This window comes from Mirounga angustirostris, unplaced genomic scaffold, assembly GCF_029215605.1.
Source record: "Mirounga angustirostris isolate CCGP_5_RB_7025 unplaced genomic scaffold, mMirAng1.0.hap1 SCAF_5, whole genome shotgun sequence".
Taxonomy (NCBI): domain Eukaryota; kingdom Metazoa; phylum Chordata; class Mammalia; order Carnivora; family Phocidae; genus Mirounga; species Mirounga angustirostris.
This window is the reverse complement of record NW_026991713.1, coordinates 58367607-58486279: the sequence shown is the minus strand read 5'-3', so window position 1 is coordinate 58486279 and position 118673 is coordinate 58367607. Positions and strand designations below refer to the sequence as shown.

Here is a 118673-nt window from a genome sequence, read left to right as displayed (position 1 = left end):
TCCCCCAGGCGGCAGAGGGCGCTGTGAGCTCCCGGGGATCGGGAGGGTTCAGAACAAACACTTCCAGAAAGTCCCTGGCCTCACGTCCTGGGAGTCCCCCAACATTCTAGAGTGGGTGTTCCTGTTCCCCTCTCTGTTAGTCCTTCTCCATTTTCTGGGGCTCCGGAGTAGTGGGCTGAGACCCGGAGAAAGCCAGTCAGGGTGCAGTCCCTCCCTCTGGGGGAGTGTGGACAAGGTCTATGCTCCCACCACTCCTGGATCAGCCTCTTACCAGGTGGGGGAGGACACTGAAGCAGGCGTGGGTATATCTTCTGGATTTCCCCATCCCATCCTAGCAGGCAGCACTTCATATCCCAGGGAGCAAAGCCAGGTGAAGGCTGGAAGGGGAGGGGTCAGCCTCAAGCTGCCTCCCTCCTTTGTGTGCCATGGTGGTTCCCAGAAGGAGTTGTGTGAACAGGCCAAGGACAGAAGCGGCCGGCCGTTACTCCGGGCTACCCCAGCCTGGGCCCCACCCCTTAGGTTCTTACGGTCCTGACTTAAGAACCACTTCCTGAGTCTTTGTATGTGTACACAAAGAAGGAAAGAAACTGTAAGAGCAAAAGGAAAGAGCTCTGGGCCGGGCTAAGAACCAGTTTCCAGGATCACAACCTTCCAGCAAGGCACACCAAGCCCATTCTGGACCTTATTCCTACGGATATCACAGTAGGCAGGCAGCAGAAGAGGAGCGGAGATGCTACAAGAAGGGTATTCATCAGTTTCTTTAGCGTGCTGCCCCTAGATGCCAGGCATGTGCTTCGCAGGGGAGATGGGGGGGCGGTGGGGGGACAGCAAGGCAAGGAGACAGTGGCCCTGCCCTTCGCCAGCAGACAGAGCCAAGCCCACATTGTGAACAGACACACAATCCCCTGGTGGAAAGTAGACAGGTGCTGCCTCTGCCCCAGAGGAAAAAGAGCAGATTTCGTATCACAAAGGTGGCTGGTACTTTCTGAGGTGACTCTAGAGAATAAAGAAACAAGCTCTCAGTTCCAGAGACAAGGAAAGAGCCAAGTATTAAAAAAGTAGTTTTCAAAGTCGATGGCAGCCTGGGGTTTGCTAGGTCAAAGTGTTCCGGAAGGATGTGGCAAAAAATGGACGGGAAAGTGGTCTGAAGTCAAGACTGAGAAACTTTAGACACATAACAACCAAGTATAATGCTTGGTCTTTGATTAAATCTTTGTCGGAACAAACGAACTGTGAAAGACATTTTGAGAACAACTGAGAAAATTTTAATATGGACTGAGAATTAGACGTGAGAAAATATAATTTTGTTAGCTATGATGATAGTATGATTAGGTAAGAAAATTACTCTATTTTTTATTTGTTTTTAAGATTTTAGTTATTTATTTGTCAGAGAGAGAGAGCACAAGCAGGGGGAGTGGCAGGCAGAGGGAGAAGCAGGCTCCCCGCGGAGCAGGGAGCCCGATGCGGGACTCGATCCCAGAACCCTGGGATCATGACCTGAGCCGAAGGCAGACGCTTAACCAACTGAGCCACCCAGGCACCCCTACTCTATCTTTTAAAGATGAATACTAGGGACGCCTGGGTGGCTCAGTCGGTTAAGCGTCTGCCTTCGGCTCAGGTCATGATCCCAGGGTCCTGGGATCGAGTCCCGCATCGGGCTCCCTGCTCCGCAGGGAGCCTGCTTCTCCCTCTGCCTCTGTCTCTCTCTCTGTCTCTCATGAATAAATAAATAAAATCTTTAAAAAATAATAAAATAAAATAAAGATGAATACTAAAAAAAAGATGCATACTAAAATTTTTAAGAGTGAAATGTCATATCTGTATTTGCTTTGGAATATTTCACAAAACAATAGATGAAGCAAAAAGCAGAGAGTCTTGGGGCATCTGGGTGGCTCAGTCGGTTAAGTACCTCTTGATTTTGGTTCAGGTCATGATCTGAGTCATTAGAATGAGCCCTGCATCTTGTATCAGGCTGCTGGACTCAGGGCCTGCTTAAGATTCTCTCTCTCCCTCTCCTTTTGTCTCTCCCCAGCTGCTAGTGTGTGTGTGAGCTCCCTCTCCCTAAAATTTAAAAAAAAAAAAAATTTTAAATTAAAAAGCAGAAAGTCTAAGTGATAGGACTATTGAGGACCTAGAAGGCTATGTTGTTTTGTTTTGTTTTTTTTTTCAAGCAAACCCTATGCCCAACGTGGGGCTCAAACCCATGACCCCGGGGCGCCTGGGTGGCTCAGTCGTTAAGCGTCTACCTTCGGCTCAGGGTCCTGATCCCAGGGTCCTGGGATGGAGCCCTGCATTGGGCTTCCTACTCAGCGGGAAGCCTGCTTCTCCCTCTCCCACCCCCCCTGCTTGTGTTCCCTCTCTTGCTGTGTCTCTGTCTAATTAATTAATTAATTAATTAATTAATTAAAAAAAAAAAACCATGACCCCAAGATCAAGAGTCCCATGCTCTACCAACTGAGCCAGCCAGGTACCCCAAGGTTGGGACTGTCCTAAAGGCAGTGGGGTGTGGTGGGGAGTTTTGGAAAGGGTGAGCGATCTTGGGGTAGGGACTACCTTGAAATAAGGAGGGGGTGTGCCTGGCTGGCTCAGCTGGAAGAGCATGTGACTCTTTTTTTTTTTTTTTTAGATTTATTTATTTTAGAGAAAGAGCGAGAGCATGAGTGGGAGGGGCAGAGGAAAAGAGAGAATCTCAAGCAGATTCCACACTGAGCATGGAGCCCAATGCGGAGCTCAATGTCAAGACCCTGAGATCATGACCTGAGCTGAAATCGAATCGGATGCTTAAGTGACTGAGCCACCCAGGCGCCCCGAGCATGTAACTCGATCTCAGGGTTGTGAGTTCAACCCCCATGTTGGGTGTAGGGATTATTTAAAAAAAAAAAAAAAAACTTGAAAGAAGGAAAGAAGAAAAAGGAAGGAAGGAACGAAGGAAGGGGAATGAAGGACACCTGGGTGGCTCAGTTGGTTAAGCTTCTGCCTTTGGCTCAGGTCATGATCCTAGGATCCTGGGATCAAGTCGCATCAGGCTCCTTGCTCAGCGGGAAGCCTGCTTCTCCCTCTGCCTGCTGCTCCCCATGCTTGTGCACTCTCTCTCTCTGACAAATAAATAAATAAAATCTTTAAAAAAATAAAAAGAAAGGGAATGAATAGGTGGCCCAGAAGATAGTTGAGATATCACAGCTACCATCCAAGGGAGAGGTGATGAAGGCTGGAACCATGGACGAGAAGGAAGTCTGAGTGGCATTTCAGAGGGCCAATAAAGGACGGGATGACTGCTTACCTGTGGAAGGGGAGAGGAAGTAAGAAAAGTCCGAGATGACTCAGAGCTTCCAAACCTGGGCACCCAGGGGAGAAGGTGGTTGTCACCCGAGGCAGGAGGCATGCAAGGAGCACCCAGGTGGAGACGTCCACCAGGAATTGCGGATGTGAAACTCAGGAGAGAGGTAGTCAGACTAGAGAGAAAAAGTGCTATCTAAACGCTTAGATGGGTGGGACGCCTGGGTGGCTCAGTCGGTTACGCGTCTGCCTTCAGGTCAGGTCATGATCCCAGGGTCCTAGGATCGAGCCCCCACATCGGGTTCCTTGCTCAGCAGGGAGCCTGCTTCTCCCTCTCCCTCTGCTTGTGCTCTCTCTGTCAAATAAATAAAATCTTTAAGAAATAAATTCTTAGATGGGTGAGGGCCAGAGCAAGAGAAGAAAACAAAGACAGAGCTTACATCTCAGGAACAGGTGGAAGGAAGCTGCCAAGCTGGACCCCCACACGCTGCCGGGCTCAGGACTGGCATTATACACATTAGCTCATTTGACCCTCACACAACCCTTCAAGATCTGTATGCCTTGTCCTGTTTTAGGGATAAGGAAGCTGAGACTCCATGACACGGAATGACATGCCCCGAGTCCAAGCCAGTAAAGGGCTATGTTCGAATTGGAACCCAGATCTCTGAGGCTTCCAAAGCCTGTGTTCTTCCACTCTCTCCTGGGGGCAAGAGGAAAGAGAACGTCAGGACAGGAGGAGGGGACAGTGGCCAGGAGCATCAAACAGTATAGAAAGGTCAACTTGAGTGAGAAACGAGAGAAGGCCATTGGATAGGATGGCCTTCTCCAGAGCGGTGTCAGGGCAGGATCCAGAGCACCTGCTGGCCCAAGAAGGAAGGAGAGGGAGGTGGATACATCCAGGTGGGCAAGGGCAGAGCTGAGGGGAATGTCAGGAGCACCAGGGGAAGAAGCTGGGAGCAAACGGTGGCGAGTGCAGAGTGGTGGTAGCAGCTCGGTCAAGCAAGGGGAGAGAAAAAATGGTGCAGGGAACATGGGAGAGGGTAGGGCCGGGGACACCCCTGGAGAGCGGCCAGTGTGGAGCCGGAAGTGGGAGGGCAAGGAAAGCCCATGCCTGGTCAAATTCATAGAGAGTAGAAAGGTGGTTGACGGGGGCTGGGTGGATTAGTGATCAGTGGGGTTCAGTTTGGGAAGATGAAGAAGTTCTGGAGATGGCTGGCAGGGATGGTGGCACGCCACTGCCGATGTACTTAGTGCCGCTGAACTGTACTCTTAAAATGGTTCAGTTGGTAGATTTTATGTCAAATGTATTTTAACACACACGCAAAAGTGGCCCACTCCCCGAGTCTGGAAAATCAGCATACAGCCCTGTGTCCCTCTGAGCAGGGAGTCAGCTGACTGGGACCCGGCCCCTCACACCGTGTCCTTCAGAGTCCCCAGCACCTGCTCCAAGCGCCTGGCATCCAGGTATGCCATCCAGCTATACATCTGCCCTCATTAGCTCATGCCGCTGTCCCTTGGGCGCCTGGCACTGGTTGCTGGTAGGTGAGCTGGGGTGAGCACCCTTGCCCCTCCCCAGCACCCAAGGCCTTCTGAAGCCCAGATCCACACAGGGAGCCCAGCACCCGCTGCATGCATACCTTCTCCCTCCACCCAGTAGGCCCCTTGTGCCTGCCTGCATCCCACTAGGAGGGGCCGGCTCAGGGATAAGCCGTGGGTACCCTAGTAGGAGAAGCCCCATGACCTAGAAGCTGCCACCTGCAGAAGCCAGCAGGGGTGGGGGGCATGGGAAAGGAGTGAGGAGACTGGGAAGGACAGGAGGAGAGAGAAGGGAAGGAAAGAGCTGAGGACAGCTGGGAGGTACAGGGGAGGATAGGGGAGGGGGAGGCATGGAGGAGATAGTGGAAAACAGATGCCAGGGAAAGGACGGGGAGGAGGAAGAGGGGGAGGGGACAGGAGATAGAGGAACCAAAGGGTGCATCAGCATCAAGGTCATCTCCACTAGGGAGGGTAGGAAGAGTGATGGCTGGAACTGAAGGTCAGGAGGTTGGGTCTGAACCAGGGAACTGAGACTTAGGAGCGCCTGGCTGGCTCAGTCAGTAGAGCATGCGACTCTTGATCTCAGGGTTGTAATTCAAGCCCCAAGTTGGATGTAGAGATTACTTAAATATAAGAAAAATCTTGGGGTGCCTGGGTGGCTCAGTCAGTTAAGCGCCTGCCTTCGGCTCAGGTCAAGATCTCTCCATCCTGGGATGGAGCCCTGTATCGCACCCGGCTTCCTGCTCAGCAGGGAGTCTGCTTCTCTCTCTCTCTCTCTCTCTCTCTCTCTGCCCCTCCTCACCTCTCATTCCCTCTCTGCCTCTCAAATAAATAAATAAAATATTTTAAAAATGAATTAGGGAACCAAAATTTAAATCCGAAGACCCCAGCTTTATTATAAGGGAGGCCTGGGTCCTTGATGGCAGCTCCCAGACTACAGGGTTAGGTCAAAACAAGGGCAAGGTCAGAGCTGCCCTGACTGGTGGAGTCACTGTGGCAGCCCTCTCTGACCGCCCTCCCCCCCAGCTGTCTGGGCAAGATGAGGTCACAGCGCCCCTAGTACCCAGGAGAACACCATCACTGCCAAAGTCACCTTACATCCTCTCTGCAAGGAAAGCAAGGCTCGGGGCAGCCTGCAGGGAAGTGACACAGGGACTCTGCGCGTGCCCCACGCTCCGCTTGGCAAGAAGGGGGCGACCCTGGCTAAACTTTCACCCTTCCTGAGCCTCAGTTTCCTCCCAGTTAAGCAAGAGGGAAAACTACTCCCTTCCCCACCTCACAGGGCCACACTTCACAAGACAGTTGTAAGGGTGGAAAAAGAGATTAAAGGGATCAGTTTTGTACCTTCAGCCTTTGTTACCTTAAGGCTTTAGCATACCCTGTGTTGAGGCTCATCGGAATGAAAATGATTTTGCTTTGAGAAATATCTAGGGGCGCCTGGGTGGCTCAGTCGTTAAGCGTCTGCCTTTGGCTCAGGTCATGATCCCAGGGTCCTGGGGATCGAGCCCCGCGTTGGGCTCCCTGCTCCGCGGGAAGCCTGCTTCTCCCTCTCCCACTCCCCCTGCTTGTGTTCCCTCTCTCGCTGTGTCTCTCTCTGTCAAATAAATAAATAAAATCTTTAAAAAAATAAAATAAAATAAAATTCTTTAAAAATAAATAAATAAATATCTGGACTCCACCCCACTTGAGGTGGCCAAAGAAAGTGTTGGGAGGGACAACAGCCTCCTTCCGTCCCTCCTTCCTACCTTGGCCTTGGCCCAGAGCCCCGTTTCAAGCCCCAGGGCCCCGCTCTGGTTCCAACCCCACCCCACCCCCCACTGCCCAGGTTCCATCCTCAGCACCCTTCCTCTGTCCTTGCCTATTCCTTTCTCTGCTCCTTGGGCCCCAGCCCCTGACTTCTGGCCCCTCATTCTCCCCAACCTTGTCTGGTTCCTGTCCCAGCCTCCTCACTATTGCCCATGGGGTCACTCTAGGTGCCCAGCAGGTGAGTGAGCAGGGCAGGCAGCCCCTCCCGTGGCGTATTCATGCACAGCCTGGCCCAGGAGGTCAGCTGCTGTGTGGTTCTGATCCAGGGCCACAGCTCAGGAGGCGGTGGTCTCCACCTGAGAATCACAGACCTGTACAACTAAGTTTTCCCCTGGGATGGAGCAGATAGGAACATGGGAACATTGAGAAGAGGCAATGATGGGATGGGGTGGTTACTTCAGGCATCTGTTCCTCGGGGCATCCTTCGATCCATCCATCCATTGAAAGCCCTAAACATGCCAGGCACTGGGACTCTATGGAGATGAGTAAGACATGGTTCTGCCTTCAAGGTGATTACAACCTGTAGGCACAGACAAAAGTACAGTGTGGGGAGGGCTATGCCAAAGAGAAGCCCTGGATGGCAGGGGCCCCCTGACATAGGTGGGGGGGATGCAGCAGAGCACAGGAGGCTTGGGGAGCATTCACTCAGACTATCCACACAGTAGACTCCTCCCCCTGCATGTGGACTTGCAGTTCAGGGAACCAGAAGTGAGGAGATGAGGCAGGGTCTGAGTGGCTGGGGGTCGCTGGCACCCCCAGGCAGAGCCCAGAGAAGTCTCTTCTGCCCTCACATCTCTAATTTCTGGTTCCCATTCCCAGACCCCAGCCAGACCTTCTGGCCATCCACACACACACCTCTCTTGGCAACAACCTTGATCTTCACTGCCCTGGGCTCTCTCCTGGACATTAGCTTCCCTCTGAGCATTCCCGACTCCAGCACCCCTCACCTGGCAGCCCACATCAGACTTTGTCACCTCCTGCGGTGACAAATGCCTCCCAGTGTTTTGAAGTCCCTGGAAAAGGAGAAGCAGGCTTCGGGCTCAGACCCCTCCTTTCGACCCATCCTTTCCCTTGACCAGCAGGTGCCTCCTGTTGGCCAAACTGGGCATGGGGGCAGCCTTGACCACTGCCCCCAGCAGGACCCCATGTCGGGCCTGGGCCTGGAGAGGGAGCAATTGGTGAGAAAGAAATAAAGAGGGGAGACGCCTGGGAAGACCAAAGGAAGATGGGAAAAAGGGTCCACCTGTGGAGTTGGAGGGCTGGGCCTGCCCTAAGAGGATAAGGGAAGCTGAGGGGGGTGGGGCAGGGCTGTCTTCAGGAAGGCCAGCGGCAAAGGAAGATGTGACTCCAAATGACTCTGAGTTCCCCAGTTGTACTCCACCTCCACCTGCTTGCCCCCAAATACAAACTCTTTGGCGCCCTCTGTCTGATCTCCAACTTCTCTTCGAGGGCCTTGGGGTTAAAGAGCTTAACGGGCCTGCTAGGAGATCCAGCAGGATAATTATAGGGTTTCGAGCCTGGTGTGCAAGAGGATGGTAATTACACAGTGAGGTCCTCTCTGGGGGCTTCAGGCTTTGTGGGCAGAGACCTGGGAGGGGTCCATTCCACTAACATTCCAGCCCCAGCCCAGAATAGCCTCCCCATACCACATTCCCAGAGGCTCAGGCTGGGAGGGCAGGAGAAGGGGGAAGCAAGCCTGGTAGGGAAGCCCCTCAGCAACTTCCACTCAGCAGCTTCGCAATGACCCCAGCCCCTCCTCTCCTTGGAAAGACCAGTGGTGCCAGGGAATGAACCACTGATCCTAAAAATAGGGGCTTTAGGAGGAAAAAGAAGAGATGGCATTAGGGATCCTGAGTTGCTGCCCATTGACCCACCTCTGATGGACAGCGCAGTTTAAGTGTGCGGGATAGTCTGCGGCCTAGGGATGCAGGGTAACAGGAGTCCCTCCTCCTTACAGAGGTTCTCCAGTTCTGGTGTCTGCTCTGAGAGTGGCCCCGGGGTCTCTGGCCTTGAACCCTGGCGCCCAGCTCCCAAGAGCTACAGTTCCCTGTAGGATGGCACAGACCCTCTACCGGAGGCTACACAAGCCCCTCTTTCCTGCAGTAGCTCCTGAAACCTCATTCCCTCCCTCTGGGACACCTCCTGCTTCTCTCCAGGCACGATTCGCTGTCTTCCAACCCTAAGGCTTTCCCTTAGGCCCCGACCCACATTTGCTGTGAACCAGTCAGGACCTTGAAGGAGGCGGGCCTTGCAGGTTGCCTGGGTAACGCCGGAGAGGGGGACCCCTGGCAGGAAGACAGTTGCCAGGGAGACCAGGACAGTGGGCGGGGCCCCAACCCCTGGTTAGCCTGTATTGGGATGAGTAAAGAGCTAAAGGTCCAGATCTCTCCCAGCTCCTTTTCCGTGAAGCCTGCAGGGCACCCACCTGGGAACTAGGTCTAGGGCAGCTGGAAGTCTGAAGCTCCCGAAAGAGACCTCCCAGGGATTTATTAGTTCCTGCAACTCAGGGGAACCCAACAGTAACCAAACCTGAGGGAACTAAGGAAAGAAGCAAGATGTAGGAGGGGCTGGAGAGAGGAACAAGGCTTAATGCATTATGATATAGAACTTCTTGGACTAGAAATCTAAAGTGAAAATATGCAAAGTATGCAAAACAAAACAGTTTTAGTCCCACCTCCAAGAAGCTAAAATTCCAGATTCTACCACCAGATGGCAGTCTTGCTCACTCATTGGATTAAGCCCAGTCCTGGAACTGGTGGGGACCAAGCCAGGAGGTGGAAATCCTTTCCTGTCTCACACGTTGCTCCTGACTCTTGCTTTCTGGCATTTGGCAGACACCCATAACTCCTCATGGCCATAAATACCCAGTTTTCTCTCCCCAACCCGGCTCTGACCAGATCCAGTTAACAGAGTTCATTCATTCTTCATTCAAAGGAGCTAAGGAACACTTTGGTGGAAAAATTTCCTGCTCTCTTGGGTCCCACTCTCAGTGTAAGGTGATAAATGGGGGTAATAGTAATGACTAATAACTCATTTAGAAATGTGTGTCAGAGGGCGCCTGGGTGGCTCAGTTGGTTAAGCGACTGCCTTCGGCTCAGGTCATGATCCTGGAGTCCCGGGATCGAGTCCCGCATCGGGCTCCCTGCTCGGCGGGGAGTCTGCTTCTCCCTCTGACCCTCCTCCCTCTCATGCTCTCTGTCTCTCATTCTCTCTGTCTCAAATAAATAAATAAAATCTTAAAAAAAAAAAAAAAAAGAAAGAAATCTGTGTCAGAAAAAAAAAGAATTGTGGGTCAGGCAGTTAATCCTCATAACCTTATGAAATAGCTACAATATTGTCATCCCCATCTTAAGGATAAGGAGTCTGAGGCATAAAAAGCCAAGTTCACACTGCCAGAAAGGTGGGAGGGCTGGACCTTGAACCCAGTCAGCCTAGTTCTAGTCTAGAAGCTATGTGAGAGTAACTTGCTCCCGAAACCTCATGCACACAGAATGGTGCAGATGTAGCGAGGAAGAGCATCTACTCTCGGCTTGGGAGTCAGCAACGAACTCCTGGAAGACACATGTCTAAAATCTGGTTATACTGAGACCTGAAGAAAGAATAAATTTGGCCAAGAGACTGGGGAGTGGGGGCAGTGGAGGTAGGAAGGGGAGTTGTTCTAGGAAGAGGAAACAACTTATGCAAAGATTCAGAGATGATCAAGAGAAAGAAGGTGAAGTCTACCTCCAGGTTTCTGGCCTGGATGCTTGTCATGGGGGCACATTTTGGGGGGAGAGGAGTTATCTAATTATCATATTTAACCCATGATGTTTGAGGTGCCTTGGGACATCCAGATGGAAATATCAAGGAGGCATCTGGCTTGGAGTTTTGGCTGTTACCGTTTATCTAGTGTCCTGTCCAGTCTAAATGTTTCCAGAGGAAATTTATCTTTGCATCCCTCATAGACCTACCAGTAGAAACATGCTTGGTGAGAAAGTGAAGGCTGGGCTACCTTCTCTGAGGAAGGAGAAGGAGGTGACACCACCTCGGCTCTCCAGGAGTTTGCCATTTTACTGAGGAAATGACATCAGAGAAATATTTTGGAGAACGGACTATGCCAGAATATGTGATAAAGGCAATCACTAGTCTAAGAAATCAGAAAGGAAAGAAGAGAATCATGAAGAAAGAGCACATGAAGGCCACTATTGATTACTTTGTAATCCTCACAACTAGTTGAGGGACAGTGTGATACTCGTTTTATAGATGAAGAAAGTTGATGAAATGTTGAGATGCCCATGTCTTGGTCCAAAACAAGGGAGAGAACCAGCTGTCTACATGTATTGCATTCTGCTGCGGTCTTCGTGTCTGTTCTCCACGGAAATGTTCATCTCTTCAAAGCTCCCTAGCCTGCCTCACCCAACCTTCCTGCCTCACACTTGGACCTCCAGTTTCTTTCCTCATTTCACCACAGCTCCCCAGCCCAACTTTGTCCTTATACCTGGTGTTCCATAAAGCCATTTTAAGACATTCTCTTGGGCTGTAATACAGAGATGAAACTGGTGTCTCTTTATTCTGCCTGAGAAGCCCAATAACGTTCATCTCTTTACTCAGTAAACATCGTGTGTACCAGGAAAAGAGCAAGACCTGATCCTCTCAAACATTTTCTTTCTTTCTTTTTTTTAAGATTTTATTTATTTATTTGACAGAGGGAGCGCGCATAAGCGGGGGGGGGGGCAGCAGGGAGAGGGAGAAGCAGGCTCCCCGCTGAGCAGAGAGCCAATGGACCCAATCCCAGGACTGGAGCCAAAGGCAGACACCCAACCGACTGAGCCACCCAGGCACACACACCCCACTCAAACATTTTCAATCTATTGGTTGTCTATTGACCTCCAGGGCTTGGGACTCAAGAAATCAGCCTGGAGAAACTGAGGACTGAGAAGAGGAATCCAGAACCAGAAGTCAAGCACCTGAGGAGCCTTTTAACACTCTTCCACTCTGCCCTCTGGCTGTACCCAGGGTCACACCTGGAAACTAGGGCTGGTCCCACATCTGGGTTTCTCCCTTTGCAACTTGCTGTCCCCAACTCAGACATCTCTCTCATTCCCACCCCTGCAATTACAAGAGCCTTCTCAGACTTCCAAGACCCTGCAGATGCAACAGTATAACTAGGAATTCAGAGGTCCAGATTCCTCTGCAAGCACAGCGGTCTCCAGCCTGCTTCCTGTTTCCTCCCACCCCACCCCCGCCCAGTGGCCCCTTGCTTCTGCCTTTTCCAGCTTGCTGACTCTCTATCCCTCAAGACTTGCTCTTGTCTCAGGGCTTCCCACCACTTCCCCACCTGCTCAGATTATCTCTGGCCTCTTTGTCTCCTGGTCTCCCTTGCTAGCCCCCATGTCCCATCCTTCCATCCATCTCACTGTTCCTGAGCTCCCCATGAGCCCAGCTTGATGCTGCCCTCCATGGCTTCTTTAAACATTTCCTTTGGGCTACCTCCAGTAGCTGGGGCTCCTCTGGGCTCACATTCCCCACCTCCTCCCCCTCAGGCTCTCCATACTCCCACCAAGGCTGACCCTGTCACCATGCTGTCTTTCCTCTCCTCAAAACTCTCTGTCTTCTCGTCTCTGCCTTCCCCTGATCCTCTGTGTCTGCCTCCTCAGGGGCTCCCTCGGCATCTCCCAAGCCTCTCCCTCTTGATTTCTCTCCCTCTCTCTCTTTCCCAGGACTCTGGTCTTTGTGCCATCAGTTTCTCTGTCCCTGTTCCCATCTCTCTGCACCCCTGACTCTTGTGGTCAGGCTCTGTGGACTTCCATCCCTTCCTTCGGTCTAGCCATACATCTCTTCCCCCTGTGGTCTCTCTCCCCTGTCTTTGTCCCTGATTCTCCCCCTCTAATTCTCCCACTAGTTTATACCAGTCTCTTTGCCTCTCTGTCTCTGTCTCCAGCTAAGTCTCTCCTCTGTCTTCTCCCGTCTGACTCTCTCTTATCCCCCTTTGTCTCTCTCTCTCTCCTCTTCCTCCTGCTTTACCTATCTCTGTGTCTGATCTGTCTCTTGCCCCTTTATCTATCTCTCTGTCTCTCCTTGGGCTCTCTGACTCTGACTTTCTCTATCTCTCCTTTCCTCTCCCTCACCCCAGTATCTCTTCATCTCTCTCTGGGCCCTCGCTCCCTCCCTCTCTCTCTCTCTTTTCCTCGGCTCTCTCCGGCTCCCTCTCTCGCCTCGGATGACAGCGCTGCCTCTTTTGTTGGCTCCGCAGCCAATCGCGGCCGCTGACGACACGGGGGCCGGGGCTATAAAGGGCCTGGCCCGGGCTCGGGCCCCCCCAGCCGCCCGCCCCGGCCGCCCGCCCGCCCCGCCCGCGCGCCCGCCGCCCCCGGCCCCCCCGGCCCCCCCTCGGCCGGGCAGCCCCCAATCCCGCGCCGCCCGGACCCCCTCCTCCTCCTCCCTTCTCCCTCCGCCCCCTCCCTGCGGGACTCCGGCGTCCCCGCCCCCCAGTCCTCCCTCCCCTCCCCTCCAGCATGGTGCTCGCGGCCCCGCTGCTGCTGGGCTTCCTGCTCCTCGCCCTGGAGCTGCGGCCCCGGGGGGAGGCGGCCGAGGGCCCCGCGGCGGCGGCGGCGGCGGCGGCGGCGGCGGCGGCGGGGGCCGGGGGGGAGCGCTCGAGCCGGCCGGCCCCGTCCGTGGCGCCGGAGCCCGACGGCTGCCCCGTGTGCGTGTGGCGGCAGCACAGCCGCGAGCTGCGCCTGGAGAGCATCAAGTCGCAGATCCTGAGCAAACTGCGGCTCAAGGAGGCGCCCAACATCAGCCGCGAGGTGGTGAAGCAGCTGCTGCCCAAGGCGCCGCCGCTGCAGCAGATCCTGGACCTGCACGACTTCCAGGGCGACGCGCTGCAGCCCGAGGACTTCCTGGAGGAGGACGAGTACCACGCCACCACGGAGACTGTCATTAGCATGGCCCAGGAGAGTAAGTGGGCGGCGGGGCGCGAGCAGTGGGGTGCTGGCTCGGGCTCCGGGAAAGTGAGCGCCTCCCGCTCCGAAGCGGGGCGCTCCCGGCTGCTCCGGCCCAGAAGCCTTTTCTGCGAAAACTTGACGGATTGGGGGGCGGGGGCTGCTCCATAGAAGTTTTTCGAGCGGTGGAGACGGGCTGCGGAGTTGTGTGCACACTCCGTTCCCCGAGATGGGAGGGCAAACGGAGAGGGTTTCGAGATACCGCCTCCCACCCCGGGCATGCAAAAAAGACCCGTTTCGGGGAGTGTGGGGAAGCTGGAGCCCATTCGCAGCGGAGTGGAAAGGGCAGCAACTCAGTCCTGAAGGGCCATGGAGGAGAGGCTGGAGAACAGAATCGGGACGCTTCGGGACGCCCCCGCCCCCCCAGTCCCAGGCGGGCTGCAGAGCTCTCTGCTCCCAGTGGCCTTGGCACCAACTCTCCACCCCTTCCACCTCCGCTCCGCAACGCGCCCACCGGGCTGCAGAGAGCTGAGTGCTCTTCTCCCTCCAGCAGGAATGAGGTCCCTCCCACAGTCCGGTGTCTCTCCTGGCAGCCCAGCGGGCACCCATTTCACCAGAGCCCTTCTGACACCCGGTCTCCCAAAGGGCTGGGAAAGCTGTGCCTTCTCGGTACTGACCGGGCTCACAGAACTCAACTCCATTGCGCTGGGGCTAAGGGCACCCGTTTGGCTACTCAAAGCTTATCATTCCTTTCCTTATTCACCCGCCCCTACTCAAAACTGGACTTGAGGAGAGAGGGAGACCTAGGGAGAAAAAGAAAGAAATAGATAAGGAGGGAGGGGGAACCCAGGCATTCAAGCCCCTGGCCAAACGGAAGATGAACATGTTAATAGACTTGAGCTGCTTTGAAATTTTATGGCCTGGAAAATCCAGGCCAACACCCCCCCACCCCACCCCCAGCTCTCCCTAGGGTCAGATGACTCCCTTTTCCCCTCCCCCACTGAGGTCCCTTCACCCCTTCCCGGCTCCAACTCCAGGGAACCAGGCCCTCTCTTATTCCCTAGTGGTTTGGCAAAGTCGCTCCCCCCCACAATAGTTCAGTTTTATGGCTCTGAACAGAAGAGGGGGGGGGACTGGTTTATTGGCAGATGGGTCATAAAAAGCTGGGGGCTGAGGTGGACTCCTAGTGGCCCACCCCCATGGGAGAGGCACAGGAACCCAGGTGTGCATCTGGGAGGCTGAGTGCCTCCTACTGCCACCAGTTTTTCTGCAGACCCTAAAGGCACAATACTTGGCCAGGCTTATAAAGAAAAGAAAACCCCAAGGACTAGGAAACTTGCTGAGGGTGGTGGTGGTTGGTGAAAGCCTGGGATCTGTCTGGGTTCCTCAGTCTCCCTTGTGTTCTTAAGGTTTCTACTTTATAGAAGCTAGGATCAGTCTAAGATTGACTGAGGGCAGGGGTGGGGGTGGGGATTCTATGAAACAGTTGTAGAGGAATTCTGAAGAGTATGCTGGAAGAAGATGAAGGGTACAGAGGAAAAAGATACTCTGGTCTGTGTGGTATAGTGTGTGTGAGGAGTTTCAGAATTGGTGATGGAGCTGTAGACTTCCCCTTGCCTCCTTCTATCCTTAGCATCCCTTAACCAACCGGCTTGAGCCCAGAGTTAGTCCTCATAATGGGGATGCAGGGAGTGAATACACTCTGCGTGCATGGATCGGACAGTGCAGGTTAGGCTGGGGGGGGACCAGGAAGGACACCAGTAGGTGGGGTTCTACCCAAACTTCCGCCCTCATTCTACTTCAGGACTTGGATAACTAGGGAACTGGGTCTCCAGCCAGGTATTGTACGTCCCCTTTAAGAGCCAAGCTGAGCTCTTTTGAGAGGGAGGGGGAGCGGAGGGGAGGGGAGGGAGAGAGGGGAAAAGGAAAAAGAGACTTTTATAGTCTAATCCCCAGGGACCCGCTTTAATAAGAGACTTGTGCTCTGCTAATCGGGGGAGGTGTTTGTCAGCAGAGATGGCCTCCGCTCCCCTCCCCCTTCCTCCCCTCCCCCAGCACTCAGCCCTGGACCCCAGCCCCCACCTCTCCTAGGCTGCAGTGCCTGCCCTAGTTCCCTCCACCCTCTCGGGCTCTCCCACCCCAGCCTTCATCCTGGGAACCCAGCCCCCTTGCCCTTCTGGGAGCCAAGCCCAGCCCCTCAGTTTCTCTCTCCTCTCCTACACCAAGAGGCCCCTGCCCTCTCAGCCCAACCTCCTGCCCCTAGGCCTTCCAGCCTGGGTAAGGAGAGTGGGGGGGGGGGGGGCGCGGTGGAGGAGGAGGTGGTGAGCTGGGAGGGGGTTGGGCTTTTGCTGAAAATAGTGCAATGACCTCTCTCCAGACCAGCACCGCCTACTAAACCTGACCTGCTGCCTGCCACCAACCCGATCAATCCAACACAGATGTGGCTCCTTCCCCTCCCCTTGGGAGCTGGGCCTATATCTGTGTGTTGGGGACTCTCCAGCCTCTTGTTTTCCTCTGTGGCACTACCTGCTTCTTCTTTGTTCCTCTCTCTGTATCTTTCTACCCTTTCTCTTTACCCCACCAGGCTTAGCTACCTTCCTCCTTTCACTTTTTAGCCTCCAACCACTCCTTTCACATTCCCCCTTCTCTCCCAGTGTTCAACTCCCAAGCTTATTTCTTTTCCCCCTACCATGATCTTCCTCTCTCCCTTCCTTCTCTTCCAGTTCTCTTGACTATCTCTTCCAACCTGCCTTCATCACTAACAGTCTCTTCTCTGTTCTTATCTCCCTCACCACCTCCAGTCTCTCTCCTGTCTCTTCCCCTTTCTTTTTCCATCCATCTTGGCCCCTTCTAGTACCAACTGTCCCCACATCCCCTGGGAGAGAAGTGTATGCTGATTCCCTGGGGTAGGGATGGGGGACTCCGAAGAAACCGAAGACTTGGGCCCTAGTGCCCAATCCCTTATCTCTAAACCTTGGGTCAGCTTAGGTAGGGAGTATGCTTAGAGCTTACAAACCTAACAATAAAGCAGAATTTATTGAGAAGCTACTACTATTTTCATTCTTTATTTAGTGCTCAGCACTCCTATAAAACAAGAATTATTATCTGTATCACTGAGAAGTTTGGTGGGAAAGGTCAGATACAGGTTAATGAGGAGTCCAGCAGTGATTGAACCCACTTTGTAGTCAAAGAACAGTGTTTAGATTCCAGAAAGAACTTTTAGGCTCTTGCCTGTATATTTTAAGATTTGGAGCTTAGGTAGTTCATTCAGCATGCATTTACTAAACACTGTTTGGTAATATGCGAGGCACTAAAGCTATAATGGTGAGCAGAACAGACACAGTATTGACAAGTCTCCACCCTCGTGGAGATTAGTAGCTAATAATGAAGACAGGTGGGAAAATAAGACAACCCTATGAAATTAGGCACAGTAACCCCATCTCACCGGCAGCTTCCCTGCCCCAGCTACTCTCCTAATCTCTGAATCTCTACTCCCTGAATCCTCCCTCATTGTACCAGCATTGCAGCTCCAGCAGAATAACTGGGAGGACTACCAGTGCCCTGGGACCTCAGAGAAGAACCAAGGGAAAGGAAGCTACCAGAGGAAATTTGTGTCTCATTCCTGAATATATGAAGATCATTGAGCACTTGCCTCCTCATCTCACTTGGAGGATCCTCCTTCTTCTGGGGTGGGGGAGTGCTGATGGGAGACAACAGATGCTAAGTCCTCCATGATTATACAGAACTCAAGACCTGGCATGATACATAAGGGCCTGGACTTCCTGATCATACTTACATAGCTCTGGGAGCTCATTCCTGACTCTTGTTCTCTCAGTCTATTTAGAGTGAAAATGGATATTCCTATCCAATGGAAACATGATTTAGGGCCTTTCCAACTGACTTAAGAGATTAGAAAGGGGAACCCAGAGGAGCTGAAATGGAAGCAGAGGCAGATGCTGAGAATCAGCCTTTTGACCCAAGAAGGGTCAATTTCTGGTCCAGAACAAGATGTACCGGGCCAAAATGTAAAGTTGGGATGTTAAACCTTTGTAAAGACTTACTGGCACTAGACTGAGAAACCAAAGGAAGCACAGGGGAGAAAAGAAGACATTGCAGTTGATCTGATATGTTGAATTTTATTTCTGAAGCTTTGGGCAATAGGAGTAAACAAAATGGAGGTAGTTTTTCCCTTCCTTAAAAATTGAGGCAATAGGGTGCCTGGGTGGCTCAGTTGGTTGAGCGACTGCCTTCGGCTCAGGTCATGATCCCGGGGTCCTGGGATCGAGTCCCGCATCGGGCTCCCGGCTCGGCGGGGAGCCTGCTTCTCCCTCTGACCCTATCCCCTCTCATGCTGTTTTTCTCTCTCTCTCTCTCTCAAATAAATAAATAAAAAATTAAAAAAAAAATTAAAAAAAAAGGATTACGTTTAAAAAAAAAATTGAGGCAATAATGGTGATGAGGAGGAGGAAACAGCGAGGAAACTTGTTCTCAGGTTCAAGGGTCTGGAGAGTCAGATGCACAAGAGTCAGCACTTGAGTTGATCAATTCTTCTGAGTGTATTGTTTCCGGCAGGAATGGTGCAAGAAGCCTAGATCTGAATTCTGGTTTACCTCATGGAATACATTTAGCCCCTGCTCCCTATCTGGACCCTGGTTATCCACTCTTGAGATCATCTGGTTGGGAATGGGGGCTGTACCAAGGCTCCCACCTGGCCACCATACAAAACAGGGCAGGCAAAACAAGGCGGCCCGAGAACAGCAGGTGTGACGAGGTTTGGCTTCTATGAAGAGCATCCAAGTTCTAAAAACTTTGGAGCCCTCCATGCTGGGGGAATGGTAGGCTGCATGTGGGAGGGGATATCCCTAATAACTCTCTGGGCAGGTTATCTGGTATGGGGGGTGCTATGTATTAGGACAAATGGACTAAGGAATGGATGCAGATCAGAAAGGCCTAATAGAGACATCATCCTATAGGGAGAGGAGGCACTGTCTGAGTACCAGTGACACAGTGGTCAACAAGACAGACACAAGAGAAGGGTAAAGAACTGGAAAACTCAGGCTGAATCGTCCAAGTTGCCAGTGCCACTTGTCACAATGTCAGAATGCTGCTGACGCCCTTCACAAACACCCTTTGCTGATGCTGTGCCCCCTTCTCTCTTATCAGCGGACCCTGCAGTGCAGACAGATGGCAGCCCTCTCTGCTGCCATTTCCACTTCAGCCCCAAGGTGATGTTCACAAAGGTACTGAAGGCCCAGCTGTGGGTGTATCTACGGCCGGTGCCCCGCCCAGCCACAGTCTACCTGCAGATCTTGCGACTGAAACCCCTAACTGGGGAAGGGACTGCAGGGGGAGGGGGCGGAGGCCGGCGTCACATCCGTATCCGCTCACTCAAGATTGAGCTGCACTCACGCTCAGGCCACTGGCAGAGCATCGACTTCAAGCAAGTGCTACACAGCTGGTTCCGACAGCCACAGAGCAACTGGGGCATCGAGATCAACGCCTTTGATCCCAGTGGCACAGACCTGGCTGTCACCTCCCTGGGGCCGGGAGCTGAGGGGCTGGTGAGCAGGGAGCCTGAGATGGTGGCAGATATGTGTAACCTGGCCCTGAGGAGGTGGGATGTTAGGAGAAGGTAGATCAGGAATGAGAAGGGGCCGGGCACCAGCCTTATTTCTAGGGGCCAGAAGCTGATTCTAGAGGAGCAGTTTTTGGGGGGCGGGTAGGGTGGGGAGTGGCAGCTATCATTTTTCAGATACAAGCCAGGCAACAGCTAGAAACTGGATTTGGGGTGGTGTTAATGGGAGATCCACGAAAACACAAAAATGGGCTGTTGCTCATAGGGGGCTGATCAGGGTCAGGTTGCCAGGAGAGAATTAGAGGTGAGTTGAAGGAGATAGCTAGCTTGCGAAAAAAGTAGGCAGAAGATAGGGCTGGGTATAGGAGCAAGGGAAAAGCTGAGAAGGCAATGGTCTCTGTTCTGATGCCCCTGTTGAGGGGCAGATGAGAAAGGAAAGGGAGTAGCACTCTTCAGGGCTCTATTACATCTCTTTCTCCTCTCCCTCACCCCCAGCATCCTTTCATGGAGCTTCGGGTCCTAGAGAACACAAAACGGTCCCGGCGGAACCTGGGCCTGGACTGCGATGAGCACTCGAGTGAGTCCCGCTGCTGCCGATACCCCCTCACAGTGGACTTTGAGGCTTTTGGCTGGGACTGGATCATTGCGCCTAAACGATACAAGGCCAACTACTGCTCCGGCCAGTGCGAGTACATGTTCATGCAAAAGTATCCGCACACCCACTTGGTGCAACAGGCTAATCCAAGAGGCTCTGCTGGGCCCTGCTGTACTCCCACCAAGATGTCCCCAATCAACATGCTCTACTTCAATGACAAGCAGCAGATTATCTACGGCAAGATCCCTGGCATGGTGGTGGATCGCTGTGGCTGCTCCTAAGGTGGGGGACAGAGGATGCCTCCCCCATAGACCCTACCCCTAGACCCCCAGCCCTGACCTCCCTACCCCCAGGCCCTAGAGCTCCTTCCACCTCTTCCCATGAACATCACACCTTGTTCCCTGCCCAAGCAGTGTGCAATACAACAGAGGGAGGCAGGTGGGGACTGATGGGTGAGGGGTTTGGGGAACAGGGGGAAGAGGGGGCATGGTCAGGTGGGGAGTGTTTGAGGTTTGCAGGTGAGAAGGTTTGGCAAGAAGACAGAGAGACGTAGAGACAGAGGTAGAGCAGAGGGATAGAGACAGAGGATCAAAAAGAGCAGCAGTGAGAAGGCAAAGGGAGAGAGAGGCAGAAGAGACAGAGACCAGGCAGAGATAAACGATGAGAAAGAGGCTGAAATGGAGTAATAAGAGAAAGCCCCACACCCAGCCTCCTTTCTCCCACTGGCAAGGTGAGGGGCTTGGTATGGTTTGGGGAGATCCCCTGACTACCATTCTCAGTAGGAGGAAATCAAAAATCCATTCTTAGCTTCTTCCCTTTCTCCCTCCAACAGTGGCCAGGGAAGGGAAGTGAGGGCAGGGGCAAAAGTAAGGATTTGGGAATTTTATTTATTTATTTATTGTGATTTTTCATTTTTTGGTATTTGGCTTTACTGAAATAGAAGGGCCCCTGTCCACTGTGCCCCATTTCTCCCTTATTCCCCAAAGCCCTGTTCTCCCTCAATACCCACCTACTTAAGCACTTGTATAAAGCCTCCAGGGTTGGGAATGGGAGCAGAGGGCAAGAGGGCTAACACATGAAAGTTTCCAACCCATAATCACCCAACTTGACCTTCCTGAGCCAAATGGGTTGAACTGAATTCCAGCAGTCACAGAAACAGTACGAGGTTAGGGTTTAGGAGCTGGGGGTGGAGGGAAGGGGAGGGGAGGGCCCTCAACATCCAGGATCTATATGAGAGCCACTAAACTAACCCTCAGATCCACCCTCATAGTCCTGAGTTATTTAGCCAGAGGGTGTGGCCCACATATGCCCAAATTCCCCCCAGCCAAGAGAGAGACCAAAGAGCCTGTGGAATACCCCTACTCCCAGCCTCTATCTTCAGGTCAATAAAAAGAGTATAGAGATCCCAGAGTCCTAGGTCTGGGAAGGGTTAGGAGGGGTGAAGAAAGGAGTAGTAAGGAGATTGAAGGTTACAGAGCATTTGAATCCAAATCACTGCTCTGGGCTAGGGAATAGAGCCAGCAGACCAAGATGGAAGGGATTCCGGAGGGGGGACATTTTAGTTCCCCCAACCCCAAAGCTCAGGGTGGAAGGGGGGAGAACAAGGGAGCAGAGTGTCTATAATTATTTTTATCTTTTATTTTTGGAATCTAGCAGTACCTGGCAGCAGGGAGGGGACAATACAGTGGGGAAGGGAAAAGCATCTGACAAGGCCAGTTAGAGCAGAGGATTGGAAGGATGGAGACTCCCTGGTTTGGAAGGCTAGGAAGCAGGCAGGGACTGGTCGCCACTCCCAGTTACTAGCTGGGCCTATTCATCCCTCCCACAATCCTGACCCACCATCCTCTGGACTCACTGTGCCTCAGTTTCTTCCCCTCGATGGAATGAGAAATAGCAGCACCCGCCACAGCCAAGAGATGAATTCTGAGCACTTACCACGGGCACTTTATGGACATAAAATACCTCTCGCTGTGGAACAGATAACCAGGGCACCAGAGTAGTGGTGAAGAGATGTGAGGCTTAGAGGAGTCACAGGCTTCAGAGTACAAGTTCCCCTCTGCCTCTCAGACAGACAGTGCCTGAAGCTAAGGAGTTGAGAAATCTCCTGATCCACACCCTATCCATACCTCACCACCAGACCTCTTGGCTCCAGGCAAGAGCCTAGAGAATGTCAAGAGAGGATGTCAAGAGAGTAGGTCCAGAACCTTCAGCAAAACTATCACTCTAAGTAGAGCCAGCAGTTATGGGTCTGACGAAAACAGTACTGAACTAAAGCCTGACCTGGAGAGCTGACCTGGAAGGCTTGTTCTTCCCAAGAGATGACTCTCCTGTCTGGCCCAGATGGTGGAAGGGGCAAAGGTATCTGACCACCCTTGGGAAGGTGATGTTGGTGAGCTTTAGTATCTTCTTCCCATTCCCATAGTGAAAAGTGAGATGAGGTATTTTGGTACAGGAATGGGCAGGGGCTGTTAAGCTTTTCAACTCGCCTCCCATGTAACAGCTACGCTAACCCCCAGCCTCTCCTCTCTGGCCCTGTTCTTCCATCCTTCTACCCCAACCTTGGAGAACAAGATACACCTGACCATCAACACCATTCACATTTCCTTGGTTGAAGGAGAGGAACAGAGAAGAACAGAAGATGCCTCCTCCAAGATCAAATGCTCATGTCTCTTGATCTTGGCACAGGGTGGGGGTTGGACAATAGACATCAGGTGACTTCCCTCTACAAATTCTAGAGAGCTGGAGCATTAGACTTGGGGGACACTTACAATATGCCCCTTTAACACCGCCAAATAAAGACCTTTGTGTGGGGGGGGAAGGGTCTTTTTCTTCTGAACATAAATTATGAGTTGAAGTCTCATTCCCTTGGTCCTCCTCACCCCCAAAGAGGCATGGGGTAAAGAGGCTTGGGGGCACAGTCCAGCAACCTAGTGGGAATTAGCAACCCTTCTCCCACGTTATGATGTGTGTGGACCTGGCCAGTGCCCCTCTGATCATAGGTAGTGTAATTATTATTTACTTTGTGTATTTGTTACACCATGTGTGTGATTGCCTTTGTTTGTTAAGGGTGACTGAGGAGTATGGGGGTGACAGGGGCACTGGAATGCCGGGAAAGGACTTCTTCACTGAGATCAAGGCTTCCTGGAGGGAACCATTGCAAAAAGGCCATCAGGCAGTTTTCAAGTTATGTGACAGAGGGCAAAGATGGCCATAGGGTGCTCTGAGTTTTGGGATGGTCACATGACACAATCCAGCACTTGAACCTGAAAAAAAATAATAAATAAAAGCAGTCAAAGAGTTTAGAATTCAGTGATGAATTCTTCTCCCTAATCAAGCACCACATTTACACCTTGGAGACCAGAACAAAAGAGGATCTGAGAAAGGATGAAACCTTGTGCTCAAGGAATAAGAACATGGGGCTCTTTGGAGCAAGAAAAAAACACTAGGGGCATATGGAATGAGGGTGAGGACATACAGTCCAAGGGAGGATGGGCAGAGAATGGGAAAGGGAAGGGACCTAGAACAACTCTTCTCTGGAAAACTTGATCCAAAACAGTCCCAAAGATTACCAAAACCCTCTCCCAGCCTTCACATAACAGAAGATCTAAAATTTCTCTTAAGATAATCCAGCTAATGTCAGTCCCATTCTTCCATAGTTCCCTGATCCTGTTTCCTTAACTAAGTTTCACCAAAATCCACAAACCAAACCAACATAGCCATTCAAATTGTAAATGTACCAAGATGGTTAGGCATCTCAAATAGTCTTTGATTTCACCATAAAAATGTCTCCTGTGTACCTAAAACAAAAGAATCTTGCCTAACTCACATTTGAAAAAGAACAAGGACAGCTCTTGTCACATTGACCTGATCCATAATGGGGGCCAGGGCCACTGCTGGGTCAGTGTGCCACCATACTCTCCCTGTCCTATCAGTTCTGTCAGTAGACTGACCCCACCGCAGACCAACTACAAGAGTGAGGTTGAGGGAAGATAAAAGTGCTACATATGGTATCTTCCCAAAGAATTTTTATCCACACCTACTCCTAGCTTTTGGCTTGAGCTAAAAATAGGTTTTCTCCCTCACTGCTCATTGTTTCCTATGTTGAAAGGATACCCAGAAGAGATTGCCAGATGACTTTTATCCCTAAACAACCTCCAACCCGATGCATGAGTAGCTAGCTATCCTATACTGTTCCTTGGCCTGTTTGTTGGATGTCAGGGCCCCAAGCAAAGAACCAGCAGGCAATAGCATTTACAGCTTCTGATCTGTAGTGAGGCAGAAGCAGGGAAGTCAATGCCCCAGGCTACAAGGTCAGCTTTCCTGCCTATGAGGTGGGATAACCGAGCAACTGGGACTCCCACCTCTTCCCACTCTCAGAACCCCTAAATGCACCTATACATGCAGTGCCCCAACACGTTCAAATGAGTCCACTCAGCTCCCTCCCTACCCTCTAGCTGGAACCTACTCAGGGAAAAGAAGTATTTCCACTGTAAATCACCTAGTAAAAGAGCTTACTGAATGATTACTATGCAAACTATGGTAAGCAAATTGTGCTGAATATATAATCTATTATCAATTCTCAGAGCAACCTTCACAATAGGGTCACTTGCTATTGGTACTGGAAAGAGTCATGGAATGATCTGCCCAGTCTCAGAGCCAGCAGAGCTAGATCTTAGAACGAATTACACCTAAGTACTACACAATATTCTACTCTATTAATAGTAATCTAAGAAGCTGAAAAACTAAAGGCAAGGAAAGCAAAGGACAAGAAAAGAAATAAAGAGACAGCTGGGATCCACCTTGGGCACAAAGGGTCTGCAAAGGTGTGAAACCTGCCATTATTTTTCAATCCCTCTGAAACGAAAAACAAGAATGTGGACATGTAGCAAGAAGGGGAGGTTACATTTTAGCGGATTTCAATAATCAGAGGGAACAACATTGTCTGTCAGAGGTCCACATGAAAGAGAATAGAGAAAAAGTTATTCTCCCTTATATAAGTTCCTTCCTTCCCCCTCATCTGTTTCTCATGTCAGACATGGCAATAGGACTCAACCCTGAGAAGTCCTGCTCTTATTCACATCTTCCTTCCTATAGCTCTCACCCCTACAAAAGCTTCTAGTGTTGTATATTCAAAAGTTCCCAGGAGTTGGGGTAGGGGGAAGGGCAATTTAGAGTGATGGTGGAGAAAAAGAAACCGATCCCATGGTTCTTAGAGAACCATAAAAAGGTGCAGATTTATAGCTGAGGAAGCTAGTTCCCTCCATATCTTTTATAGACTCCCTCATTAAGAGCTCCCAGGTATGCAGAGAATGTCACAGCTTCAGGACAGGGAAAAGACTGGAGTCAGCTAACTGCATATGAATCCTAGATCAACTACACCAGGGCGACTGGGGGATAGGAAGGAAGGGTACTTGGATCCCAGATAAAGAACTGCAAGCCTGGATGCTTTTAAAGGGACTTACTATTTTAAGACTGAATTAGTAAAAAAAAGACATAGGCACCCTGAACTTTCATGCTCAAAAAGTATGCATGGAATGACTACCATGAGACAGGAAGAGGAAGATTTGGTGATCAGGCTTGGAGGTGAGAGACTTATTGACAGAACAGCTGCTGGAACGGGATGAAAAAAGTTATTTAAAAATCCACAAATTGAGAAAAAATACAGTATCAAAGATTTGGGGTAGTGAGTTGAGTGGGGAAAAGAATGATTAACCTTCAGAAAGAGAATCCTGGGGGAAGGCTGAATTCCCTTCTGGAAGGTTTTAGAAGATAGAGACAAAGTGAAGAAAACTTCTGAAGGACCCAGTGTTCTATTTCTTTACCTATTTCTTATTTTCCCATCCTTGGGTAGAAAACCCTTACTGAATCTCTCTCTCTCTCAAGCTACAAAACAACTAATTTTCTGTGGCTCTGTTTTCAGAGAGAAATAAGAGTAGAGAGAGAAAAGTTAGCCTCAAGATCAGGGCCTGGAGAAAAGAAAAGGAAGGCAAACAAAAGAGGCCAGAGGGAAGGGAGGGAAGGAAATGTTTAACCAGTGTTCCCTTTTGTTCACCTCTCCAAAATCAAATTGGGGCAAAATTCACAATAAATGGGCAATCTTTGCATCTGCTCTCCAAGGCACAGTTTTCCTAAAACATCTAAACTTAGGTCCCTGCCCTACTCAGCAACCAAAGAGACTTTGTGGAATGAGATTCTTGTTAGGAAGGGGATCAAACCATTACTTTTCTATTCTATTAATCACAAAACCAGGGAGGTTATAGTAGAAATGGAAATAAGGAATTACACCACAGCAACACAGGATCTGATCAAGGTATCAAAGTCTTCAGGTAAGGTGCCAGGCTCTTAATTCTCAAACAAAAACCAACCTGATACAGATGTCCAGAAATAAAGATTAAGAGGAGAAACCCTACACCAACATACCCAAAAAGAAAAGTAGCATGTCTCAGATCTTGGTGAAACATTAAATGCAAACAGGCAGCCTGCTTGGAGAGAGTCAAACCTTTCTAAGTAGGAGGCTCAGCAAGGAAAACGGATTTTGGTAATATTTAAGAAACGCTGAAACTAAAACTGTATACTTCTGTAATGGAAGAAGACAAACTAGCACAGGACTCGATTAGAAAATAGAAACTGGGGCGCCTGAGTGGCTCAGTTGTTAAGCGTCTGCCTTCGGCTCAGGTCATGATCCCAGGGTCCTGGGATCGAGCCCCACATCAGGCTCCCTGCTTAGGGGGAAGTCTGCTTCTCACTCTCCCACTCCCCCCTACTTGTGCTCCCTCTCTCACGATCTCGCTCTCTGTCAAATAAATAAACAAAATCTTAAAAAAAAAAAAAGAAAAGAAAATAGAAACCTCCAGGGGCACCTGGTTGGTTCAGTCGAAAATCATGCAGCTTTTGATCTCTTGATTTTGGGGTCCTGAGTTTGAGCCCCATGCTAGGTGTAGAGATTACTTACACACACATACACACAAAACTTTAAAAAAAAAAAAAAAAGTAGAGGCCGCCAGTCCACTGCTCATATTCCCAATGATCTAGACAACAATACTTAACACCTCTAACATCCTGTCATGCTTTGAATCCCTACACTTTCTTCTAGCTCTGAGGTATACCCAGCCCATCTCCCTTCCTGAACTGCACAACCAACAGGGTCCTACATACTGCCTTGGCTAAAACCAGACAGTATCTCACCAGGTCACTCTTGAAAACAGAGCCCTTCTGGATTCCATTCCATAATAGACTAGCAATCATCAGCCCTTATATTTATATCCTTTACACCTAAAACTCAGTGTTCCCCCTATTTTACCCCAATGGGTCATGCCAACCTGCCAAAGCAAAGATTCAGGGTGAAACTTGGCCTCTTCATGGAGGATAAAGAGTATATAAAGATGCCTGTGTGTATGAGAGAAGGGAATAAATAGGCTTAAAGGAATACTCAAATCCTTTTCCTTGTTCTCTTTTCTAAAGAATAAAGGTATTATGGCTAATTCCCTGTAATATTTGTCCCTGAAGCTCCCCTTATCTGGTCTAATCTGGCTCTAAGAACCCAAAGGAGCACCTAATAAAACACATTGTTTTCTTTTCTATTTGTTTTTTATTAACAAGCAAAATAATAATTAAAAAACAACAACAACAACCACCTTAAAGTTGGAACAGCAATGAGTCAAACTGCTGCTGAAGTTCCTGGATGTACCCAGGGTACATGCTCTCTCACTGCGAGGCAGAACCTAGGCACATGACTGTGCATTTAGGTATATATATGACCAAGAAAAGTCAGAGAGTTGGAAACCACTGGAGAACAGAAAGCATTAAGAGCTTTTCATCAGGCAATCCCAAAGCGCTCTGCCCTTTTCCTCTTCTTTGCCTGTGAGAAAGAAGCAAGAAGAAAAAAATTAGATTGCAAGACAACAGTGGCCTGGGTTCCTGGCTGCTTTAATCCAAACTCACATGAACTATCATAAGGTCCAAGAAGGAGGGAAGACACAGGCTTATGCTTGGCAGCCAGAGATTTCATTCCTGAATCTCTCTAGTTATCCAGTTAGAGCTGGGGAGGTTTGGTGGGAAAGAAGGGGAGAAGACTGCAGGGAGTAGGGGGTGGGGGAAGTGGAGGAAGAGAATAATAGTAGATTCCTGAAGGAGAGAGGGCCACTCAGCCTTATATCAAATTAGTCTGGAAACAATGGACTCTTTTTTTTTTTTTTTTAAAGATTTTATTTATTCATTTGAGACACAGAGATACAGAGAGAGAGAGAGCATGAGCGGGGGGGGGGGGAGACAGAGGGAGAGGGAGAAGCAGGCTCCCTGCTGAGCCAGGAGCCCATCGTGGGGCTCGATCCCAGGACCCTGGAATCATGACCTGAGCCGAAGGCAGACGCTTAACCATCTGAGCCACCTAGGTGCCCCGAAAACAATGGACTCTTAACAGACTGGGGAATCTTCCAGTCAGTGGGGAGATGGGAGATCTCAGAGGACAAAGGGTTGACCGATGCTATTTTTTCATGGAGAAGGTAAAGGGGGTGCCTTTCTAGGCAGTAAGGCCCAAGCAGGAGCTATTCCCTGGACCTCCAAATCCAGAGAGAGGCATATAAATCTTCAATGCCAACAGAGTAAATGGGAAAGAGGGGAGTCCTCAACATGGATCTCTTAAAGGGAGTCAGCACTGGAGAGAGGCACAAAATGAGAAGTGGGGGAGGAGAGAAAGACTTTTTGTTCTGGGAGTGACTGAAAACAGTGCTGAGTCCTTCATCTCCATTCTAACCACTGCCCCCAGCAAAGAGGGGACTTTTTTTCTCTAAGAGAGGGAGGTAGGGGAGGGGCAGAGGGAGAAAAAAGAATCTTATGCAGGCTCCACACCCAGTGCAGAGCCCGAAGTGGGGCTCGATCTCACAACCCCGAGATCATGACCTAAGCCAAAATCAAGAGTTGGATGCATAACTGACTGGGCCACCCAGGCAACCGGGGACTTATTTTCCCATTCCATTCACACAGGAGGTTAAATTTAGATTTAAAAAGAAAAGATGAGTGTGTATAAACCCAGCCCACTCTACCTGGATTACTGACACAATTCTTTGGAATCAAATAAATTAGTCATCTGGTTCATGTGAACTCCATCAACCTCTGAAGTTACGACTGCCTTACATGCACGGACTCTCCCAACAAAAGCTACTATTGTTGCCAACCAAGAAAATCATCTGCCTTATCTTGGAGAAGCCAAATGTACTACCTTAGTAAAAACCTGGCTGGTTCAACAGTTTCCTTGGCAAAGAGGGAATAATTTTACTAGAATTAAAACAAGCCTTTAAGTTTACTTCTAGCTCATCCTGGCAAGTCAGTAAGTAAGCTGATACTTACAACAGGTAATGCTTTATTCTGAATTAGTAGCACAAAGAATACAAAGTCTTTCAAGTTTCTTCCTTACTGGAGATGTAAACTGATCAAACTGTAAAATTTTCAGGGTTTATTTACAAGACTCACTCTGATATTTATTCATAAAAAGACTTTATAAGATTTTGAGTGTGTGAGGTAACAGATTTTCAAAGGTCCTCTCCAGGGCTGCCTGGCTGGCTCAGTTGGTAGAGCATGCATGCAACTCTTGAAATCAGGGTCGTGAGTTCAAGCCCCACACTGGGCATGGAGCCTACTTTAAAACAAACAAAATCCATCTCCAGAAGTAGATGGAAAGAAGTAAATTTGGATTAAAGGAAGAAAGAACATTGCAAATGCTTCAACGACCCAAGAAATTTTTAGAATTCTAAACATATTCACTATTTCAACTCTTTATGTACACCACAGGTGACACTTTGGGTCTCCATTATAGATACTCTCTCTCTTTTTTTAAGTAATCTCTATGCCCAACATGGGGCTGGAACTCTCAACCCCAGGATCAAGAGTCACGTGCTCTACCAAATGAGCCAGTGCCCCCATTATACATATACTCTTAAATCACCAAATCAATATTGTCTGTTAAAACTCTGAGTAGTCTTGCCAATGCTCAGGGTCTCCGTTAATGTAAGTTACTCCAGAGGAAGCTGGGATATGGACAAACACAAGTCTTTTTTTTGCTTTTTTTTCAAGATTTCACCCATTTATTTGACAGAGAGAGAGCACAAGTAGGCAGAGTGGCAGGCAGAGGGAGAGGGAGAAGCGGGCGTCCCACAGAGCAGGGAGCCCGACGCGGGGCTCGATCCCAGGACCCCAGGATCATGACCTGAGCCGAAGGCAGACACTTAACCAAATGAGCCACCCAGGCGCCCCTAAACACAAGTCTTTAAAAAACAAACAAAAAAGCCACTCTTTCATTTAAGAAACTAGTTATAAATAAAGTGGTAAGAACAAGAAGTCTCATTTCAGTCCACTGAGGTATTCCAGAGGGGAGTTAGGCACAAATATACTTGTGTCTGAGTTGGATAAGCCTTCATTAAATGATCAAATATGGCTAGCAAATAATCAGAGACACTGCTACTTACTAAATATATGACAGGCTTTGTGTCAAACATTTTACATAGTATCATCCCTTTTTACATAAAATAATTTCAAGTTTAAAATACCACTTCGAGGTAGGTATTTATTATCTCTACTTTCCAGATGATGAAACTGAGTCTCAGAGAACTGCCTAACTTGTAAGTAATACTAAATGGCAGTCATTTTTCAAATCCAAGCCTTTGTGATTCCAAATCTTGTGCTCCTTTCTAAGCTAAATGGCTCTAACACCGAATTAAGTATACTGATGGAATTCAGCGTGGCTACTTTATCCAGAAAACAGATGTTAAGCAAAGAACAAAAAGATCTTATTATTTGGGCACTGAAGAAGTAGGCCAGGGAAATAACATTTCTTCACCCTCACTTCCTTTCAAGAAAGGAAGCACTCTAGGTATATTTTACCTCTGTATCCTCTGTGGTTCCTGTTCCAGCTGAACTTGTAACAATCCCAAATCGCTCCTTCCTCTTTTTCAGTTTCTCATCATCTTCAGACTATTCAGGGACAAAGAAAAGAATTGAAACAAGCTAGCCTCCACTCATGAGATAAAAGAGAATGAAATTATTTTTTTTTTAAGATTTTATTTATTTGACAGAGAGAGACACAACGAGAGAGGGAACACAAGCAGGGGGAGTGGGAGACGGAGAAGCAGGTTTCCTGCTGAGCAGGGAGCCCGATGTGGGGCTCAATCCCAGAACCCTGGGACCATGACCCGAGCCGAAGGCAGACGCTTAATGACTGAGCCATCCAGGTGCCCCTGAAATTATAACTTAATGGTCACAATATGCCAGCCAACCTTGTGCCAGAAACTAAGGATCACACAAACAAAAAATAGACAGGAAACTGAATAAAGAAGCATACAGTATGTTGTCCCTAAGAATGACTAAAAACTGGGGCGCCTGGGTGGCTCAATTGGTTAAGCGTCTGCCCTTGGCTCAGATCATGATCCCAGGGTCCTGGGATTGAGCCCCACGTCAGGCTCCCTGCTCAGTGGGGAGTCTGCTTCTACCCCTCCTTCCCACTTGTGCTCTTTCTGTCTCTCTCAAATAAATATATATATATAAAAAAAAGAATTGGGTGCCTGGGTGGCTCAGTTGTTAGGCATCTGCCTTCAACTCAGGTCATGATCTCGGGGTCCTGGGATCGAGCCCCGCATCGGGCTCCCTGCTCCGCGGGAAGCCTGCATCTCCCTCTCCCACTCCCCCTGCTTGTGTTCCCTCTCTTGCTGTGTCTGTCAAATAAATAAATCTTTAAAAAAAAAAAAGAATGACTAAAAACTTAATTTTAAGTAGTACTTCAATATTCATAAGACACATGGAGTCAAGAAAACATAAGAAATACCCATACAACAAATTTCTGCGGAAATTCTTGTAGTTCAGAGATATGGAACACTGAGGCTTCGGTGAGTAACACCCGAGGACAAATGGTTGGTAGAAGGCACCCAAACTACTTGTTGAACACTGCTAACAAGTTCCATTTACTTGCCAAGGGATGGAAGGGAAAGAGGCCAGAGTGGTATTTGTGAAGAATGTACAAAAGAAAGCCAAGCATTATGAATGCCCAGCAGTGTCACAGAAGGCTCTGAATAGTTTGAAATGATCGCGGGGGGGGGGGGGGGTGCGGGGGTGCGGGGGGGGACAGAGGGAAGGGAGAGAATTCTGAAGCAGACTTCCCGCTGAGTATGGAGCCCAATGCAGGGCTGGATCCCAGGACCTTGAGATCATGACCTGAGTCAAAACCAAGAGTGGGGAGGGGGGTTGGGTGGCTCAGTTGGTTAAGTGTCTGCCTTCAGCTCAGGTCGTGATCTGGGAGTCCCAGGATCCCGCCCGAGTCAGGCTCCTTGCTCAGTGGGGAGTCTGCTTCTCCCTCTACCTCTGCTCCTACCCCTGCTCCTTCTCTCTCTCGCTCACTCTCTCAAATAAATAAAGAAAATCTAAAAAAAAAAAAAAAAATCAAGAGTTGGACACTTAACTGACTGCGCAATCCAGGTGCCCCCCAAAAAAGTATTCTTGTTTATAATAATCAGAAATTAGGGATGCCTGGGCGGCTCAGTCAGTTAAGTGTCTGCTTTCGGCTTGGGTCATGGTCCCAGGGTCCTGGGATCCAGTCCCACATCGGGCTCCCTGCTCAGCGGGGAGCCTGCTTCTCCCTCTGCCTGCCACTCCCCCTGCTTGTGCGCACTTTCTCTCTGACAAGTAAATAAATAAAATCTTAAAAAAAGATTAAAAAAAAAAGAAATTAAAATAATGATGAATAATATTACAGTCACTAACATCTGGGTACTTACTTTGTGCCAGGTACTGTACAAAGTTCTTTACATGCAATATCTCATTTACTTTTAAGTTTATTCATTTATTTATTTATTTTATTAATCTCTACACCCAACGTGGGGCTTGAACTCATGGCCCCAAGACCAAGAGTCGCATGCTTTTCCGACTGAGCCAGCCACACTCCTCATTTATTTCTTATAATCATCTCAAACATAGTAGGCACTATGACATACAGAGTAGGTCCTATGACTAAACCCATTTCATAGATAGGAAAACAGAGACTTTCAGAAACTAAGTAACCTGCCCAAAGTCTCACAAGTAGTAAGTGGCAGAGAGCCAGGAATGGAATCCAGGACATTTTACTCAAGAATCCACTTTCCTAGCTTTACCATCTCCTCAGGTATCTCACATAACCCTTTCTTTGGAAGAACAGTAGCAGAATGGAAGAAGTGCTTAATTCCCAAAGGAAAAAGGATCACTAGGATCCTTAGCTAAAGGTAGCTGTAAACTAGTTCAACAACTTCCATATCACTCAAATAACCTGGGTCAATGCTAGGATCCCATCCCCTTTCTACCATAACATATGCCTCCACTTTATAACTGTCTGGGATCTAGGGAAAGGACTCCAGTTTGTAATCTTGCACTAAAGATTTTCTCAACTGAATTTGTTTCTAATTTTGCCTAACTGGCTACTCCATCTGTTGAACTGTAATAAAAGAATTAGGAAGATTTCCAATGAACACAGCCCTCGTATATTTTTCCTTACCAAAGTTACTAGGAAATGTTTTCTTTAATTTGTCTACCACCATTAAGATAAAGTAAGAGATAAAAATGGGGCACTCAAAATGAGAATCTCTATAGAATATTCTAGATGAAATATCTCCATTTCACGAAGTCTCCAGGCCAAGCAGAGTGTTAGGGGTAATAAAAGGAGCATCCCATATCCTTCTTGAGGAAAGGCAGGACTAGACCATATATTGCTGAACTACTACTACATACTTTTCTTTTTTTTAATTAATTAATTTGACAGAGAGAGATAGCGAGAGCAGGAACACAAGCAGGGGGGAGTAGGAGAGGGAGAAGCAGGCTTCCCATGGAGCAGGGAGCCTGATGTGGGGCTCGATCCCAGGACCCTGGGATCATGACCTGAGCCAAAGGCAGACGCTGAACGACTGAGCCACCCAGGCGCCCCAACTACATACTTATTTTCATTCAGTTCAGAGGTAGGGTTATTTCAGCAAGCTCAAATCACAGAGAGGGAGATGGTACTTTCAAAATCCAGATGTTTTTTCAGCACAAACCCTGGGGCCACTCCCTTCACAAATCTCATCACAAAGCCTATGTCTATTTAGAATGTGTGGGACAGCCTTTTCTCTGGTTCTCTATTTTGCTACAACCTGAAACAGGGATTTTGACTTCCAAATTAAATTTTCTGTGCTTCCTTTTGAGCTCAAAGGTAAGGAAAGAGAGAGGGAGGAAAGAAGAGGGGTACACTTCTCTAGCCACTAAGGCTAAGATCAGAGAGTTCTCCATGAGCTTCCCTTTTTAATCAGACCTTTGGTGTCTCTCCTGGACATCCAGGCAGAGCATCTGCTGCAAATCTACCAGGGTCTCTAGGGAAAAAAAATACAATAGAGATCCTCCCACCCCCGTACAAACAGCCTGCCCACCCCTCACCCGCAGAGACCAGTGAGGGTTTTATTTTGTGCATGCCTGCCCTTCCCTCCCTATCCAGAGCCCCTCAGCTTCCCTCCTAAAGCCTCTTTCCCCCTTGCCCTGCAGCAGGGAAAGTGCACAACAGGCCCAGTAAATCAACACAGTTCTAATGATCTCTCTCACTTGACCCTTCTAGCGTGACGGTGTCGCATGGAAACAAACGTACAATAAACTTCACTCCATCTTTAGCTCCTTGCTGACAGGTTTTGATTCATGGGATGGTGAGACCCATCTGAGGGAAATTACCTCGATCAAAACGCATCTCTCTCTCCATTCATCAGGCCAATGCTCCCTCAGGCCATGCTCAAGTGCACAAATGGGGTTGTGCATCTGCAGGCAGCACTGACCCCTCTAGCTCAGTGTCATATGCATTTGCAAACCTTTCCCTTCTTCATTCCTCCTCCACTTCCCTCCAACCCCTTAACCACTAACAAATCTTTTTTCTTCCCATGTATGCTCCTGTGTGGGAAGAACAGTGCTGGAATCTGAAGTGCCCTTATTTCCTATCAAGTGGAAACTCCTCAAAACATTCAACCTGCATTCAAAACCAGAGGAGGAACCTGTCCTCTGACTAAACACAGGCCTTGGATGTTCAGATTGATCCATTTACTTTACTTGCCCATCTTCTCACTCAAAATTTAAATAGCAAGCCAACTAACTGACATCAATAACTTCAGCATACATAATCCTCCTATCTCCCAATAGCTGCCTTGTTTTTCTTTTTAAAAGCTCATGGATAAAAATGAGAAAGAGAGTTGTGCAAAAGAGGAGAGAGCCCATATACAAAGCACAGGATGGAAAGCAGAACGTAATAAAGCCAAACACCCCCATGAGTCACTATCACTGTATTTTCCATCATGGAATAAGATAATTCTAAACTGAGCTCTTCGGACAACATCTTCAGCTTTTCAAATTCACTTTTCTTCTTGTTTCCCTTTCATATTTGGAAAATCCTCAGGCAACATAAAGCAAACAATGCCTGCTGGAGGAAAAGATTGAGACATTCAAGGCTGCCCCAAGATACAAATTACATGTGTGAAAGCACTGCTCAGAATATAGGGATTCATAAAGGTACTCAATAAATGGTAGCTATTATTTCTACTGCAACCTTCCTCCTGGTCTTTGAAACAAAGTGTGAAAACAACAAAATTTTGAAGCTAACAATGTCATTCATTCATCTTCTACATTAGAAGCAAAGTCATCAAGGGACACCTGGGTGGCTCAGTCAGTTAAGTGTCTGACTTTGGCTCAGGTCATGATCTCAGGGCCCTAGGATCAAGCCCTGCATGGGGCTCGAGTCTGAGTGTCCCTTTCCCTCTCCCTCTGTCTCTCCCCCTGCTTGTGCTCTGTCTGTCTCTCAAATAAATAAAATCCTCTTTTTTTTTTTAAGATTTTATTTATTTATCTGTCAGAGAGAGAGAGAGAGAGAGAGAGCACAAGCAGGGGGAGGGGCAGGCAGAGGGAGAAGCAGGTTCCCCGCCGAGCAAGAAGGCCGATGCAGGACTCCATCCCAGGACCCCGAGACCACAACCTGAGCCGAAGGCAGATGCCTGACCGACTGAGCCACCCAGGCGTCCCTCAAATAAATAAAATCTTTAAAAAGGGGGGGGGGGGCGGTGGGGGGATGGGTTAGCCCGGTGACGGGTATTAAGGAGAGCACGAATTGAATGGAGGACTGGGTGTTACACGCAAACAATGAATCATGGAACACTGTATCAAAAACTAACGATGTAATGTATGGTGACATAATAAAATAAAATTTTAAAAAAAGGAACGGATAAAGAAGATGTGCATATATACAAAGGAAAATTACTCAACCATCAAAAAGAATGAAATCTTGCCATCTGCAACAACGTGAATGGAACTAGAGGATATGATGCTAAGTGAAGTAAGTCAGAGAAAGACAAATATCATATGATTTCACTCATGTGGAATTTAAGAAACAAAACAGATGAACATAGGGGAAGGGAAGGAAAAATAAAATAGGATGAAAATTGAGAGGGAGGCAAACCAGAAGAGATGCTGAATTCTAGCAAACAAACTGAGGGCTGCTGGAGGGAAGGTGGGTAGGGGAAAGAAAGGGATAACTGGGTGATGGGCATTAAAGAGGGCATTTGAGGTAATGAGCACTGGGTGTATATGCAACTGATGAATCACTAACTTCTACCTCTGAAACTAAGAAAAAAAAAAGCAAAGTCATCAAAAGTAGGTAAGAATCTTGGGGTGCCTGGCTGGCTCAGTCAGAAGAGCATGTCACTCTTGATCTCGGGGTTGTGAAATTTGAGCACCACATTGTGTGCAGCGATTACTTAAATGAATAAATAAATAAAAACTTAAAAAAAAAAGTAGGTAAGAATCAGACCCATTACCAAGACAACAAGAAAATTCCCATTAGCTGCAAGGCAAATAAGTATTTGGACTGATGAGTTAGGGTTAAAGTGTGGCAGAATAAGTAACCAGCCAACCACAGTCTATTAACCATCTTCTCTTTCTGAAACCCTAAAAAAATCTACCCTGCCAGGCTTTACTGATTTCATCAAACCTAATAATTAATGATAAAAAAAAAAATCTAGGTAATATCCAAGGGAACAGAGCAAGGATCCAAACTCTAACTCTGCAGATCCAATCTTAGGTATTCTAAAGGCCCCAAAGGAATTGCTTTCAGTGAATTAAAGACATCAGTTTCCATCAACATTTTAAGTAACACCAATAATCCATTCAAAATTAATCCATTCATCCACTAGTTATTCAAATAACCACTGTGTGTCTACCTTAGGTTAGGCACTATTCTGGCATTGGGAACAGAGAGGAATAAAACAAAGATCCTTAACCTCATGGGACTTATGAACTTAAGACTGATTTACAACAGAGATGCATGCCATTGTTCATTACATTATTGCATTATGAGGACCCACGGGGAAATCTTCTTTCTGGTCCCCAGATGTAGAGTAATTACGCTTTTGCTGAGCAACTTTTAAGTTTTTATCTTCTCAACCCTGTGAATCACTATAAACACTTGTTTTCCTCTTTCTACCGACAGCCATAAAATTTGGAGCCACGGGGTGCCTGGGTGGCTCAGTCGGTTAAGCGTCTGCCTTCGGCTCAAGACATGGTCCCAGGGTCCTGGGATCGAGCCCCGCATCGGGCTCCCTGCTCAGCAGGGAGTCTGCTTCTCCCTCTCCCACTCCCCTTGCTTGTGTTCCCTCTCTGTCAAATAAATAAATAAAATCTTAAAAAAAAAAAAAAAATCTGGAGCCAAATGTGTAGTCTGTCTCTGGCAAGTGGTTTTGAAAATATATGCTATTAGCCAGAAGTATTAAGGTGAGAGAGAAGTATTGAGGTGAGATCCAAAGACAAGGATCCAACACCAAGATCCCAAGGCAGAAACTTAAAAGATAAAGTACAATTAGTTACAGGGTTGCTGCTGGTCCCTTAAGAACTTATTCCTCTCTAAATAAATGGGATTAATACTTCAGTACCCCAAGAAGGAAAAGGAGAAGGGAAGGAAGCACCCAAGTTATTACTAGAAATTTTATTTTATTTTTTTAAAGATTTTATTTATTTGTCAGAGAGACAGAGAGAGACAGAGAGCACAAGCAGAGGGAACAGCAGAGGGAGAAGCAGACTCCCCGTCGAGCAGGGAGCCCAATGAGGGACTCGATCCCAGCCCCCGGGATCATGACCTGAGCCGAAGGCAGACGCTTAACCGACTGAGCCACCCAGGCGTCCCTATTACTAGAAATTTTAAATTAAGGACTCTTGTCAATAGTTTCCATGGCATATACACTGTAGCCAGGAATTAAATCCCAAATGGAAGATCAGCTGCAACAACTGGCAGCCTGAACATCACAGATACTTTCTAAAGTGACTGTTTCATTCTATGGCAAATCCAAGGATAAGATCTCTACCCAAGATGGAGCAGACTGCAGCTCTGTTATCTTCCAAACCCAACCTGCTTCTTCAAGATACAAATTCAAGAGAACATTTTTCAAAACTTACTAGTCCTATCCTGAATACAAGAAAGAACACCACTCCAAGCTCAGTGTGCCAGGGTTATTTGCTCTGCCAAAAGGAGCCCACTTTGATTTAATTAGCACTCCATGGGCTATGTACTGAAGGCATACATCTTCTTCAATTTTATTACCAGTGCCACTCTGGATCATAAAAAGAAACTAGGAGAGGGGTGCCTGGCTGGCTCAGTCAGTAGAATGTACAACTCTTGATTGATATCGGGGTTGTTAGTTTGCGACCCGCAAGGGTTGTACAGAGTACTTAAAAAAATAAAATCTTAGGGGTACCTGGGTGGCTTGGTCAGTTAATTGTCTGACTCTTAATTTTGGCTCAGGATCCAGCCCCACCTTAGGCTCTGGCTTAAGATTCTCTCTTCCCCTCTTCCCTGACCCTCCCCCCCCAATAAATAAATTAAAATCTTAAAAAATAATAAAATAAAACAAAATCTTAGCAGCGCCTAGATGGCACAGTCGGTTAAGCATCTGACTCTTGGTTTCGGCTCAGGTTACAATCTCAGGGTCGTGAGATACAGCCCCACGTTGGCTCATGCTCACAGTGGTGTCTGCTTGAGATTCTATCTCCCTCTCCCCTCCCTCTCCCTGCCCAATGCAGGACTCTATCCCAGGACTCCCAGGATCATGACCTGAGCTGAAGGCAGACGCTTAAACCGACTGACCCACCCAGTCGCCCCTGTACTTGGACCTGGGCTGAGATCAAGAGTCTATGCTTAACCAACTGAGCCACCCAGGCGCCCCCTCGTATGGCTGTCTTAATGACAGCTATTCTGCACATTCGACACTCTTCAATGTAAGAGTCTGCTACATATTTCCATTAGGACCTAAACTCTGCCACTTTATTTACCCCACTTTAACAGTTACTTTCTCAGAAGTCTTTTCCCTGGAATGATGGGAGAGAGACTGATAGTGAACTAAGATGGTCATGTTTTGCAAAAATAACAAGTAACTGTCCCCTTTTATTTTTATTTTTTTAAGATTTTATTTATTTATTGGGGGGGGAACACAAGCGGGAAGTGGGAGAGGGAGAAGCAGGCTTCCCGCTGAGCAGGGTGCCCTATACAGGGCTCGATCCCAGGACCCTTGGGATCATGACCTTAGCTGAAGGCAGATGCCTAATGACTGAGCCACCCAAGTGCCCCTAACTGTCCCCTTTTACAAATGAATAACCGTATGAAGATATTAATACTACTCAGGCCAGTCTGATTTTCTAAGGGAATGTTAGGTAAGAATGAGGCAAAAAGAAAAGAATGGCACTTTATGTCACTTATCTGACTCTCACTGCTACATGACTGATGGCAGGATGAAAAGCAGAGGCTGGGGGCTTTCAGGCGATGGTAGATTAATAATGACATGGCCTTGACTTCCCTGAGGTAAAGGTTATGAAACACTCCAGGGCAAGTGGGCTTCCAATTTCATACTCTCAGGGTGAATGACAGCAACTGATGGTTTTTCTCTCAGAAACACCGCAATGCTTAAACACACAGATGTCACCTCCCTGCCCCAGTTTCTGAAATTCATCTGAACATGTTTATTCCTGAGCCTTTATGCCAGCCAGACCACAGAACATGAGGTGGTCCTAAAAACTAATGCACAGAGCCTAACTTAGCAAGGCAAAAGTGAAGGACTGGACTAGCAAAAGGTATGCCATTTTAGCACACAGTCAGTCAAGAGACACACTCCAACACTCCCACACACATAACAAAACATACACCTCCCAATACAACCATCTTACCTATTCTCAAAAATTTTAACTGTGAGATCAGAATCAACTTTCTAGGGCCAGGGGGGTGCCAGGAACTTTAAAGCTACATGAGATTTAGAGACCACCAGGAACCGTAGGTATCTCCTCCTATCTTTACAGGATTTGAAGCCCCAAAACACAATCAGCTCAGAACCGAAAACTCTTCTGAGTCACTAGCTCCCATCACTTTTTCTCTTTCTCCAAAACAAGCTCCTTCCCCCACCCCCACTCCTCTCCAACCCCAGAGGAGGTCGTCTCGGTCTTGCTCTAGCTGATTGTAGGACAAAGCAAGGCAGGTGGAGGAAATGAAGGCTTCACACTTGAGACCCCCGGAAACCAAGTTTCTATTAAAAGTCCCCACCTCCCTCCCTTAAAAGCCAGGAAGCTGCTGCTTTTAAGGATAAGCGATGCAGAGCTGGCAGAAATGTCAAGAAGTCAGTAGAGGGAAGCTAAAAACATTGAGGGGAGGTAAATGCTATCTCAACCAAATATATAGATAATGAAGGGTAACAGTTACCTGAGCATTCAGAAATTAGAATGAGCACTAGGAAAGCAGATTCTTTTCACCTGTGAACTATATCTATCTATCTATATATCTCTATCTCTATCTTTTAATATAAGCTCTATGCCCAATGTGGGGCTCGAACTCAAGACCCAAATCTCATGGTCTACTGACTGAGCCAGCCAGGCACCCCACCTGTAATATTTTAAAAGGCAGAGTTCTAGTTTCACCCCAAACTAATAAATCTGATTCCCAAAAGGAAGAGCTTAAGGAGATGTATTTTAAAAAGGGTCCCCAGGTGACCCTTATGTGCAACTATAGTAGGGAACAATTGCAACTGGCTTTGAGAAAGCACAGACCAATAGGTAAATAAATAAATAAATCTCACCAAGTCCAAGCAAAGTTGCTAGTCCACTCCAGTTTTCCTCCAAAAGGACTAGGGGCCTTCCAAAAAAAGTTTATGCTTCCAGGGTACCTCAGCCACAGGGACGTGAAGAGGAAAAGAGAGCTATGAAGAAATCACAGCTGGCTCTAAGGAGCATACCTGTCTTGCTTGCCTTCATAGAATTCAAGTAGAGGAACAGAGAGACTTTACAAGGGAGTTCAATACAGGAAAAACATGCCAAAACAAGATCAGGGAAAACTTCAGGTATGTAGGGGAAAGACAGAGGCAACTAGGTTGAAGCACATGAAGGTTTTTTTTTCCCCCTGCAGAACTGATACGGAGTATAAGGGGAAATATCAACAAAGTAGAGAACAGATAGAACAGATAGGGTTTGTCTTAGGGCTTATGTGTTCTGCTTATTCACTTAACAGCACTAAAGAGGTCCATCACATAAGGCCTCTCTCATCTTAAAGCTCTCTTCACTTCTAGTTGCATTTCCTCAACTACCTCATACCTAAGCATGAACATGGTAGTAAAAATTCTGTAACTGCCTCCTCTACTCTATACCTCAACGAACTCCTCACCCAGTACTTTTTAAAATCCAGGCAGCAAGCACTTCAAACATAGTATCTTTCTCAGTAACACATCTTCACTGCTAGGGATTTAAAGATTCAGTATTTGATATGTATTTCAAGTGTAGAACACCCTGAAAATACATTTCTATTTCTGTCCTAAGAATCTGATCTAGGGATGAGAAGGTAAAATGTGGTTAAAATACTATTTTAAAAAATGTGAGAAAAGAGTAACAAAGAAAAGGGAGGGGATGAAAGGAGTTAACATTTTTTAGATCTTAACAAGACACCTCAGATTTTATTAAAAACAGAGCCTTTCGCAGTGCCTGGCTGGCTCAGTCAGTATAGCATATGACATATGACTCTTGATCTCAGGATTATAAGTTTGAGCCCCAGGTTGGGGGTAGAGATTACTTAAAAAACAAAACAAAACAAAACAGGGTCTTTGCTAGTTTGCAAACATTACCACCAAATGTCCCCCTATAAAATATCTCCAATCTGATGACCTGCTTCATCCCCATTCCTATCTCTAAAATACTATAGGATTTTATCTGACCTCCTCTGGCTATCAGGCATGAAAAGCAACTTTGCTATTAATAATGAATATGTAAGAAAACGAACTGTCATGTAATTATTAAATTTTACTTGAAAAAAATTTCACTTAAATCGAACCTATATATATTTTCTTTTTTTTTTTTTAAAGATTTTATTTATTTGAGACAGAGAGAGAGAGAGAACACGCGCATACACAAGCGGGGAGGAGGGTCAGAGGGAGAAGCAGACTCCTCGCTGAGCAGGGAGCCCGATACGGGGCTCAGTCCCATCCTGGGATCACGACCTGAGCCAAAGGCAGACACTCAACCAACTGAGCCATCCAGGCGCCCCATAAACCTATATATATTTTCAAAAATAAAATGTTACTTCGGGCGCCTGGGTGGCTCAGATGGTTAAGCGTCTGCCTTCAGCTCAGGTCATGATCTCAGGGTCCTGGGATCAAGTCCCACATCGGGCTCCCTGCTCCTTGGGAGCCTGCTTCTCCTTCTGCCTCTCTCTCTCTCTGTCTCTAATGAATAAATAAATAAAATCTTTTAAAAAAATAAATAAATAAAATAAAATAAAATGTTACTGCTCCCTATCAATGTCAGCCCAAAGAAGACTATTAGCCAAGTGTTAGCCTCTCAAGTATTAAAATACATTTTAAACATCCTTATATTGCTACAGCTCTCAGACCATGAAAAGAGCCTTTGAACACCAAAACTTACCTGCCCCGCCCAAAAACTATCAATATACACATATACCAAAAAACAAAAAACAAAAACCCCCCAAAACCCAAACCAAAACAAAAAAACACCCCATACTTTTTTCTCCCATACAGATTCTGAAGGATGGATAGACTTGGATTCAGAAAGTGAGCTCACATTTCACCACACGCAGGGAGAGTATCTGAGAGTAATCAGACAGATATTGGATATTGCTATGCTTAGAAAAGCCAGGCCAGTTACTGGGTTGCCCCCAAATTAGACATAGGTACTGGTCACTCCCAAATTAGACATACAACTAGATATACAATCAGATATAATATATTTACAAGTAAATTTCTAAAATTATTTACCTTATGGACCATAAGTGGGGGGAACTTTTTTTTTTTTTTTTTTTTTTTAAACTGACACTCAGAGAATGATCCCATCTCAAGAACTTGGCTGGCAAAAACAACTAAATGTGTTTAAAAGTAAAACAGACTCATTCCCCTCCTTTTCCAGGCTGTATTTACTCTTGGGGAAAAGACTACAAGGGGACCACAGAGAGGCATAAAACTTGTTTTTTATCAAAGTCATCAGTTCTGACATGTCAGAAGAAGGAATGCAAAGACATAAGTGGGGGGTAGGATATCGAGCAGAGGAGATAGAAAAGAGAGTGCGTTTTTTTTTCTTACTACAAACTTTCTTACCTCTAGTTCTTTGGATTCAAACTTGATGTAGAAAATCATGTAAAAAAGTAAAATGAAAAGGTCCAAGATCTTTAGTGTTTTCAACCATGCACCCTAGGCAAGGATAACCCTCTACCAGAAACTTCTCAAAGACCCAACTTACAGTAAACAGGGCAAAACACCAGCCATAAATCCTGACAAAGCATCGAAATATTCATCTTGCTTCCACAAATTTTTAAAGCTTTTCCTCTTAAAGTGTTCAATTTATATTCCTAACATTTCTTACCAATTTTTTCCTTATACAGCGCTAGTAAAAACTGTGTTTAAGGGTTAGAATACAGAGTGGGAGGGTAGAAGGAGAAATTGAGCAAAGAAAAACCTGACTCCTATTTCTCAAGTTAAAATTAGAATACATTTTCAAGAGCCCTGGGCAGGACAGAGAAAAATTCCATTCTGCCTCTTTGCTCTTCCAAATTCCTATAGCCAAGTGGCTCAACAGCAGTTGAATGGCACACATAATGACATCATTGATTGGAACTATAATAGAAGGGAGTGAGAAGAGCGGGTGGTGGGGGGGAGTGGGAAGGGAGGGAGGTGAAGATGTATTTGTGTTACAGACAAAAGACAAGTTCTGTTCCTCAGCAGGGACAAATGAAGAACCAGATGAGGGGATAAACTGAGGTCAGAGAGTTTTCCCTATTGTTTCCTCTTTAAACAGCTCCTTTACCACTCCCTCAAGGTTTGTTGCAATGGGCGGGTGGAAAAACAGCAGTTTTTATCTTAAGAGGAGAGAAGGCAGAAAAAAAGGCCAAATACTAATTTTCAAATTATTATAAATTAGAAGATTTAAAGGACTGGTTAAATTTTAGCTGAGCCCCAAAATGCTGCAAGAAATGCTGTAACCTATGTGGGTTTGGATCTTAGCTCTTCCTGAAATTCATCCTGAGAGTCACTCTCAACTGCTATCTCTATCTACTACACACACACACACACATATATATCCCATTCTTGTCTTTTCTTATTTGTTAATATAAGTTGAAAGAATATAATTTTTCAAGTGGAAGAAGCATTTTTGGGAAAAACAACAAACTAGGATGAGGGGTAGGGGTATTCCCCCAAAACTCTTGCTCAATGAAATACTCAATGAAATGTCTAAAAAGACCTACACTGGAGTTTTTCCCACCTACAATCCTATCTGCATTTCTCTTGGGTCTCATGGGGTCCCATGAGAAAGGGGAATAGAAAGTTAAGTGGTGTACTTGGCCTAGGTACTGCTACTTGAGTATATGTTGGATGGAAAAGAACCCAAAACCACTTAGCAGGCTACTTCTCCAACTTACTTGGGATCTAAATCTTCTACCACTACCCCTTTAAAAAATATTCTACCAAACTCCTCACCATAGTTTATGGTTCTGCAGTACTTTCTTATAGTACCATGTTGGCAATGTCCTATGCATGGCCCCACAGTTCTTCCTTTGGAAAAGGTTTATATACACATACCTAAACTCTAACAATTATAGTCCCTCTGAGAAAGCTGGTGACCAACTTCTAAATCCATAGTGTGAACTTCCTTCTCTCCACATCCCTCTATACCAAAACCCACTGCTGAAGGGGAAGAACAAACATGTCTTCATTTATTTCAGATGGTGGAAGGGAATATAGATAGAATCAAATATGCCTTTCAGAAGAGTGAATGGAGACCAGCCCACTATCAGTTAGCAACAGTGAAATCTGGATGCTAGGAGACACTGGTGCTCTCCTGTGCTTAGAACTGACTCTTTGTCACACCTTCTTTGATATCTCAACAGATTTCAGTGACAGGAGCCTCAAAAACAAGGGAAGTCCAATATCTCTCTCACTCTGAAGTGGTTCATCCCCAAGCAATGGTGAGCAAAAATACATAATTATATGAAAGGTTCATAAAAAGTAATCATTGCAGCCACCCAAGAATCTTCTAGCTACCAGCCTCAGTAACAAGATAATGATCAATTAAGAGATATTTAACTTTTTAACCTTTTTATATTCTGACACTATATAACACAGACCACAATCATTAGGGAAGAAAACTGGCAAAAATTACAACACAGGAAAAGCAAACTTTATTGTTTATAGGCCTTAAGATAGCGCCATTAGGACAGTTACCTTAACACGAGCTATGAAGAGGGAAGGCGCAATAATATTCCAGTAGAGAAGTAGGGAAGATGTACTAAGGTCAACAGGGATAAAAGATGCCTATATTTGCTACTACTAATCAAGAACCAAGAAGCAGTAACACATGCCCCTCACATTCTCAGGGAGGGAAAAGAGCATAAACCACATTCCAGTTTTCTACTTAGTGCCTGGGCTTGGGTTTTGTTTTGTTTTGAATACTTACTTGGCTGGATGTCCTAAAGCATCAAGTTTCACTTTCCCAAATATGCCAGTGTTTGGGGCGGGGGGGGGGGGGGAATGAAAACAAAACAATCTAAATTAGCTATATCAGTTTACACCTTAACTCTAAGCCCAGATTTCGTTTTTATAAAACTAATGTCCTATGACCATCATCTATTAACTGAGCTGGCTTCCCATCTATTCCCTCTATCCATCTCTCACTCCTTTCAAAGATGAGTTTCTTATGTGCCAAGCCAAGTCCTGTCCTTCACCAACAGGACTAACCCAAACACTACCTCTCTTGGGAGACATGGAAAACTGACAGAGAAGGAAAAACAAAAACAAAACAAAACAAAAAAAACAACAACCAGTCAAGCACAAGACTGAAAACCTAGCTGGTGATCAATCAGAACCAACCAGGCAGAGGTTATTTATCTGGGTTTTGTTTTGTTTGAGGGTGTGGGAGGTTTCTCAACCCATAGTCACCATGAGGCTTATATGAGAAAAGGCATGCCATTCTATCCTCAAATAGTCCAAAGAGTTAGAGGGGACAATTTACAGCCTCTTGTGTAAAAAATGTCTATAAATGCCAGTGCCATTCTTTGCCCTGTCACTTCCCATTATCCTAAACCAACAGGATTCTATTCACTGAGACTTGAGTTGGAAACATGAACGGACAGGCCTTTCTTGGGCAGGGGGAAAGGAGGAAGATGATTGGGGGGGGCGCGGGGGGGCAGATTTCTTTAAGTTTCTGTGTACTGCCTAACATGTATAGTATACTAGTGGAGCTGAAAGCTGAAATATATGCGCAGTCATGCAAAAGTCAGCCTAGGAAGAATAGAAGTGATTTGGTATCCTCAAATCTGTAATATGCTCAAAATGTAAATCTAAAATATAAAGAAAAGATAACCAGATTGTGACCAAAAAAAAAAAAAAAAAAAATCAGTCATAAACACTATTGATCCATGGCTCATTTCCTCTCACACACTTTCTCTTTATGATTTACACTGGTCTGCAGAGGAATCTACCAAAGAGAAATCAGCAAGAAATCTGGGCCTTAAGCTGGATCAAGCAAACACAAACCCCATGCAACGCCCTTTTCGGGATACTAGAATTAAGAAGAGAAATCAAATCTCTATACTACCTGCTAACCTCTACTATTTGCATCTTATCAAACTGAAAGAGATCTGTGCCTAGAGAATAGTAAAACTTAAAGACAGGTGACCAAATTATATAGGAGAAGGCTATACTGGAACCCAGGATGAGGTGGGCACAGTACACTGACCTAGCTGTTCCATAAATACAAACTTAATCATGTCACTAACCTTGGCCAACCAAATACTAGGTAGCATATCATCTCTGGTGATAGAGAACAGTTAAACACAAGATTTTGAACGGAACAACTCTGAGAATGTAGCCAGTTGCAATTTTAGGATCTGGATCTAGAACTAAGTTCTGTGGAAAAAGTTACTTTTAAAAAAGAACACTTCCTGGGGCGCCTGAGTGGCTCAGTCGTTAAGTGTCTGCCTTCAGCTCAGATCATGATCCCAGCGTCCTTGGATCGAGCCCCGCATTGGGCTCCCCGCTCCATGGGAAGCCTGCTTCTCCCTCTCCCACTCCCCCTGCTTGTGTTCCTGCTCTCACTGTGTCTCTCTCTGTCAAATACATAAAATCTTTAAAATAAAAATAAAAAAGAACACTTCCTTATCTCTTACTACTCCTTTTCCTCCAATTTCTCTCCTTGCACGTTCACTCTGAAATTTTTATATTCTACAGGCACAGAAACAGTGGTCCAAATATGTGGTCTGATCAAGGATTTCTATGCTACTTCAAGTGTGAAAACTGTATGAGAAATATAAGCTAGGCTTGAATTGCCCAATATACATGCAGCTATTTAAATTTAATTAAAAATTTCAGTTCACACTAGCTACATTTCAAGTAATCAATAATGACGTGTGACTAATGACTACTATATTAGGTAACACAGACTTATTCAATGAAACAATATTCTATAGGATATTTCCAACATCACAGAAAGTTCTATTGGACAGTGGTGGACAGCAAAACATCAGCATTTCTGGGACACTGTAATGGTTTATGGGGCAAAGTAGAGCAAACTGCTGAAATCAGGATGATTCTGAAAATCAGGACTTAATGATCAATGCAAACGAATCCATACTCAAAGAGAATATCTCAAAAGTCACAAGTCTCCAAGCAAAGTGGTCCCTGGAAGAAATCATACATACACCAGTACAGTGTTATTCAAAATGTGATCTGCCTCCTGGTGCTGACCCCCAAAGTGTTTACCATTTACCAGTCTGCAATAACTCCAGAAATCGTGAGTGCTTGGAAACTTCCAGAGTAATTTAACACTGCTGTGACATTTTTATTGTATTTTACAAAAGTACCACTCTGTAATGAATTCGAAAAAAAATTTTTTTAAAGTAAGCTTTCTGCCCAATGTGGGGCTTGCACTCACTCACGACCCTGAGATCAAGAGTCTCATGCAACTGAGTCAGCCAGGAGCCCCAATAAATTAGAAACTTAAAAAACTAGTCTTGGGATGCCTGGGTGGCTCAGTTGGTTAAGCGTCTGCTTTCAGCTCCGGTCATGATCCCAGGGTCCTGGAATAGAGTTCCACATCGGGCTCCTTGCTCAGCGGGGAGCTTGCTTCTCCCTCTGCCTGCCACTCACCCTGCTTGTGCTCGCTCTCTATTTCTCTAAATCTTTGATTTTATTTATTTGTCAGAGAGAGAGAGAGAGAGAGAGCACAAGAGAGGGTAGGGTCAGAGGGAGAAGCAGACTCCCCATTGAGCAAGAAGCCCGATGCGGGACTCAATTCCAGGACCCTGGGATCATGACCCGAGCCGAAGGCAGTCGCTTAACCAACTGAGCCACCCAGGCACCCTAAATAAATAAAATCTTAAAATTAAAAAAAAACAAATTAGGCTTTTGCTAAAGAATTTGAGAAGCACTACTCTAGAACATAGGTGTGGCAATGAACATCATCTGAAAACACAGGTCACATAGTCAGTTTTACCTATTACCATTATTTGCTTATAACCCAAGGGTTAAGTTTATTAATTTTGTTTAGTAATTTTTACACCTAGCATGGGGCTGGAACTCACAACCCCAAGATCAAGAGTCACACACTCCACCACCTGAGCCAGCCAGGCACCCAAACCCTTCAGACTTAAAATGGGAAATCTTATCAATGATCAACTAAAACACAGAAGTTAAATGACTCAAAGGCATAAAGTCAGGTAGCCAACAGAACTGAACTAAGAAGAAAGTGAACATTTATTAAGGGTCAAAGTGTCTTATTAAGGGTCAAAGTGTCAATATGTTAGATAATTTCATATACCCAATTACTTAACTCTTCACAAACACAATGTTAGGTATTACTCCCAGTTTTATAGATGAGGACCAAAGAAGTTTAGTAATTTGCTCAAAGTCACAAAGCTAATAAATGTATCTCTTCATACTTTACTTAGCTTCCTCTGGACTAAAAATGAAAGCAAGTCAAATATGGAGAAAGATTCTAAGGAAGTGAAAGTGAAAAGGCTAATATCCCTGTAATGAAATACTATGAAAATAATTCAGGTGGGCAGTATAAAGTGAGGGGCAAATTCGTCTCGGTAAAGTGTCCATATGAGCTACACAGTTGGAGATATGTTCAATTTTGTTAATTTTGATGGAACGCATACAATTTTTTTTTTTAAGATTTTATTTATTTATTTGACAGAGAGAGACACAGCGAGAGAGGGAATACAAGCAGGGGGAGTGGGAGAAGGAGAAGCAGGCTTCCCGTGGAGCAGGGAGCCTAATGTGGGGCTCGATCCCAGGACCCTGGGATCAAGACCTGAGCTGAAGGCTGACGCTTAACGACTAAGCCACCCAGGCGCCCTACAATTCTTTACAGTGAGTTACTGCTGAGATTCTCAGACACCTGGCCTTCATATACAAAAGGAGACAGATGAGAACTGGGGCCACAGAGCCAAGCACGCCTCCCCTTGGCAATCTAACAAAACACAAATGACTTGGTTTATAGTATATTCTTCCCAATTAAGCTGCATGTGGTTTAAGAATCGCATACTCTGGGGCACCTGGGTGGCTCAGTTGGTTAAGCGACTGCCTTCGGCTCAGGTCATGATCCTGGAGTCCCGGGATCGAGTCCCGCATCGGGCTCCCTGCTCGGCGGGGAGTCTGCTTCTCCCTCTGACCCTCCTCCCTCTCATTCTCTCTGTCTCAAATAAATAAAAATCTTTTAAAAAAAAAAAAAGAATCGCATACTCTGTCTACTCTCAACTCCAATTTTTTTTTAAGATTTTATTTATTTATTTGACAGAGAGAGACACAGCGAGAAAGGGAACACAAGCAGGGGGAGTGGGAGAGAGAGAAGCAGGCTTCCCGCTGAGCAGGGAGCCCGATGGAGGGCTCGATCCCAGGACCCTGGGATCATGACCTGAGCCGAAGGCAGACCCTAATGACTGAGCCACCCAGGTGCCCCACAACTCCTGAGTTTTTTAAAATTTCACATAAACTAGCAAATATTCCTACTGAACACCTATGGTCTCAGCATCAAGCTGGGCACAAAGACCTAATGTTATGCTTCTGGTAAGCATAAAAAATGTAATGTAAAGGGAAGGAAAATGGAGCAGTTGTGTATAAGGTTAGAAGTCCCAGTGGCGGGGGGGGGGGCGCCTGGGTGGCTCAGATGGTTAAGCGTCTGTCTTCGGCTCAGGTCATGATCCCAGCGTCCTGGGACCAAGTCCCACATCGGGCTCCCTGCTCCTTGGGAGCCTGCTTCTCCCTCTGCCTCTCTCTCTCTGTCTCTCATGAATAAATAAAAAAAATCTTCAAAAAAAAAAAAAAAGAAGAAGTCCCAGTGGGGCATAAGTGTTTACATTTTTTAGTGCTCAGTTTTTCTCCTGAGCAAAAATGTTAACAACCACAGTGAGGACAGTGTTTTCCAATGGATTTCCAGAGACCTAAATGCTCCCAGACTTAGTGGTAAATAATGACCCTTTAAACAAGTTTATTTACGTATGTATGTATGTACATAACCTCTACACCCAACGTGGGGCTCAAACTCACGACCCCAAGATCAAGAGTCACATGTTCTTCCAACTGAGCCAGCCAAGTGCCCCAAAGACATTTTTTCTTTTGATAGTTCTTCTGGTTTGAAACAGTCTTCCCTTGGGCGCCTGGGTGGCTCAGTTGGTTAAGCGACTGCCTTCGGCTCAGGTCATGATCCTGGAGTCCCTGGATCAAGTCCCGCATCGGGCTCCCTGCTCGGCGGGGAGCCTGCTTCTTCCTCTGACCGTCCCCCCTCTCATGTACTCGCTCTCTCTCAAATAAATAAATAAATCTTAAAAAAAAAAAAAAATGAAACAGTCTTCCCTTAACCCTGTCCCCACTTCAACAACCAAGAAACATGCTTTCATTCTTACAGAACCAGACTGAGAGACTACCTGCTCAAGGCAAACAGGAGAATCCTCAGCATTTTCTCCAACAGCACATGCCCGGCGAAACTCCAAACATAACAATGCCCTATAGAACTGATCACTCCACAAAGCATGGTGTCAACAGTCACCTTGCTTAACAAACTCAATAATGTCAGTTAGCAGAGGAGCAGACAGAATGAAATAACTTTCTTGTTTTTGTTCCAGGGAACCTTCAAATTTTGTTTCTAGGTACCTTTGACCCAAAGACAGGATTTTCGTCTGTTTCCATTAAGACTGTATTAGAGGGGCACCTGGGGCACCTAGATGGCTCAGTCAGTTGAGCATCTGTCTTCAGCTTGGGTCATGATCCCAGGGCTCTGGAATAGAGCCCTGCATTGGGCTCCCTAATCGGCAGGGAGTCTGCTTCTCCCTCTCCTTCTGCCTCTCCCCTTGCTCGTGCGCGCACTCTCGCTCACTCTCTCTCTCATAAATAAAATAAATAAAATCTTAAAAAAAAAAAGACTATGTTAGAAGTTAAAGTAGATGTAGTAAGTTTTTAACATCACTCAATACAACATCTTAACCAAGAGAAATACAGAACATGTTCTAACAACTTGGGTGGAAGCTATGAAAAAAATATGCAGGAAAAAAAAAAATTCACTATGTGAAATAATTCCTGTAAGTAATCAATAGTCAGCGAGAGGAGGTGATAGTCAAAGGACTTCATGAAATGAAGTGCTGAATATGAATAGCTAGCTATATTCTCAGGACAGTCATTTCCAGGCTATGTAGGCCCACATTGCTCTAAGGTGGCAAAAACAGTACTTTACCTTTCTGGATATTGAAGAGACATTCAAACCAAACCTTTGGGCTCTTTCCTTTAGTTTATCCAGGTTAACCTATATAAACACAGGGGGGAAAACCCATATTTTTAAAAATCAAAACAGAAAATACAAAAGGCAGAAATTATAGTCCAAAGCTAAGAGTTCAAAATAGCCTACAATATCAAAGATACCCTATACGGCAAATCAGGACACTAAGCAGCACCCATCCAGCCACTAATTATTAAAAGACCTCTTCCGGAATACAGTAAAAGATTCAACACAGCCTCCTTTGTTCATCAAACGTGGCAAGAGCCTAAAGAGGGTTTAAGATAAAAGTAGGCCAAACACTGCTTTAAAAAGCTAATATCTAAATAATCACCTCCAAACAAGTCCATTATTCAGTCCAAAATCATTAAATCCTATACGTAGTCTCTTCAGTAGTTCTTAATTCTAGCTCTCCTTTCTTCAGAAGACAAATCTACCACCAGTACCCAACTTAATTTTCTTCCTTCCTTTTTCTTAGAAGCCCTGATATACAACACTTACTATCATAAGGATGTACAGGACATTTTCATTACTACTACTGCTGATACTCCTACATTTCAGCTTCATTTCCCATACTGCACTGTAACTTCAAGAACAGGATTTTATAAAGCCAAACATATTTCACCCACAGCATGTGTTTCCATTTTCTGAACATGCCACTGAGTCACAATGGTCCGGAAGGCATCTCGTTCTACCAATCTTCAGTCTATGATTTAGTGTTGAAAAATACCAATATCTACCAAAAGAACTCATAAGTTGCTTCCACAGATTTGCTTGTGGTAACTAAATATTAGACAAGGCCTAAAACTACAGTACCATAAAACAAAGAATTATATGGACTGTCCACTAGCTAACAAAATCTACTCATTTTTTTCAAGAGGAATGACAGGAAGGAAGATGTCTATAGTGACTTGGAAGATGTGGTAATTTTCCTGACCTCTTAGTACTCAAACAATCCATTTTATTCAGGACATAAAACACTGTACTGAAAACAGACAGTCACCAAACTCATGTGATCTCAGAGATTCCTCTATCTGGGAGCTGTTTCTAACTTTAAAACCAGAGTTAAGATGTGTCTCTCAAGGTATTAAAAAAAAAAAGATTTCTTACCATAGGCTTGGCATCAGATGACAGACCTAAAGAAGCAAATAAAAGTTTTATTTAACATTTTTAAACATCATTTATGATTTTTATGAAGCTGACAGTCTTCAAATCAAATTAGTAGGGAAAAAGTACACAAGACAAATATCCTTTATCTTATGATGAGGAAAGAAAAAAAGGCAAACATTGCACCTAGAGATCAAGTCTGCATTCACTGCTGATGGGAACATAAAATGTACAGCTGCTTTGGAAAGCAATTTGGCAGTTCCTCAAAAAGTTAAACAGTTGGGGCGCCTGGGTGGCTCAGTTGGTTAAGCGACTGCCTTCGGCTCAGGTCATGATCCTGGAGTCCCTGGATCGAGTCCCGCATCAGGCTCCCTGCTCGGCAGGGAGTCTGCTTCTCCCTCTGACCCTCCCCCTTCTCATGTGCTCTCTCTCATTCTCTCTCTCTCAAATAAATAAATAAAATCTTTAAAAAAAAAAAAAAAGTTAAACAGTTTACCATATGACCCAGTAAGCCCACTTGTAGGTATACACCCAAGAGAAATGAAAACACATCCACACCAAAACCTGTATATGAACGTTCATAGCAGCATTATCTATAGTAGCCAAAAAGTGAAAACAACGCAAATGTCCATCAGCTAATGAATGGATAGGTAAAATGTGGTATACCCAATGAAATATTATCCAATATTAAAAAGAAATGAAGTACTAATGTATCCTACAACATGGACAAACCCTGAATACATTATGCTAAGAAGCCAGTCACAAAAAACTACAAAGTGCACAATTCCATTTATATGAAAGCAGATTTATATGCACAGAAAAAATGAATGGTTGCTTGGGTGGGGGTGGAAGGAGGAATGGGAAACAACTGCTAATGGGTACAGGGGTTTTTTGGGGTGATTAATATGTCCTAAAATTAGACTGAGGGTGCCTAGGTGGATCAGTCAGTTAAGCGTCCGCCTTCAGCTCAGGTCATGATCCCGGAGTCCCAGGATCGAGTCCCGCATCGGGCTCCCCACTCAGCGAAAAATCTGCTTCTCCCTCTGACCCTCTCCCCTCTTATGCTCTCTCGCACGTGCTCTCTCTCAAATAAATAAATAAAATCTTAAAAAAAAAAAAATTAGACTGAGACAATGGTTGCAGAACCCTGTGAATATATTCTTTAAAAACCAGTGAATTATATACAACTTTAAATGAATGAACTACATGGAATATCTCAATAAAGCTGTTAAAAAAAAGAAAGACATCACATCTGGACAAAAGAGCAGAGCTACCATCATAATAAATTAAAATTTAAAAATAAATTAATTAATTAAAATTACAGCTGCTTAAAGCCAATGTCCCATCCTGAAATTATCACTAAGAAGCAAGTAAATTGGCCTGTAGGCCCAATCCTAATCTAAGTCAATAATTCTTAAAACTTTTCCAGGGCGCCTGGGTGGCTCAGTAGTTTAAGTGGCTGCTTTCAGCTCAGGACATGATCCCAGGGTTCTGGGATCAAGCCCCATGTCAGGCTCCCTGCTCAGTGGGGAGTCTGCTTCTCCCTCTCCCTCTGCTGCTTCCCCTGCTTGTGATCTCTCTCTCAAATAAACAAAATCTTAAAAAAAAACAAAACACCACTTTTCAGAATTTTATTTTAAGTCATCACAATCTTGGAATTGGTTCCCTAACTCTCCACTGTAAACATTCAGGTACAGATTCAACTTTCACCACAACCCATGTGCTAGGAACTGTTAGATGTTTTTATGTTCTCACTCATAAAAAGTATTTCCGTTTAAATGCTGCCAAACTCTTAAGAGGTACTCTATAAATTAAGGATGTTAGAATTAAAAGAATACTGTAAATATTATCAATACATTATTTTATTGATCAGGTTTCCTTTTTAGACTATTAATTTTAACTTTTGTCTTTCCTCAAATAGTACCATCTAAGGTCTTTAATAATTTTTGCTGTACTATCACCAATCCTACTGCATCTCTCTTAATATAACTAAAAGCCAGAAAATATCTGTTTCTAAAACATGTAGTGAGGGCGCCTGGATGTCTCAGTTAAGCATCTGTCTTAAGCTCTGGGATGGAGACACACACTGGGCTCTGCGCTCAGTGAGGAGTCTGCTTCTCCCTCTATCACTGCCCTTCCCCCCAGCTCGTGCTTCTCTCTCAAATAAATAAAATATTTGGAAAAAAAAAAATAAAGTAAAACATGTAGTGATAGTGACCAGAATTTTACTAGTCTTTTAAAAAGCACAGCAAGTGGCGCCTGGGTGGCTCAGTTGTTGAGCGTCTGCCTTCGGCTCAGGTCATGATCCCAGGGTCCTGGGATCGAGCCCTGCATCGGGCTCCCCACTCTGCGGGAAGCCTGCTTCTCCCTCTCCCACTCCCCCTGCTTGTGTTCCCTCTCTCACTGTGTCTCTCTCTGTCAAATAAATAAATAAAATCTTTAAAAAATTAAAAATTGAAAAAAAAAAAGCACAGCAAAATGCTAGATCTTTAGAAGACGTGTTCTTAACACACTTCAAACAGATCACTAAGAAGACTAAATTAGATTAAGAGATTACATTTAAAATGTAAGTCTCTAAAACTGGACTATGTTATTTTTAAAAATAACTTTCTTCCTAATCTATTACAAGATACATACTCATTGCAGAAATTTTACAAACACAGACAAGCAAAAAGAAGTCACTCAAAATTCCATCAACCAGAGAAAGTATTAACAATTAGAACATATTCCCTCCAACCTTTTTTTTTTTTTTAGTTTTCATTTTTAAGTAAACTCCACACCACACATGGGGCTCAAACTCACAACCTTGAGATCAAGAGTTGCATGCTCCACCAACTGAGCCAGTCAGGCACCCCCCCCAAACCTGTTTTTCTATCCATACATGCGCTTCTATTACCAAAAGGGAAATACACTGCTAATATAATTTTATAATTTGTTTTCATTTAACATTTTTCTGACAAATACTCTCCAGTATCATTTTAACAACTGCATAGTCTACTATACTATGGTAGACATTTATTTAACAAATTCCCTATTGTATATTACATTGTTTCTAGTTACTGATCATGAAAAATAATGCTGTGATAATCCTTATGGTTAACTAGGTCTTTAAGCATATCCAACATTATTTCCTTGTAAATTCCTAGAAGATTCCAAGATTGTTGAGGTAAAAGATACTCTCTTTTCTCTTTCACCACTTACTCTAGGCAGTATGATATGGGACAGGTACATAATAATTACATGCTGACTTGAGACACCAAAATAACTAGGCAAGGTACTAGAAACTTCTCTAAAGATGTCCAAGAAAAGGAAAACAAATGTTGGCACTTCCTCCTATTCTCATAACTTCAGCCCCTTCTCTAAATTGCCCAGGAAGGCTTAAGTATGGTTTTACCTCAAGCAAAAAGGTGACTGTTATAACTTCTTAAAAGCTTCTAAAGCTAACAAGTTTACCTTAATTTGGAGAAATCTGTTGTGACAGAAAAGTTAAAATATAAAGGTAACTTTTTTTAGAAGAGTCTCTGTATTCTTACCTTTTGATGGAACTGAAGAAATCCCAAATCTGTAGAAAAAAAAAAACAAGCTAAATTTTAGGAAGCTGTTCAGACTCCCTGTTGTCTGTCTCCGTGTCAAGTGTACATATGGCACTTCTTGCTTGTGATCTCAAGACTTGCAATCATTAGCTAATTCTAACAACCCCATGAAAGAGGTTCAGTTTACTCTTTTTCTCACCAAGAGATCAGAGAATAAGCTAAAAGTGAAGACTTATCAAAATTAGAAGTAACAGTTCCTGATTTTTACCTATTACAAAAATCCTGCTTGATGAGACCTAATCTACAGCTACTACATCCAAATCAGCAGCAAATTCTGAAAAGAGCCAAAAAAGTGTTTCTTTTCAGCAAGGTGTCTATTTTACTTAAAATCAACAATATATTTAAAACCTAGGATCATACCCCTCCACCTTCATCTTATCACTATCTCAGATCCAAAAGGCCGGGACACTCACCTTGCTGCCCGGGCAGCTTTCTTACTCTCCAAGCTCACAGGTACATTGAATCGTTCAGCTCTCTTCTGCATTCTCTAGGTGATAAAAAGACAAAAGAAGGGGAAAAGAAAAATTAATTTCTGGTTTCCTTAAGGAGAAAAGTTGTTTAGAAGTTTGTATCTTTAGAACATCAGGAGTATATTTCATAAGGTCTAAACTGAGAATACTGACAATCCTAGAGGATATCAGGTTATATCTCTCCAGGGCTTACCTCAACAGCCCTTTCCAGAAAACAAACACAAAAGACTATTATTACATTCATGTCCTCAAAAAACAAAAGGAAAGGAATAAAATAAAACCCACATTCTGCATGAAGCCGAGACAAAAGCTGTGTTTGGTTGACCTTTGCAAAGGGATCAAAGGAACAGCTTGGTTCCAACACTAGTGGTACTCTTTCAGTTAGAAATGAGGCAGCATTGTCCTATGTCATCTCTACTTAAAAGGTTACAGCCCCCCCCCCCAACACACACACACAGATCTCAATTGGAGACCTTCAGAGATCCTGACACAGAATCCAGAGAAATTTCTGTCTTACCAGCTATCAAGTAGTGACATCTTCCCTTATTACTTTTCATCTCTTCCAAGGTACAATCCTCCCAAACTCTAATCTAGTTTGTAAACATCTTAAAGAGGGTTACCACTAAGGCCTTAGGACTATATACAAAAAGACTAGGGCTTCAAAGGTGACTATGCCAGCCCAAATATTTTCCCAAGTGAAGGTGGTAGAAAAATGTGTCAATACCAAAATCTGTCAATACTGATTTTCTGCCTATGAGTTAATTTTTTTAGTGATTATACAGGTAGAATAAAAGGTAAGAAATAGAGAGATATAGAGAGGGACTGCTTTTCTACTAGGGAGCAGAAAACCTACCTCAGTCTGTGGTATCTCAGATATAATTTTTACCACTTTCTTCTCTGCTGCCCTGGAAAAGAAGAAAGAAATTTTTTTAAAACCAGAAAACTTGATCTTCTAACCCAAAACCTTAAAATATATAAGAATACACCTGAATCATGTCCTTTGTCCCCTATCTCTCCATCACCCCTTAGTCCAAAAAAATATGAAGCCCATTAGAACTTCAGTTCCTTGAGCTGCCTGCCATCTTTTGATAAGAGTTCAAATAGTAGACTAACCTGCTTTGCTAAACTATAAAAAAGTAATCAAAAAAGAAGTCTGGTTAAATATATTGGGCTGAAAGGAAACACTCAAAGGGCACCGGAAACCACTTCTTTTACTTTTAGGAACCTTAAATTTACTTTTGGACTAATGACTATTCCTCCAACCCTCATTTAAATGGCAGCTCTAAATTTTCATCAAAATAACAATTAACGAGTGCTCTACAAGCTCTGGTTTCCTTCTTTTACAAATCCCTTATTTCTCCCACAGGGACTGTAGCTCCAGCTGGAACAGTCAAAGTGAGACAAATAAAAATGCCAAAGGGAGTGGGAAGAAAAAAGGCTAAGGGGAGTTTGAATTAGGAAAACATGGTTAAGTTACTAGTCAAAAGATTTAAGAGAAAACAAAAGAGGGGGGACCATCGGGGCGGGAGACAAAGTTCGGAAGTACCCAGGATATATGGAAGGGCATTTAACCCTCCACCAAACAACTCCCATAAAACTGTGGGTCATAACCAGTCTCATTAAGGTCCCTCATTTAGAGACATGGGCAGCCTTTGTTCCAATATCCCGGACACTTTTCCCATTTGATGCCCTGAAAGGTAGTAATGGCTTAATGGCATTTTCAGAGGAAGCAATTCTGGAACAGGAACTTACTCTCTCCATCCTTTTGTTGGAGGTCCTGGACTGACAGATAAGCAATGGGTGCCCCCTGCTGACCATAACTACATCCTACAATATTTAACTACCCTGGTTAAGGGTAGGGGGGTGGGAGGGATCAAACTAGAAACAGTAGCATATTTTTGGAGAACCTCAAGCCCAAGATGAAGGGGATCTCCTTTTGAATGGCCGAAGTAACTAAATTAGCCCAGAATATTCTTAACGGAAATCCTGAATTCTCATTTCCTGGTCATCCGTACTTCCCCAACCCTCTGTCTTGTTCAGACAGAAAGGGACACTGAAGTTTAATGTTTTACTTGAAGTCAATGCCATTAAGACAACAGTCTTCTCCACCAATCCCAAGCTAGTGACTTTCTTCACATTTTCATCTTGAAGCACAATCACTGCAGTACACCTTGTGGCAGAAAGGGAACCCCAGAAAGGATGCTTCTTTCTGCTGTGTTCCAGCTCCCTCAGGCACAACTAAGCGCAAGCAATAAATACACATCACATTCTGGAACTCACAGGAAATTTATTTTCTTTGCTGTTAAATTTCTCTCCTACCCAGTCACATATGAGACATTCTCCAAACTATAGGGACCCAGAACCTTTCTAAACCCTACTGTGGTCTAGCCACTACTAACACTCTAAAGAGCAAAAACCACCCTCCCAACACACACATTTTCAATTTCCTTGTTTAGAAATTCATTAATAAAATTTAAACGCTCTAAATAAGAGAATCACACATTTTACATATTCTAAGGATAATGAACTTCTATAAATTTTCAGACTTCATTGTTAAACCACACAAGCCAATTATCATTGTATTCACCTCATCTTCCTTCTTGCTCCTGAGGTCCCCAAAACATCGCTACTTTAATGGTATTCCTAAGCCATTTCCTTAAGGCATTACATCTAAACATAAACCTCCTATGATGGAAGATAACCACATGGCTTTAAAAAGCAGTATTATTAGGGGCGCCTAGATGGCTTGGTCAGTTAAGCATCCAACTCTTAATTTGATTTCCCCTCAGGTCATGATCTCAAGAGTTGTGAGATCGAGCCTGCATCAGGTTCTGCGCTAGGCATGGAGCCTGCTTAAGATTCTCTCTCCCTTTGCCCCTCCCTCCCCTTCCTAAAAAAAAAAAGTATTAGTAGATAAATGTAATGAAACATTAAATGTACATCCCCTGTGATGCAGCAAATCCACTGCAGGGGATTTATCATATGGACATATGTATAAATACATAAATAGCTGCGTAAGGACATGCAGCACTGCATTTTCTGCTTTATGAATTATCTAAATGTCCATCAACAAGAGATTGGTTAAGTTACTGTTCATCCATAGAACAGAGTACTGTTAGCTTCTAGAAAGAATAAGGTTCTGGGGTGCCTGGGTGGCTCAGTCGTTAAGGGTCTGCCTTCGGCTCGGGTCATGACCCCAGGGTCCTGGGTTTGAGCCCCACATCGGGCTCCCTGCTCTGCGGGAGGCCTGCTTCTCCCTCTCCCACTCCCCCTGCTTGTGTTCCCCCTCTCACTGTGTCTCTCTCAAATAAATAAATAAAATCTTTAAAAAAAAAAAAAAAGAATAAGGTTCTAAGTTGATAACTACTAACTCGGGGTGATAGGTATATGGGGTCTACTATACTTTTCTCATAACTTGTGTACATACTTGCAATTTCTCATAATAACAAGCTAAACAAAGAGACCTACCACTTACAAAGATAATTAACCCCACTTCATTCAGTTGATGTGAGGATTAAATGAGAATACATGTAAAACACCTAGAATCCTGCCCTGTATATAACATTTAAATAAAAACATTACTGTATAATGATACAAAAAGATCTGAGAAAAATCAAGAAACCCTGGGGCACCTGGGTGGCTCAGATGGTTAAGCGACTGCCTTCAGCTCAGGTCATGATCCTGGAGTCCCAGGATCAAGTCCCACATCGGGCTCCCTGCTCGGCGGGGAGCCTGCTTCTCCCTCTGACCCTCCCCCATCTCGTGCTCTCTCTCTCTGTCTCATTCTCTCTCTCAAATAAATAAATAATAATAATAATAAAAATCAAGAAACCTACAATATGTCTAGTGTATGTAACTGTATATACACATATATACAAACTCCCCAGGTAACATTCTAAAAGAATATATTGAAAACCTCTGGGAAGTCAGATAGGGGGTGGAGACAAGGGGTACATAATTTCCAGTTTATATACTCCTCTATGTAGTGTTTGACTTTTCACTAGCACACAGTCTTTTATAATGCATGAATACAGCTATGAGGAACAAAAATGTTAAAAAGGATTCAACTGTTACTAATGTGCTGGATTTGAGAGCCCCCCAAAAAGATGTTTATGATCAACCTTTTGTTTGTTTATAATCAACCTTGTGGGACACCTTAAATAAATCAAGGCCCACTTTCCACTCTAGTACTCTGTCCTCCCTTCCTCCACTGTAAATCAAAAAGGAAGAGAGAATAGTGTTACCTAAGAGACATCATCTATGCTCAGCACCCTCCACCCTTACAAAATTCCTTATACATAGAGAAATCTAGATGATTCTCTATACAGAAAAAGAATCATCTATTATGGTGCTACAACAAAGGCTAGAACTAAACTCTGCCTGGGCTTGAAGTCTCCTGGTCCTAATTATCTATTACATAACCCAGAGACAAACTACCTTGCTTCACTGGGACCATGTACTTGAAATGAAGTAGACTCTTCTGAAAATGTATGATCTAACGAGAAATGAAAAAGCCAAAGGAAATGCGTAAGAGGTAAAGAGAGTAAAAGACTAAACTCCTCCAAAACCCACAACTATCTGTTCTGTACTCAGACATAAAAAAGGGATAGTTACACATCAACAGTTTTCTCAGGGGGTTCTTCCTCTTTGACAGGCAGTTCTATGGGCTTTGGTTCTTCTTCCTAAAACCAAATGAAACAATAGTTAATATAAATCAACAGTAAATACCCATCAATAAAAGAATATAAGAACTCAAAAATGAACCAGTTTTTCAGAACCTTCATTCCCCCTCTATGCTCCCCTAACAAGTTAGCATTTAAGCCCTCTAATGATTGATGTTAAGCAATGTGGCCAAGGAAGCGGCACGCTGCCAGTCCAGTGACTAACCTTACTCTCTCCAACTCACCTCTGTTTCATCTCCCAGTACATCTTCTTCATTTGCCTCCTCTTCAGCTAAAGAATATTAAAATATTCAGGTCAAGCCCTGCTAAAAAACCATCTTGATCACTGTTCTTAGGCTAAAATTATAATCATTTTGCTTTCCCAAAATAAAATTCAATAATGGAAGGCAGAACTGATGCTCATAAAATCTGCTCCACATGGAGATGATAAAACAGTATTCTCTACCTAACATTAATACAAAGTTGAACTCCAGCTGGACTGAAATACTGTAATGAGGTCAAACTATAACATTAATAAAAAGTAATGTGGGAGAATATCTTTAAGATTTAGTGGTGGGGAAGGATTTCTAAAAAAAAACCAAAACCCTGAAGCAAAAGTAATATATGAAAAACTGCAGATTTTCCAAAACTAAGGACACCATGGAAAAAGAAAGAAATGACAAAGAAGGTATTTTTGTCTAAAACCAACAGGGAACAGTCACTAGGAATATAAAATAAATGTCTACAAACTAACAAGTGAATTAAGGGGAACCCCACTAAAAACACAGCAAAGGAGAAACCCTAAGAACCATGAGCACAAGAAGTGTTCAAACTTTTTAATTAGAGGAACGTAAATTGAACCAAAAGATTAACAAAAATTAAGCCACTTGATAGGATAGTGCCAAGTTTAGATGTGTGGAGAAGATACAAGAACCCTAATGCACTGAAGAATGTAGATTTACAGAGCAATTGAAAACAATTTGGCAGTGCTTGATCATATCAAGGATACATTTATGAACAGATATTAATTAGCAATCCCACTCGTGGGCATTTACCCCAGAAGAAACTCACACAGAAATATAAAGGAACATGAAAGTAGTAGTCTAGGAGGCAATACAGGTGTTTGTCACCAGGTAAATTAAGTAAAATGTGGTGGATTCCATACATGACAGAACACTATGCAGGAATTCGAATCAATAGACTACATGACTACACAGCCACAGGCCACATGAATATGAATATATCTTAAAAAAACACATGGTACTTAAAGAAAAGAAGTGGGAAGTAAAGTTAGGCTATGGCCTCACTGCCAATTATATAAAAATGTTGTATACCAAACAACACTACATGGTTTGCAAGGACAAAGACAAAAAATACATATCAAGCACAACAGAATAGCTGCCTAAGGGAGTTGGGAATGGATATTAAAGGAAATATATAAAAATCAGAACTGAGACTTGTACAACCTGGGATGATAATATGCCTTAAATAAAGCTGGTTGTTTGTTGTTAAAAAGGTGAAATTATAGAATGTCAGAGTTAGAAGGGACCAGAGATTCCTTAGGTTCATGAATTTCAAGGGTGGCAACATTTGTCTCATTTCATAGATCAGAATAGACACCTAATCATGTAAATATTGACTATTCAAAGTTAACCAAGTAAATTTCTGGCATAAGAGGAATCAGAAACCAAATCTTCCAATTCTCAGTCTAATGATACTTGTTTTAGCATACTTCCTTTCAAACAATTTGCTAAAATAAAATTTAGTGTCTTAAAAAAGGGGGGGGAGGGTGTATTTCTTTGCTTTATAACCACTGTTTTGGATGATCAAGAGTTTTCTTGATAAAGAGCTTATATCACCAACAACCTAAAGGAAAAGGAGAAATCTTCCATATGGCAGAGCCGAAAAATTAATCCCTTCACTCATATCACTCTGCCTCTACAAAACACTCACCATGCTCTTCAAGATATGCCTGGAGCCGGTTGATGAGATCTTGTTTTATTCCCTTGGTCTCCAAGCCACGAGCAAGACATTCCTGCTTTAGTTCAGCAAGCTAAGAAAAAAGAATAAAGCTATTCCTTAGTTAACAGAATGAACCTGGTGATTAAAAAAAAAAAAAGTTTTCACAAGAAAAAAAGAAAAGTTCAATCCCAAACTACTGCTCTTAAACCCACCAAGCCTCCAGATCCACAAAGTTGGCCCACTTCTAATGATATTCAATATGCAAGAAGACTTTTCTAACAGATGGTGAAGAATAAATGTCTTACTTTAATAGAATTTTTACCTATTCATGCAACTATTTATCATTACAAATCCCTAAGTAATTCGACGAGATCTCCGCCCCCCCATTACTGTACCAGCTAGCATACAGAAAAAAATGAATCTTTAAGTAGAAAACCTAATTATCTAAAAGCAGATTCTTCTTACTATTATCCCAGATCCTTTACTGCAATTTACTATTTACCTGCATACAAACCTCACCACTGAAGAATTAGGTAGACGTGTTAGCTAGTTTAATGTCAACAATGAATCGATTAAAGGATCTATGTCAAAATGGAAAAAATATCCAATGGCATGCTATCAAGTTCTGTGGAAGAGTTTTAAATCAGTAATTTGACTAAACATATAACAGGTATCACCTTTGCAGACAACAGAAGGAGGAAGGAAGACTTGATGAATTACTGACAGAACTAAGGGGCAGGGAGGGCAAGAAGGGGAGCTCTTCAGAGAGAACAATGAGCCAAAAAGAAGATTCAATTTGGAAGGACTAGGTATCCCTATAAAGTATTACATTTATATTCAAAGCTTAAATTGTTCAAAAACCAGATGAGCAAGATCTGACTCAACAGTAACTCAAAGGATAAAGACCTCAGGATTTTAGATGTTTACAAGTACAAAGAGGGTTAACAGTATAATTTGCTACCAAAGTAATTCAAGGTTATGGTAACTGAAAAACAGATCTATATTAAATGATTATTTCTTATTTTAAGAAGCATAATGACATGCCGATCCATAGAGAACAAGCAAGAAAAGGAAGGCTCCAGAAATCTTATATGCAGATCAGTGCACAAATAGATGGGCACTGAAAGAAGACTTCACTGGCTTTGAAGTACAGATCTATGATCAACCAGGAGAAGTCAGAAAGCAGATCCCCATAGAAGGAACTTTACAATTAAGGGAATATGCTAGGCATCTCTGGAAGGCTTTCAACCAAGGGAGCATTTGAAAATGGAGAGGGGAGCTTCCCCCCGCCCCAATACAATGACTGGGCAGGTGGAGCATTCAGTGAGTAGGTCAGGCAAGCAGGGATACTATGTGGAGAACTATCCTACTCAAACCAATAGCACCCTCTACTGAGAAACATAATAGGTAAATCACCCATTAAAAGCATAACACGGCCTCTCCTAAAGTCACCTGGGTTCAAATTTCAGCTTTACTACTTAGAGCTGTGTAACCCTGGATGACTAACTTAACCTCTCTGTGCCTCAGTTGCCTATGAAATGAGGATAAGGCAACAGTACCTATACTCTAAGGCTGTTAGGATGATTAAATCAGTAAATATCTGTAAAGCATTTACAACAGTACTTGGCAGCTAGTAACCACCTCGTAAGTGTTAGACACTGGGTGAAGGATGAGACAAGATTAGACAGAATCACTGCTTCTCAGATTTCCGAATTTCACAGATCAATGTATTTTTAATTAGGCAGACTGATGCGGCTGCCAACTTTTTATAATATTCCAGCCAGATGGACTGATATGTTTGTTAAAAACAATAAAAACCAATTACTAGAAAACCATCACACACTTGGGATGTAGCAGTGACGCCAAACTGCTATAAAAGTTTTTAAAAGCTTACTAATTTTTTTTTTTTTAAACTTATGGTTAACCAGTAATAGTTCATGACCCACACTGGCCTTCAGACCATACCCTGAATACTATTAATCTAGAATCTAGACCCTAAGTGATCTCTAAGGTCCATTTCTTAAGAATCTGGATCTTTCCCACACTGGTACTTTGTTTCTTCATTTTCTCTCTGCTTCCTGGAGAACAAGGCTTTTGATTTTAGTTACACCTTAAAGTTTCGTTGGTTTGGGGCATCTGGGTGGCTCAGTCGGTTGAGCGTTCAGCTCTTGGTTTGGGCTCAGGTCATGATCGCGGATCATGGGATCAGGCCCCACCTAAGGGTCATCACTACTTGTGGGATCTGCTTAAGATTCTTTCTCCCTCCCTCTCTTCTCTTTCTGCTCCTCCCCGAGTGCACGTGCATGCCCATGCTTGCTTGCTCATGAGCAGGCTGTCTCACTCACTCACTCAAATAAACAAATAAAATCTTAAAAAAAAAAGTTTTGTTTGTCCCTTATAAAAGTATTATGTTTACTGTAGAATAGTTTGAAAATTCTGAAAAGTATAGAGGAAAATAAGTCTTACGTAACCCCAGCAAATGGACATCATTTAACATTTTATTTTTTTATTTATTTATTTTTTTAAAGATTTTATTTATTTATTTGAGAGAGAGACTGAGAGAGAGAGAGCATGAGAGGGGGGAGGGTCGGGAGGGTCAGAAGGAGAAGCAGACTCCCTGTCGAGCAGGGAGCCCGATGCGGGACTTGATCCAGGGACTCCAGGATCACGACCTGAGCCGAAGGCAGTTGCTTAACCAACTGAGCCACCCAGGCACCCTCATTTAACATTTTAAATACATCATTTGTGTGCGTGTGTTTAGAGGGTGCTGGTTGTTTACAAAGCAATACAACTTCTTTATTTCTTGTAACCCTTAATCTTCCTCAGAAGCCTCCATTCCCTTTCCCCCCTGGTTTAACACTTTTTGGTAAATATTCAGGTAATTCAAAGTTCAACGTTCTAACAGAGTTGTTCTTCCCTTCTCTTTCCTTCCCCAAATTGTGCCTAGATACAGCCAAGGTTTACAAAAACTCCCAGCTGACAGGGAAAAGGACAGTGATGGTTTTTGCACAGGCTGCTGATCTAGACTTGGGAACTGACAGATTGGTACAACTGGTAGTGTAGCATGGATAGTATCCATCACTGCTGACCACTGGCCCTGCCACTGCCTTTGGTCACTGAAATCTCAGCCCCCACCAGTTCCCAGTCCCTAACCCCAGATCTTTGGGTCATTCATAAGGTCAGTAATAGCCTAACACTATGTCACAATGCCTACATCACTCACCTCACTTCATCTCATCACGTAGGCATTTTATCTCACATCATCATAAAATGGGTGAGTATAGTACAATAAAGTATTTTGAAAGAGAGCACATTCATATAACTTTTATTATAGTATATAATTTTTCTGTTATTAGTTGTTGTTAATCTGTTACTGTATCTAATTTATAAATTAAACTTTATTATAGGTGTGTATTTATAGGAAAAAATACAGTATATGTAAGGATTCAGTACCCTAGGTTTCAGGCAACCATTGGGAGGTCTTGGAACATAACTCCCATGAATGGGGTAGGGGAAGCTACCGTATATCCAGAATCTAATTCCTTCTGGTCTTTCATACAGATTACTGTAACTCTTAGCCCTTGCACCTCATTATAGTTTATTCTCCACAAAGTATCCAGAGTAAACTTTTAAAAATTTAAGTCAGGAAAAAAAAAATTAAAGTCAGAACATGTCATTCCTCTATTCAAAACCCCTCCATTGGTTTCCTATCTCAAGGGTAAAAGCCAGAGTCCTAATGATCACCTATAAGGTCCTCTTATAACACTTTGCACAAGACTCACTCCTTGGGGCGCCTGGGTGGCTCAACTGGTTAATCCTTTGCCTTTGGCTCAGGTCATGATCCCAGAGGCCTGGGATCAAGCCCCACATCGGGCTCCCTGCTCAGCAGGAAGACTGCTTCTCCCTCTCCCATTCCCACTTGTGCTCTCTCTCTCTAATAAATAAATAAAATCTTAGGGCGCCTGGGTGGCTCAGATGGTTAAGCGTCTGCCTTCGGCTCAGGTCATGATCCCAGGGTCCTGGGATCGAGTCCCGCATCGGGCTCCCTGCTCGGCAGGGAGCCTGCTTCTCTCTCTCTCTCTCTCTCTCATGAATAAATAAATAAAATCTTTAAAAATAAATAAATAAATAAATAAAATCTTAAAAAAAAAAAAAAAAGACGCACTCCTTTACCTCCGAGTCTCTGCTTTAACATCACCTTCTCGATTAAGGCTTTCCCCAGTCACCCTATTTAAAATTTCAATACCCACAGTCCCACTGTACTACACCTAACACCTTTCCTATTTTTCTCTACAGACCTTATCACTATTTAACATACTATCAATTTTACTTATTTAACTGTCTGCTTTGTTCACTGCTCTATGCCCAGAACATATGGTAGCTGGCACCTGGAAGGCACTCCATAAATATTTCCTGAATAAGTCCCAAACCTTTACCATCAGCTCTCAGCTCTTGCAAAGGAGACCCACATTTCCAACTATGATTAGACATCTCCAAGTGCAAATCTCAAAGACACTTAAGCCCAAAACTGAACTTATCTTCTTTGCTGCACGAAACTGGCTTCTTCTCCTCTCAACTTAGACTGCTCAAACCTTTGATTCACCTTTCATTCCTCCCACATCTAACTCATCTATAAATACTTACAATTTTATATCCCAAATTTCTTTCAAATTCATTCCCATTCTAATATCCACTACCTTATTTCAGGTCTTACTAAGTTTATTCACTTGACAGTGTTTGAGCACCCACTCCATCAAGCATTATCGTAGATACAAGGAAATAATCATAAAGAAAAGAGAAAGTTCTTGCCCATGTGGAGTTTATTTTTTTTTTATTTTTTATTTTTTTAAAGATTTTATTTATTTATTTATTTGAGACAGAGAGAATGAGAGACAGAGAGCATGAGAGGGAGGAGGGTCAGAGGGAGAAGCAGACTCCCCGCCGAGCAGGGAGCCCGATGCGGGACTTGATCCCGGGACTCCAGGATCATGACCTGAGCCGAAGGCAGTCGCTTAACCAACTGAGCCACCCAGGCACGCCCATGTGGAGTTTATAATCTAGTAAGAAAACAAGGCAAACAATGATCATATACATAAAGTTTAATATAAAAAGGTACAGGGTCCTACGAAAGTATTTAAAGAGTGGTCTGATCATATGTGTGGATATGGAGAACTTATCCTACCTAAGGGTTCCTTGGGTAAATGATGTTTGGCTGATATCTAAAGGGAACTAGTACTTAATTAGACAAAGGTATGGGGGATGGAGGTGGCAGGAGCACTGCAACCGAAAGCATGTGTCAGTTCTGGGTTCCGAGGTAAAGAAAGGCAGCAGTGCAGTGATTAAGAACATGACTTTGGAGACAGACTACCTGGATTTGAGTCACCACTTATTAGCTCTGCGACCTAGGGCAAGTTACTCAATCTCTCTGAGCTTCCATTTTTCTCATTTTAAAATGGCAATAACAGAGGCATTTACCTTTCAGGGTTATTATGAGAATTAAATCAGTTAATGTATGTAAATAGCTTTGACCAGACCTTGCCACATAGTAAATACTAAGTAAGTATTATTAGTAATTAACGAACACAGCTATTCTGAGAAATGAAATGAAATAAAGCCACTGTGGTTGGGAGTGTGAGAAACTAAGCTGGAGAGATTGGCAGGGGTATAATTAAAAGGTTTTAAGCAGAGATTGACTACTATAATAAAAATCTAGGGGCGCCTGGGTGGCTCAGTTGGTTAAGCAACTGCTTTCGGCTCAGGTCATGATCCTGGAGTCCCTGGATCGAGTCCCGCATCCCTCCCCCCTCTCATGTGCTCTCTCTCTCTCATTCTCTCTGTCTCAAATAAATAAATAAAATCTTAAAAAAAAAAAAAAAACTAACTGGTAAAATCTCTTGCTCTCCAGACCCCATCCTCCATACTGCCAAAAGAACAGAAACTGATCACATCAGCTCTTCCTTTCAAATTTTCAAAGGCTCCTCACCTTCTGCCTACATGACAAAAACCAAACACTTTACACAAGTTAAAAGGCCCTTTTCAATATCATTCCATTCTACCTTTATGGTCACATAGTTCACCTACTTTCCTTTCCAAACTATCTTCAACCACCAACATAAATGCACTTTATGCTTCAATATTACAAATGTCTCGATGTTCTCAACACTCTGACACTAAACATCCTTGCGGTTCTCTCCTCTGTAGTAGTCCTTTTTTCAACCACTGACTGGGAATCTGGTACCACTACAGTTCAAGACATTTTCACCCACATTCAGTCTCTCTCTACAACTGTGTTAGAATGGCTGCATTTCTACAAAGTCTCCAGAAATTTGCTGTTGAGGTGGACTTATATATCAATTCAGATAATATTTTTCCCTCCTACTTCAAAGCTTGTTCCTTTCGTCTGAGACTCTATACTAAAGCCCCAAATTCTCTTTATAAAACTGGAGTTTTTAAAAAAGAGATAAAACTCTAGTCAACCCAAAAGTCAGGATCACTCCATCAAGATCAACCATGGAACCAAACATTAACTGTCCTGGAAGTCAGAATTAAAGGCACAGGTTCTTAACCAGAGGTCCACGGACTCCTCAGGGCTGCAATGTAGTTTTATGAAGCCCCTCAAATCGCATGCAAAGTGTATGTACATGCCTTTTTCTGGGGAGAGGGTTCATACCTTTCATCAGAGTTTCAAAGATATCTGTGACCTCCAAAAGGTTAAGAAGTGCTCTAGAGAAAAAGCAAAGACAAGCAAATGTGATTAAAAGAGTGAATCCTTTTCAGGGGCACCTGGGTGGCTCAGCTGGATAAGTGTCCAACTCTTGATTTCGGCTCAGGTCACAATCTCAGGGTCATGAGACTGAGCCCCATGTCCGGTTCCCCGCTTGGTCGGGAGTCTGCTTAAGACTCCATCTCCCTCTCCCTCTGCTCCTCCCCCTGCTCATGCTCTCTCCCTCCCTCTCTCTAAAAATAAATAAATCCTTAAAAAAAAAAAAAAAGAGCGAATCCTTTTCAGGCTGTCAGGAGGGCCTCATATTCTCTCAGACTATAATACCTGAAATCAGGTCAGAGGACATTATCCTATCAAAATCAAATTTAATATAGACCCGACAATTACAGATTTTATGGAAAGAATCACTCCATAAACCAACACAAAATCCATAAAGGCAAGTCACAAAACTAGTGACTTACTCCAGGGATTTGAAAAGTGGAATTAATAGAAAGAAAATACTAAAACTTTTATTCATATTTCCTTTGTATCTCCATTCACTCAAGCGTTGGTGGTATAGTGGTGAGCTTAGCTGCCTTCCATTTAGTCAAAACTTTCTTTTCAGGGTGCCTGGGTGGCTCAGTCGTTTAAGTGTCTGACTCTTGATTTCGGCTCAGGTCATGATCTCAGGGTTATAAGATTGAGCCTGGCATCAGGCTCTGTGTTCCGCTGGGAGTCTGCTCGTCCCTCTCCCTCTGCTCCTCCCCCTGCTCGCACTCTCTCTCTGTCAAATAAATAAATGACAATTTTTTTGGTATGTTTTATAACATACATGATGGTATGGCAGAACAGAATTTATTTAAGTAAGCAGACATATAACAGAGGTGATTACTCAATCTTTTTTACTTGTTGCATTACGAGACCACTGATATAATCTACAGATTTCAGTGCTACCAACAGTAACTCCAGGATACACGAAAACCCACTAGAACAGTTTAGAATCCATGGGTGAGAAATCAAATTTCACAGAAAGGCTAATTGGTGTCATCCAGCATGTGTCCTCCCTACCCTCATTCTCTTTACTCCTTTTTAAAAGCTCATCAAGCTTTAAAGGATCAGTTTTCAGCTTTGGTTAAATCAGCCTGGTTTGTCCAAGATTCCCAGGATGATGTGATCAAAACATCTGATGGGAAAAACTACTTGTGAAACTACAAATGGACAACTAATCAAGATATTCTAATTCACGCTAAAATAAACTACTCTTTTCTTCTAGGAAACTAATAATCTCAATGTCAGGAAGCTACCAAGACTCCCAAAAGATACAACTTGCAACAGCCCTGTGATTGAGAGTGTCACCCAGTGGTGACACCAAGAGATGCAGGGTCCATCCACGAATTGAAATGGGAAGAGATAAACCTAACCTCGGAACTGCTCTTCCAAAATATTACAGCTACGAGTGAGTTGTCTTTCTAGTGGTAAGGGGTAAGGGTAGGGGGTAAGGCTGGCGGGCCGAGAACCGCGTGAGAGAATCCGAAAAACTTTTAAATCTGAGGTATCTGTGCCTTTACTAACCCTTAAGGTCTCCGAAATCCCCGGCTTCTAAGGAGAGGCCTGGCTTCTAAGGAGAGGCCTCTCCTCAGGTTTCAAAGTTAGCTCCGAGGGCGTAACCCCACCTACTAAAAGGAGTGGAAGCATTCTCTGGATCCTGTTTGAAACGCGAACAGATATCAATACACAAAGCTGCCATCATCTGCTAACGGGAATCCCAGCTTTGGAAAACAGACTGGAAAGCACCGACCCAGGAAAGAAAAAGGGGTTCTGGCTCCAGCATGGGGCAAAGAGGAGGGGACCACTGACGTAATGCAGCTCTGACGAGAAATGAAAAGGGAGTATAACAGGTTGAAAGCACTTGCACACCCCGTGGGGAAATGACGGATGATACAACGATGAAGAGCCGAAATAACACAGATACTGTGTTATCCCATATCTCCGTACGGAGAAATGGGAAATTAGGGAAGGCGTAGTGGGGAAGAAGGGAGGCACAAAAGAAAAGAACTACGGCGGGAGCCAGAAAACGAAGTGGAAAAGCCTGCAAGATGAACATGCAGTAAAAGGCGCAAGCCACCCGGCAGAATTCAGTCCCCAGAAAAGTCTAATTCAGCCTTTCCCCGCCTCACGGTACCTTCAGTTTATGGAGCTCCACCGTCTCCGCCGCCATCTTGTTACCCCTCCAGTCCACTAGGCCCCCACCCGCTGCCTCCGCTTCCAGGAGCTCCCGCCTAGGCGCAGATAACCACGGCCGACCAATCGCTGTCACTCTTACTCCCACCTCACACTATCAAATCCCCCCATTAGTCAATAGCGGACGTCGCTCTCACTCCTCCAGGCAGCTTTCCCCACCTCTCTCAAAAGGTGGGACAGGGAAAGGGGCGGGTTCTGAACGTCCCGACGGCGGAAATGGCGACCAATTGCGCGTCCCCGTTGCAAACTGCCAACCAATGGGTGGCGGCAGCGCTGATTCTGTTCCACGAATAGGGAGAGCGCAGATGGGCGAGGACAGCTGCTTCCTGGAGACCACAGGTGTGGAAGCGAACGCCGCGCTTCGAGTCGGACGGGCTTCTGAAGCCAGCAGGTACGGGGTGCCAGGACACTGGAAAATGGGGCTGAGGAAAAGTGGTGCGAGGCGAAAGGTGGTGGAGGGCGGGGGGAGTTAGAGCGTCGGCAAGTTAAATACCGAGAGGAGCTCTGAAGAGAGCCCTGAGGATAGCCGGTGAACGACAAACGACAGGGAAACTGGGAGGAGCATGGGGCGGGTTCAATACTAGGGTTTAGGGAATTTTAGGTAAAGACGGGCCAGCAAGATCTGCTTCTCAAGTAGGCATCAACAAGCACGATTTTAAAGGGCCAAGTTCAGACGATCAAAGCCGCTCCTGGAATCGGGGATAGGGCTCCGTCTCTCGAGATGCTAAGCTCAGGTCCCTTCCTAGCTCAATCCAAAAGCCACTGGGTAAATACCTGGCAGCGCCCTTCGCTTGAGAAATAGATTGGGATGCGGCCTGCTTACATGCCAAGTGGATGAGAGACAGGACGGGCAAGCCCCAGAGGAAGAGGTGGGGATTAGCAGTTTCGTCCCCTCTGTCCTTATTAGTGGTTCCTTGGTTTCCCTGCTGCCCAAAGTCCCTGCCCCAAGACTAGGCTTACCCCTTCAGGTTACAGTTGAAGTCTAAGGATCAGAGTAAAGATTACCAATAATGTCTCTAAGAGTAGAGAGGACTCGTCTTGCCTTTTAAGTTTTCTTTCCTAAGTCTTCAGTTTTTCCTTTGTGCACAACAGGGAAGTTCTTTTATTCCCAATAGAGTTCAGGGGATTTGGGCTATTCAGGAGACAACTTGGGGGAACAAATTCAAAAAGAGGTTGAGAGGAAATTGAGTTGGACTCCTGCCTGATCCCCCACGGCGGTAGGATGAACGTGGGGGTGGCACACAGCGAAGTAAACCCCAACACTCGAGTGATGAATAGCCGGGGCATCTGGCTGGCCTACATCATCTTGGTAGGACTGCTGCATGTGGTTCTACTCAGCATCCCCTTCTTCAGCATTCCTGTTGTCTGGACCCTGACCAACGTCATCCATAACTTGGTGAGCACTAAACCACACCCTTATACCGAACCCAGGCCTTTCCCAACCAAAAACAAAATCACTGATTATTTGGGGATTTATGTCTTCCTTTTGGGATCTCAGCATAATTCTTGGGCTGAAGGACTACTTTCTGCCTCCTCACACTGCCCCCTTCCCTCCTCCCAGGCTATGTATGTCTTCTTACATACAGTGAAAGGGACACCCTTTGAGACCCCTGACCAAGGAAAGGCTCGGCTACTGACACACTGGGAACAGATGGACTACGGGCTCCAATTTACCTCTTCCCGCAAATTCCTCAACATCTCTCCTATCGTACTGTGAGTCCGGGGGGAGATATGGGAAATGCTCCAAGTGTCAAGGAAAAACCCCCACAGGGAAGCTTTAAAAAAGCAGACTACTCACTTAGACCCTTTGAAGATATTATGGCATGGTCTAAATCTAGGGAGAGCAATAAAAAGTAGAAGATAGTAATCAAGCATTCCTTGCTGCCCCTTTGGTGTTAGGGGAATGGAGAAAGGACTGAGAAAACACCCAAGCAAAACCAAATGGTTTTACACTTCCAAAGGAAGAGAATAAAGCAGAACTGATATAAATCTGTGAAAACTAACTATGGGGAATGGAAGCAAAGGGACTCTAACAATCATATAGACTTCAGCTGTCATTTGCCACGTCATTAACAATTAAAAAACACTCTAACTTATAAATCTCTAGCTAAAGGTGCTGATTATCTTCCCAACCCCAAAATACTGTTAATTTAACTGGAATATTTTCAGATATTCTAGGACTACATGCAATAAAACCGGTGATTTCAAATAGAAGAGAAAGTCACTGCAAAGTCATAAATATGGATAGGGAAGGCCAACTTCACTTAACCCATTTCTTCTCTCCCCAGCTACCTCCTGGCCAGCTTCTACACCAAATACGATGCTGCTCACTTCCTCATCAACACAGCCTCATTGCTCAGCGTACTGCTGCCTAAGTTACCCCAATTCCATGGGGTTCGTCTCTTTGGCATCAACAAATACTGAGGGATGGGGCTGGGGTAACACTGGACCAAAGGACTTAACATCCTTTCCTTCTCCATATTGTCTTCTGTGTCTTGAAAGCCCGAGAACTATATAACCTTTCACAAACTCCCAGGAAAAAAACAGATCAGAAAATGGGGCTCCCTGGGCCCAGCCCTGCTAAGAGCAGATTTCTTTGAATCAGGAAAGGTGGAAAAGATAAGGGCCAAATCACTCTCCCTCGCAGCAGGAAGCCATGTTTGAGCAGTTTGGTGATTAAGTTTTTCCAGATCTTCCACCTGCACCACCTTCCAGCTCTGTTTTGCTATGTATTTTCCTTATAATAAAGATAATTTTTTTTTCAGATATGGCTACAGTTTGGTCAGCAGGAAGGGTAGGGAGATGTCCTCATAAGGCTGAGGAAGAAACAGGGAATAGCAACTTACTGTATAAAACTTCTCTAAGATATTTTTTTGTCCCCTCTCCCTTGGTCCAGTAGGAGGTGCCCTTCACTCAGCTAACACTTAGTAGGGAAAGAATTCTCAAGTGAGAAAAAGGGCAAAGAAGAGAGGGAAGATACAGGTTGCCAGTTATATATTTATAGAAAGATAATCCCCTGGCTTTAAATAGATATGTACATACAAATATGAACAAACTTAAAAAAATACAAACCCTTGGATCATAAGGGGGCTTCTGGGAGCCCCTTAATCCTTCCCCCTCACCCAAGGGCAGAGGGCATGAGTCTGCTTTTTTAAAAATTATTAGTTTTGGCCATCCCTGCAGCAACAAGCATGAAGTTGAGTGATTACCCACAAGGTGAATGTCAGGAAAAATTCAAAGTTCCCACTCTCTGAACTCTATGTATAATCTCCTATAATTAGAGCTACATGCTTTCTTGTTCTCTTTTAACTAGTATGTTGGGGTAAAGGAGGGGGCTCCCTCCTGAAATAGGTCATGAAATTATAAGATAGACTCGTAGTTTAAAAAGGGGGGGGAAGTGTCATCTGCTCTAGAAGCAAAAGACAAAGGCATACAGACCCCAGGGAAATACCAGTTCACACACTACCGTGGGAGATACTGTCCAGCCCAGGTCTGGGCTCTAGGTTCTTTGCTCTAGCCACCCCCTATTTCTTTGGTATTGTCAGAAGACAAGATTCAGTTCCTAGGTGCTGGTGGAGGAGGGAGAGTGGTTCCGGGGCTTCCTACAAGTACTGAGTGAACAATTTGGGCTTAAAATTTTCCCTTTTTTAAATATTTAAAAATAAATAAGTCAAAAACTCCATCCTGTGCTATACACAGCCCTTTTGACTCCCTGACATTGATCTGAGGAAAGAAGAGAAGGGGTGTCAACGTTGGAAGGGCCTCCTCACTTTCTTCCGCCGCTTCGGTTTGGCTTCTCCCTTGGGTACTGTGCTGTTGGGCTTAGAGGCTGCAGTGGCCCCAGGGCTAGGCTGAGGAGCTGCAAAGAAGTTCCCATTGGACATCTGGCCTGGGGGTACTTGAAAGATCCGGCTCAAGAAATCCTGAAGGTCAGCAGGAGGGGCATCTGGGGTTGCTCTGACAGGAAAACAGAAGACATTATGAGGCAAGAGCTATTAAGAGTTATATGGTTACATGTGTTACCTGTTTATACCTAAGTTAAAGATACACTGGAAAAAAAAAAAAGATATACTGAGCCAGCTGCCAAACTTCTTAAGGGTAAGACATCTAGGTGTCCTAAGCAGCATGTCATCTGAAATCATATTCCGAACTACACTAGTGGGTAGATTATTGGAAGAATTAACACCTACCTCTGCCGCCCACTTGTGCCTGGAATCCGAGAACCAAATGAGATGTGATAGGGGACTCTGTGGGTATCTGGGGAGATTCCCACACGCTGGCATCCAGCCCACTCTACAAGCATGAGAAATAATTAGCCAAAACATCAAAGTTTTGAGCCTACATGAGCCAATATTTCTAGAGAACAGAAGTATACCTGTGATGTCATACACCTTTCCATCCATCAGTGCAAAATAGGTGATCTTGAGGCCCAACATGCTTGACTCTGCCCAAAAGTCTCCTTCCTCAGCAGGATGCAGCCTATTACACTCAGCACAGTATCTGGCACTCTTAGGTTCCCGGTCCATTTCAAACCTCCTACAACCCAACAAAAGGATAGTTCCTTTTAATTTGTCAAGCCTACGATATTGTTATAGTATCATCATTATAATCGCCTCTCGGCCTTTTGGCTAAGATCAAGCATTAGTATTATTATTGACAAATATGGCTAAAATATCTAAAATTATCTCCACTCAGTTGTTACATATGTCTACAAACACCCATACCCTCAACCTTCTCTCTCAAAAGTAAAAGTAATACTTTTTTCTCACTACAAATTCAAATCCCCAATCTCTTGACACTATGGCAAAAGTAGAAACCTCAGGGTCTTTTTACTCATCAGCTGTATCCCCCAACTACCAGTAATACTCACAAGGAAGTCTTTGGCTACCCAATGCCTAAGCTGTGGCTGTCCCATCCCTGCCCTATTTCATACCTATGCTTTCCCTGGCATCGGCTGCACATCATAGTATTCATTGCCTCTTTGAGATCATCCTGCAGCTTGGACAGAAACTCATTCACTGAACGGCTCAGCTCATTCTCTGCCATTCGTTTCCTAAGAGAAAAAAGCCTTTGTAAATCAGAAGGTATTGAGCAGGGGACAAAGGGAGATGAATCTTTTAGCCTCTTGAGGCCCCAGGCCAGCTAGAAAGATAAGCAACCCCAGTTCTCTCCGCCTGAGAGAGCCTCATCCACAAGTCCAGGGAGCTCTACTATGAAGATTACTCGTTTATCCCACCTGACAATTTCCCATTTCCAACTTACATTTCATATTCCTTCCGCCTTTCAGGGTTGCTGACAATGTCCCAAGCTGCCCGCAAAACCTTGAAGGCCTCCTCTGCCCGGGGATGATGATTTTTGTCAGGATGAACCTACCAAGACAAAAGATTTCATCACAAATCCATTCCAACCCTCTCCCCAACTTAGGTCAAAATACCCTCATTATCAGGATGCCTGGGTGGTTCTGTGGGTTAAGCATCTGATTCTTGATCTCAGGGTTGTGAGTTCAAGCCTGGCGTTGGGCTCCACCTTGGGCTACACACTGGGCGTGGAACCTAATTAAAAAAATAATAACAACCCTCATATCAAAGGGTTCTCTTTCACCACCCTTTTAGAGAATCAATACAGCTTAATGACTAATTGCTCTGGCTCTGCAGCCAGATACGGGATCAAGTTATCTCTGTCACTATTAACTATATGACCTAGAATATTATATCTATCATGGATTACTGGGAGAATACTCACAACATATATAGTACAGGATTTGGCAGTAGAGTGATCCACCATCTCAGTGTGCCTGGGACTGTCCCAGTTTTGGCACTGAAAGTTCATGTCTCAAGAAACCCTCAATCCTAGGCAAACAGGGATGGTTGGTCACCCTACCTGGTACATGCATACTAAGCCCTCACATTTTAACTCACTGTCAATCATAAAGTAAGAGTTCCAAAGATATATCCTCAAACTCATTCTAACTAGAAAATTCTCATATGTCCTTCCTACAATGGTTTGCCTTTCTGTCCCAGAAATGAAATAGCATATTGTGATCCTCACAGGCTTTTTATCCACCTTTCAGCCTTTTCTCGAAGACAAATAGTATCCTCACCTCCTACAGCTTCCTGATTGTTCCCATCCTCCTTTTCCGAAAGTGCAGAATAAAGCTAGTCTCCTGATGATGCCAAATAAATAGAATGCTGTTAAATCTCCACGTACCCATGCTTATAGGACAGCCTTTTAGTCCTGGTCACTCTGAGGCTTAATAAGGGCAGTGAGAGTTTCTGTAAAAGCAGCCCACAGACAGTGGCCCAGAACAAGGGAATACTTTGAGGGGTAGGGCAGGTGTGTTTAGGATCAGGGAACTTTATCTCTACTCCAAGAAAGCAAGCTGAAAATGAGAATTTTTCTAAGAATGCTATTCCCCAAGAGAGGATGTCTGCTAAAAGACATGAAAGTGAGAAAAACACTCTACTGCTAGTAACAATCTGAGTGTAAACTATCATTCCCCACTCTTAAGAATATCCCAGTCTAGGGGCGCCTGGGTGGCTCAGTCATTAAAGGTCTGCCTTCGGCTCAGGTCATGATCCCAGGGTCCTGGGGATCGAGCCCCGCATTGGGCTCCCTGCTTGGCGGGAAGCCTGCTTCTCCCTCTCCCACTCCCCCTGCTTGTGGTCCCTCTCTCGCTCTCTGTCAAAAAATAAAATAAAATCTTAAAAAAAAAGGATATCCCAGTCTATCCACTAAGGGGCATGCATTTCCCACCAAACTAATTTAGTCCTCTGCTAAGTTACAGGCCTGGTACCTTACTGTGTCTTGAACGGTTAATGGACACCTTGGTTACCCATTCCTCTTTGTTGTCATGCAGTCCTTGAGGTAATTTACACACCGTGATAATTTTACCAGTCCAGTTCCATACAAACAGGCCTCCGATGGAATTTACACACATTACTTACAGTCATAATATAGTTTTACTTACAGAAAAAGCCGTAATAATATCTAAAAATATCAAATTAGTATCTAGTAATAGCAATTTACATGCTTGTATTAAACCATTTCTCTCAAGCAAATGGGGCATCACAACTGCCACCTGTACCACCCGCCCCTTTATCAATAAAAGCAACTATATCATGGGGCGCCTGGCTGGCTCAGTCAATAGGGCAATGGGACTCTTGATCTCAGGGTTGTGGGTTTGAGCCCCACATCAGGTATAGAGATTACTTAAAAATGAAATCTTAAAAAGAAAAACAACAAAAACCGTATGTTCATGTATGACCTACAGATGCACATGCCTCTCTATGGTTTATGTTCCACTCTCTTTCCCTTTTCCACTCTAGATTGCTGGTCTTGAAATACTTTGTTTTCTTTCACATGCACTCCCTGAATCTTCCCACACTAAGTCCACACTTGGCTCTCTGGGATAGATCGTTGGATTTCACCCTGTTCAAAAACCCTCATTTGTTCAGGGTAGAAAATTGACAGGCTTTCTGATTAGGCCTCTTCTCCACCCTAGTTAGAGGGACTTCACCTGGATATTCCAGGGTGAGTGGTCCAACATTGATAGACCAGGTTCATTTCTTTTCATTAAGAATCTCATGACAAGGGGCACCTGGGTGGCTCAGTCGGTTAAGCATCTGCCTTCAGCTCAGGTCATGATCCAGGGGTTCTGGGACCAAGCCCCTGCATCCTGGCTCCCTGCTCAGCGGGGAGTCTGCGTCTCTCTCTTGCCCCCCCCCACTCCCTCCCCACCTCATGCACTCTCTCTAGTGCTCTCTCAAATAAATAAATCTTTTTTTAAAAAAAAAAATCTCATGACAAAAAGCTTAAAATGAAGGGAAAGTCAGATCCCATAGTAGAGGGGAAAAAGTCTTTATGACTATTTCCTAAGAATTAATGTTACTCCAGCTTCAAGTTGACTTTTTACTCTGCCTTCTCTTTATCATACTCTCCCTAAAATTGGAATAGAAAATACGAGCACAAAAGAGGAACATGAAACACAGGAAAGGTACTCACCATCACTGCCAGCTGCCTATAGGCCTTCTTCAGTTCAACATCAGATGCTGTGACTTCAACCCCCAACACATGGAAAGGGTTTAGCTCATCCTCAGGAACCCCAGCCATGGTCAAGAGTCGAGCCACTTCCTCCTCAGGCTGGCAGTAGCGACCACCTGCTACAGGTGCATTCCCCTGCCTGTTAGTCCTTGGCTTGACCCAAGGCAACTCCAGCCAGCCCCACTGAAACATTTTTACCAACTGCTGCCATGGCCTGCTATCTCTCAGCAAAATCAGGCAATGCTGCAAGGTGGGAAAATCTAGCCAAGAAAAGAGCCAAGTGGCTTTACCCCTCCAGCCTAACCGGTCACCCAGTCCCACCAGAAACCGCCAGCCCAACTGTAGACAGCCCAACAAGAGGGCCAGAGCCAGAAGCAGCAAAGCACCCAGTAGCCTAAGAAAACGGGTGAACAGCCCTGCCCCACAGTAACATCCTTGGCTCAGAAATTGGAACATCACCTGGGCCCAGCCCCCCAGCCGCCCTGCCCAGACTCCCAGCCAGACTCGAAAAAGGTCCAAATCACTGCCTTTCAGCTGCCTGCATGCATAGATGAGATGGCCACAAGCTTCCACGTACTCTCCCACCAATACCAGCAGTTCAATCAGCCACCAGAAGCCTGCCTGTCCAAGCTGACACAGTTCCTCTGCTCCCCATAATCCCAGGCCTCTGCGCTTATCTGCCTGACTTCTTTTCCGGCCCAGCCGATGTCGGCCAGGGGACCTGGGATCTCTGCGTCCACCCTCCCGAGTATCCTCCTTGGCCGGGATGCGGTGTCGCTGTCGCCGGGGTGGCGGTTTCTTCGCACTGGGCACACGTGAAAAATCCCTGGGGAACTTAAGAGGTTCCTCATCATCATATTCCTCTTCCAACTCTTCATCTTCCCCCAAAACTGGAGAGGTACAATGGTGGCAAAAGTTGCTAGAAGAGCTATCTCCTCCCTCAGAGTAAGGCCCTTCAGGGATTCCAGGGGTTCCCTGGCAGTTGCAAGCAGATGGAATGGAAAGAAAAGAAGGGTTCCCATCCTCCTGGTACCCAGCCTCATTCTCTCTTGAGAGTTCCTGGTCCACTCCTGACTCTTCTTCTGAAGATGCCTCACTCTGGTCAGGGTCCTCTCCATCCCTAGGGGGTCCTGGACCCCTTGGGGGGCCATGGCTTGGATCCGACCAGTGGGCTGGGTTTGGGGGCTGTGTGTACTTAGGACTAGAGTGCTCTGTGAGGCAGCGGGTACCATTAGGAGCAGGCCCCGCTGAGTCCCTGAGTCCTGAGAATGAAAGTATTTCAGGGTCCACAGAGGATCCTAAAGTCCTGAAGGAGGCACCACCACTGTGGTGGGCTCCACACAACCCTCCTTCTCCGGGGTACTTCTGGGCCATGACCCCGGGGCTTCCTGAGGATTTTAGGTCACAGCCATCATGATGAGTCCTGATGCCTGTAACAAAGGTATCAAGGTGGGGATGATCAGGATTGAACCAAGAGAGGGGTTAAATAACCTTAAACTGGGGATATAATTAATGCACCCATCTCCCTTGTTTTCTCAAAATTTTCTGGGGCGTTCGTTATCCCTACCAATAAGCCAATACTACATTAACCACAACCGTGCTCCCCCCCTCAAAAATCCCCTTAGTTTTTCTTCTTTCCCCAGAAAGCTATAATCCAGAATCAGGGAAATAGAGAGGTACCGCAAAGGGTGTGGCCTGGGGTTCACTCTTGGGTAAAAAAGGAAAGACGACCGGAAAGGGGGGCCGCAGGCTTCCAGAAAAGGGTGGGGACCGTGCGGCTCTTAAAGAAAACCTGGGGGGCGGAGCTTAGGGTTGCCCCTGAGAAAGACATCCAGGAAACCTTGGGCTAGGTAGAGGGGGCGAAGGTAACGTACCGGAAGAGCGGCGGTAACTCCTCCCCCTCGAGCAGCTGGGCCTAGGGCCAGGGGGAGCTACGAGAGCAGCTCCCCCGGCTCCGCCTCCCGCTCACGCTCTGCTTCCGCCTTCCGTCCCCGCCGTGGCCGCCGACCTACGCCTACTTCCACTTCCGGGGTCACCCGGGAAGAGACGGGAAGGAAACGAAAAAGCCGTTGGCGGAGGCGCGAGCCAGTCGAGCAAGCTCTGTGTCAAATCGGAGGAGGCGGTCCTGAGGAAGCACTGGCTGGCCCCGCCCCTTAAAGGGCTCTCTGCTGCCACCCTCCGGGTCCTGGAGTGATACCCCCGAGGCTGCACCGCTGGTGGGCGCTGCAGCAGTGCCTGCGGACGGGGGACAGATTTTTCAGGGTTCCTCTGGCCGTATTCGTAGGCTTTGCCGAGACTGGGAGATGGAGGACAGCCACCGAGCCACAGTCTGTTTCCCTTGCAGACAAAACCAGGGAGCGTAGAAGAGCCACCACCCCGAGCCTTTCCCAGCTGCCTGTAGCGAGGACAGAGGTCCTTTTGTATCATGCGGAGGTGGAGCAGAGGGGAGGACGCCCCGGGCCCGCCCCCGCCCTGGCCTCCATGCACTGCCCGTTCTTTCCCAGCAATCCTCGGCCTCCCCAGGGCCTGACCCAGCTGGCGAACTGCCCGGTGTAACTGCAGCTCCCACGGCCCGGATCCGCCCCTCGGGACGCAGCTCCAAGCACCGTCAACGGAGCGGCTCTGGGCGACTAGGAGCGTAGCTCCGCTGGGCTCAGGACCCGAGCGGAGTGCCCAAAACCCCTGCGCTCATCTACATGCTGTTTTGCGTCTCATTTGCATACCGAGCTGCACTCGGTCGACGTCGACACGCGCTCCCGCCCCCACGCAGACCCGGCTTGGGTCCCCTCCTCTGCACGCGCCTCTGCCGTTAGTCCCCCTTCCAGACCCCGTCTTGCTCCGCAAGTTTTTCCGCCCTTGAGCCCCTCGCTGGCTCCCCTAGTCCTGTAAAAGCCCCTTCCCCGGGTCCCTGATCTCGACCACCGGGTTCTCCAGAAGACAATACTCCAATTCTCTGGGAAGTGGAAGAAACCAAGCGGGGCTAGGGGGGCGCTGGGACCCCAGTTGGGGCTTTGAGAGCTTCTAGTTGTCGAGTCTTCGCCTAAGTATTCAGAGACCTTTCCCCAGACTTCTTGCGGTGTCCCCAAAACCGTTCCCTGCTATGGTCGGGGGGTCTCTGGTCCCAGCTTAGAGCAGTGGCCAAACTGGGTCCCCCCCACACATAGGGAAAAGAGTTGGAGGGGCCCGCCCCGTGATGTCACCCTCCACACACCCTGTCCCCTTCCTCCACCCCCCAGGCTGGTTGCATTTAGCTCACGGGGCTTGGGCTTCGACTTGGAAGAGTTTAGGGGGCAACGAACAGAGTGGCCCTGGGGGTGCCCACGCCCGACAGCCGCCCCGACGCCTAGGACCTCCGGGCAAAGATGCAGCAGGGGGGTTAGGGAAGCACTTCTACCCCCGCCTCTCCTGAGCCCTGGCAGGGTGGTGAGTAGTTAACACTTCTTCCCCAATCTGTCCTTGTTTAGAGTCCCTAGACTTCCAAGCGGATTGAAGAGAGGAGCCCCAAGGATTCCCCACGCCAACACTCTAGCTTGTTAGGACCTTGATGTCCAAAAGAAGACAGATGAAAGCCCCTGCATCCATCCTACCCCACTCCCACAGTGCCCCCAATGCCAGCCCCGCCTTGGTGTTTTCCTTTCAGGAGCTGAATTCAAATCCCACTGGCAGCCCTGTAACCCTTGGGCAAGGGAGGGGTAGGAAAAGTCCCACCAATGTCCTGAGAGGAGGAGCAAGAGGCTACCAGGATGTGAGATGTCTGTGGGCAAGGTGCCTGCTTAGTCCAAGAGGGACCATGGGAATTGGACTGTGGCCTGATGCACCTTCCCCCAACAACTCCATCTCCACATGAAACTGAGGCTTCAGAACCTTGACAAAGTGTGGGGACTGTCTCTACTTGATTCCTTGTCCCAAACTTTTGGTGTCTGTTTCTTTTCTCCCCTCTTCCTTCCCTGGGGTTGGAGCAGCTGTCCAGAGACCCCACCATGACTCATTCTCTCCTCTTTCTCCTCCTCCCCCCTCAATTAACCCCACCTTTCCCAGTCCAGTGAGGCAGTATTGAGTCCCAACTGCAGATGGGGCAAGATTTCTTTTTAGCTGGAACAAGCTGCTGGGCCTTTAGCGCCCAGTCCCACTAATGTCCCTGGGCCCCTCCTTCCACTGACTTAGGACTTCCTACTCTTCCCAACCACCCTGGAAAGCTAGGGAGCAGATAAAGTGTCATAACTTTATAAGATTTTAGTTTAAGTTTTACTTAATGTCCTTGTTTCCGAGGGTAGTAAAAAGACAGCTGGCTCCCCTTGACCCAATCCTGTAGATTTTTTCAGTTACCCCAGCAAGGCCATGCTCCCTCCTGAAATTGGCCTTTCTTCATAAGAAGTAGAGGTACAGAATCCTCAAGATTCATGGGCACCTGAGTTCCTGCCCCCTACCCCCTTGCAGGTTTCCCAACCCCCTCAAGATATTCATGGATGGATGAGAGGAGCTGACACTGACCTTCCCCTCTGGGATCACCTTTTCTTCGGCCATGGAGGAAGCCTTGTTGCCCCTGGCCATGACCTCTGACCCCAGGCCCTTTAATCAACAACTCCCAGAGCCTCCAGACCCAAGATGTGTCTTGGAACCCCAGGACAATCCTGAACTGGCACCCGCCCTGGTGTGTGCTCTTTGTTGCTGCTTTGGAATCATCTACTGCTGCTTCGGTGAGGGCAGGGCCAGGATTCTGGGGGGCAGCTGCCCAAAACTGTCACCCTCAAGGATGATGCCAACTTTCTCCTTTGCTCCTGGGCCACCTCTACTCCTCTATCAGGGATGCCTACCTTCATGCTGCTCTTGCCAGCTCATCTTGCCCCCGCCCCATATCCATGCCCTCTAGCTCTGACCCCTGGCAACTCTCACTTGCCTCTCCCTTCCCTCCTACCTCAAAACTCCATTCCCACATTATCCTCCATGTTTAAGCCTTCTTCAACCCTTCCCCAATAACCTAAATCAGCCTGTGCTGACTTCTTCCCATCTACCATCCCTGGAAGTACTACACCTTTTTTTCCATATTTACTCCACACAGTGTATCCATCTTACCTCCTGATTTTTCCTCCCACCCCCTCACAGTTTTTGAAAGGTCCCTGCCTTCCCTGAGATGACCCCTTTCTGCCCCTTGCCTTGAGGTCCCTGGGCTGCTGCTCCTGTCTTCTGCTCCTCTGGTTAGCCACTCCTCTCCCTTCTAATTCATCAGAGCCATCCCTGTAGATGTCCCCTTTCTGTCTCTCAGTGCCTCCTGCCTCCTTTCCCAGGCTACCGCTGCTTCAGGGCAGTAATGTTTCTCTCGGGCCTGCTGTCAGGAGCTCTGGTGATCTTCCTGCTGTGCCACAAGGAGCGAGTGCTAGAGACACAGCTGAGCCTGGAGGTGAGCGCGGGCATTGCGCTGGGCATCGGACTCCTCTGTGGCCTGGTCACCATGTTGGTTCGCAGCGTTGGGCTCTTCCTGACTGGTCTCCTGCTAGGCCTAACCCTGGGTGCCGGGGCCCTGCTGGGCACAGAGCCCATCTACCAACCACCTTCAGCCTGGGTGCCGGCTGGGGGGCTGGTGGGGCTGGCACTGCTGGGAGCCCTGCTCACGCTTCGGTGGCCACGTCCGTTCACAGTTCTAGGCACAGCCCTGCTGGGTGCTGCGGTGCTGGTGGCCTGTGCTGACTACTTCCTAGAGGGGCTGGCACTGGGCAGTCGGCTGGGCCAACGCTTGCAGGCACTTCCAGCCTTGCCTCCTCTCTGCTGGTATAGCTGGGTCTTGCTGGGCACCTGGCCAGCCCTGGGGGCCCTTGGGGCCCTAGCCCAGTGGAAGCTCATGGATGAGGAACATGGAGGCCACGCCAATGGTGAGTTAGTGCCATGGTACAGAAGCAGCCAACCTGTGCCTTCTCGTGTCCCCAGTTCCCAAACTTGACGGGGTGCGGGGGGGGGGGAGAATTATACTTAGGGGTGGCGGTGTCTAAGGTGAATAAGGCAGGGCACTGAAAGGAAGTTAGAGCTGGAGGAGCCAACGGTCTGGGTAAGAATGAGGAAAAATTGTCAGAGGAGCAGAAGCAGGGAGGAGTTAGTTACTGGGGATTGTTATGGAAGGAAAGGAAGGTCTCAGGGAAGTCCAGGAGGAAAGTGTAGGAGGATTCCAAAGAGTTTCTATTAGAATAACCAGGGGGGAAATGAGGTTTGAGAGAGACAGAACAGGGAGATCAAATGGGTTTCTCTAGAGGGTGAGGGTGTTTGGGGGTGGGATTCAAGGTCTAAAGAGGCCTCCCTGAGTCCGTACGGCCCCCTCCCAAGCAGTGGTCTTGAGCCACCAGCGAAGGCATCTTCAGCTCCTTCGGATCCGTCAGCAAGAGGCCAAGTGGCACCGGACATCCCCTGGGGTGGGGCTCTGTGAAGGCAGCTACCGGCGCCAGCTTCCCCCCAACGCCCGGAGCCCTGCTGATAGTCTGGCTCCCGTGAGTGAGGGGAGGGGCACACTTGGGGATGGGGCAGAGGGCATATGGGGATGGTCACAGTAGGAGGTGGGGGCTCTGACCCAGGCCCTTCCTTCAGCCCTCTCTGCCCTGTGCCTCTCCAGAGTTATCTCCAGAGCCTTCGAGAGCGCCAGCTGGGACCAGGCACCCAGGCCACAGCCCCCCACACCGTCCTGGATCTGGATTCTGACTGTGGTTCCACTGTACCCCTCACCACACCTTCTGGTTCCACCCAGACCTGAGCCTAAACCTCCACTGATGCTTCCACCCCTAGCAAGGGCCTTGGAACACCAAGTGTGCAGGACCTGAGCCCACAGGGCCCTCACACAAACTTCCCCACCTCTCTCATTGGGGATAGAATCTGTATTCCAACCCAGACCAGCCCTGTAGGGATATGTTTCAGGGACAGATAAAGGGGAATCTTGTGGGGAGGGGAGAATGGAAGTATGAGTACCCACCTCTGTCCAATAACAGAGGTGCCCTGGCCCCTAAAGTAACTGACTTCCGAATTCCCTCCCAACCAAGGAGGGCCCTTACCCAAAAAGCCTTTTATATACTTGCCTCAGTGTGCCTCACAATGGTAAAATAGGGGTTTTTGTTGTAGGACCTACAGAAAACCAGGAAGCTCCCCAAAGCACTCAATAGCTATTTGATGGGGAGAAGGGCACAGAGGAGCTCTAAGATCACCTAATCCCTACACCTCTCATTAGCAGGTGGTTGGCTCCTGGTTAGCCTTTCCTCCTGGGTCCCATAGGCTCAAGTCCCCTTCTCCTACCTCAGTTGAGAGTACTGTCCTCCATGGTGCTTCCCTTTCTCTCCTTAATGTGGGGAAGACCACAGGGCAATGCGTAGCGCAGAACCTGCCTCCCCCCAAAGCTGTCTACTTGCTCCAAGGAGAGACCATTTGCCCACATGCCAGAGTCTTGCCCTTTTGCCCAGAGTAGCCCGGTCTTCATGGCTGCATGGGAGACAAGTGCCTTCTCTGCTTCTCACTGTAGGTGATGCTAATCTCCTTAACTAGAACTTTGTCCCAGCCACCAACCCATTCTAACTCCCTCCTCTGATTCTCCTGCTCAGAGTCTGTTCCCTGGTTCCCCAGACAGCATGAAGGAAGATATCTTCCTCTCCTGGTCAACAAAGCTATGATGGGAGGGAGGAAGAACACGGAGCATGTGAATAAAATGGCATTGAACACTGAACCGGGGAGTCCAGCCCCTGCTGTTGCTGCTCTTTTCTTTCTCTGCACCCCCAAACAGCGAGACTGACAAGTCCTCTGGTCCCCTAAAGATCTGATACGGCTATCCTTATCAGACTGGACGACCGGACTCAGCTACACACACACACAGCCAGAGGAAGAGCTGTTCAGTCCTCTCTAATGAGCATGGAGTTAGCCTTTATTAAGCACAAATGTGCCAGACATTGTGCCCTGCACTTCACAAACAGTATTTCATTTAATGCAGAAACCCTGCAGGATTGGTATTGACCTTATTTTGCAGATGGGGAATCTGAGGCTCATGAGGTTAATTAACTTGCCCAAAGTCATAAGCAAGTAAGTGTGATTCTTAAAGGGTTCCAAAGCACTTGCTCATTTTACTGGCCATGCCATTTTCTTGCACTTTATCTAGGAAGAACAGGACCCAGGCATTTAGCTTCCCAGCTGCTGCCACCCGTCAGCCAAGGGCCTGAGTGACGCCTTCCTTCTACCACTGTCTTCCAGAGAGTAGATAACACAGTTCGAAGTGTTATCTAGGGTGGAGAAGAAATGTATAGAGTTGGGAGCTGACTCAGAGTTAGGGAGTCACTGCCCAGGAGGGCAAGAGCACAGAGGAGTGGTGGCTGGAGCTGGGACATTTAGAGACCTGAGGTCTATGGTTCATGCCCTTGCTGCAGTCTGACAGCCTAGTGAGGCAACATTTGATTCACGCCTTAGGCCTCTGGGAGGGTGACATTACCAGGGAATGAAAGGATGGGGGAGCCTGTGGCTGAGGGGGTAATGTCCACAATGGGGTCTCCGGGTGGGTGGTCAGTGTTCAAGGTGGTATCTATGGCTGAGTAAGTGGTGTCCACAGTTGTTCCTGTGGCAGAGTGGTCAGTGCCTGTGGCTGAAGGAGTGGCAACTCCACCTGACAGAGTAGGGTCTGAGGTCTGGGGATGACAGTGCATCCAATTGCGGGCGGTATCTCTGGGATAGCCTTTCTCTACCCGAAGCTGCCTGTTGAGGCGCCAGTATTGTTTACCCTTGAAGAAGTAGACATGACCATCCCGCCAACTCATAGCAGCGGAGGGCTGGTTTGGCACCCCCGTAAACAACCCTTTGATTGGTTTAGGGTAGTGGCTGAAGTCAGTTCGGGCCAGCTCATCCCACTGCCAGTACCCGGAGCCCTAGGAGTAGGGTGGGTAGGGAGAAGAAGAGGATAAGGAGAGAGCTCAAAGATCCCCAGATCTACCCCCAGCTGCAAATGATCTATCTTCGAGAGCAAGTCTGCTTCTCAGTGTGAGGTAGCCCACCCCTCCTAAGAAGGGATTTGCCCTTGCTTTGAACTTTATACCTTAAAGAGGAACACCTTTTGGTTGAAAGGCCAATAGAGAGCTGCATCCAGGTTGGGTTCTACCCTATTCAGCTTCTTGGGGAAGCCAGGAGACATCTTGAAATTAATATAGCGCCACACCTTGTTTCCTGAGAGCAGATAAGGAAAGAACAAGTTACCTCTGTCTTGAGGTGATAGCTTTTGGTTCTCCCATTCCACCCTTCCAGAAACTTCTCATCTCTCCCTCCCTTCTTTAATGGTACGCCCTCCTCAGGTAACACACTGTAAACCAGTCCCTTTTACCCTTAAAGAAGTGAATCCATTGTGTTCGAGGAGAGTAGACAGCAGCGTCTAGGTTTCCTGGGAGCCCCTCCCAAAGGGCAGACACTTGGAACAAGGGACCCAGCCCTGAATCGGTCACCGTCCACACGTAGTTTCCCTTAAAGGCATAAGTCTTCCCTCGGGGCCCTGAGGCAAAAGTGTGAACAAGTCAAAAAGACATGGGTCAAATAAAGACTGATGGGCACCTCAGACAGGCTGATAATCTGCCCTCCTCCCACAGGCTGGGTCCTCAAAACTTCATTCAACTTTAATTTAAAAAGAGAATTAAGGTGGAGAAGGAAGACTCCATGTTCAGCTTCTTCATTATTCAGATTCACTCAATGAAACAAAAGCCCTGCTCTGAGCACTCTAATTCACTCAATGAAACAAAAGCCCTGCAGATAGCTGCTCCCCTTTGGGGACCTCACCTCCCATTCCAAGTAGCTTCCAAGTTGTCCTTTCATGCAGGTATAATACCGTCTCTAATGGACATTCCAGCAAATAGAGTTTTCTTCATCTTGCTATATTACCAGATATGTTTTGGTGGCCCTTATAGGGAGGCAACTGAGGTAAATGCCCACCTAACCCATCTTTAATTTGGCTCTGAAGCCTCCCTCCCCATGCCACATGGCTTCTCCCATGGCCACTAACCCCTGCCTGGTATCTAACCTCTGTTGCTCATGCTGAGGTCCCATGTCATTCCCATTTGTCCAAGTCTCAAAGTCAGCGGGCTGCGGCCACCGACTGACTATAGCCTGGAGGGGAAGGGCCTCACCCAGCATCACGGCATCCAGTTCACCACTGCAGGGGTCTGGCATGGGACTGGGCTCTGTGGGCACATGTGGTAGAGTGGGGAGCTCCATCTCTTCTTCCTCATCCTCTATCTCTGGGGTCTTCTTACCTGCAAGGTCACAAAATGCTGCTCAAGGAGAGAACTCATAGCACCTGGCCTCCCCACTCTTCTATAAGTTTGGCTCAGAGGCCCCATAGAAAGGGGAAAAGAGAATCTTAGAGAATTTCGCTTGGTGGGAGGCAAGATCGTATCGATATTGACAGGAGACACGTTTCAGTTTTGAGAGGCACCAGAAAGGGGGAAGGAAGTTTGTGAAATATTCATTCTTCTTCATCCCCAAGAACGGGTAAGAGGGGAGAGAGGCCTGGAAGGAAGAGCAGACATGGAATGTCAGAAAAACAGCTCCTGAAAATGAAGAAGCCTGGATAACTGGGTAGGAGGAAGAGAAAGAAGCCAAGTCATTTCCTGCCATGGGGTTAGACCTGTCTCTTCAAGCCTGAAGAGATGCTGGTCACACTGACACTCATGATCACTAGGGGTCATGACTAGCCATAACCTGAGGGAAAAGACTAACCGTAGAGAGCCTGAATCCCTGCCACATCATCTGGGTGCAGCTTGAAGTGGGGCCGGTAGCCAGCATAGACAGGGGCCATGAGGGCCTGGGTATATCGAGAGTGCCCAAGCCCCAGGGCATGGCCCAGTTCGTGGGCTGCAATGATGCGCAGGTTCACCCCCCGGTAAGTCCTCTCACTCCAGAGCTCATCTTCATCAAAGTGCACACTGCCCAGCTCTGGGATGTCGGCATGGGCCAGGACCTTCCCTGGACAAAGACAAAGGTAGACAGGAAGGAGGTCAGAGTCTCCTAGGCTAGAGCATCCCCTGCCTGTTATAAACCCCAATTTCTCCATTCCCTTAAGTTTCCATCTATATTCAGTCTCTCAGATGCCTCTCTCTCAATTTTCACCTCCCCTTTTCACCACCCAGTTCTCTCTGCTTTGCCCATCCCTCTGTCTCTGTACTTCCCAACCACTCTCTTCTCTCTGGCCCAGTCCTCTGAGGGGTGTCTTGAGCAGGGGAACTTAAACCAAAGACTAAGGCATAAGCTTCAAAGAGGAGGCTTGATAAGACCCCAGGGAGGTGACCAGCAGCTCCCCAAGAGGAGATTAGAAGGTGGTTAGAGAGTGTAGGGTGCAATTGGGCACAGGAGGCTGCTTGAACATTAAGGTTCCAAAGCCACTGGCTCAAGGGGACAGAGATAATCTCAAACATCTGTGAGGTGGGAGCCAAGAGCTGGTGCCTACCAGGCCCATCAAAGGAATTGGAGCAGTATGGGCTCTGGCGGCCATGGAAAGAGAGGCGGATGTCAGCCCAGCCAGCCTGCACCTCCTGGAAGGTCAGGGGGGCCACATTGCTCCAGTACTGGAAGGCTTGAAGCAGGGCAGCCCGGGCTGTGTGGGGAGGGAGGGTGGAAGGCAGGTTCAAGATGCGGAAGGTCAGGTGCTTCTTTCTCCAGCGGCCTGGTTATTGGATCAGAAAATAGATTAGAAACAGAGATCTTCTGCCAAACCCAGAGAGCTCCCCTGAGTCTAGGCATTCACTCAACATAGCTATGTGTCCAGGCAGGTGATGATCAGCTAATCACCAGGTGATCATCCATTCAACTCTGAGCTGGATCAGGCTGTCCCAATGTCACCTGTAATCCAGACCCATGCCACAGCCTCCTTTCCCTCCCTTTCCCAGTCTCAGGCCTCACCCAACAGGAGGTATTTAAGGGTCTTCTGGTTGAAGGGGTCCTCCAGGCCACAACGGGGCTGCCTCATGCGGGCCCTTGTGGCATCATCCAGCTGACCTGAGACTGGCAGCTCAGATGCTTCCTGAAAAGTTCTGAAAAGAGGGAGAAGGATGGGCCCAACAGGGCAGGGGAATCTGGAATGACTGGAAACTGGGGATAGCTCTTTGGCCCCCTTCTGCCCACGGTGGTAGCTGAGAATGGCACAGAATCTCTGAAGCTGATGGGATCACTCTAGTATCCAGTCTTCATAATTAGGACTTTCTCTTCTGTTCTGCAGAAATAGCAATACTCCAGCTTCACCTGCCCATCTTCAGTCTCTTATTTGTGTACAGTTTCCCTCAGGTGTAGCCTTCTTCCCCTGCTGCAATCTCTAACCTTCTCCTGCTCTGGGAAAGTGTCCTGCCCCCTGCTCTGGAGACTCTCCCATCACTGGTTCCACCTGAGGGCCTGTCTTCCCTCGGCCTTCTCCTGGCTAGACCCCCCTCCCAGCCCAGCCTGCTCCGGGGCAATTTCATCGCTCCGGTACTGCAGGCACGGTGGCTTTTCAAGGGACTGTGAACATATCTGAGAGCAGAAAGAAAAACTATCCATTAGATCCAAAATAGGAAAAGAAAACTTCAAAATAGAAATAAATGCTGAATTAGGGGCGCCTGGGTGGCTCAGTTGGTTAAGCATCTGCCTTCGGCTCAGGTCATGATCCCGGGGTCCTGGGATCGAGCCCCGCGTCGGGCTCCCTGCTCCGCGGGAAGTCTGCTTCTCCCTCTCCCACTCCCCCTGCTTGTGTTCCCCCTCTCTCTGTGTCTCTCTCTGTCAAATAAATAAATCTTAAAAAAAAAAAAAGAAAGGAATGCCGAATTAGATGTCTACAAAAAGCAACATCATGCCAACAACTCAACTCCATATGAACTCAACTCATAGTTTTACATGTAAATTATACTTCGTGTGGGATGTCGCTAATAGTATATTGGATACAATGTGGAATGGAGCCTCCAAAGGGATGCTCGGGGCCTAGGAAGATCCAATGACTGCTCCTCATCTTTGAATCCCCATCTCACTCCATGCCCCACCCCCCTAAGAGTGATAGCAACCCATTCCCTAGATCCCTGACATGGATTGGTGTCAGGCAGAAGTGGGCCTGAGGAGAGGAAGAAATGAGAAGGGAAAAGATGACCTTGCAAACTTGACCCTTAAGGCTCTGACCTCTCACCTCAGAGCCTCCATGATATCTTCTGGCCTGAAGTCATCAGGTCCTTCTAGAGGCTTCTGTAGGTACCCATATTGCAACAGGTAATCCTATGATGGGGATCACGGTACAAAATAAGAAAGGGAGTGAATCTCAGGGTAAAGCTTCTCAGTGACCTAACAGACCCATGAGGATAGGATGGGGACAGACGTGGAAGGACTAAAGGAGAGGCATCTTAGGGAAGGGGCTCAGCTGGAACAAAGGCAAGGAGTGGGGGACAGGCAGGAGTAGATCATGGAGCAGAGGAAGGATGGGAAAGGTAGGTTGAAGGTCAGGAGGGAGGCTTGGACGGGTCTGTAGCGCAGTGCCCCAATCCCTTCCTGGGTCTGGGTCCCTCCTTCCTCGGGACACTCACCACTGCTGTCTCTTTCCCTGCAGGCCCCAGGGCCCGGCCTGAGACTGTCATAGGGTATAGGAAGCCCAGCCACAGCCACTGCCAGTTCATGGTCCCACCAGGCAGGAACTCCAGAAGCTGTCTGTGCCCTCTGCCCTGAGACTTCTGGGAGCCTGGGGGAGCAGGGCTTGGGGGGGGGGGGGGCGGGGGCCGCTCCTGCCTCCAGTTCTTCCCACTTTCCAATCTCCGGCCCTCTTTATAAAACTTCAGAGGAGGGGAATTGGGAGGAGTGGCAGTGGGAGGCGACTCAGCCCAGAGATATGTTGCAATTCACCATTAACCCCTGCCTTGCCACAGAGCTTCTGGCAAGAAGAGCCCCAACCCATTCCCACAGAGTCCTCTCCTGGAGATGGGAAGACTTTTCATGCTGTCCTGGGGGTGGCATCCTGGCAGGAGGAGATGCAGAATCTCTGCAGACTGGGATAGGGACCATGGCTATCCCCTAGAGTTGGACATTCCTGTGCCCCAGGAATCCTGGGGCAGCAAACCCCTCATCTTCAAACTTCATGGGTCCCTGTCTGCTCTAGGATAGGAAAAAAAAATAAAAGTGAAGTGGTAAGAAGCAGCTTAGGTGCTCAGGTTTCAGGTGAAGAAATCAGAGATGAGGTCTCAGTTTCTTTGTACTGAAGACCAATTAGGGATTTCTTGAAGCCTACTTGTGTGTGCTTTAACAAAAAGTCATTATTTCAAGCATTTAATGAGCCCATAATGTTGGGGTGGGGATGGGGGTTAACAAGGGCACAAAGAAGCAAAGGGTCAAAGCTTGCCCACAGGGAGATGGCAGATAGGGCGAGGCTGATCCAAGTATCCGGAATGAGGGGAACCAGGATGCCAGGCCAGAGGTGCCCCATCCTAAGGATCATGGGGCCGTGGGGAGGTTCTCCACGAAGGCAGGTTTTGAGCCGGACTGTGAAGGCTGGCTGAGAAGTGGCTGGAGTAAAAGAGCACTGAGGGACAGGGACCGTGCAGGCCTTGAGTAAAAGTGCAGAGCTGAGCCAAACTGCTGCGCTCAGTGAGTAGTTTCCAGGGTCTGGACTACTTCATTCCCTGCTGAGTCCCTAGTACCTAGCTCTGGCCAGCTCAGTGCTTCAGGAGGTGCTTCATGAATCTTTGTCACACAAATAACTGGGGTGGGAGAGTGGTTAGGAGCCAGAGCTGAGAGAGGGTCTTGAGTGCTCTTTAAAGAAGAAATGACAAACTTCCATTTTAAAACATCTACTTTGTGTTGGGTGATTTATCAATGATCTCATTTAATTCTCACAACCCTCCTAGGACAGAGGAATTATTCTGGTCTTTCGGTTTGTTTTTTGTTTTTGCCATTTTTTTGGCCATTTTTTTTTATAAGAGGAAATGGAGACCCAGAGAGGGAACTTGACTAAGCACATAAAGCTCCCAATTGATCTGGCTATATTCAAATCCCTCTGCTGACTCCATAACCCAACATAACCCATACTCTTTCCATGCACCACCCTGATGACTCAAAGAATTTTGTTCTTCAAGTGTTTAGGAGCCACTAAAGGTTCCACTCTCGTTTTGCATCACACATTTGCATATCCTTCAAATGCACAGGGAAGTAGGGATAGGACTGGGAGAAGGGGTTACTGAACTCATGTTCTCAGTAGGACCCCAATGCTGAGCCCTTCCCCACATGCTAGGCTGTAAGGCTGGCAGGCTTTACAGGGGGAACCCTTCATGCTCCAGGGTCGAGGTGGGGGATACTCCTGACTCATACTGTTGCCCTTGATGATGCTGAGCCCTTGACCCACCCAGCCCTGAACTGGGTAACAATCAGGTGACTAAGTCCTAAATGGCCAGTGACAGGCAAGGAAGGACAGAGAGCTTCTGACCGAGAAGTGACAAAGGCCATGAATGAGGCCATCACCAAGGCTGACGTCCCCAGGAAATGACGGAGTTTAGGAACTAGCTCTCACTCAGCCCCCTGCAAGGTTCTTTCGCAACCTTGCCCTTCTCCCCCTCTTTCCACCCTCCACCCCTCACTCCCTCTTTTTTTGAGAACAGGACATGGTCCAATTGAAAATTATAATTTTTTTCTGATTAAAGTTTTCTGTTGGCCACCTTGGCTGGCTCCATCGGTTAAGCATCTGCCTTCGGCTCAGGTCATGATCCCAGGGTCCTGGGATCGAGTCCCACGTCGTCCGGCTCCCCTAAGCAGGAGCCCGCTTCTCCCTCTCCCTCTGCCACTCTCCCTGCTTGTGCTCTTTCATGCTCTCTCTCTGTCAAATAAATAAACAATATCTTTTTAAATAAATAAATAAAGTTTTCTCTTTTTCCTGAATAAAAGTTATCCTTTGCTCGTTGTAGTAAATTTGGAAAATACCAAAATAAACAAGGAAGACCATGAATACCACCAGTAAATGCTACCCAGAAGAGAACCACTAGTAACATTTTGACCCATTTCCTTGCAGCTCTGTGGCTGTGAGTTCAGCTCCAGCTCTGCCTGCCCAGACTCAGCCCCTGGAGATGGGCTGGGATGGAAGAGAAAGCGATAAGAAGTAGTAAAAAAAAATAATAATAATAATAATGCCGGAGGAACAGGAGCTGAGGGTGGTGGGGAGAGAGGAGGATACAGACAGGGAGGATGTGAGGGAAAGAAGTAAGATGGGGCGCCTGGGTGGCTCAGTTGGTTAAGCGACTGCCTTCAGCTCAGGTCATGATCCCAGGGTCCTGGGATCGAGTCCCGCGTCGGGCTCCCTGCTCTGCGGGGAGCCTGCTTCTCCCTCTCCAACTCCCCCTGCTTGTGTTCCCTCTCTCGCTGTGTCTCTCTCTGTCAAATAAATAAATAAAATTAAAAAAAAAAAGTAAGATGAATGTGATAGCTGATTACTCCCTCCCGTTAGGCACCTCCCATGAGGAAAAAAAAAAAAAGCAGGGAGGACACTTAAGAACATGTGACAGTGTGTGAGTAAGAAATTATTACGAAAGGTGGGCACTTGCCCTGGCATGGAACCACATTCCAGATACAAAGGAGCCAGGAGAGAATAGAGTAAAATAGTAAAAGCTGCCGAGTAGTTTACCTCATCTACCTCTCAACAAGCAAGCTGGTATTACCACCTTATTACCGAAAAGGAAACTGAATCTCTAATAGGTTGCTTCAGGTCACACAGCTGGGAAGCAGTTGAGCCTCGGGCTCAAGCTGTGATGATCTTTGCAGCCTCCCGAGAGTTTCCGCAGGCACCCAGACCAAAGCCCCTAGAGCCAGGAGCTGCAGGCGGGCACGTGTGTAAGGACCTATGACTAACCGGTCCCCTAGTGACATCGTGGCCACCCCTTCCACCAGCCCCCACCCCCTGAGCCAGGCTGACCCAGCTCTTTTTCCCTCTTAATTTGTTATCTCTCACTGGGGGAGATATGGGGATGTGTGCAAAGGGTTAGGATATGTGCTCTGCCTGCCCCAAAAAGAGAACTTGATTCGGAGGGAAAGAGCTGCGTTCTTCAGCTTGCTTGCTCCCTTCCTGCAAACTAGTTTCCCTCCCTGTCCATAGAATGTGGCAGAAGAAATGTGTACAGAAATATTTGTAATTAAAATATTTTAAACTGTAACAGGACGAAGTAGGGTAGATTCTGAGAGTATTTTCTTTCTTTTTTTTTTTTTGAAGATTTTATTTATTTATTTGAGAGAGAGAGAATGAGAGAGAGCACATGAGAGGGGGGAGGGTCAGAGGGAGAAGCAGACTCCCTGCGGAGTAGGGAGCCCGATGCAGGACTCGATCCAGGGACTCCATCCAGGGACTCCATCCAGGGACTCCAGGATCATGACCTGAGCCGAAGGCAGTCGCTTAACCAACTGAGCCACCCAGGCGCCCTGAGAGTATTTTCTAGTGATTGGGGCAATAGGGCTACGGGTTGTAGGGCAAAGTTTTGTTAGAAGTCTCTAAGTCCAAGAGAAGCAGATCTCTAAACCACCACCCGCCCTCTCTGACAGCCACCCTTACCCGAATGGGGTGGCCCCTAGGGTTGGACATTCCGGTATAAAGGGCAAGTCTGGGGCCTGAAACTGGAAACTGGAGGTGAGAAAAGCATAAGTTATAACTCACTAACCCAGACACTGCTCTTGATTTAGAGAAATGCGGTGTTAGCTTCTGGCCCGTTTCCCCTGAGCCCTGAGGGAATCAGGAGAGAGGGAACTTTCCCTGGCTGAATGGGATTGAGTTTTCCAAGCTGTTCCCTGGAAACCTCTGTTTTTAAGAAGACTGCCCCCCCCCCCAAACACACACTCCTTTAATTAGTCATGAGCTCCTAGAGGCCAGATGGGAAGAGATGGCCCGGATTGTGCACAGCTGGAACTGGTTAGTGATGTGAGAAGAGAAGTGGGAGGGGTTTGGGGGATGGCTCAGGGCCTGCACCAGCACATTCTGTTCCCAGGATACTCCAGACTTCCTCAGGCCCCCTACAAACACTTCCCCATCACAAGCATTCCCTCCCACCTATAGCTCCTCAAACACGCACGCACTCGGGCACTGGTCTGAACTGGCTCAGTTGAGAGGATATCAGACCCAAATCCTTACGTTCTCCAGTTCCTGTCAAAGTGTGAGGAAAACCAAGATCTGCTCCTTGTCTCCAATTTACAGGAGAAGGTATCATCCCACAAGACTCCTCTGGAGATTGCTGGAGGCTTCTGCTGGTTATCCCATTACCCAGTACAGTGCCAAAGGGATGCATGAAGGGATAAATTTTAGCCTCTAGAGTAAGGAAAGAGTAGAGGAATAAGAAGCTCAAGTGGGGGCACCTGGGTGGCTCAGTCTGTTGGGTATCTAACTTTTGATTTAGGCTCAGGTCATGATATCGGGGTCTTGGGATCAAGCCCTGCATTGGGCTCCATGCTCAGTGTGGATTCAGCTTGTCCCTCTCCCTCTGCTCCTGCCCCATGCTTGTGCTCTCTCTCTTTCAAATAAATAAAATCTTTTTTAAAAAGTGATTAAATTAAAGGGGAAGGGGCACCTGTGTGGCTTGGTTGTTTGAGTGGCTGCCTTCAGCTCAGGTCATGATCCCAGAGTCCTGGGATCAAGCCCCACATTGGGCTCCCTGCTCGGCGGGAAGCCTGCTTCTCCCTCTGCCTCTCCCACCTGCTTGTGCTCTCTTTCTCTCTCTCTCAAATAAATAAAATCTTTAAAAAATAATTAATTAATGGGAAAAAAAACCCTTAAACGTTCTTTCAGCATCTAGGATGATAGGGAAATGATGGTAACACAAAGGATTTTTGCTCCTTCTGGGAATGGCTGCCTTTTTCTTAATGAAAACCAAACTGATCTTTATTGCTTTTCCCAAGGGCAGTGGGATGTGGGGAGCACTTTGGCTTCCTGCCCTCACTTTGTGACCCCAAGAAACAGATCTGTCCTCATGTTTGGGGACTGTCATGGGCCTGGAAAGTTCATGTTTGGATCCCTTTTTTATTGGCAAAAGGCTTTGATAGGGAGTTGGCAAAGGAAAGAATTCAGCACTGACTTCCCCTTTTGAAAAGGGTAGTAACTAGATGGGGGAAGGAGACCCAGGAGTAACCCAATTCTGCTTCTGCTAGGTGAGCAACTGCAGAGAGGGCTAGTGGGGTAAGAAAGCTGCCCTTAAGGGGGGAGGCATGTTGGGAGAGGGTTCTCCTTTGTGCCCCTTGTTTTGTTCCTAACTTATTTAAAAAGGATAGTGGAAGGTTCACCAGCGTGGTTATATTTTTGTTTTTTAGTGAATTCATTAATTTGACATGGGTCTGAAACATGTAAAGTTTGGGCAGTGAGTTATGGCTAATTTTTCCCCCTTTGAGGACAGAGAACCAGAAGAAGCCTATTGCTACGAAAGAAGCCCAAAACAGAAGATCAGAGGCAAGATGAGAGGAGAGACAGGAAGAATACACCTGGGTTCATGGTAGTTTCTCTTTGCTGGTCCCACAAGACCAGATGCATCCTTGCTCTTGACTCTTTGTAACCCAACGGTATGCTCAATAATGACCCACAAATATGTCCATGTCCTAATCCCCAGAACCTCTAAATATGTTCCCTTACATGGCAAAAAAGGGCTTTACAGATGATAAAATTAAGGATCTTGACATGGGGAAATTCACATAAAAAAAATGAATCTAGACACAGATCTTAATTAACTCAAAATGGATCACAGACCTAAGTGGAAGCATAAAACTATAAAACTCCTAGGAGAAAACGTAGATGACCCTGAATATGGCAGAGACTTTTCAGAGACAATGCCAAAGGCATGATCCATGACAGAAACAATTAATAAGCTGAACTTCAGTAAAATGAAAAACTTCTGCTGTGAGAAAGACAATGTCAAGAAAATGAGAAGACATGCTAAAGGGTGATAGAAAATATTTGCAAAAGACACATCTGATAAAGAACTGGTATCCAAAATATACAAAAAACTCTTAAAATTCAGTAATAAGATGGGGCACCTGGGTGCCTCAGTCAGTTAAGTGTCCAACTCTTGATTTCAGCTCAGGTCCTGATCTCAGTATTGTGGGATTGAGCCCCTGAGTCAGGCTCTGCATTCAGCAGCAAGTCTGCTCGAGACTGACTCTTTCCTCTCCCTCTGCCCCTACTTCCCCTCAAATAAATAAATAAAATCTTAAAAAAAAAGAAAAAAACCCCTCAGTAATAAGAAAATGAACCACCTGATTTTTTTTTTAAGATTTTGTTTATTTATTTGACAGAGAGACAAAGAGAGAGTGTGCACAAGCAGGCAGAGCGGCAGACAGAGGGAGAGGGAGAAGCAGACTCCCTGCTAAGCAGGGAGCCTGATGCGGCGCTCAATCCCAGGACCCCAGGATCATGACCTGAGCAGAAGGCAGACGCTTAACCAAATGAGCCACCCAGGCACCCCTGAACCACCTGATTTTTTTAAAATCGATCGAGCCCCGCATCGGGCTCCCTGCTCCGCGGGAAGGCTGCTTCTCCCTCTCCCGCTCCCCCTGCTTGTGTTCCTGCTCTCCATCTCTCTCTCTGTCAAATAAATAAAATAAAATCTTTAAAATAAATAATAAATAAATAAATAAAAATGGGTGAAAGACCTAGACATCCCATCAAAGAAGATCTACAGATAGCAAGTAAGCATATGAAAAGATGTTCAACATCCTATATCATTAGGGAATGACAAATTAAATCAACAGTGAGTTATCACTACATACCAATTAGAATGGCCAAAATCCAAAACACTGGCAAAACCAAATGCTGACAAGTGTATGGAGCAACAGGAACTCCCATTTATCGCTGGTGGGTGCCGGAGTCCAGCTCCAGCTGGGGTGGGTCTCTCGTAGGAAAGGACGGCGTAGGCGAATGAGGAGACACAGACACAGGGTCAGGTTGCAAGCATCTCCTGCTGACAGGCTCGGAGGAACTTTACTTATATGTTAGGATATTTTTGTTTTTCCAAATCTTAGATCATTTTCTGACTTACAGCCATAGCATTCTTTCATTTTTCCTTTGTAATGATTAACATGACCTTTATTGATTTCCGCTTATTGACTTTCGCTAAAACTAAAAAACAGCACACAAAGAGAAAGGTGCTAGACAGAGCGTGACCGTTTTGTTATTTTGTTCTATAGAAACTAATTCTTCGTGGAATTAGTTTCATTATGATTGCTTAGATAGGTGTAACTAAGTGAGTAGTCACTTTATCGTGAAACCCCAGAAATATTCCCACAATTATAAAGATTGCCATAAATAAAATGAAAAAGAATAGCAGGAGCCAGCCCAGAAATATTCCCACAATTATAAAGATTGCCATAAACAAAATGAAAGAGAATAGCAGGAGCCAGCTGTGGAGTCTCCTGTTTTCAGGATCGTCACCCATACTTGGACTTCGTCAAACAGCATGAGTAGCTTGGCTCATGCCATCTCCCCCTTTTTTATTTTTGGCCTTCAGTTGCAAAATCTTCAATTCCAAATGAATTTGTTTTATTCCTCTACTTAGTAATTTGACGAAGACTGGAAAGAGAAACAAAAGGGAGATAATAATTAGTGCTAATATACCTAGATTGATGAAGGATGGAAACCAGGCAGTAGTGGAGGTGTATTTCTGCAAAGTGGCAAGAAAGGAATCTGCAACTTCTGAGGCTGTGGCTGAGGACACATGAGCCAAACTAATGTCTCTAATTTTTTCTTGTAAGGAGTTTAAGTCCAAGGATACATTATCATTGCTCCATATTCCCAATAGGTGATTTTTGACGTTGTCCCAAGGGACAGATGAGGAATCATAATGGTGGGGAGTAACACAGATCCACTTATATTGTGCATGGTATCTAGTGGTTAACCGAGTTTTGAGATTTTGAATTTGATTTCCTACATATAATATAGTTTCTTCTAGAACATTTAATCGTGCCTCAAACTTCTTGTCTATTTGTTCCTGCAAATAAAGTGCAGTTGAAATATTCTGGGTTAATCTACCCACATGATGTGCAGTATGTATTTCCTGTACTAAAGCAGTTGTAGATATAGCAAAAGAACTTATGATTCCTGGGCACCTGGGTGGCTCAGATGGTTAAGCGTCTGCCTTCGGCTCAGGTCATGATCCCAGGGTCCTGGGATCGAGTCCCGCATCGGGCTCTCTGCTCCTTGGGAGCCTGCTTCTCCCTCTGCCTCTCTCTCTCTGTCTCTCATGAATAAATAAAAATAAAATCTTTAAAAAAAAAAGAACTTATGATTCCTATAAGAGCAGTAATACCTAATATAAGTGCTGCAATAAATCTCTTAGGGCGGCGTAAGGCTTTATCTACAAGTTGAATCGTATACATGCCAGGATCATCATACCAATGTTCTTCTAATTTTACAGGTAACACTACATAAGGAGGTTGATGAACAACTATAAAGACAGTTGGTCCAACAGTTGGATCAATGCAATTAGTTAATGTACATTTTGAACAGAATACATAATAGGTATGATTAATCTTATTTACCTGTAATTGGCCATGACCTTGCACCAAGAGAGCATGAGGGGGATCCACACATGCCGTGACCACCTCCATATGGTCAGGGTGTCTAGGCCTTTTTAGAAAAATCATTCCTGTAGCAGCTAATAATCTATATAATTCAGGATATATTTGAATACTATTCTGAGTTTTAGCAACAAATATAGGACTAACCCATCCTAATGAGAACCATCTGTTTATTTTTTCTGGCTTTTTTATTAGATTATCATTCCAATAATACTTTGTTGATTGATTATTTAAATGTCTTCTATAATCATGGTCTGGGCTAGATACGGAGTTATCATAAATGGACATCTGAGAGTTGCGAGGCGAAAATCGCAATCCTTTAGATTGGAACATACATTCATACCATAAGGGAAACCCTTTAAATTTATCAATATTGCCCCAAGCATTATTTAGGTCTCCTAGCAAGGCCTCACATAGAGGAATGGATGCAGGAGGTTTATCATGGACCACAGTATCTTGATAATTATAACTTCCTATATGCTGTAGATTAAGTACCCAAAGATCCCTAGTTTTTGGATTCCCATTGGGAGAATCAGTTAATAAACTTCTATAATTGAGGGAAAGGCAGCCATCAGGTAAATTTGTTGTATTGGTACTAAAGCATATAGGAGGATCATCAAGTCTCCCGTGGAAAGAGAAATTTGCATCTGTTTTATGCAAGATAAATGAATTTGATTCTCCCCCTAAAAGATCAGAATTATTAGTAAACACACGAATAGAAGAGGATCCCCAAGGTGTAGGATGCAAGATTGGCGGATCCGGAATATATGCCCAATATTGAGAAGCAGAAACACATATCACCTGGCATGAGATGATTGCAAGCATAGCCACAAACATATTCTCAGGGGTTACGTTAACACCCTGTCCTTCCACGAGACGCTGTGCTTGATTGGAGAGTTGTTTCAGTTGTCCCCAGGTTGGTGGGTTGCTGCGCAGTGTGGTCGGAGGAGGTGGTGCAGTAGGACTGGTTTGCGATTCTTCAAGGCGCAGCCGGCGTAAAGGTGCAATCAGAGGGTCAGCGGCTTCTGGAGATCGGGCAGGACTTTCTCTAAGTGGGATATTTATAGGGGGTAAAGGTCTACGTATCGGACGTGGAAGTGGAGGGTGTCTGCAAGACATGATGTCAGATTAGTCTATCAGGAATCCAGATAGGTGAGTCAGCGTCCTGTGGAAAGACACAAGCATAGCCTTGCCCACACGTTAATAATATATCGGGACCTTTCCAAGATCCTGTTAAGAGATCTTTCCATATGGGGCGCCTGGTGGCTCAGATGGTTAAGCGTCTGCCTTCGGCTCAGGTCATGATCCTGGAGTCCCGGGATTGAGTCCCGCATCGGGCTCCCTGCTCGGCAGGGAGTCTGCTTCTCCCTCTGACCCTCCTCCCTCTCATTCTCTCTGTCTCAAATAAATAAATAAAAAATCTTTTAAAAATTTTAAAAAAAGAGATCTTTCCATATAACCAGTGGTTTGGGTTTAATGTCATCAGTTTCCCAATGTTTCATAATGGGAAAAATCTCATGAGAGTCACAATTTAGATAATTGATGACAAATAGTGCATGATTCAATATATGATGCGCAGAACTATATTTATATTCTGAACTCTGTAGTTTGGAAATTTGGGTTTTTAAGGTCTGGTGAGCTCTTTCTACTATAGCTTGTCCCTGTGGGTTATAGGGAATCCCCATATTATGGGACATTTTAAACGAATTACAGAATTTTTTGAATGCAGATGAAGTATATGCAGGTGCATTCTCTGTCTTAATAGCTTTGGGCATTCCTGCATAGGCAAAACAAAACATCAAATGTTGAGACACATCTTTAAAAGCTTCTCCAGTGCGAGCTGTCGCCATAATTAAATGAGAGAAGGTGTCCACAGAAACACGTACATAGCTCAATTTACCAAAACTGGGAACATGTGTTACATCCATCTGCCAGAGATCATTGGGTCTAAGGCCTAGGGGATTAACCCCCATCTCGCAAGCCCTCCTGTATTGCTTCCCTTAAAGCCAATATTCTTTTTTTTTTTTTTAAAGCCAATATTCTTAATAGGTGGCAAGGGTTTTTTACGAACTAAGGCCTTGTTCTGTGGAACTTTTAACTGTCTATGTAGATTAATCACAGAGCTGCATTCAGGGGCTGTGGCATTTGCAAAAAGTTCCCAATCTTGTTCATGATAGTTAGCAGCCTCCTCCTCAAGGGCTACCTCATCTTCCGAGGACAATTGATCGTCTCTCCCTTCAACTCTTTTATTATCTTTGTCCTCAATCCTCTGATTTCATTTCATTTACTACCAGTACTTGAGAGGCTGATTTTTGTAATAGAGGTGTCTCTTCAGTGGGGGCAGCATTATGTGTCTCCCATAATTTTTTGTGTAAAGCCTGTGAGCTAGGCATAGGATCTAACATATCTCTTAACAATGTCCATAAAGAGAATGCCTCCACGGGTACATTCTCAGGACCATGGTTAGAATAATATAACCGCATTTCCTCCCCTATCTTGTTCCATGTTCTAATATCAAGACTACCATCTTTCGGAAACCAAGGGCAACAGGCCTCTACAAAGGTCAAAAATCTAGCCAGTTGAGCATGAGTAACCTTAACACCTCTTTTTTCAATCATATGCTTAATAATATCAATAAAGAGTCGTCGTTCCTTTGACTCTTTATGGCCCATAGCTTCTCTAAGTTCTGTCTTTCTGCTCACTCTTACTCTATTTCTTCAAAGAGGGATCTGCAGTACCCACGAGCAGAGTCCTATCCGTCCTCGTAGAAAGGCTTACCTAGTCGAGCCCCACCGTTGGGCGCCACCTGCTGGAGTCCAGCTCCAGCCGGGGTGGGTCTCTCGTAGGAAAGGACGGCGTAGGCGACACAGACACAGGGTCAGGTTGCAAGCATCTCCTGCTGACAGGCTCGGAGGAACTTTACTTATATGTTAGGATATTTTTGTTTTTCCAAATCTTAGATCACTTTCTGGATTACAGCCATAGCCTTCTTTCATTTTTCCTTTGTAATGATTAACATGACCTTTATTGATTTCTGCTTATTGGCTTTCGCTAAACTAAAAAACAGTACACAAAGAGAAAGGTGCTAGACAGAGCGTGACCGTTTTGTTATTTTGTTCTATAGAAACTAATTCTTCGTGGAATTAGTTTCATTATGATTGCTTAGATAGGCGTAACTAAGTGAGTAGTCACTTTATCGTGAAACCCCAGAAATATTCCCACAATTATAAAGATTGCCATAAACAAAATGAAAGAGAATAGCAGGAGCCAGCTGTGGAGTCTCCTGTTTTCAGGATCGTCGCCCATACTTGGACCCTGTCAAACAGCATGAGTAGCTTGGCTCGCGCCAGGTGGGAATGCAAAATGGACTAGCAACTTTGGAAGATAGTTTGGCAGTTTCTTACAAAACTAAACATACTCTTACCATACAATCCTGCAATCATACTCCTTTGTGTTTACCCAAATGAACCAAACTTATGTCCACACAAAAACCTGCACATGAATGTTTATAGCAGCTTTACTCATAATTGCCAAAACTTAGAAGCAATCAAGATGTCCTTCAGTAAGTGAATGGATAAATTGTAGTACATCCAGACTATGGAATATTATACAGTGCTGAAAAAAATGAGCTATCAAGCCATGAAAACACATGGAGGAACCATGTTATTACATTTTAGCATATTATTAACTGAAGAAGCCAATCTGGAAAGGTTACATATGACATTCTGGAAAAGGCAAAACTACAGATACAGTAAAAAGATCAGTGGTTGCCATGGGTTGGGGGATAAACAGGCAGAATACAGAGGACTTTCAGGGCAGTGAAACTATCATGTATGATACTACAATGGTAGATACATGTCATTAGACATTTGTCAAAACCCATAGCACGTTCAACAGCAAGAGTGAGCCCTAATGTAAACTGTGGACTTTAAGTGATAATGATGTGTCAATATAGGTTCAACATTGTAATAAATGTACCACTGTGATGTGGAAAGTCAATAGTGGGGGAAGTTTTGCATGTGTGGGGATAGGGGGCATATGGGAACTCTCTGCACCTGATCAATCTTGCTGTGAACCTAAAATTCCTCTAAAAAAATTAAGTTTATTAATTTAAAAAACTACTAGTGTATACATGGGAACAAATATAAGATGACCCTTCCAAATTTAGAAATCATATTATCCATTAATAAAAGAAAGAACCTTTTAAAAAATTTAGCACATATAATAAATAGGATATTTCAAGTCGGTGAGGAAAGAGTAGATTTTTCAATGAGTGCAATTAGGGCAACTATTTGCCATTAAAAAAGAAAAGCTAGAGCTTATGTCATTAAATGAACTCAAATAAATTACAGATCAAACAGTGATTGAAAGGTAAGTTATTGAACCATAAAAGTATTCTTTATTTTTTATTTATTTTTTTAAAGGTTTATTTATTTATTTATTTGACAGAGAGAGAGCGAGAGCACAAGCAGGAGGAGAGGCAGGCAGAGGGAGAGGGAGAAGCAGACTCCCCTCTGAGCAGGGATCCCTATGCGGGTCTCGATCTCAGCACCCTGGGATCACGACCCCAGCCTAAAGCAGACGCTTAACGACTGAGCCACCCAGGTGCCCCTAAAAGTATTCTTTAAAGGTGTTTCTAAGCATGAAGCAAAACCCAGACGCCATTATGATCAAATAAACATTTAAAATTCAGAAATAGGGCGCCTGGGTGGCTCAGTCGTTGAGCGTCTGCCTGTTGAGCGTCTGCCTTCGGCTCAGGTCATGATCCCAGGATCCTGGGATCGAGTCCCACATCGGGCTCACTGCTCCGCAGGAAGCCTGCTTCTCCCTCTCCCACTCCCCCTGCTTGTGTTCCTGCTCTCGCGCGCTCTCTCTCTCTGTCAAATAAATAAATAAAATCTTTTAAAAAAATTAAAAAATAAAATAAAATAAAATTCAGAAATAGAGGGGGCCTCAGTGGTGCAGTTGGTTAAACATCCGACTCTTGATTTCGGCTCCGTTCATGATCTTGGGGTCTTGGGTTTGGGCTCAGGGTGCTCAGCGTGGGGTTTGCTTTAGATTCTCTCTCCTTCTCCCTCTGCCCCTCCCGCTCGTGCTCTCTCTCTAAGATAAATAAATAAATCTTTTAAAAAATTGTAAATTCGGAAATAGAAAAAAAATCAGTTTGAAAAGTCAAAAAAAAATTCCAGTTAAACATGCACATAGAACACTCTCTCCTCAAAAATGTTAGTAAAGGAATAAAAAAAGAAATAAACCCACAACGACAAGGAGAATAGGAAAGAAGTCAACAGTCGATGAGAGATGACATATTTTGGAAAAAGGAAATCCAATAGAGGAGTGATAACTTCACAATTTGGAGTAAGTTGAAGCCTAAATACCCATAATGGGTAAAACCAATAAGAAGGCAGCCAATTTACAACCCCACCCCACTCATCATTCCAGAAGCCTCAGAACTTGGAGGTACCAGTCCCTCAGATGGCAGTGGAAAAGGACAGTTTATATAGTTTGTGTAAGATCCCCATTCCCATGTTTCCCCGGCCAGGTAACTTGCTCAGGGAAGTGCCCAGGAGGAAATATGAAGTTCCTTCCTCAGAGAAATTGAGCCAAAGGACCCAGGGGAGAGAGTAGGACATGAAATCAGACTGAAAACAGGAGTTTGTTATTTATTTATTTATAAGATTTTATTTATTTGTCAGAGAGAGACACAGCGAGAGAGGGAACACAAGCAGGGGGAGTGGGAGAGGGAGAAGCAGGCTTCCCACTGAGCCGGGAGCCTGATGCGGGGCTCGATGAGGGGCTCGATGCGGGGCTCCATCCCAGGACCCTGGGATCATGACCTGAGATGAAGGCAGACACTCAATGACTGAGCCACCCAGGCGCCCCTAAAAACAGGAGTTTAAGTGAAAGTCACTGTATTCGTTTCCTGTGGCTGCACTCTCAAATTACCAAAAATTTGGTGGCATTAAAACAACAGAGATCTGGGGCGCCTGGCCCCACATCGGTCTTCCTGCTCTGCGGGAAGCCTGCTTCTCCCTCTCCCACTCCCCCTGCTTGTGTTCCCTCGCTCACTGTGTCTCTCTCTGTCAAGTAAATAAATAAAATCTTTTAAAAAAAAATCTTTAAAACAAAACAAAACAACAACAACAACAACAAAAACCAGATCTATTTTCTCATAGCCCGGAGAACAAAAGTTCAAAAGCAAAGTGTCAGCATTCACATACCCTCCAAAGGCTCTAGGGAAGAACCTGTTCCTTGCCTCTTCCAGCTTCTGGTAGCTCTAGATGTTCCTTGGCTTATGACGACATCACTCCAATTTCGGCCTCCATCTTCACATGGCCTCCTCCTCTGTGCAGACCTCCATCTAATCTTCCCCTGCCTCTCTCCTATAAGGATATGTGTGATTACATTTAGGTTCCACCCAGACAATCCAGGATAAACTCTTCTTTAGATCATTAATTTCATCACATCTTTCCATACAAGGAAATAGTCACTCTTTTGCTATAAAATATTCACAGGTTCTGGGGACTAGAAAGCGAATGTGTCTTGGAGGGGGGTGCGTTTTTGTGCCTACCACAGTTGCTACCTTGAAGAATGAGACCCCTTCTCCTTCCCAGCTGCTGGCAAGCTAGCAGCCACGATTTTTCCCACCGCACAGAAACCTGGAGTGTTCTCTGGAGAGACTGAACAGCTCCCGAGGAACTTACAGCTGCTGATACTTGGGTTCCCCTCAACAAAAAGCCAACTCACTGCCTGCTCACCCCACAATGAAACTTATCTATCAACATACCTCTGAAACACACAGAGCTAATAACCGTTTTTTGTTGTTGTTGTTGTTGTTTTTAGTTCCACATTCTCACAGATAAATGGACAGTCACAGTTCACAGTTCACAAGATAATCTGAGAAAAGCTTCCAATATGGAAAACTGAGACCAAAACAAACAAAAAAGGAGGGTCGGGACTTGGAAAAAAACAGAGACTAAACAACAGGAAAAGATTTTTATTTTTTTATTTTATTTTTTATGATTTTATTTATTTACTTCAGAGAGGGAGAGAGAGAAAGAAAGCATGAGTGGGGGGAGAGGGAGAAGCAGACTCCCTGCTGAGCAGGGACCCCCCCCCCCAATGCGGGGCTCAATCCCAGGACCCTGGGATCATGACCTGAGCTGAAGGCAGACGCTTAACGACTGAGCCACCCAGGGGCCCCCAGGATACTATTTTTTAAAAAGATTTATTTATTTGAGAGAGAGAGCACGCATGTGTACACACATGCGAGCAGTAGAGGGGCAGAGGGGGGGGGGGAGAGGGAGGGGGAAAGGAGCCGACTCCCTGTTGAGTGCGGAGCCCAAAGCAGGCTCGATCTCACAACCTGAAGATCATGACCTGAGCCGAAACCAAGAGTCGAAAGCCCAACCGACTGAGCCATCCAAGCACCCCCAGGATACTATTCTTTAAAAATAAAAGAAGAAAGAAGTCATGGAAATTAAAAATATTCCGTTAGAAAAGTTGGAAGTTAAAGTGAATGAAATCTCCAAGAAAGCAGAACAAAAAGACTAGCAATAGGATGAAAAGGCACAGGAGCACGTGGCTGGCTCAGTTGGTGGAGTGTGTGACTCTTGATCTTGGGGTTGTGGGTTTGAGCCCCATGCTGAGTGTAGAGATGACTTAAAAAAATAAAATCTTGGGGCGCCTGGGTGGCTCAGTCGTTAAGCGTCTGCCTTCGGCTCAGGTCATGATCCCGGGGTCCTGGGATCGAGTCGGGCATCGGGCTCCCTGCTCAGCCAGGAGCCTGCTTCTCCCTCTCCCACTCCCCCTGCTTGTGATCCCTCTCTCACTGTGTCTCTCTCTGCCAAATAAGTAGAATCTTTAATAAAAAATAAATAAATAAAATAAAATAAAATAAAATCTTGGGGGTGCCTGGGTGGCTCAGTTGGTTAAGCGACTGCCTTCAGCTCAGGTCATGATCCTGGAATCCCTGGATCGAGTTCCGCATCGGGCTCCCTGCTCGGCAGGGAGTCTGCTTCTCCCTCTAACCATCCCCCCTCTCATGTGCTCTCTCTCTCTCTCAAATAAATAAATAAAATCTTTTAAAAATAAATAAAATAAAATAAAAATAAAATCTTGGGAAGCCTGGGTGGCTCAGACATTTAAGAGGCTGCCTTCGGCTCAGGTCATGATCCCGGGGTCCTGGGATCGAGCCCCTAAACACGCTCCCTGCTCAGCGGGGAGCCTGCTTCTCCCTCTCCCTCTGCCACTCCCCCTGCTCGCGCTCTCTCTTGCTCTTTCTCTCTCTCTCTGACAAATAAATAAAATCTTTAAAAAAATTTTTTTTAATCTTAAAAAAAAAAGGAGTGAAAAGGCACAAAAACTCAAGTATCAGTCCAAGAGAGATTCAATATGAGAAAGGGGAACAGAGAAATAGGAAGGAGGAAATTATTGAGTAAATAATACAAAAATATACCAATCACACCATCACCTTACAGAGAAGATCCCGAAAGATTTCAATTAGCAATAATCACGCCTCCGATAAACCTCATTGGCTACGATTAGGATCCCAAAAGATTTCGAAGAGAAGACATAGGTCATGTACAAAGGATTGGGAATCAAATGACTTGTTTTCCCAACGAAACACTGAAGCCAGAAAATTTTGTTAGAAACATATTAAATCTTAAAAATGTACATCACCTGCTACCAAACAGGTCTGATAGTTATGAGTGAAGAGAGATAAACTAGGCAGCTTCTGAGCATGGAACAGAAAGGATGTGTTTGGGAAATTAAGTGGAGCCCTTAAGAGAAATTGCATAGTGAGAAAGTAGTCTTAATCTAGATAAGGCTCACCAACTCAGTCATAGTCTTTTTTTTTTTTTCAGTCATAGTCTTTAAAAAGAGTTAGTACATGGCTTTCTGGTTTGTTGACTTGAATATTTACTTAATAAAAATAGGATTGCTAAAATCCTGACTCTTTCCCTTCAAATTCACACATTACCCACATATTCCATTAGTCATTTTCAATACTTCGACTTTCATTTAAAATATCTGATTTTTAGGGGCATGTGGGTGGCACACTTGAGCATCTGACTCTTGGTTTCCACTCAGGTCACAATCTCAGAGTCATGAGATTGAGCCCCCGGTAGGGCTTTGTGCTCCGTGGGGAATCCGCTTGAGATTCTCCTTCTGTCCCTCCCCAACTTGCACATGAGCTCACGTTCTCTCTCTAAAAGACATAAATAAATCTTTCTTAAAAATCTGATTTTTAAAAGGAGTGTAGGATATATAAGTAAATATAATAAACTCATTTGTCTAAATAAGCTATTAACATGTTTGTTGCAGCATTATTTTTAATAATAAAATGTTGGAAATATCTTGAATAGCCATCATGAGGGAACTGGCTAAATAGATATTGATACATAAAGGAATAAAGTACAAGCATTAAAAAGAATGAAGTAGGAGCACCTGAGTGGCTCAGTGGGTTAAGCGTCTGCCTTTAGCTCAGGTCATGATCTCAGGGTCCTGGGATCAAGCCCCGTTTTGGGCTCCCAGCTCATTGAGGAGTCTGCTTCTCCCTCTCCCTCTGCCCCCCTCCCCGACCCTGCTCCTGTGTGCTCTCTCTCTCTCAAATAAATGAATAAAATCATTTTAAAAAAAGAAAAGAATGAAGTAGCTCTAAATGTAGTATCATGAAAGATTTCCATTACAGGGCGCCTGGGTGGCTCAGTCGTTAAGCGTCTACCTTCGGCTCAGGTCATAATCCCAGGGTCCTGGGATCAAGCCCCGCATACTGCATCCTGCTCTGCAGTGAGCCTGCTTCTCCCTCTCCCACTCCCCCTGCTTGTGTTCCCTCTCTCACTGTCTCTCTCTGTCAAATAAATAAATAAAATCTCAAAAAAACCAAAAGATTTCCATTACAGTATTCAGTAAAAAAAGTAGGTTACAGAACATGTATAATGTGAAACCATTTATGTAAAAAATGAAAATATATCCAGGTGGTTGAAAGTGTGAAAGGATATTTACCACTATCTGAGGAGGGGATGGAGAGAAGGGAATTTCTACTTTTTGCTTTATGCCTGTCTATGGTATTTAAAATGATTTTACTATAAGTATGAATCAGACTGTAAAATAAAGGAAAATGCAAACTTAGGAAAAGACAATAAACATACAAAATGTATACACAGGAAAAGAAAATAGATATTTATATTTTTCACTATGCTCCTTTTAAAATCTACTATGTTTAGAATTTTATATCATGGGATGTATTATATATACTTTTTAAATAAAGTAAATTTTCTAAAAAAACACACACACACACAAAACAACAACAAAATGAAGCCAGAAAATAAAGAAGCAATGCCTTCAAAATTCTGAAAGAAATTATTTTCAATCTAGAATGTGATACCCAAACAATCAACTAAGTGTGAGAGTAGAATAAAAAAAGGCATCTTCATGAATGTTAGCTCTCAATTTATCTCCTATGTGCCTTTTCTCAGTAAAGGTGTTTTCCACCAGAAAGAGGAAATAAGCCAAGAAAGAGGAAGACCTGAGATCAAGGACATAGGAATTTACACATGAGACCAGTGAAAATCATTCCTAGGATGATGACAAAGGGAAGTCTCAGGATATCAACTATGTAACCGGTCCAGAGAACAAGTCCAGACTAATAGGCACAAAGGTAGGTTCCAGAGGATGTCACTAAGAAAAAAAACAAACAAAAAATGGAATCAATAGATTATCTAAGACATTTGATTTGTGATATTTTTCACTGAGAGATCACTGGAGGCTGTAGGAAGAATCAGGCCTAGCATAACTGGGCAGAGGTAGACTTACCATAAAGCTAATGAATTTTAAGCTTCAGGGCCTCTCACCTACATGAATCCTTTACAAGGTACTATGACTAATTTGCTCCAAAAGTATGTATTCTACTTAAAAGGATCTTTCAAAATATGTAAACTTCACATAAAACCTATATCTCCCCTGCTGGTGATTTTCTAATTCCATAATTCCTTCTGAAATTGTTGGCTGTGATTTTTCTAAAAAAAAGAAAGAAAGAAAGAAATTTCCCAGGGTGCCTGGGGGGCTCAGTCAATTATCTAACTCTTGATCTCAGGGTCGTTAGTTCTACTCCCAGCGTGAAGCTTACTTAAAAAAAAAAATTTCCCTTATTAATTATTAGGTAACCCTGAAATATAGTCCTTTACAGGTTAGAATATATGTTTGATTCTTTCCTCTATTTATAAATTTTTGGGAATACTTAGTTAATAACCTAGAAACCTCTAAAAGTGACCAAGTTTTTCTTTGTTTGCTTTGGGGTTTTTAGGATATAATTACAAAATCATGATAAAATATATATATATATCAGGGGCGCCTGCATGGAGTGAGTTAAAAGTCTGACCTCGGCTCAGGTCATGATCTCAGGGTCCTGGGATCTAGCCCCACATTGGGCTCCCTGATCAGCGGGGAGTCTGCTTCTCCCTCTCCCTCTGCCCCTCCCCCCACTCCTGTGTGCTCTCTCTTCCTTTCAAATAAATAAATAAAATCTTTAAAATATATACATATATATTTATCTAGCATCTCAAAAATTTCCTTTATGTCCCCTTTCAGTCACTACTCCCAAATGTAACCATCATCTTAACTTCTTTTTCTTTTTAATATTTTATTTATTTATTTATTTATTTGAGAGAGCGAGAATGAGAGAGAGAAAGAGAGCACATGAGGGGGGAGGGTCAGAGGGAGAAGCAGACTCCCTGCTGAGCAGGGAGCCTGATGCGGGACTTGATCCTGGGACTCCAGGATCATGACCTGAGCCGAAGGCAGTCGCTTAACCAACTGAGCCACCTAGGCACCCCCCACCATCTTAACTTCTAACAGTAGTAATGGTCTTACTTATTTTTATATTTTATATAAATGTAATCAGCATGATTTCTTTTTGTTTTGGTTTGGGTTTTCTTGTTTGTTTTTTGTTTTTTTGTGGGGTTTGTTTGTTTGTTTTTGTAACACCTTTTTTTTTTTTTAAGAGTGAACCGTTTTTAGTATTCCTAAACTGTAAATAATGGGAAACTGAAGTATCAAAGGAAACACATCAGGGATCATATATAACAGACAAAAACCTTTAAATTTTCTTATTGCCTTTATACAATCAATGAGTAATATTTATTTATTTATTTTATTTTTTTTTTTAAGATTTTATTTATTTGCGAGAGAGAGAATGAGAGACAGAGAGCATGAGAGGGGGGAGGATCAGAGGGAGAAGCAGACTCCCTGCTGAGCAGGGAGCCCGATGCGGGACTCGATCCTGGGACTCCAGGATCATGACCTGAGCCGAAGGCAGTCGCTTAACCAACTGAGCCACCCAGGCGCCCCGAATGAGTAATATTTAAATAAAACTGAGTTCCTTATTAGGCAAACAATTTTTCATATGCTGCGTTCTCTTTGTCTTTCTTTGCCTTTATCTTTTGTTTGACTTTCAGCAATTCTGCCTGGATAGCTTTATCTTCCCGTGCTAGCTTTCTTAAGATCAGCCAGTGCCTGATCATAGTCTTTTAATCCTTGCCATCCTTGAGCTCTAGGGTACAATGTTTTGGTATTTGATGGGTCAATTTCAAGAGACTCCAAACAACTGTCAGTTGCTCCCTGCCAGTTTGACATCTTCACTTTACAAGCACCAATATTCAGCACGCAGTTTAAAGCTATTAGTGGCAGCTTCGATCTATCTGCTTTCTCAACAACAGTCTTTGAACCTTCCACATATCTTAAAACTTTCATATATATATATATTTAAGATTTTATTTATTTATTTGACAGAGAAAGAAACAGCGAGAGAGGGAACACAAGCAGGGGGAGTGGGAGAGGGAGAAGCAGGCTACCCGCTGAGCAGGGAGCCCGACACGGGGCTCAATCCCAGGACCCTGGGATCATGACCTGAGCCGAAGGCAGACGCTTAACCATCTGAGCCACCCAGGCGCCCTCTCATATTTTTTAATGGCCATCTCCAAGTTCTGGGATATGAAAAAAGTACTTCCAATGTCTTTTAAGTCTTCTGTTATTACTAAAATTTTATCTACATCTTTTAAATCTATATCTGCATCCTCAGGGAAATCTGGATGACTGTCACCAGAACCATCTTTTGGGAATATGCCCCAATCATCCCCTTCCTTCAATTTTCCACATTCTGCAATAATGCACAATTTGGCAGGTTTTTCACCTTTCACTTCTACATTTTCCAGTATCCTTGCCACACCCATTCCTTTAATTACTTGGCCAAATACCACCTGTCTCCCATCCAAATGAAGAGTCAAAACTATTGTGATAAAGAACTGAGAACCATTTGTATTGCAGCCTTCGTTTGCCATGCTCAATAGACATTCCTGATCATGCTTATAATAGAAATTTCCATCTTCAGGGGTGCCTGGGTGGCTCAGTCATTAAGCGTCTGCCTTTGGCTTGGGTCATGATCCCAGGATCCTCTCCCACTCCGCCTGCTTGTGTTCCCTCTCTTGCTGTGTCTCTCTCCGTCAAATAAATAAATAAAATCTTTAAAAATTTTTTTTTCAGGCACCTGGGTGGCTTTCTCTCCACTCATGCTCTCTCTCTCTGTCTTTCTGTCCCTCTCTCTCTCAAGTAAATAAATGAAATCTTTAAAAAAAAAAAAAAGAAATTTTCATCCTCAAATTTTTCACCATAAATACTTTCTCTACCTGTCCGATTTTGATATGAGAAGTCTACACCTTGAATCATAAATTTCTTAAAAATTCAATGGAAAGAACATTCATTGAAATGGAGAGGTTTCCCAGTGGTGGGTCCAATGCCTTTTTCTCCTGTACACAAAGCACAAAATTTTTCTGCTGTTTTGGGTACAACATCTGCAAACAATTCTAAGACAATTCTACCAACTTTCTCCCTCCAATATCCACACCAAAGAAGACCTGGGGGTTACTGGGGTTGAAGGGATTAGTTTCAGGGGATGGGTGCGACATTTTGAATTGCAGATGCACTTGGGAGCGGACTCCTATTTCTTTTTAATTAAAAAGCTCTTCTATGGGGCGCCTGGGTGGCTTAGTCTTAGGCGTCTGCCTTCAGCTCAGGTCATGGTCCCAGGGTCCTGGGATCGAGCCCTGCATCGGGCTCCCTGCTTGGAGGGAAGCCTGCTTCTCCCTCTCCCTCTCCCCCTGCTTGTGTTCCCTGTCTCTCTGTGTTTCTCTCTCTGTCAAATAAATAAATAAAATCTTAAAAAAAAAAAAGAATAAAGTGTATTTGGTTGTTTTACTTTTCATTTCTGATAAAGAAACATTACACATAGGAAAACAAAGATAACAATACAAGTCAGAAGACAATGGAATGACATCTTTGAAGTAATAAAAGAAATTCTATATAGAATTCTATATCAAGTGAAAATTGAATTGTCTTCTTATTTCTGACTATGACAAAGTAACTGGCATCAGACTGGCCCTCCCACCACACACACACACACACACACACACATACCTAGAAAACTGCACAAAATATATGAAACTTCTATGTTTTTTTGGGGGGGTTCCTTTTTTTAAATTTTAAGTTCAATTAATTAACAATAGTGTGTTATTAGTTTCAGAGTTAGAGTTCAGTGATTCATCAGTTGCATACAACACCCAGTGCTCGTTCCATCACGTGCCCTACTTCATGCCCACCACCCAGTTACCCCAACACCCCCCCACCTCCCATCCAGCAAGCCTCATGAAACTACTGTTTCAAGATATTGGGCAAAGGTAGCATAAGATTGTGAGCCCTAAGAGAAAAGGAAAAAGCAAATTATGTGCACTTTCCAATTATCCCAACTATCTACCCATAAATTCTCTTCAGACTATATAGCACAAGGATGGGAAATCCAAGCAGAGTACGTGGTTTTGTTGAGCTGAGGAGACAGAGATTTGATTTCAGGGAGGCTGAGGAGGCTGGATTCTGTGAGACAGTACTAGAGAGAAGGGAGCTATGCAAAGAAAGAGCTCCACAAATGTGCATAGTGGTCCTGTGAGTCTTTGGCTGAACAGTAGGCTGCACGTGCATGGCGTGAGAGGGCAGACTCCTTAAAACTGGCCAAAAATAAACTACCAGGTAAAGAACAATTGTAGGGGAATTATAAAGTGAATAATTACTGGAGCTTACACAGGGATGTAAGAAATTAGAGTTCTAACTAGTCAGACTGGAGAGACCATGTCAAACATTCAGAGCATTGCGCGCCTGGGTGGCTCAGTTGGTTAAGCGATTGCCTTCGGCTCAGGTCATGATCCCGGAGTCCTGGGATCAAGTCCCACATCAGGCTCCCAGCTCAGTGGGGAGCCTGCTTCTTCCTCTGACCCTCTCCCCTCTCGTGCTGTTTCTCTCTCTCTCTTTCTCTCAAATAAATAAATAAAT

At 45.4% G+C, this 118673-nt stretch overlaps 6 protein-coding genes and 1 pseudogene across 13 annotated transcripts; 3 read left to right on the top strand and 4 right to left on the bottom strand.

Moving 5' to 3' along the window:
- Window positions 1–11485: 11485 nt before the first annotated feature.
- Window positions 11486–19989, top strand: GDF11 (growth differentiation factor 11). The gene is made up of 3 exons (XM_045873250.3): window positions 11486–13554; window positions 18702–19099; window positions 19609–19989. Exons 1-3 carry the CDS (start codon window positions 13113–13115, stop codon window positions 19987–19989), a joined length of 1221 nt encoding a protein of 406 aa, XP_045729206.1. The 5' UTR covers window positions 11486–13112.
- SARNP (SAP domain containing ribonucleoprotein) lies at window positions 19244–72958 on the bottom strand. Its single transcript, XM_045873247.3, has 11 exons — window positions 72685–72958; window positions 63791–63890; window positions 62083–62129; window positions 61791–61858; window positions 58030–58081; window positions 57120–57193; window positions 56647–56675; window positions 53117–53142; window positions 51968–52036; window positions 30584–30673; window positions 19244–27566 (listed from the first exon to the last, which is right to left on the bottom strand). The coding sequence occupies exons 1-11, from the start codon at window positions 72718–72720 to the stop codon at window positions 27525–27527; spliced, it is 633 nt and encodes a 210-aa protein (XP_045729203.1). The 5' UTR covers window positions 72721–72958; the 3' UTR covers window positions 19244–27524.
- Window positions 72959–73011: 53 nt separating this feature from the next.
- ORMDL2 (ORMDL sphingolipid biosynthesis regulator 2) lies at window positions 73012–75507 on the top strand. Of its 3 annotated transcripts, none has more exons than XM_045873248.2 (4): window positions 73012–73134; window positions 73965–74139; window positions 74305–74456; window positions 75032–75507. In XM_045873248.2, the coding sequence occupies exons 1-4, from the start codon at window positions 73049–73051 to the stop codon at window positions 75165–75167; spliced, it is 549 nt and encodes a 182-aa protein (XP_045729204.1). In that variant the 5' UTR covers window positions 73012–73048; the 3' UTR covers window positions 75168–75507. The 3 variants fall into 3 exon arrangements, with proteins under 3 accessions (XP_045729204.1, XP_054362994.1, XP_064447198.1); XM_054507019.2 differs by having other exon boundaries at window positions 73031–73135; window positions 73958–74139; XM_064591128.1 differs by having other exon boundaries at window positions 73046–73134; window positions 73836–74139.
- A 394-nt stretch (window positions 75508–75901) lies between these two features.
- DNAJC14 (DnaJ heat shock protein family (Hsp40) member C14) lies at window positions 75902–83561 on the bottom strand. The gene is made up of 7 exons (XM_045873246.3): window positions 82658–83561; window positions 80745–82213; window positions 78006–78112; window positions 77677–77796; window positions 77119–77279; window positions 76934–77036; window positions 75902–76700 (listed from the first exon to the last, which is right to left on the bottom strand). The coding sequence occupies exons 2-7, from the start codon at window positions 82155–82157 to the stop codon at window positions 76490–76492; spliced, it is 2115 nt and encodes a 704-aa protein (XP_045729202.1). The 5' UTR covers window positions 82158–82213; window positions 82658–83561; the 3' UTR covers window positions 75902–76489.
- A 420-nt stretch (window positions 83562–83981) lies between these two features.
- LOC123843655 (transmembrane protein 198-like) lies at window positions 83982–88473 on the top strand. Of its 4 annotated transcripts, none has more exons than XM_045873243.2 (5): window positions 83983–84206; window positions 85221–85480; window positions 86069–86650; window positions 87096–87256; window positions 87379–88473. In XM_045873243.2, exons 2-5 carry the CDS (start codon window positions 85306–85308, stop codon window positions 87514–87516), a joined length of 1056 nt encoding a protein of 351 aa, XP_045729199.1. In that variant the 5' UTR covers window positions 83983–84206; window positions 85221–85305; the 3' UTR covers window positions 87517–88473. The 4 variants fall into 4 exon arrangements, with proteins under 4 accessions (XP_045729201.1, XP_045729199.1, XP_045729200.1 ...); XM_045873244.3 differs by having other exon boundaries at window positions 83985–84206; window positions 87099–87256; XM_045873245.2 differs by lacking the exon at window positions 85221–85480 and having other exon boundaries at window positions 83982–84206.
- A 304-nt stretch (window positions 88474–88777) lies between these two features.
- On the bottom strand, window positions 88778–94485 carry MMP19 (matrix metallopeptidase 19). Of its 3 annotated transcripts, none has more exons than XM_045873240.3 (9): window positions 94307–94485; window positions 93916–94001; window positions 92670–92800; window positions 92218–92433; window positions 91491–91736; window positions 90899–91024; window positions 90106–90270; window positions 89824–89951; window positions 88778–89656 (listed from the first exon to the last, which is right to left on the bottom strand). In XM_045873240.3, the coding sequence occupies exons 1-9, from the start codon at window positions 94394–94396 to the stop codon at window positions 89201–89203; spliced, it is 1644 nt and encodes a 547-aa protein (XP_045729196.1). In that variant the 5' UTR covers window positions 94397–94485; the 3' UTR covers window positions 88778–89200. The 3 variants fall into 3 exon arrangements, with proteins under 3 accessions (XP_045729196.1, XP_045729197.1, XP_045729198.1); XM_045873241.3 differs by having other exon boundaries at window positions 92218–92364; XM_045873242.3 differs by lacking the exon at window positions 92218–92433.
- A 21154-nt stretch (window positions 94486–115639) lies between these two features.
- Window positions 115640–117259, bottom strand: LOC123838623 (peptidyl-prolyl cis-trans isomerase D-like; annotated as a pseudogene).
- Between the last annotated feature and the right edge of the window lie 1414 nt (window positions 117260–118673).

What these genes read in the sequence shown, in the direction of transcription:
- ORMDL2 (XM_045873248.2), top strand. Translation starts at nt 73,049, where the DNA reads ATGGGCGAGGACAGCTGCTTCCTGGAGACCACAGGTGTGGAAGCGAAC. An exon ending in CCAACGTCATCCATAACTTG is followed by an intron (nt 74,140 to 74,304) that starts GTGAGCACTAAA and finishes CCCTCCTCCCAG; the next exon opens with GCTATGTATGTCTTCTTACA. An exon ending in AACATCTCTCCTATCGTACT is followed by an intron (nt 74,457 to 75,031) that starts GTGAGTCCGGGG and finishes TTCTCTCCCCAG; the next exon opens with CTACCTCCTGGCCAGCTTCT.
- MMP19 (XM_045873240.3), bottom strand. Translation starts at nt 94,396, where the DNA reads ATGAACTGGCAGTGGCTGTGGCTGGGCTTCCTATACCCTATGACAGTC. An exon ending in GATATCATGGAGGCTCTGAG is followed by an intron (nt 92,801 to 93,915) that starts GTGAGAGGTCAG and finishes CCCTCTTTTCAG; the next exon opens with AACTTTTCAGGAAGCATCTG. An exon ending in ATGGATTCACTTCTTTAAGG is followed by an intron (nt 89,952 to 90,105) that starts GTAAAAGGGACT and finishes ATCTGCTCTCAG; the next exon opens with GAAACAAGGTGTGGCGCTAT.
- DNAJC14 (XM_045873246.3), bottom strand. Translation starts at nt 82,157, where the DNA reads ATGGCCCAGAAGTACCCCGGAGAAGGAGGGTTGTGTGGAGCCCACCAC. An exon ending in AGGCGGAAGGAATATGAAAT is followed by an intron (nt 77,797 to 78,005) that starts GTAAGTTGGAAA and finishes TTTTTCTCTTAG; the next exon opens with GAAACGAATGGCAGAGAATG. An exon ending in GGCACAAGTGGGCGGCAGAG is followed by an intron (nt 76,701 to 76,933) that starts GTAGGTGTTAAT and finishes TTTTCCTGTCAG; the next exon opens with AGCAACCCCAGATGCCCCTC.
- LOC123843655 (XM_045873243.2), top strand. Translation starts at nt 85,306, where the DNA reads ATGGAGGAAGCCTTGTTGCCCCTGGCCATGACCTCTGACCCCAGGCCC. An exon ending in AATCATCTACTGCTGCTTCG is followed by an intron (nt 85,481 to 86,068) that starts GTGAGGGCAGGG and finishes CTCCTTTCCCAG; the next exon opens with GCTACCGCTGCTTCAGGGCA. An exon ending in ACATGGAGGCCACGCCAATG is followed by an intron (nt 86,651 to 87,095) that starts GTGAGTTAGTGC and finishes CCCCCTCCCAAG; the next exon opens with CAGTGGTCTTGAGCCACCAG.
- SARNP (XM_045873247.3), bottom strand. Translation starts at nt 72,720, where the DNA reads ATGGCGGCGGAGACGGTGGAGCTCCATAAACTGAAG. An exon ending in TACTGGGAGATGAAACAGAG is followed by an intron (nt 61,859 to 62,082) that starts GTGAGTTGGAGA and finishes ATTTGGTTTTAG; the next exon opens with GAAGAAGAACCAAAGCCCAT. An exon ending in CATCTGATGCCAAGCCTATG is followed by an intron (nt 52,037 to 53,116) that starts GTAAGAAATCTT and finishes GTGTTTATATAG; the next exon opens with GTTAACCTGGATAAACTAAA.
- GDF11 (XM_045873250.3), top strand. Translation starts at nt 13,113, where the DNA reads ATGGTGCTCGCGGCCCCGCTGCTGCTGGGCTTCCTGCTCCTCGCCCTG. An exon ending in CATTAGCATGGCCCAGGAGA is followed by an intron (nt 13,555 to 18,701) that starts GTAAGTGGGCGG and finishes CTCTCTTATCAG; the next exon opens with CGGACCCTGCAGTGCAGACA. An exon ending in GGCCGGGAGCTGAGGGGCTG is followed by an intron (nt 19,100 to 19,608) that starts GTGAGCAGGGAG and finishes CCTCACCCCCAG; the next exon opens with CATCCTTTCATGGAGCTTCG.